Here is a 123,187-nt window from a genome sequence, read left to right as displayed (position 1 = left end):
TGGAGCCTGTTCCTCCCCTCTGTGTCGCGAAGCTCTCCAGCTTTGGGAATTCTGTATAGCCCACTCCATTCACCTGGAGATGTCCTATCTTCCAGGAGCGTGGAACGAGCTTGCAGACCACCTCAGCAGGTCATTTTGCAACCACAAGTGGTCCATCCGTCCGGACGTCATACATTCCATCTTCCAAAGGTAGGGATTTCCTCAGGTAGATCTTTTTGCCACCAAGAGCACCAGGAAGTGTCCAACGTTCTGCTCTTTCCAGAAACTCAGCCTGGGCTCCATCTTGGACACGATCATGCTTCCCTGGGGAGGCTGCCTTATGTATGCCTTCCTCCTGATCCCACTTGTCCACAAAGTGCTCCTCAAGATCCACAGAGGTGATTCTGCTGGCCCCAGCGTGGCCACGCCAACGTTGGTATACCACGCTTCTGGAGCTGTCTATGGACACCCTGATCACACTGCAGCTCAACCCTGATCTGTTCACACAGGACTATGGTCGCTTCCTTCATCCAGACCTCCAGTTCCTCCACCTCATGGCTTGGAAGCTTCATGGTTAAACCCTATAGAGCTCTAATGCTCAGAACAGGTGAGGGAGGTACTGCTTGGTAGCAGGAAACCTTCCACCAGAGCCACTTACCTAGCTAAGTGGAAAAGGTTCTCATTCTGCTCTGAGCACTGCCACCTCTCCCCCCTTCAAGCATCTATACCACTCATCCTTGACTATCTATTACACCTGAAACAGCAGGGGTTGGCAGGTTCATCCGTCAGGGTGCACCTTGTGGTCATCTTGGTGTTTCACCCAGGAGAGCTGGGGTGCTCTGTATTTGTCAATCCCATGGTAGGGCATGTCCTGAAGGGCAGGGAGAGACTATAGCCACATTCGCGATCTCAATCTAGTCTTCTTGGGGGTTAATGGTGGCCCTGTTGGAACCACTGGTGCCAGGCTCCCTTCTGTACCTCTTGTGGAAGGTGGCATTCCTAGTTGCCATTATATCAGCCAGGAGGGTGTCAGAGTTAAAAGCACTAACTTCCGACCCTCCCCCCCATCTCATAACTTGTTCTTTGAGCTGTGTTGTTCACGTCCATTCCAATATCTATCCTCCTTTCCCCTCTGTTGGAGTAGCTGGCAAGAAGGAACTGAAGGGGGGGTTGGGTCAGCAGGGTCATATATTGAAAGCTATGAGGCGCCACTCCAGGGGGCTCCCTAACCGACCCGAGGAGAGCTGCTAAGGGAAAAGGTTTCCGATGACCGTGCATGTGGCGCATGCCCACCTGATTGGCATTGATGTGAACAACATATCTCACATATCTCAAAGAACAACAGTTACGAGAAGATGAGTAACCATTTCCCCCTATTCTTGAACAAGTAAATAAAGTTAGGTGACACAAAGAGGAGCAAAAAGCAAATCCCCAGCTCCAAGCATCCCCTTACTTCCCAACAGTTAAGTTAGATCTGAATTTTGTCATTTACGGTTGGGGGGGAGGAGGGGTGATAAAGCCCTAGACAGAGTGACTCTGACATTTGAGAAGCCCACCTCTGAATGGGCAGCAAGGTTGAGCTCTATCCAAAGGTACCTTGCAGAGTAGGGTGACAACAGGATGAGGGGTGTTCTGGGACAGTTTGCTAGGGAACACCAGTGCCTCTCAAGCAGCAGGTGGCGCTGATGTCCTCTTACCTGACCGGGGTAAGACGTTAGACATCCAACCCTGTTCCCATGGCTGCTCTCTTGGATGCCAGCCCCAGCCCAAGGTACAGAAGAGCGTCAGCAAAAATAACCCTCCCACGTGGTTTCCTTGGATGGCTTTTGTCCGCTAACCACAGAGATGACGCCGCAGCGTCCTACACCCATCTCATGACAGAGAGGAGAAGAGAGGAGAGGCGGGGCCTGGCTCGGAGCTGGTGCTTGAGCGAGGCGGTCGGGCGGGGCAGCGCGGGAGGCGGGTCTGCGGCAGCCGCCGGCTCGGGGAGCTCCGGCGTGGTGGGGAGCGGTTCCAGCACGGTACGGAGCCCGCGGGGCCGCGCCTGGAGACGGAGAAAAGGATTTAGCTGGAAGGGGCAAGAGCAGCCGCCAGCTCGCCCCAGCCCCGGGGGAGGCTGGTGCAATCCCGTCCCGTGGCCGCACGGGGAGTTACTCTGCAAGAGCAGCTAATCCCGATGAATGTGGCGTGCACACGATTAGCCTGGAATTAGGAGTGCTTTGTTGTGGATTAGGATGAAGCGAATTCGGAATAGGGTGGTCTGGAATAAGAGCATCCACACATGGAGTTACCAGGAATGGTTAATCAGCTTTAAATTCATACCCTATTAATTTTCTTGCATAGCCAAGGCCCTAATCTATCCAGCTAGGGCGCAGGTCCCCTCGCTGTGCAGCTCTTCTCCACCTAGGCTTTCACAGACCTACTGTCCACACATTAATTCTCCTCATTCAGACTCTCTGCCCTAGGTCGGCATTTGTTTCTATCTTTCATTTATACCCCTCAGAGCTAAAATAGGATGTGCTCTCCTTTCCTGGCTATGCATGCTGAGGAATTGATCTTTGACCCTCTCAAAGAGTAGACTGCACCTAAGAGCATTTGCAGGTGTTAATCTACAACAGAACCTGGGAAGTCTTGGTTGAAAAACTTTGTCTAGTGAAAAGAAATGTATAATCAACAGAAAAAGACTTTTCTATACTAGAGAATGTATCCATTGTTGACAATGGGTGGAACTGAATGGCACTGGAATCTTTCATTGCAAACATAAGCAGGACAAAACTATATTAGGCACCTTCAGAAACTAGGTTTTAATTTTGTTCTGAGTAGCACTCAGCTATGGTGGTTTCTGAACTGATGTTAAACATGGTTTGGTCTTGTCCGTACTGTTCTGAGCACCAGTTTAGCTGTGTACAGTGCTGATGCCCATTGTTAGCAATGGATATTCTTCCTAATGTAGTTACAGCCTTATTATTCTATCTCCTTTCCTTCCTTCAGTGAGATCCTGTCTATCCTAGAGCTAACACTGGCACAACCTTACTAAAATTAGCTGTGTTAGAAACTCTAGTGTAGATGGGCCACCAGCTGCCCTCACTGTTGCTGGCACTTTTTGATTATATTTGTTCTAAGCAGGGTTTGATGGAACAGTCCTTAAAATGCTGGTAGCTCATTTATGCTAAGGCTCCTGGCATTGCAAACCTGGTGGACATAAACTGGTGCTAGCTCTGGTGGGAAATTTCAGAAACCTTTCCTTAAGGTAGATGGGGTATGAGAGTACTTTTGGCTGCATTCCCTTAACCTTTCAAACTTCTTACCCACTCATTATAATTAATGTTCTTTACATCTAAGTGAAATATCATTAGGGTTTTTGTTAAATCCTTCACAAAATTTACCCTTCATTTTGATTACCATTAGAGAAAGTTGACAGTATGCTATAGCATATGAAATTTGTGTTGGTGTTTGGGATGTTTGCTCCAGTTCCTCTAGGATTAAAGGTGTTAATCAGAGTTGGCTGAGGCTCTACTATACATGCAGTTTCCTAGGACAACAAAATACAGTATTAGAGGAATCAAAATGTTTATAAGCTTTTCAGTTTGCTTAGGACAGCAAAAACCCAGGTTGTAACCCTAACCAAACAAGACAGAAAAGGGTAGTCATTCAATGAGGTTAAAGGAAAATTCAAGTGATACCAGAGTCCAAAAAGGGATCATTGAGCAAGCATACGTTGTTACCATTTTATCATTAAATATTTACACAGCACCATGAGTATGGATAGTACAGAATTATAAAAAGACAGTTTAAGATGTAAATGGAGACATAGTGAATCAAGCAATGACAGCAAACAACCTCTCTTTTTAAAAACAAAACTTCTTAATGTATTTTCAGAAGATGAACTCAGAATTGATGGAGCTGGAGAGAAGGTTAGCAGTGGAAGGTGTTCTAGGTTCTTCTTCTCAACACTTGTGTAACCTTGGGTGACACTTAGCTGACCTGTTCTTCAGTTTGCCCTTTCTAAATAATGGGGTCTGATTTATCATTTGATGATATTGCCACTGGAATTAAGAATCTTAAACCTAAGAGGGGAGTGAATAAGGGAAACCTCTTGTGCCTCTTCTGCTGAAATTGTGAATATGTTATTTTGAGTAGTTTTGGTGTTAGAGGTTTCTATTCTGAAAGTTACACTAAGATGAAATACATGTAACGTACCTTTTGTACTGTTGTGAGATCTGTTTTAACTGTAACCCATTCTTTTTATTGTTTATCACACATCCTATGACTTGATCCTTAATTTTTGGATTTTTTATTTTAAAATGATAGATTTACTATTCATTCTCTGAACAAGCATGAATTGGATCTTTTTATGAAGACACACTATTAACTTGCTAAGGCCTCTAAATTTACTTTCCTTATTGGGAGATAAATATTATTTGTCAAACCATGCATGCACACACGTGCATGTGTGCGCACTCACACACACCATCCTACAGGCTTGATGAATAATATTTATCTCCCAGTAAAAAAAGTAAATATAGCAGCTTAACAGGTTAATAATAGTGTCTTAATAAAAAGTTCCAATTCATATATATATAATCTATTAGTGGGGTATGAAGGCCATCCAAAATAAATTCCACTAACTCTTTATAAACACACAGCACCGCCATGTATTTTGCTTATGCCAAGTGTTTTTCATATCCCTGTGCCTGTAAACCTGGCTGCTTGGGACTATGAATCCAGCTGCGAAGATGCAGGTAGAGGAAGATGATGAATAAGAGCAACATCTAGCACTTTACAGGAGTACTATGGAGATTACTTCATGTTTTCAGAGTGTTTTGAGAGTTCTGATTATAAGATGCAATAGATGTACAAAGTATTACTATTGTATGAGTTTGCTTTGTAGTAAAATTTTCTGAAAACCTTATTCTTAGTAAAGTCGTAATAGCATTTAAAAAAATTCATTTTTGTGGCAATTCTGAGCAGTTGTCATTGCCATCATGTTATAATTATATATTTTTGTTATTTTGCCATTTTCTCTCACACAGATAATGTTAACCAAAAATACAGCTTCTGAATTTTTTCCAAAAATTAACTGAGTTCATTATATAGTTTGGAAGAAATCCTTGTGAAATATAACATTTAAGGAAACGTATAAGATTTGGGCTTACAAACAATGGAAGAATACACTGTGTTAAAAGTACTTGGAGAGGGATCCTTTGGGAGAGCTCTTTTAGTTTTTCATAAGAGTAGTGACCAGAAATATGCAATGAAGGAAATAAGACTTCCCAAGGTAAGTGTTTACGCTCTCCTTCTTTGTATTTCTTATCTTAATTCTGTTACTGCCTTTTAAAAACTCACTATACCCTCCAACAGGGGCAGGCTAAGACTATTCTTGAGAAAGTGCAACATTTCAGAACTTAGGCCCGGATCCTTCAAAGGTATTTAGGTGCCTGACTCCTAGAGTTAGGCACCTAAATACCTTTGAGAATCTGGGCCTTAGCCAGCCCAGTGCTGAGTGCCTTCACTGGGAGATAAGGGTCTTAAGAATCTTACAGGATCTGGCCTTTAATAAGTACTGCAGGACTGAGGATGTTACTGGTAACCAGTAAAGACTGACCAGCATCACATTTGTGGCTGAAGATTAGAATTATGGCCCATGGAAAGTTATATAGAGTTAAATCCTGGTTCTACTTGAAGTCAATGGCAAAACCCTCATTGACTTCACTGGGGACAGGATTTCACTACAAAGAGGAAGTAGTCAGGTTGTTATCATTGTTTGTTGCTGAAATTCAATTATTTAAATTACTTGCTTTTCATTCAGCTATCCAAGAAAGCTCAAAATTATTTTTCACAGAGGCCTTGGTTATACCCTGATTAAAGTTAAGTTTATACTAAGGCACATTCAAATAATCTGATATAAGCTCTGATAGACCTTGAACTGTTCCAGAGCTAGGAAGTGCTGCTTCATTACCTAGTTCTGCAGTGGTCCGAATAGAAAATCATAAAGTGATGTAGCAAGGTACCCTATCTATTCAAAAAAGCATACAGAATGGCTCTAAAATACTTACATTCTCTAGAGATACAATTCTGGGAAGTTTATTTTGTGTGCTATTTTTCACTTATTGATTTTACAGTAATGGATGGAGTTTTAAAGTTTCTAAATGAATGGCTTTTTAAAGCAGTTGAAGAAAATAAATTGAAATCTAGTGCTTCAGAAGTAATTCTGGTTTTGAAAATGACATGTAGTATATGTAAAGATTTATTATTGCAACGTTTGTATAATTGTACTTATTATAATTGTGTTTTCAGTCTCCATCTGATGTACAGAGCTCTAGGAAGGAAGCTATTCTGTTGGCTAAAATGAAACACCCAAATATTGTTGCCTATAAGGAATCATTTGAAGGTAAATATATAGGTTTTCAGAATGTATCTATTTGCATTATTTAGACTGAAAGCTCTTGCAAGCTTTTGGTGGGGCCTGGATTTTTTTTCTTTAAACTGTATTTCTGTAAAATACATAGCATTTGTTGGTGCTATATAATAACAATGATACATTTAGCATGCTAATGAAATTACTAATTAATCTTAAATTATTTAAAATTTAGCTGATGGACATCTGTATATAGTGATGGAATACTGTGATGATGGAGATCTAATGCAAAAGATTAAATATCAAAGAGGAAAGTTGTTTCCTGAAGATACGGTAAGAAAAATAAACTAATTAAAGGCAGCCACATAAGAATACTTTTTCATGTGAACTGATGATCATCAAATGATGTATATTGAAAATGAGCAGGATGTTAGATAACTGACCTGCCAGGTAGTTGAAGGGTGTTCAAAATATGCCCTTACCTCAGACAATACTAAGGATGTGACGCCACTGTTTTCTTCTGGTGCTACGCCCCAAAAAGCAGCACTAACCATGGTACTTTGGAGAGTGGTGGCAACATGTCAGACAACTACTACGCCAAGTGTGGCAACCTTGATTGTCAAAAGAACAGGAGTACTTGTGGCACCTTAGAGATTAACAAATTTATTTGAGCATAAGCTTTTGTGGGCTGCATCCCACTTCATTGGATGCATAGAATGGAACATATAGTGAGGAGATATATATACACATACAGAGAACATGAAAAGGTGGGAGTTGCCCAACCAACTCTAAGAGGCTAATTAATTAAGATGAGTTATTGTCAGCAGGAGGGGGGGAAAAACCCTTTGTAGTGATAATCAAGATAGCCCATTTCAGACAGTTTGACAAGAAGCTGTGAGTATACTTAACATGGGGAAATAGATTCAATGTGTGTAATGGCTCAGCCATTCCCAGTCTCTATTTAAGCCTAAATTGATGGTATCTAGTTTGCATATTAAATTCAAGTTCAGCAGTTTCTCGTTGGAGTCTGTTTTTGAAGCTTTTCTGTTACAAAATTGCCACCTTTAAGTCTGTCTGAAATGGGCTATCTTGGGTAGGGTGGGACAATTTCAGTAATAACAAGATAAACCTGAGTTATTTGAGAGACACTGTACATAGACAACATACATACTGTGTAAAACATGGTGAGATTTGTATTTTTGCTGCCAAGTATATAATGAAGAGTTTAAAATAAAATCTAAAGGACCGTGAAGTAAAGTTCTGAGGTGGTTGTATTGCAAATGAACAGTGAGTGAAACGCTCTGTGATACAAGTGGAAGTATCCACACGGTCAAATACTAACTTAATATAAAGTAGTGAAATATATAACTCCCACCCAAATTTATTTACACTTTGTTTATTTATAATGACTAATATTTTCCATTTTGGAGGCAACTTTTTAGTTAAAACTCGAGGGCCAGGAAATGTTGATCTAATTCAGTAGTTAGATTGGCTCAGCAGCCCTAAGAGCCCTACAAAGTACATTTAAAGTACGTTTTACTCTTCTTAAAAATATAGCGTCTAGTTTACAGTTTGAATATTCTCATGTAACTATACAATTATAATTGAAGTGCCTGTAAAATGGCTTTCAGAAACAAGATTCTTTGACTGTCCAGCTTTATTTATACTAACAATGAATGTTTTACTTGCCATATTGAAATGTCACATATCTTAGTAGTTAAATCTTTACACTGTCTAATGGGAGGTCCCTAGAGCTGTCAAGCGATTAAAATAATTAATCGCATGATTAAACAATAATAGAATACCATTTATTTAAATATTTTTGGATATTTTCTACATTTTCAAATATATTTATTTGAATTACAACACAAAATACAAAGTGTACAGTGCTCACTTTATATTATTATTTTTGATTACAAATATTAGCACTGTAAAAAACAAAAGAAATAGTATTGTTCAATTAACGTAAATCAATTACTCTAATGAAATCTCTTTATCATGAAAGTTGAACTTACAAATGTAGAATTATGTACCAATAATAACTTCATGCAAAAACAAAAGAATGTAAAACTTTAGATTCTACACGTCCACTCAGTCCTATTTCTTGTTCAGCCAATCGCTCAGACAAACAAGTTTGTTTATATTTACAGGAAATAATGCTGCCTGCTTATTATTTACAATGTCACCTGAAAGTGAGAACAGGCATTCACATGACACATTTGTAGCCAGCATTGAAAGGTATTTACGTGCCAGATATGCTAAACATTCATATGCCCCTTCATGCTTCGGCCACCATTCCAGAGGACATGCTTTCATGCTGATAATGCTCCTTTAAAAACAACCAACATTAATTAAATTTGTGACTGAACTCCTTGTGGGAGAATTGTATGTCTCCTGCTCTGTTTTACCCGCATTCTGCCATATATTTCATGTTATAGCAGTCTTGGATGATGGCCCAGCACATATTGCTCGTTTTAAGAACACTTTCACTGCAGATCTGACAAAACACAAAGAAGGTACCAATGTGAGATTTCTAAAGATAGCTACAGCACTCGACCCAAGGTTTAAGAATCTGAAGTGCCTTCCAAAATCTGAGAGGGAGGAGGTTTGGAACATGCTTTCAAGAAGAGTTAAAAGAGCAACACTCCAATGCGGAAACTTCAGAACCCGAACTACCAGAAAAGAAAATCAACCTTCTGCTGGTGGCATCTGACTCAGATAATGAAAATGAATGTGCATTCGTCAGCACCACTTTGGATCGTTATCGAGCAGAAGCCGTCATCAGCATGGACGCATGCCCTCTGGAATGGTGGTTGAAGCATGAAGGGACATATGACTCTTTAGTGCATCTGGCACGTATATATCTTGTGATGCCGGCTACAACAGTGCCATCCGAACGCCTGTTCTCACTTTCAGGTGACATTGTAAACAAGAAGCGGGCAACATTATCTCCTGTAAATGTAAACAAACTTGTTTTTCTGAGCCATTGGCTGAACAAGAAGTAGGACTGAGTGGAATTGTAGGCTCTAAAGTTTTACATTGTTTTGTTTTTGAGTGCAGTTATGTAACAAAAAAAAATCTACATTGGTAAGTTCAACTTTCATGATAAAGAGATTGCACTACAGTACTTATATAAGGTGAATTGAAAAATACTGTTTCTTTTGTTTATCATTTTTGTAGTGCAAATATTTGTAATAAAAATAATATAAAGTGAACACTGTACACTTTGTATATTTTGTGTTGTAATTGAAATCAATATATTCGAAAATGTAGAAAAACATCCAAAATATTTAATAAATTTCAATTGGTACTCTATTGTTTAACAGTGGAATTAAAAGTGCGATTAATCACAAAGAATTTTTATAATCGCGACTAATTTTTTTGAGTTAATTGCGTGAGTTAACTGCGATTAATCGACAGCCCTAGAGGTCACCTTAAATTTATGCCTGATTTACTTTTAATTCCCATCTTGGGTGGTTGTCGACACTGTTAACTTGTTTGTTCTTTGCTGTGTCTTATAATTTTTCATTCCACCAATAAAGTTCATATAACACATGCATTTGTATTGTCATAACTTTTTAGTCACTTTTTTCAGATACTTCACTGGTTTGTACAGATGTGCTTGGGTGTGAAGCACATTCATGACAGACGTGTGTTGCATAGAGATATCAAGTCCAAGGTAATTAGAATAACTTTAATAGCTGTTATTACAAGTTGCCAACAGTCCTCTTCCACTTGGGATATCTAATTCCCTGAGTGCTGTGGTTCATTTTAAATTCTTTATCCCAGCGTGAGAGTATTAGATTAATCGAACTATCAGGATTATAACTCATTTAAATGAAAGTGTGGTCTCAAAGTAGCTGCAGGCTTAATATCTATCATTTTGCTTCTATTCGCGAATCCTTGATGATAGCAACTTGCTTGTGGCTAGTTGCAGGCAATTTAAATTTAAGGGAAGGCATAAAAATGGAGGGGCTGGAATGACAAACATTATACATATCTTGCCTTTCATCTTCTCTGTTTCATCTTCTCTGTTAACCATTTCCAGAGAGTAGTTATCAGTGGTTCACAGTCCTGCTGGAAGTACATAACGAGTGGGGTCCTGCAGGGATCAGTTCTGGGTCAGGTTCTGTTCAATATCTTCATCAGTGATTTAGGTAATGGCATAGAGAGTATACTTATAAAGTTTGCAAGAAGGGCGGCCAGCACGTCCCTCGGCCCGTGCCGCTTCCTGCAACCCCCATTGGCCTGGAGCAGTGAACCGCGGCCACTGGGAGCCGCGATCGGCCGAATCTGCAGACGCGGCAGGTAAGCAAACAGGCCCGGCCCGCCAGGGGCTTTCCCTGAACAAGCGGCAACCCTAGTTTGAGAACCACTGGTCTAGATAATACTTAGTCCTGCCACAAGTGCAGGGGACTGGACTAGAGGTCCTCTCGAGGTCCCTTCCAGTGCTGTGATTCTATGATTACTCTCTAAAAGAAAGTTAACAACTCAGAAAGAGGTGTGGGATAGTGGTTTGAGTACAGAACTGGGATGCAGAATTCCTGAACTCTAATTCTACCTTTGCTACTGACTCTGGCCTTGGGTAAGCCACTTAACCTTTCAATTTCCCCTGTAAATTAAGGATAATTCTTACCTTCCTTGCAGAGGGAATATGAGGATTCATTTTGGTACAGTGAAGATAAAACCTCTATCTGTAGCCTTTCTGAAGTGTCCATCACTATATTATCTATATAGTGTGCAATGCAGAAACATTTGTTAGAAAACAGTTCTTAAGTACATTCATTCTTACTCCTTATTTTGCATTGCAGAATATTTTTCTCACTCAAAATGGAAAAGTAAAATTGGGAGATTTTGGATCTGCACGTCTTCTTACAAAGTATGTAGGTATTGCCCCTGGATTCAGTGATCTAAACTATATATTTTTTTACCATTGCTTAAATATTACAGAAAGCTTATGTCATTGCTTTTCATATGGCTTTTCTTTTTTCTTTGGCAAGTCCAATGGCATATGCTTGTACATATGTAGGAACTCCTTATTACGTACCTCCAGAAATATGGGAAAACTTGCCATACAACAACAAAAGGTAGGCACTTAATCAGTGATCAAAAGACGATGCATTATTGTAATTATAATATTTAATACTTGTGCTACAGATTGCCTTGGTGACCAATCCATGTATCAGGAAGACTCAGGTTTAGAGCTTGTTCTTGTAGAGTTTGGGAGTATTTTGGAGGTGATTATCTCAGTTTTCAGATGGGAAGGCCTAGGTTACACCTCACTTGAATAGCTTCAAGTGCAGTACTGTCCAACCCAAAAGTTCAAAGATCACGAGACAGACCCCCTCCAGATTATTAGAATTTGTTTTAAAGATGAGATTGTGTTTCTCGATCTGTCTTTTGATTTTTGAACTCCCCCAGCCCACCCCCATTGTGGGTGTGTGACAATTAGTGTTACCAGCTCTTCCAAATTCATCCTTGCCCATTCTAGGAGCTCTCACTGGTTGATTGATGGTGCAGAGCTTCCAGCTTCTTCACAAACCCCAAAATTTTAATGAATTCTGTGCCCCCTTTGGAGTTTGGGGGGCATATCTGCCTGTCCCCGAGCCCAGCAATGAATTATGTACAGTAGAACCTCAAAGATATGAACACCAGAGTTCCGGATTTACCAGTCAACTGGACACCCTCTGGAACCAGAAATAATCAGGCAGAAGCACAGACACAAAAAAACCCCTCAAAACCAGCGCTCTCCTCGTAGCTAGAGCCCCGGGGCAGAAGCTGGGAACAACTGCAGGGCTGAAGTCCCGAGCCCTTGTGCTCCTTGCGAGGCTGAAACCGGGAGTGGAGTCACGGGGCTGAAGCCCCGAGCCCCAGCACTCCCCCCAGATATAAAGCCCTGGGCCCTGATGCTCCCAAGGGTCAGAAGCCCTGACTCCCCCGCCTCCCCCCTGCCCCTGTGGCTGCAGCCCCAACCCTCCCCTGCGGCTGCAGCCCCAAACACCCCCTGCAGTGGGTGAAGTCCGTAATGTCTTGTTCAGAGTTATGGACGTTTCAGAGTTACAGACAACCTCCATTCCCAAGGTGTTCGTAACTTTGAGGTTCTACTGTAGTCCCCAGTCCTCACATCAGCTTTTCTTCTTCAGACCAGACATCTGCCATTTGCTTCTCATTGCACCTCTGCTCCTTCTGCAGCTCCAAGCGTTTTTTTTTAAGCCCCTTCTGCCAGGCCTGGGGGTGTGGGGTGCAGCTCCATGGTTCTTTCCATCTCTTTTCCCATGTCAAGAACAGAGAGCAGATGGATCTATTTTTCACAGGGAGGGAGGGGGAAGCAGGACTGTCTTGAGCCTCCGGGTTCTATCTGCTCCTCCCTCCTCCCCTTATGAGAATAGTGTCAGTTGTTGACTTCTTGATGGGAGAACTCTGCATGTTTCCTGAAGCAACCCTCACTGAGTGCTCTTCCCCAGGAGGTGGGAAAATGGGGAAGGCAGCCAATTAAAGGGGGATTTCTGCTGTCCTGAGATAAGCTCCAGCAGTGGTCAGAATTGCTACTTGTGACAGTTGGCAATGCTGCAAATGGCTGATGTATTATGAAACAGTCTGGTGGGAGAGTGCCTGCCTATGCTGGCTGCAGTGTGTGTGCCACAATGAGCGTGAGTAATTTTGCTGCACAAAGTCAGTCAGGAAAAATGCTACTAACAAAAAATGAACTCCCACTGTAGATTGGCTATCACTACTTATCGATGAGTTTTCTTGGTCTGTTTCCTGATCAGGTAGGGTAAGCAAGAGTCTTTACTCTCATTACCTAAAAAGATAAACACGTAGTCTTATTCTGGGAGGATGTAGTCCAGACTAGTAAGTGGCTGTGTCACTGCCTGCCCTGAAATTCTAGTTGCCTTAAATTCTCTGCTGCTGTAGCTCACAGCCTGGACACCGACAGCCAGCAGACAAACATACTGAGTGTCTTTGTGTTAAGCATCTCTGGCTCAGCACTCTAATTCCAGTAGTCTGCTTGTTGCATCCCAGCCCCACTCTGGTATCCATCAGCTTTGGTTACCACTAACCAGGTGACTCCAACACACTCTGAGTCTCAGATTTTCCCCAAACTGTGTGCTTGGCAATGTCCAGCCCTTTCCTGAACCGTTCAGAGGAATAATAAGGTTTGTTTGCTCCTCTAAAGAGACAAAATGCACAGCTTGTCACTTTAACTGGTGATAACAGTCACTTTAATTCAAACACAGAGCTGGGTTGGTTTAGATTAAAAGTAAAACAAATGTATTAACAAAAGGAGATAAGATTTTAAGTGAATTCAAATATAAAGGATAGAGTTAGGAATGGTTACAAGCAAATAACAGTGAAAAACTCTTGCTAAAGACTAAGACAACAAACCTGTAGTCTTAGTTCCAGCAATATGGCTCTGTCCCTCCCCCCAATCCTTGGTCAGGATCTCTCCCCAAAGACAAAGTGCTCAGTTCCTTTGTCTTCTTAGGTGAAAAATAACTTGGAATTCTTTCCCACTCTCTCTTATAATCCAGTGAACCTTTGACATAGATTCTTGTGAAGGTTAACCCCCCTCCCCCAATAAATAAATAAATAAAGTTCATTCAAGCTGTGAGAAAGGAGACATAGGGTCTGCTGGTGAAGGAAGTTTCATGCTGGTTTCTTCCCCTACATGGTGTTTGCTAAAATGCAAATTGATCTGTTCCTGCCTTCCCTGTGCTATTGAATTGTCTCTTAACATGTGATTGCTAATCAACTTGGATGACACCTGGTTTGTCCTTTGTCCGGGAGTAACCTATTTACCCCCTCCGCAGACTTGCCTGGTAAATACATTTTAGTTCCTCGTTTCCTTCATATTTGTAATGTCCCTTGAGTATTTACTGTACATACGCCCCACAAAAATATTATCAGTGTGTTGTTAGTTTTCCAATAATACCTTAGGTGACACACATCAGATACAGTTTGTGACGTTAATAAATTGGGGTACACTGAACTGGTTAAACCTATATCAGATATCCGGGAGCCCCTTGCCCTCTTGTACTGGGATGCTGTTAAGGTCACGCACATAGTTTTATATCATATTATATTCTGTGAATATTTCTGTTCATTTTAAGTTAAACGTATTTTTTTATTTGCATATAGTTGAACACTTGAATGATTAACATAACTTCTGCTAAACGTGACATTGAATTGTAATAGTTGGTTAACTACTTCTTATTTTGACTTCTCTGTATATATATTTCTAGTGATATATGGTCCCTGGGATGCATTTTATATGAGCTCTGTACTCTTAAACATCCAGTAAGTGTGCTTATTTGTATCAAAGCAATTCTAATTGTGTGCGTGTGTGTGTGTGTGTGTGTGTGTGTATATATATATATATAATAAAAACTTTCAAGTACTAATGAACTCTGAAATTTCATTAGCAGTTAGATAAGTTGGATGGATTAACTGGTAATTACGCATCTAGGTTTCCTAAGTGTTTTCTTCTCACTGAGTTTTACTCCATTTTAAAAAACTAATTATGACAGGCAACAAGTAGAAAATTAATATATATTTAACAAAACACTCACTGCATAAGAATGGTGAAACAAGTTCAGATCAATGGTCCATCTAGCCCAGTATCCTGTTTTCTCATAGTGGCCTGTGCCAGATGTTTTAGAGGGAATGAACAGAATAGGGCAATTTCGAGTGATCCATCCCTGTCATCCAGTCTCAGCTAATTCTTTTTTGAACCCAGTTATACTTTTGGTCTTCACAACATCCTGTGGCAATGTGTTCCACAGACTGACTGTGTGTTGTGTGAAGAAGTACTTCTTTTGTTTGTTTTAAACTTGCTCCCTATTAATTTCACCAGGTGATCTCTAGTTCTTACATTATGTGAAGAGGTAAATATTCACTTTGTCTGTACCATTTGTGATTGTATAAACCTCTAGCATATCCCTCCTTAGTTGTCTCTTTTTTATGATGAACAGTCACAGGTTTTTTTAATCTCTCCTCATATGGAAGTTGTTCCATACCCCTAATTATTTCTGTTGCCCTCCTCTGCACTTTTTCCAATTCTGATACAACTTTTTTGAGATGGGGTGACCAGAACGGCATGCGGTATTCAAGGTGTGAACATATCGTGGATTTACATAGTAGAATTATGATATTTTCTGTTTTATCATCTATCCTTTTCTTAGTGGTTCCTAATATTCTGTTAGCTTTTTTGATTGCCGCTACATATTGAGCAGATGTTTACAAACTCCATGTAGACTCCAAGATCTTTCTTGAGTGGTAAGAGCTAATTTAGACCCCATCATTTTGTATGTATAGTCAGGATTAATTTTCCCAGTGTACATTACTTTGTGTTCATCAGCATTGAATTTCATCTGCTATTTTGTTGCCCGGTCACCCAGTTTAGTGAGGTCCTGTCATGGAGTCACCGGGTTTGATCTGTGCCTGGGCCGGTAACCATTCTCCTGGGAGTGACCCCTTTAGTGTGCCAGGCTCCAAGGACTCACACAGTTCCACAGGGGTAGGCCTGTGACCTCTGAGACTCCAAGACTGGGCCTTTGGCACTGGTGATTCCTGTCTCTTTCTGTGGCTCCCTACAATGAATCCAGCCAAGCCAGACTCCTGTAGGAGGCTTGTACTGTATCCCTTCAGGGCGCAATGCTCTCAGGAAGTACTTCCAGCAGCACAGGCAACCTTTTAAAACAAGGTAACCTTTTATTAGTCACCTGGCAAACAGAATCTGAACAGCCGTAGGTTAGCACAGAGAGGCAGAAGTTAAGCCATAGTCCATCCTAGCCAAGCCAGTGAAGTGATGAACCAGCCAAGCGCTAATGGACACCATCTCTGGCTCTGTCCTCCTGTTCCCCTTTGTCTCCCCTAGTCCAGGCTCCCGAGTCCCTCCAAAAGGGCTCCCCTTCTTCTAGTCAACTGACGCATTGTTCTTCATCTCAATTCACAACTCCTGCCTGCTGGGATTTCCTGCTGTTAGGTCTTGATTGTTCAGTCATTGTAGAGTCTCTTTGTCTTGCTAGAGCCTCTGTTGATTTGGGTTGGTTTCACCCAGTTTTTTTTTAATGACTCTGTTCCTTCCACAAGGCAGCGAAATGACACACACACACACCGCCTTTCTCCTGCGCTGTTCCAGGAGCACCGCTAACCCTTTTGCATCCATTGGGTAGCAGTGCAAGATACAGAGGGAGACTGAGGCATGTCTTAGATTCATAAAATATATTACAGAAAATTCCTATTTCATCACAGATCCCTTTGTAACCTTCACAGTCAGCTTTGGACTTAACTATTTAAAGTAATTTTATATCATCTGCAAATTTTGCCACATCACAGTTCATCCCCTCTTCCAGATCACTTGCAAATATGTTGAACAGCACAGGTCCCAGTACAGATCCTTGGGGGACCCCACTGTTTACCTCTTTCCATTGTGAAAACTGACCATTTATTCCTACTCTTTGTTTCCTATCTTTTAACCAGTTATTGATCCATGAGAGGCACTTCCCTTTTATCCCATGACAGCTTACTTTGCTTAAGAGCCTTTGGTGAGGGACCCTGTCAAAGGCTTTCTGAAAGTCCAAATACTTTTGTCCACATGTTTTTCAGCACCCTTAAAGAATTCTAATAGATTAGTGAGGTATGATTTTCCTTTACAAAAGCCATGTTGACTCTTGAATCTTTACTGATTGGCTAACTTTACTCTTGTGGTTTGATTGTAATCTCAGTTGTGTGAGGAAGAGGCCACTGATGCGATAGTGAACTTTGCCTATGCTGTTTCCTGTTCTTTTGGAGGCCTAGTAGTGAACATAAAATGTATCTATGCATAAGTTGTACATGTGAGAGTAACTTCTTCCCATGTTGAATTAGGTGATCTCTCTCCTACAGCTTCCCACATGGAACATCACTTTTCAAAATTCCCGTTAGGTTCCTCTTTTTTTAAATGCAGCGTTCTATATTTACTATTGTTTGTTCTAAGCAAGTTTTATTTTCCTTTTAATGTTGACACAATCAGGCATATGTAAAATATTCTTGAGTGCTGTTTATTTTGAAACATCTAAAAGAAGTTTTTGTACTCCAACACTGTCCACAGAGAAAACTTCTCAGTTGCATTATTATATTTCTTTGAATTAAAATTATTTATTCTCTATCATACACCTGATGCACCTTTTTACTTACAATATTGGTTTTACACTTGCTGTATGTTAAATACAGGACTGGAAGTGTAAAATGCACTTTTAGCCAAGGAATTGCAGTTGGTAGCACAAGCCTTTCAACTCGGACAAAAAATTAAACTCTGGCTCAAGTCTGAAAGTGAAAATGAATTTGGTGTTCTCACTCAAGATACTATTTGCAAACATAAAAAAATTTGATACACAATTTGCAGCAAGCAGCCTTTGCTAGAGAAGCTCAGGAGTAGAATATCAGGTGTCTGGGGATGAAAGTGGACGAGAAGCTGGATATGAGTCAACAGTGTGCCCTTGTTGACAAGAAAGCTAATGGCATATTGGGCTGCATTAGTAGGAGCATTGCCAGCAGATCGAGGGAAGTGATTATTCCCCTCTATTCGGCACTGGTGAGGCCACACTTGTAGTATTGTGTCCAGTTTTGGTCCTCCCACTACAGAAGGGATGTGAACAAATTGGAGAGAGTCCAGCGGAGGGCAACAAAAATTATTATGGGGCTGGAGCACATGACTTATGAGGAGAGGCTGAGAAAACTGGGCTTATTTAAGAGAGAGTGGGAAAGAATTCCAAGTTATTTTTCACCTAAGAAGACAAAGGAACTGAGCACTTTGTCTTTGGGGAGCAGCCTTCAACTACCTGAAGGAGGGTTCCAAATAGGATGGAGCTAGACTGTTCTCAGTGGTGGCAGATGACAGAACAAGAAGCAAGAGTCTCAAGTTGCAGTGGGCGAGGTCTAGGTTGGATATTAGGAAACACTGTTTCACTAGGAGGGTGGTGAAGCACTGAAATGGGTTACCTAGGAGGTGGTGGAATCTCCATTCTTAGAGGTTTTTAAGGCCCGGCTTGACAAATCCCTGGCTGGGATGATTTAGTTGGTGTTGGTCCTGCTTCGAGCAGGGGATTAGACTAGATGACCTCTTGAGGTCTCTTCCAACCCTAATATTCTATGATTCTATGAATACATCCCAGTACGTGTGCAACTGATTGTTCCTTCCTAAATGGAGTGCTTTGAGCAGGGGGTAGGACTAGATGACCTTGTGAGGTCTCTTCCAACCCTAATCTTCTATGATTCTGTGATTCTATGCCATACATTTTACCACTGTGCCCTGCCTCAGCTATTTTGGGAAGGTTGCAGTGCTAATAGTCCCTCATTTTCATTGGTATAGATACAGATGATTTATTAGATTATATGGGACATGAACATACAGTAGATTGAAAGTGGAACTCCCAAAATATTCTTGTTCCTAGAAGTTTCCTGTCTAGAAGGCTTTATGTCCACGATTACAGTTGCAATGTCAAGAATAAACTGTCACTATTATATCATTACCAGAAATACTACTTACAAAGGTAGTACTGACTGACTGTCAAAAACACTGTGTTCATGGCTGTTTAAGTGACAAAAGGCAGGAAGGTAAATACTTTCCTTAGTAGCAGTAGAGACCTGAGGTTTTCAAAACTCGTGGGCCCAACAGATAGCATACAGTTACAAATATGTGTTATTGTAGAAATAAACGTTAACATTGCTCTTACGTTATGTCAGCTTTTCTTTCCCTTCATATTTGCTTTCAAGGCTTTAAAATTATTTTCTTTCAAATTTAGTTTCAAGCCAATAGCTGGAAACATCTCATCCTTAAGATATGTAAAGGATCCTACAATCCACTTCCATCTCATTACTCCTACGAACTTCATTATTTAATAAAACAGATGTTTAAGAGAAATCCCAAGAACCGTCCATCGGCCAGTACTATTCTTGCAAGAGGTTGCTTAGCAAAACTTATCAAAAATTGTTTGCCAGCAGAGGTATAGTGTACTTTTATTTTGTCTCCAATTAACAGAATTTAAAAGTAGTGCCTACATTTTAGAGGCTAATTCAAATACCTATATTGCCATATCTTGATGTTACTGAAAAATTACTATTTGGGAACCTGCTTAAAGAGTGTTAAAGAGTGTCACCATTCTCTGTTAATATAGGTTTACAAATCAGAACTATTACTGTAGAAGAGCTGCTGTTCTTATGTTGAATTGTGGTAATGTGGTTAGGACTATACAAAATCTGTATCTGTCCAGTCTAGGAAACTAATGAAGATGACAAATTCAGAAAGCACAAAGGCCCAGATCTCAAAGTGGTTAGGCACCTAATTCCCATTGAAATCAAGTGGAGTTAGGCACCTAAATACCTTCAAGGATCTGGGCCAAAATGACCACGTGATGGAACCGATATAAACCTGCAGAACCCTGCACACACGTATAGTCTTCTCAAAAAAGTGGAGTTTTGATGAGGGATTTTTAAAATTAAAAAACACTGGTGTTGATTTATGATTTAATCAATAGTGGGTAGTTATTGCTAACTAGAAGGTGCTTTTGTTCTTGTTGTTTAAACTATATTTTTAACACAAAATTTGTTGAGTAATTTGAAAAAACATTAAAATATGCACACTACATAGAATCTTTGTGTATGATTTCCAGATGACAGCTGAGTTTGAACAAATATTAAAGGAGACAAAGACACACAAAGGTGATTTAGGAAGAATAAAAGGTAATTTTTTTGTCAGAATGATTTTATAAATGAATTAAAAATGTATCAAAATAAGTGAGTATGAAATGCAGTATCTTAGAATCTAACAATAAAGTTCTGTGTTTTCAAAAAAAGTTGAAATTATTTTTAAATGTGGAATCTTGAACCTGTTTGGATGCTGTATAGTTCAGCTTTGCAGAATTTAGTAGGTACTTTGATTTTGCAAACTACAATTTTATCCTTTACCATAAGGAACACATTTATCTGATATCTTTTAGCACAAGAAGGAAAAGATTATGTGCCACATATTTTATTTGTAAGCAGCACTCTACTTTTGTGTGATAAATTTAAGGATAATAGTATCACTGTCTTGTCTGAGGCTCCAGCTCAATGAAGTCCTTCTGCTCATGTGCATAACTTCAAGCATGTAAATTGTCCTATTGGCATACCTTCCTAGTTTAAAGTGTGTGTGTNGTGTGTGTGTTTTCTCCCCTGGGGATATTTACCCACTGCATAATCACAGACAATCAACAGTTCCTTTTTTTCAGAGAGAGGTTCAGGGGAATTGAATAGCAGAAGTGTCTCAAGATGGGACTGAGGTATATTGGCAGAGCAGTGAAGATGCTGTCACAGAATTTTCCTTCAAAATGCCTGGCTCATTGGTGTTAATTTCTTACCTTCATGAGCACCACTTTACTCCAGCTGCTTACTTCAAATATGAATTTAATTTTTGAACATGTCCATTAATTTAGCAGGTGCTGTCAGAACAGGTGGACGTTCTAATAATGGGGTAAGTACTCAAATATGAATAAAAATATAATCTCTATTTTTTAAAATAACATATAGCAAATTGTTGTTGCAGACTAGTTACTGTATTCATTAATAATCCATAGGCCGCTAGATCAGCAATGAAGTGAATTGTGGTGGTATTTATATAAACATGTCACCCACATATCTGTTATAGTAGGTATTGTCCACATCTGCTACAGTTAAAATTGCAACATTTTCTGATATAATCTCAGCTTCATATCCTTGTGGCTTTCTGAAATTTTGGCTTAGGGTCTTGTGTTTTCCATGTTTAGTCCCTGCCCAGAGGTGGATTTTGTTTTAGTTTTATTGAAAATCATAGAATCATAGACTATCAGGGTTGGAAGGGACCTCAGGAGGTCATCTAGTCCAACCCCCTGCTCAAAGCAGGACCAATTCCCAACTAAATTATCCCAGCGAGGACTTTGTCAAGCCTGACCTTAAAAACCTCTAAGGATGGAGATTCCACCACCTCCTTAGGTAACCCATTTCAGTGCTTCACCACCCTCCTAGTGAAAAAGTGTTTCCTAATATCCAACCTAGATCTCGCCCACTGCAACTTGAGACTCTTGCTTCTTGTTCTGTCATCTGCCACCACTGAGAACAGCCTCGCTCTATCCTATTTGGAACCCCCCTTCAGGTAGTTGAAGGCTGCTATCAAATCCCCCCTCACTCTTCTCTTCTGCAGACTAAACAATCCTAGTTCCCTCAGCCTCTCCTCTAAGTCATGTGCTCCAGCCCCCTAATCATTTTTGTTGCCCTCCGCTGGACTCTTTCCAATTTTTCCACATCCTTCTTATAGTGTGGGGCCCAAAACTGGACACAGTACTCCAGATAAATCCCTCCAGTTGTTTGAGTTATGGGACAGTGGCTAAAAATACACATGTCCATTTGTTTTAAAAACAAAAACATTGAACAAGCCACAGCAGAAACAGTTTGGCCTGGACATAGTCCTCACTGAGAACTAGTGCCCATGCTTGATTTGGGGTGAGGGTAGTTAAATTAATTAAGTTATAAATGACTGAAAGATCACTTCTGAGCAAATTTTAGCAGAGCCTACACCATCCCCAATGACTATATTTTTCAAAATAGAGAAGAGACATGTTGCCAATAGGGCTCATTTCCTTTGCCTGGCTGAGTTTCTTAATGGACCTGTCAATCTGGGAGTTTCCTGTTTGGGTGCACCTTGTTGTTCTCCAGCTCAATTCCTATTCATTCATCCAATCCAGCTGCACCTATTCATTCCCCATTCTATCGCTTCTGCTTAAAAAAAATAAAAGATGGATAGCCGTACATAATTAAACTTGTGCTTGGTGTCAGAAATCCTGACTCTCTGTCAAGAAGGGACATACAGTATGAAATGGGGTATAGGAAGTGCAGTGCAATTGCTGGTTTGGTGTCGGTGGTATTAACTTTAAAATACTTAACTAGTATTTTTGTCCAAAATGTACCAAAAAAAGACTTGCAAGGATTATTGTTTAATTGCTTTAACAATACAAGTAATGATTAATGCTGTCCTTGTACCTTTTAAAGCAATGTGGAGATCAAAGTAGTACAGGTAGCAATTCAGAACTGGAGAACATTACCAAGCGCTTGAGTGAGAGGACACTGAAGCAAAAGGGCACTGGTGAAGAGGGTAATGTATATTGAATTCTAAGGCTTATGCGTTCTCTTATTTATAATGATGCTGATCTGCTGTACATACAGCTAAATCTTTAACTTAAAAACATGGAGTACACAACACTGTAATTACAGAAAAAGGTGCCAGTACACTTGCATGCAAACTTTTTGAGATACAGTGATTATTATTGTATATTTCAGATTCAAGTCTTGCCCACCATGTTAGAAAAGCAGGTTGTTTGAAAACAATTGATGTAATAAAAATAAACCAACACATGGGACCAATTTGGAGTTGCACCCACTTCCATTAAGTCCAATTTTTTATCCATAGTGCCCAATCTCAGTGTTGCTAGAGTACTTTATTGCTCATTATAGTATTTTGTTTGAGCATAGAAATGTGTTAGAAGCTAGTAATCAACTTTCTTTTTCATGCCAGTTTCATCAGAAAACTGTGAAGTCCCCCCAAAGAATGCAAATTTGCCAAGTCCCCACAGAAGACATTGGGAAAGGGGAGTGTCCAATACAGTGGTAAATGTCCTGGAAAATGCATCCTTACTTTCTTCCAGTTTTACAGCTGAGGAGGATGAAAGTAAGATCAGGCTAAATGTATTTACAGTTGACTTTTATTTGTTTTTCATACAAGAAATGTGCAGACTTCTTAATGGTGTTGTAAAAAAAATGATTTTTTAGAAAATGACAGCACTATGCAAGGAATATCTAATAATTACAAAAACCACCATACCAATAAGGGTTTGAAGTAGTAAACAATGCAGAAGAGAATAGGTGTCTGATTTTTAAGGTGTGATTTTGAAATTCTGAAATAGATGCCAGCAGTGTTGGAAAGAGCCACAAGTGGTTAAAGCAGTGTTGACAGCAAAATGGTCATCATCTCTGTTTGACCAAGAGATTGTGCCTTTACCACCGTTATGTCCCTGTTACAAGAGGCTAAATCACTTTAACATGCTCTACATTGAGCTAACCTTGAGAGCTACTTATAAGATTCAGCTGATGCAGAATTCAGCTTCCCATCTTTTGAGTAGAGCAGGCTGGTGGGAGCATATCACATTGTGCTTCACCTTCTGTGCTGTTTCAACTAAGGTGCTGGTAATTCAAGTGCTGATTACTATTGACAAAGGCTTAAATGGCCTAGGCTCTAATTACTGTATCTCAGAGACTCTCTTTTTCTATGTCCTGCTGTGATAACAACTCTCAATAGGAACACTTTAGCACAGATCCTTTACTGAAAAATGTGCAGATATTACCTTGTACAGTGCACCCACATACTGCAGTAATGGATGCCTTGTTCATGCTTATAGGACTATAATAATTATTATGAGATAAATGTATATTATAAATACATGTGAAAACTAGCATTAGTATTTGATTACAAAATCAAAATATTAATGGTCAGAAAATTCCAAAAGTTGGGGGAACAGATGATACACCAGGCCATGGAATGGAAACTAAACATGTTTGGACTTGTATTTCCGTTGATTTCTGCTGTAGGAGTGAGTTTTTCTTCTGCAGAACTGGCCCCCTGGGCTCCATCCTATGAGATTCATAAAGGCACATGATATCCAGGCAGAGGTGCTATGCCTCTACACTTGGTCCTGGCTTCTGCTGGCTTCCTGACAGAATCCAGAGTCTCTTGCTGCCTTCAGTACTCTCATTCTGCTCTAGTGCTGACACAATCAGCATCAGTTCACCAACTAAATAAGTGTCTATGTGTTTGGGGAGCTGGGCAATAATGCTACAAGCTCAAACCTCCAGACCACAGCTCTCTGTTATTTCTCTAGTAGATATCTCTATAGTTCATTTTATTAATGGTTTCTTATGTAGATAGTATATTTCAGGGTATGATTTGCTAATGGTCAATGATTTGCTAATGATGTTTTTACTAGGTGGCTGTGTTATAAAATACAGTGAAGATAAACCACGTAAGCAGTGGATCAAAGAAACTCCTCACACCTTGATGAATATTCTCAAGAATGCTGATATCAGCTTAGCATTTAAAACCTACACAATCTATAAACCAGGTAAATCCTGAGTCTACAGGCAAACTGACATTTTGAAAATCAGATCCATTGTGATCAAAGTTTTTCTGGAAGGCAGGATGCCGAAAGAGTAAGGTATAAAAAAATTTCTTCTAGCAGATTTGCTGCTTCTTTAGGACAAGTGGCAGAGCTTTGGGAAGCCATGGCCCCAGGGTATATCTACACTACAAGCACTACAGTGCTGCACCTATGCTGCTGTAGTGTAGACATTTGCTGCTACAACAACAGAAGGGGTATTTCTGTTGCTGTAGTAAATCCACAACCTTGAGAGATGGTAGCTAAGTCGACAGAAGAATTCTTCCATTGACCTAGCTGCATCCACAATGGCGGTTAGGCTGACCTAATAATGTCACACAGGGCTTGACATTTTTCACAGCCCTGAGAAATGTAGCTAGATTGATCTAATTTTTAGGTGTAGACCAGGTGCCAGATTAGGGTGACCAGACGTCCCGATTTTATCGGGACTGTCCCGATATTTCCTTGTTTGTCCCGCGTCCCTACCGATGTGCGGTCGGGACACTGGACAAACAAGGAAATGCGCCGGAACCTGGAGCCCGGAAGTGCTCGCACACACACCCCCCCCCCCCCCCCCCCCCCCCTCCTCCCCCGATTGGCTCCCTTCCCGAATCCCCGCCTCTTCCCCAGGCTCACCATTCCTCCTCCCTCCGCAAGCACTGGAGGGAGGCCCGGGAGACGCAGGGGAAGCGCGGGGCCAGGGTGAGTGAGAGTCCGGCCTGGCCCCGAGCAGGCAGGACTCAGTTGGGTGGTAGGGAGAGGATGGGGGCGGCCCGCGGGGCCAGGCGGCAGCTGTTCTCCCTCCCTGGGCAGCGGGACTCGGGAGCAGCCGCTGCTGCAGCTCCCACTGCCGCGGGGGGAGGAAGCTGCCATGGCGCTCGGCGGCTGCGGCTCTGGCGCCCCCGATCCCCCCCGAGGCTGCTGCGGGGACCCAGCAGCGCGCAGGCTGCGCCTAGCCCCTGGCCAGTTGCATCTGGGCTGCTGCCCAGCTGGTGCAATCCCGCGGCGGCCCCGTGGCGGAGGCATCGGCAGCCCAGCACCGTTGGTTCCCCTGTGGGACCCGAGCAGGACGGGGGTGCTGGGGCCTGCTGCCCCCACTCCGGGGCTGCCACGGGATAGTACCAGCTGGGCAGCAGCCCAGACATGACTGGCCAGGGGCTGGGTGCAGCGTGTGCGCTGCTGGGTCCCCGCAGCAGGCCCCGGCTCGGGGGGTTCAGGCCCGGGCGCCAGAGCCGCAGCTGCCGAGCGCCATGGCCGCTTCCTCCCCCCGCAGCAGTGGGAGCTGCAGCACCGCTGCTCCCAAGTCCCGCTGCCCGGGGGGGAGAACAGCCGCCGCCTGGCTCCGCGGGCCTCCCCCCCACCCCCTCCCTACCACCCAACTGAGTCCTGCCTGCTCGGGGCCAGGCCGGACTCTTACTCACCCTGGCCCCGCACTTCCCCTGCGTCTCCCGGGCCTCCCTCCAGCGCTTGTGGAGGAAGGGTGTTTTTTTGTTTTGTTTTGTTTTTTTTTTGCCATGCCCCCCCCAGTGTCAATCCCCCCCGCCCCTCCCCCCCCGCGTCCCGATATTTGACTTGGGTGATCTGGTCACCCTATGCCAGATTCTGATTCTATCCTGCATTCTTTTGCAGACTGCTTTATTAGCTTGTTTAATTACTCATTTAACAAAGAGTGTAACAGCCTGTACTGATGCTGTAGGCATAGGAGAATGTCTTTTTGTGTCCAGTTTATGATTTGACTTCATACTTCCTTTGCTTGTCCACATTTAAAACTGAAGAAAGGGTTAAGGAAAAAGTTACAAATATGATTGAGTTTGGGAAAACCTGCCTTACAGTGAGAGATTTAAGAAGCTCAATTTATTTAGCTTATCAAAGAGAATGTTAAGAGAGGTCTAGAAGTACTACATGGGGAGAAGATTTCTGATAGCAAAGGGTTCTTTAACAAATAAAGGGACAATGAGATCCAGTGGCTGGAAGTTGAAGCTAGATAAAGTCAGACAAAATAAAATATACATTAACAGTGAGAGTAAGTATCATTGGAACAGCTTGCCTCTGGATTTCGTGGATTTTCCATCACTTGAACTCTTTAAATAAAGATTGAATGATTTTCTAATATATGTTATAGCTCAACCAGAAACTCTGAGCTAGATACATGATTTGATGGGTGAAATTTTTGGCCTGTGTTATGTGGAGTGTCAGATTAGAGCAGGGGTTGGCAACTTTCAGAAGTGGTGTGCCGAGTCTTCATTTATTCACTCTGATTTAAGGTTTCGCATGCCAGTAATACATTTTTACGTTTTTAGAAGGCCTCTTTCTATAAGTCTATAACAGTAGTTCCCAAACTTGTTCTGCTGCTTGTGCAGGGAAAGCCCCTGGCAGGCCGGGCCGGTTTGTTTACCTGCCGCATCCGCGGGTTCGGCCGATCGCGGCTCCCATTGGACGTGGTTCGCTGCTCCAGACCAATGGGAGCTTCTAGAAGCGGCGGTCAGTCTGTCCCTCGGCCCACACCGCTTCCAGCAGCTCCCATTGGCCCGGAGCAGCAAACTGCGGCCACTGGGAGCCGTGATCAGCCGAACCCACGGACGTGGCAGGTAAACAAACTGGCCCGGCCTGCCAGGGGCTTTTCCTGCACAAGCGGCGGAACAAGTCTGGGAACCACTGGTCTATGATATATAACTAAACTAGTGTTGTATGTAAAGTAAATAAGGTTTTTAAAATTTTTAAGAAGATTAATTTAAAATTAAATTAAAATGCAGAGCCCCTGGACCGGTGGCCAGGACCAGACAGCGTGAGTGCCACTGAAAATCAGCTTGCGTGCCACAGGTTGCCTACCCCTGGACTAGATGATCATAATGATCTCCTCTCTTCCTAAAATCTAGGAATGTGCTGATGTTGGTTGATTTCTCATATGGTAGCAGTGAGAGCTTGTTAATTTGAGAGAGCTAAATTCAGACAAGCTAATTGGCCTGAGAAACAAAAGAGTTCTTGGATCATGGAGCCTGATTTTGGCAGTATGTGTACTCTCTCTTGGGATGTGTGTAGCCCTACAAATACATAAGATGAAATTCACCCAATAGAAAAAGGTTCTTTGAACATAAGTGGTGGGAAGGCCTTCACATGGGCTACCTGCAGTAAGGTTACTCCTGCGGCCATTCTGTGCCAAAAAAATTCAAAATTCTGCAAATTGTATTTGTCAAAATAACACTAGATAATCATGCTAGTTTCAATTATTTTGGTAATTTATTTCAAAATACCTGTCAGCAAATATGTCTGTAACAATACAGACACACACACATTTTCCCCCAGGAGTAGAGAGTTAAAGAAACCCCTATGACAATCCAATTCCTGTTTCTCTGCCTCCTTCTCTCCCCCCTGGAGCCCAGCTAGGGGGCCAGACACCTACAGCCCCCCCCCCCCATAGCCCAGCTGTGGGGCCCCCCTTCCCCCCCTCCCCCCCCCCCCCCCCCCCCAGAGCCCAGCCATGTCCTCCCCAGCCCAGACACCAGCCCCCCTCCTGCCCCAGAGTCCAGGGATCCAGAGGGAGAAACAGCCTGATGCTTGGTCCCAGGCTTGCACAGAGTTTCCTGAGTGCTACCCTCTCGTTCCCTCAGGGCATGCTGGGAACTCTAGCTGCCAGGAAGCCCCTAGCTCCCTATCCCTCCCCCCAGCAGTGTCTTCTATGTGTGAGCTGGGCTCTGCCAGGTCCAGCGGCCCCTCGTGGTGGCCAGCAGCATTGTAGCCCATTTCTGTGGGGGAAAGGAAATTCTGCGCGCACAACGTTAATTTCTGCAAAATTCTGCATTGCGCAGTGGCACAGAATTCCCCCAGGAGTAAGGTAGGGTGAATATTACCAATAGCTATGTCTTCACTGCGGGATTAACTCGAATTATCTACATCCAAGTTAACTCCTCTTGAGTTAGCCTAGCTCAAGTCAAAGCAACCATGCTGCAAAACAACGCTTAAGTCTTGTCTACACTGTCAATCACAGTGCTGAAATTTTCTTCGCTCAGGGGTGTGAAAAAACAGCGCTTTAACATTGTCTGTGTAGACATACCCTTCGCTGCACAGAATGATTGGTTTGTTGCATAGAGTGATTGTATTAGCAACACAGAGCAATTGTGTTAGCAGCTGAAGAATTGTGCTAACTTGAGCTGTAGCCAAAAGGCTTGTCAGCTCAAATAAAAATACTACCACACTCAAATTAAGGGGTTTTGTGTGTGAATGGAACTCGAGTTATAGGCAACGCTCAAGTTATAACTTGTGGTAACTGCAGTGAAGACAGATGTTATGATTTATGGAGTTAACAAAGGGGGCGGTAGAAAGAATTTAGAAGCAATATTCAAAACTTGGGGGACTGGTGAGGCATTGGGAGGTGTAAATTTTGTTGACATTTGATTTTGGTTTTGAAACACTTTTAGCTTTCTTTTTCACACTAAATTATTGTGGGTCCCCTCCCCCCCTTTGTTTCAAAGCCTCTGAAGACTTATTGAGAGGTCCACTTTCTGAGGAAACCAAAGTATCTGATGAAATAGATGGTGAAGGTGAAGCCATTATAATGGATTCTGAGAGGCTTGAACCAAGATCTGATGAAGAAGATACGTATGTTCCAACACATCTTAAAAATTATATTCAGCTCTTATGGTTTTCTTTAGATTTGTTAGAACTATTGCTCAAAAATAATCTTTTCTCTTGAAAACCTGGAATATTTTATCATTTTTCAGCATATAAATTCATGCCTCTTTTATCTGACCACATTTATTGCTATTAAAGTATAAAATTCAAAGTACTTTTTCACTACTATATTTCACATACTTGCCACATTGTGGTGAGCCAAATGGGAATGAGTTGTTCCCACTGTAATAAACTCCTTCCTCATCACTCAGGGCTTGTCTACACTGGCACTTTACAACACTGCACTTTCTCGCTCAGGGGTGTGCCCGCCCTCCCCCTTGAGTGCTGCAAGTTTCAGTGCTGTAAAGTGCACCAGTGCTGGGAGCTATTCCCCTTGTGGGGATGGTTTTTTTATCGTGCTGGGAGAGCTCTCTCCCAGCGCTACGCTGCGACTACACAGCCACAGTAAAGCGCTGCTGCGGACAGTGCTTTAATGGTGCTAGTGAAGACATGCCCAGCTGGCTTCAAGCTGCCTGCCATGCAATCTCTGGTGCAAGTGCAGCCATTTCAGATGTGAAGTGGTGAGGTGTGCGGCAAGTAAGCACACCTGGAGCCTCAGGAACAGTTGTCACGTGGCTGCAGTGTGGTTTAGGATGCCGCATGTCTACTGAATGGCTGCTTATCTCTTGCTGGTCTGTCAGGAGGACTTTTCAGACTCAACACTGCTGACCCCGAGACTATTGAATGGCCTTAGAGTGTGTGATGCCCACCTACACAGTTTGGACACTTTGGACATTTCTGATTTTTTACTTCTACATCTCTATTTTCTCTCCCAAATTATTATTTTATATTTTGAACCTTTTTTTCTCTTTATAGTACCACTTGTGCATTTGCTAATAAGTACCATATTTATACATACCAGTGATGTGAAAATTAAATAAATTACAGATTTCCTGTTGTTCACTATTGACATGAGAATGGCCATACTGGGTCAGACCAGTGGTCCATCTAGCCCAGTATCCTGTCTTCTGACAGTGGCCAATGCCAGATGCTTCACAGGGCAATTATTGAATGATCCATCCCCTGTCGTCCAGTCCCAGCTTCTGGCAGTTAGAGGTTTAGGAACGCTCGGAACATGGAATTGAATCCCTGACCATTGGTGGACCTATCATCCATGAACTTATCTAATTTGTTTTTAACCCAGTTATACTTTTAGCTTTCACCACATCACATGGCAATGAGTTCTGCAGGTTCACTGAGTGTTGTGTGAAGAAGCACTTCATTTTGTTTGTTTTTAAACCTGCTGCCTATTAATTTCATTGGGTGACCCCTAATTCTTGTGGTGTGTGAAGGGCTAAATAACGCTTCCCCATTTACTTTCTCCACACCATTCATTATTTTATAGACCTCTATCATATCTCCCCTTTAGTCATCTCTTTTTTAAGATGAACAGTCCAGACTTTTTAATCTCTTCTCATATAGAAGCTGTTCCATACCCCTAATCACTTTTATAACCCTTCTCTGTACCTTTTCTGATTCTAATGTATCTTGTTTGAAATGGGGTGACCAGAACTGCATGCAGTATTGAAGGTGTGGGCGCACCATGGATTTATATAGTGACACATTATGATATTTTCTGTTTCATTATCTATCCCTTTCGTAATGGTTCTGAATATTTTGTTAGCTTTTTGATCGCCACTACATATTGAGCAGATGTTTTTGGGGAACTATCTACAGTGACTCCAAGATCGCTTTCTTGAGCAATAATAGCTAATTTAGACCCCAGCTTTTTGTATGTATAGCTGGGATTATTTTTCCCAATGTGCATTACTTGCATTTATCAACATTTGAATTTCATCTGCCATTTTGTTGCCCAGTTACCCATTTTAGTTAAATCCTTTTCTCTTCGAAGTTAGCTTTTTTGAGTAATTTTGTATTGGCTACAAATTTTGCCAGCTGACTGTTCACTCCCCTTTCCAGATCATTTATGAGTATGTTAAACACCACAGGTCCCAGTACAGATAATTGGGGGACCCTGCTATTTACCTCTCTCCATTATGAAAATTGACAGTTTATTCCTACCCTTTGTTTCCTGTCTTTTAACCAGTCACTGATCCATGAGAGGACATTCCCTCTTACCCCATGACTGCTTAGGGCTTGTCTACACTTACTGGGTGATCTACTAGGGGTGAGCGATGCATCAGCTGTTGATTTAGCGGGTCTAGTGAAGACCCGCTAAATCGACTGCAGATTGATCTCCCGTTGACTCCTATACTCCACTGGATCGAGAAGAGTAGGGGGAGTCGACGGAGAGCATCTCCTGTCGACATCACATAATGCGGACCCCGCAGTAAGTAGATCTAAGATACGTCGATTTGAGTTATACTATTCATGTAACTCAAATTGCGTAGCTTAGATTGAATTTCTCCTGTAGTTTAGACAAGGCCTTAGTTTGCTTAAGAGCTTTTGTCAAATGTTTTCTGAAAGGCTTAGCACACACTCCTCTTGTTGGCTTCTCCCATTTTTTGGTTTATGTGGCTCTCTGCCTAGCATGCTGGCTTTGCGGATCAAGTTCTAAGCCACTATCTCTCCCCATTCGTTATATAAGAGACTAGGTACCTAACTCAGGCTTTTTGGATCGCAGTGTTGTTCCTGTAATTTTCTAGGTGCCTAAAAGTTAGATGCCATGATGCTCATCATTGCAACACCTTACTCCCATTTGTGGATCTGGGCCCTTGTTTGTGTTTTCTTATGAAAGCTATAATTTGAATGAATTAAAAAAATAATACCTTTCCATTCCCTAATCACAACGGTAAGGAATATACCTTTTGTAATTAGGTTATTTTGACTGTAATTCAACGTGATATATGGGATAATTGTGGAAGAAGGAAAAATAGGAGTCAAGATTTTTATGACTGTATTATTTTAGCTTTGAGAATTTATTCTTTTAATCTGTTTTTAGGGACTTTGAAGAGGAAGATGATCCTGATTGGGTATCTGAATTGAAGATGATGGCCAAATACAGTGACTGAATGGATAATGTAACAATTATATGTACAATATATAAATTACAGTTGTTAAATGTATCTAATCCAAGTTTGGATTTTAATTTTGTAATGCTAAATCAACAGTTTTCAAGTTGATTAGTTCTGAATGTGTAAGTTTCAAACACATCAGAATGGAGAAAAAATATACATGATAAAAATTAAAACCGCAATCCAATGAACAAATCTGAGTATTGAATATATGCTTGTTCTGTAAAAATGCCCAGGAGAGCAACAGTTTAAATTGATCACAGTGTGGCAAGTGAGGAATGGTAGCACTAAAAGAATAATATGTAAGGTGTTTCTTTTTGATTAAAAATACAGATGTTTTATAGTAGGAATAACTGATCTTGCCTGAATGTAGCTTTAGGGACTATAATAACTTTTAATAAAGGCCTATGGCTCTCTCCAGCCAGTTTGCAATCCTTTGAAAATGCCCTAGACTTGATAGTTTTTGTTTATTCATTTTAATAACAGAGAAGATTTTTACAGAAAACCTTGAATATGGGGGTGAGTTAGGTTTATGCGCAGAGAGGACATGGGTATATGTGTGTGTGGTGAGGGGAAGGGAACACTGGTCTCTTTTGTGAGGTGCAGGTGGAACACTGACCTCCGTCAATTGAAATGAGGATTCTAGTCTTGGGGCAGGAACACTGGGCAATGGGGGAGATATAGTGAAGAAGACACGGGTCTCTGGGTGTGTAGTGAGGACTCTGGGTGATGAGGGGGGGTGCAGTCAGGATACTGGGGAGTGGGGTACAGTGGGTGATAGGGGATGCAGTGGGGACACTGGGTGATGGGGTATAGTGACGATACTGGGTGATGGGGTGTATTGGGCAATGGGGATGCAGTGAGGACAGTGATGGGGTACACTGGGTGATGGGGTATAGTGATGACACTGGGTGAGAGGGTGCATGTGAGGACACGGTGATAGGGAACACTGGGTGATGAGGGTGCAGTGATGATACGGGGTGATGGGGTGTATTGGGCGATGGGGATGCAGTGAGGACAGTGATGGGGTACACTGGGTGATGGGGTATAGTGATGACACTGGGTGAGAGGGTGCATGTGAGGACACGGTGATAGGGAACACTGGGTGAGAGGGTGCAGTGAGGGCCCCTGGCTGAGGGGGCCGCGCTGGGGGATCCCGGGAGGGGTCAGGGCACTATATTGTCCAGGCTCCTCCCCCCTCGGGGAGCCCGGGCTCCTCCTCCTTCCCACCCCCACCCCGTGCTCTGCTCTCACTGCTGCGGGACCCGGGCCGGCTCCGGCACACAGGTACCGCGCACCCCGGTCTTGACCCGCCGGGGCCAGGCGGCGCCGCGCGGGGGGCTGAACGAGGGGCTGAGCTGAGCGGCGGGTCTGGCGCGTCCCGGCTCCATGGCAACGGAGCGCGCGGGGAGGGGAGGCCCGGCAGGGCAGGGCAGGGCGAGGACTCAGGGATAACTCCGTGGCCCCCGCAGCACCAGGGGTGGGGGCAACGGAGGCAGAGCGCCCCCCCCCCCCAACTGCACCAGGAGGCTGTAAATAGCCACAAACAGGGAGAGTTTGTGTAGGGGTGGCTGCAAACCAAGGCTGCCCCAGCCCCGCCTCCTGCCTGCAGCTGCCTGGGGCCTGATCACAGGCGCCTACGGTCGGACCCAGCCTTTCCCGAAGTGCGGGTCCCCCCCGCATCCCAGAGCCCAGCTTGCGTCTGAGTCTCTAGCTGGTTGCTAGAAGACCCCGCAAACGCAGTCCTGGCTGTGAGAGGGGCAGCCAGCGCTGCCTGAGTTTGCCTGGTAGCTACAGTGTGAACGTCCCCATTCATTTCAATGGGTGCTAACCCAGATGCCAGTGACAATACTTGGTGTTAATGCTTTTAACTATTTCACTGAGCCTCAAAGCTTATAAGAAAAGAGAAGTCATGTCACAGAATTAGTGTCAGCACATTTTGAGTAGATGTCTAACACCACCTGGCGCTGAAGGGAGTTGTAACTGTTTTTATTTTCCAGAAGGTGTGGGGGACTCAGCATTCTTACATTTGGAAAAGTTGGTTTAATTAAATACACTGCACACCAGTTGTTTCCAGTTGGTGACAACAATTGTGATTAAAATCTTCAAATTTGCGACTTCACCAACGTGTGAAATCCCTTGGAATATTTTCAGAACACTGATTACCTGTAAAACCCTCATATTTGGGACTTTTTTTTGTATTTTAGACACTGCTTTAAGACAAAGACATCATGGATAAATATGAAATTATTAAAATGATTGGGGAAGGAGCCTTTGGCAAAGTATTCTTAGCAAAAGGAAAGGTAGATAACCACCAATCTGTTATCAAAGAGATCAATTTAACAAAGGTAAAAACAACAAAAGCAACCCTTGATGTTTTTTATTTAGTTGGTTATAGTGCTATGTGTTACTACAATGTAAACTTAGGAGTTTTTTATTTCCTTTACAATTATATGTTGACTATATAAGATTAAAATTTCTAAAAGACTGTGTTCAGTTTCTCTATTAATTTAGTGATTTGCAAGCATGATTACATGTACAAATTTAATATAACAAAAACATGCCCACTATATTTCCTGTTAGTTCAGACTTATCTATGTGTAGAGTATGATAGCAGGTATAGAAATTATGGGCATATCCCTGCCAAACATTTACCACTGAGTATAATGGTTACTAATTGTGAGTATTCCCGTTTTCTCCACCAACATTTGTTTAAATTTTATTTACTTCTTGTGTTTCAATTTCTCACAAGATAACTATGAATTAAACTTTATTAATACAACATGTTTTAGTCTTCAGGCCATTTCAATTAATTAATTTCTAAACTTCATTATAATTTAAAAATATGACTGAGTAAAATATGATAGAACATATAATTAAAATGAAGCTACTGCTCTCAAAATAACTGAACAAAGTACATTTTGTGATGTATTACTCTGCTTCTTCACTGTTCACTTATTTTCAAAATTAAGTAATTCACATTGAGGGGAGAGGAGCAGTCCTCTTAGTGACTAAAGTGAATTAGTGTGTGTGCGATGTATTAGGCAGCTGCAATAGAAGAATACATTTTTATAGTCTAGGTCTGAGAATCTTTATACAACGTTCATACTCAATACCAGAGACTTTACAACCTAAAAATTACCTGGATACAAAAACTGTACAAATTCTCTCTAACCTGTAGTCACCAGCAATACAATAATCAACATTTGCCAGGTATACAAGACTTCAGATTTTGGCGGTACACAGCTTTAAGATCAATAATTTAAAAAAATTGCCAAGCCTGAGCATTCAAAAATCATGAGTCATGTTCAAAAATTACAAGACTTTAAAAAAAAAACAATAGATTTTTGGTTCTTTTTATTTGTCTTTTGGTTTCTCACCCTCCTGTGTACACATTGGTTACATTTTCAACTTTTAAATGAAAGATGAGATTCTCAAGAAATCACTAGACTTCAGGATCTGGTGCTTTAAGAAGAACACCATGGGTGAAATCTTATCGCCACTGAAGTCAATGGGAGTTTTTGCCATTGACTTCAGTGGTGCTAGGCTTTCACCCAAAATATTGGAAAAGTGGATAACTCTTAAGAGGAGTATTTTTCAATATTTGTCCTTTGTATTTTGTTCCTATGAACTTACCCATACCAAGAATGTAAGTCACATGGGTCCTGCTCCTGCTAACACACAAGCATGGGCCTAACTTTACTTATGTGAGAAAAGTCCCTTTGACTAATTAGGACTACTCACATGAGTAAATTTACACACCTGCTTAAGTGTTTTCAGAATCAGAGTCTAAAAATGTCAAAGTGTCAATATATTTTCAAATATCAGATCTTGTATTTTTCACTGTATATGCATATTTTTTTAATGGTGAATAAAATCCTTTAACTCTTGCAACATTTAGATCCACTACCACTTATCTAATGTAATCTCCTATGACTGTTTTGATATGAGCTTTATGTAGAAAAAAGTTTTACTAGAAAATTGGCATTTTACAGTGCTTTTTTTTTAAACTCACTTTAGATGCCTGTGAAAGAAAAAGAAGCATCTCAGAAAGAAGTAATTCTTCTGGCTAAGATGAAGCATCCAAATATAGTAACATTCTACAGTTCTCTTCAAGGTTTTAGTTTAACTTTATTTTATTTGTGATTTTATGTGTGATTAAAATACTTTACTCACCTAGGAACCTGAAAAAATGTAGCTTAAGTGTTTCGTACACATAAATGACTTCTGGAATTGGACCAAGTTATTAGGTATTACTTCTGTAGCACTTGAAGTATGCCTTATTGAACTATTTACAGCCAGGAGTAATGCTTGGGAAAGGATGTACTATGCAACTTTTCCCCCCATTTTTGTTTTCTATGTGTGTGTGTGTGTTTCCCTTTTTAATATTTTAAGCCTTGCCTGTTTGTCTTTCTTATTGTTATGGGGTACCACGTTCAACGCTAGGGTACCCCCCTCTTGGCTGTTTAGGGGATTAGCTTCTTCCAGGTAAGACACCCCTTTCCTTGCAGCATGGCCCCTCTCTCTCTGCGACCCAGGGTATTCCTTCTTTTTGACTCAGCCCTCTGGCCAGGTCACTATAGCCCTCTCCTCCCAGGGTATCAAAGTCCCATTGGACGACTGTCCCAGACAGTCTTCGGCTATGTCTACACTACCGCAGTAAGTTGACCTACACTACGCAACTCCAGTTATTCACATAGCTGGAGTCGACATAAGTTAGGTTGAGTTACCGTGGGGTCTACACTGCTGGGGCAGATGGGAGAAAATCTCCCATCGACTTACCTTACTCTTCTTGTCGGGGGTAGAGTACAGGGGGTCAACTGAAGAACGATCTGCAGTTGTTTTGGCGAGTCTTTACTAGACCCACTAAATTGACTGCCGGTGGATCGATCTCAGAGCGTTGATCACTGCCGTAGTGTAGACATGCCCTTCGTCTCCACTGCCTAGTATACGCCACTTCCTCGTTGGCTGGTAGGTGAACCCGGGCTTACCCTCTGCACCTGGTTCAAGCCCAGGGACCCTCTAATCAGCAGCCAAGCTCTGCTGCTACAGTAGAAACTCAGAGTTATGAATTGATCGGTCAACCACACACTTTATTTGGAACCGGAAGGACACAATCTGGCAGCAGCAGAGACCTGAAGAAAACCAAACAACCCAGTACTGAATTAAACATAAACTACTAAAAAAAAAATAAAGGGAAGGTTTTAAAAAAAAGAGATTTGACAAGGTAAGGAAACTGTTTCTGTGCTTGTTTCATTTAAATTATGATGGCTAAAAACAGCATTTTTCTTCTGCATAGTAAAGTTTTGAAGCTGTATTAAGTCAATGTTCAGTGTAAACCTTTGAAAGAACCACCATAATGTTTCGTTCAGAGTTACAAACATTTCACAGTTACAAACAACCTCCATTCCTGAGGTGTTCGTAACTCTGAGGTTCTACTCTATTTCCCTGAGTCTTTTCCTTCTGCCACCAGCTTGCTGGCTTTATATTATCCCTGTCTGTACCTTCTTAGCCTTGCTCCACCATCATTAAGGGGTTACTTAGGCCATCTAATTCCCTTCAGATGTGGCCTTTCCAGTTAATTGGCCCTTTCTCAGCCTTACCATCCCCTTCTAGCCTAGTATGGGGTGAACATCCCATGGCACTTATGGTTTAGTTTTTATCTGTCTCTATGGGCCTCTCAGATTTTTTTTTTTTTAAACCCTTGCTTATTTACCTCTCTTTTGTGTTTTGTTTTCTTTTTAACTTGTGTTTGTTCTACCGTGCTGTCTAAAAGACCAAGCATTGTCATTTCTGCATTCAATACATATGATGATGGGAGGTGGTCTTGATATTCGTTATGATGGTTGAACTTTGCAGACGACATCTCGGGGGAGGGGGGGGGTGGTAAAGGTAGGGGGAATTGCTACATAGTTTCCCAAATACAGGTGCACCTATGTGGGATTGGTCCTGGAGTACTGTGGCCAAATTGATAACTAAGATTGTTTGAGATATTTCCTTTTCTCATTAAATTTGTGGTTTATATATGGAGCTTTGCCACAAAGAAATAGGCTGTGGCAGTGAACTGAGTAGATATTCATTAAGTCATAGGATAAACACAGGTACATATTTGGAAAAAAACCCACAAGTTTGTTATGGTAATTATGAAAAGAAATTCATACCTAAAGTGCCAAGATGATAATGCTAGTCTTTTATAATTAATTGACAAGGTCACAGAGGATTTGTGTCCAAATAATTATGCCAGGCACAGGCCCAAAGAGAATAACCGAACAAAAGGAAAACTTTGGCTGGTGGGACTTTACCATCTTAAATTCCCTATTTTGTGGATTGCTGATATCCTGATGAGTTAGTGATGTCTGCAGTGATGTTCATGAAGTCTGTGGTCTGTTGAGGAAGGAGCTGTAGGCCTACATTACAACACCCAACAGTTTTTAGTGCAGCCTGCAGCTTATGTTTCAACTCTAACTTGTAGTTGAATTTTTGAAAGCTTGGAGATTTTCTTTTGTTGCATATTACAACAAACTATGGCCAACGTACATATTTGATAAAGGGGCACATGTATTCTTGAGTTCAGCCAGCAAATCTGTTTCACATGCTCTCAACCACCAACTTGCATTTTGGCTTCTCAGAACTATTTTTAGTGATTGCTCTGTCTACTGCACTATTAACATATCCCCTCAGGAATAAACATGGGTTAGCAAAATGCCAAAGGGGGAAGCAGAATCCCTCTAAAGAGGATGTTTTGGGCTATGGCAACCTAGGCCCAAAGACGGAGCAGCTTGTTTCTCAAGGACACATCCCTCCTCTTGGGGAAGCTCTGCTAAGAAACTGAAAGAATATGTGACCCATGGAATAGTTCTCACACATAAGAAACTAAATAGTGTGCAAAAGCTTTTGGATAACATTGAATAGCATATGAAGTCTGTTGCTGGATCCACACAAAACTTGGAAGCCAGCATAACCTTCATTTATGGGCTCTAGGCTATTGCACATGCTATGATGGGGGGAAATTGGTTGAATATATATTGGCCACAATTACTGGTGGAAATAAATTCACTTTGTCACAATGAGGGGTGAGTAGGAATGAACATTTGAGGATATGGGAATCATCCTGAGCATGGATTGAGCTGTAAAGCTCTACTTTAGCAAATCTCCATCTCTTTTATGTCTTGTTTGCTTGTAATCAGTTTTTCCCTGTTGGTCACCAAAAGCATCCATCTTACCAGAAATCTTTAGGGGGGGGGGGGGGGGAAAGTAGAGATAGAGGATCAAAAGCTAAAAAAACAAACAAACCCAAAACCCAAACACAACAGCTGTAACCAAAACAATTAATTGCTGTATCCCCTAATATCAGTGAAGTAGGTAGAAAAACCTCCATCTTTTCTTGCAGAAAAGAATAAACTATACATTTTGATGGAATATTGTGATGGAGGTGATCTAATGAGACGGATCAATATGCAACATGGAGTGCTGTTTGATGAGGACCAGGTAAAGGGCTTATTTTTGGAGTAAAGGATTTATATCCTAATATGCATGTTTAGGACTATCCAATACATGACGCAGTTTCTGGTCTTTATCGTTACAGTCACAAGAGACATGTAGCTAAGCCCTTCTGCTTTTTGTGAGAATTTAGTGATTTTTCAGTTAAGAGCTAGAGAAAAGATCTCTCCTTAGAAATGACATTTGAAATGGAAGGTAAGGAGTAATGTAGATCAAGGCTGTGTCTTGTAGACACAACAATGTTACCTAGATGGGGTGAAATACTGGCCCTATTGAAGTCAATGGCAAAACTCCCACTGATTGAAGTGGGGTCAGGATTTCACCCATGATATTCAGTAACAGGTTTCAGAATTGTTAAACCAGCCTTCTGACTCATTCCAGTATATATTAGCTCAGAAATATGTGTATATATATTTAGTGGATGGGATGGAATCACGACTGTTTCCCATCCTTCACTTTACTCCTCTCATTCTCATTCATGCTACTTTTTGACCTCCCTTCAACAAACTGAAGCATACTTTTCTATTATGCATTGCACTTCAGAGTACAGAACTCAGGGCTAGTTTTTCAGACATTGATTTCCATTTTGCAGGTGCAAGCAAGAATTTAGATATCTAGCGACCTAAATTGCTAGGGAAAATAACTGGTTGTAAAACTGCACATGCCTAAAAAGAAACCCAGATAAGGTTGGCCTTAAAATGGTGACTCTTGGTCTACTCTTAATCTAACATTTAAATAGAAAAAGAAATCTCTTCACTTTTCTTTTTTCCATTTAAGTGGTAGAGAAAGAGGGAGTCAATGGTGCGACAATCAGTTGGGAGTTAATTGAGGACTGTCTGGCTCATTCAGTTATTGGAAGCAGATGGAACACGAGAGAGAATGAAATTTATATAAGAGGACAAAATCACAAATAAGAAAAATACAAAATAGGGAACCAACAATAAAAAAGAATGCTGACAACAAGAGAGAATAACAAAATACAGAGCCAAACTAACAGGAAATGTGACATCAGAAGACAGACAAAGGAAGAGCAGACAAAAAAGGGGCGGGGCAGACAAAAACCAAAAAATCCCCAAACTAAAGAAGCAAAGCAAGCTAACCAATTATGTTTAGTCTCCATAATATGCTTATATATTTTCAAATGTATGTATGAATTTAGTGCTCATGAAAGGCTCCAAATCAAGGAATCACAACTTAGCACAGCTAAGCAGGTGCTTAAGTGCTTCCTGAATAATGTTGATTTCCTGAATGAAATCATGAAGTCAATGGGCTATATGCATGTGTTTCAGGGCTGCCCAGAGTGGGTGGGTGGGTGGGCAAGTGAGGCAATTTGCCCCAGGCCCTGGGCCCCACAGGGGACCCCACGAGAATATAGTATTCTATAGTATTACAACTTTTTTTTTATGGAAGGGGCCCCTGAAATTGCTTTTCTCCAGCCCCCCTGAATCCTCTGGGTGGCCCTGATGTGTTGTAAAGTTAAGCATGTGTTTAAGTGCTTTCCTGAATAGGGATAGACTTAAGTATATGTCTAACTGCTTCCCAAAGGTCTTGATCCAGGAAAGTACTTAACCATGTGTTTAATATTCTTGGCCTTTTGGCTGAGGGGTGAAAACATTATTTAAGTATGAAATTAAGTGCTTTTCTGGATCAGGATCAATGTAAGGATATAATAGCTGTGGCTTACGACAGGGATAGTGTGAGAAGTTGCTATGCAAGCTTCCTTATACAACTCTGCCATTTACCCACATTTCTAACCGACAATCTGTATTTTTCTGTTCCTGAGCCTTTCTTGACAAGGGATCATAAATGTCATCAAAATTGTATGGTGGTTTAATGGTTTCCAACACTGAGGATTAGGATGAGACTATATAACTCCTTTTCAAATGTGATCTGCACTAAGATTTGAACTCTCGCCTTCCTAAGTAAAAGGCTGCCTTGGGCTTGAGTCCACATTCCTTACTCAGGCAGAACTCCCACTGCAGTTACTGGAAGGTTTGTTGGAATAAGGACTGTAGGATCATGTATTTGTCAGCATATTATTTTCTGATAATATTTAAAATTGGAAAATTGATTAAATGAGTCCAGTCACTCAAGTTGATATTAACAGCTCTGTTTATTTTCCCCTCTTTTTTGTGTATATGCAGTGTGTATTTTAGGTTTTGCTTTTGTTTTTGTTTTATGTTTTTCAGTAAGACATTCCATCGGAAATCACAGCAGTGCAGATTTACAGAGTCTTGTACCTTTTGTTTTTCATTATAGATTCTGGCTTGGTTTGTGCAGATTTCCTTAGGACTGAAGCATATTCATGACAGGAAGATTTTACACAGAGACATAAAAGCACAGGTAGTAAACTTGGGAGTTACAGTTCTTGATTTTACCCAGTCACAAAAATGCATACATAGGAAATTCTTCCATGTTTCATCAACGCATACCAGTTTCTTCTTTATTTGCAGAACATTTTCCTTAGCAATAATGGAATGGTAGCAAAGCTTGGGGACTTTGGCATAGCAAGAATGTTGAACAAGTAAGCATCTTTTTTATACAATCTGTGTCCTGTACCTAATGCCAGCCCTGAAAAATGGCACTGTTCCTAAAGATCAGGTGCAGATTGAAAGTGAGTTGTGTCTAATGCGGTACAGGGGACTAAGGGTCTGATACTGCCCTGTGGAAATCAATGAGAATTTTTGCCATAGACTTCAATGGGAGCAGGAAGAGGCCCTAAGACTGCACAGAATGTATCCAGAATGATACATATTTTTTTTTCTTTAAGAGGTGTTTATAAGAAGGTAAACCTAAAAGGGCATATGGGCTGTAAGGTGGAAGGATGGTCCAGTGGCTAAGGCACTAGTTTACAACTCAGGAGATCTGGGTTCAAGTCACTGTTCCACTGCAGACTTCCTTTGTGACCGTGGGCAAATTCCTTAGCATCTCTGTGCCTCAGTCCCCCAACTGTAAAATGCAGATAGTAGCACTTCCCTATCTCACAGAGCTGTTGTGAGGATAACTACATTAAAGATTGTGAGGTGCTGAGATACTACAGCAGGGGTGGACAAACTACAGCCCATGGGCCGGATCCAGCCTGCCAGCTGTTTTACTCCGGCCCTTGAGCTCTCGCTGGGGAGCAGGGTCGGGGGCAGCTCCCGGAAGCAGCAGCATGGCCCCACTCCGGTGCTCCGGCCAGGGAGCAGGGTCGGGGGCCGCTCCATGTGGCTCCCAGAAGCAGCGGCATGGCCCCCCTCCGGCTCCTATGTGTAGGAGCAGTTAGGGGGCTCTGCACGCTGCCCCCGCCCCAAGCACTGCCTCCTCAGCTCCCATTGGCTGGGATCCACAGCCAACGGGAGCTGCAGGGGCAGTGCCTGTGGACGGGGCAGCGTGCAGAGCCACCTGGCTGCGCCTCTGCGTAGGAGCCGGAGAAGGGACATACCGCTGCTTACTTGAGGTAAGTGCCACCCGGAGCCTGCACCCATGAGCCTCTCCCCACGCCCCTGCCCCAGCCCTGATCCCCCTCCAAACCCCTTGATCCCAGCCTAGAGGACCCTCCTGCACCCCAAACCCCTCATCCCCAGCCCCACCCCAGAGTCCGCAGCCAGAGCCTGCCCCCCTTCCTGCACCCCTGCCCCAGCCCTGATCCCCCTCCCGCCCTCCGAACCCCTCTGTCCCAGCCCCACTCTCCTGCCCCAGCTTGGAGCCCACCCCTGCACCCTGAACTCCTCATTTCTGGCCCCACCCTGGAGCCCGTGGCCCCAACCAGAGCCCTTATCCCCTCCCACACCCCAACCCCAATTTTGTGAGCATTCATGGCCTGCCATACAATTTCTATTCCCAGATGTGGCCCTGGGGCCAAAAAGTTTGCTCACCCCTGTACTACAGTAACGGGAGCCACATAAATACCTAAAATAGATGGGAGGTGAACCTCATGCTTTGTATCAGTACAGACTTTTTCTACAGTATTTTAATAGTCTTCATGGAATAGAAAAATTACAAGAAAAATATTTACTAGTTCAGTAACACCATTCATCAAACAAGTTTACTATACGAATATGAATGACTTAAGCATCACAACCTCCTGGATGCTCAGAAGCATTCTCATCATCTTTTTTACAAATGGGGAATCAGAGCCACAGAGAGGCTAGGTGCTAAACTTTCAGTGGGAGTTGTGGGTGCTCAGCACTTCTGAAAATGAGGCTGTCAATGTCTCAAGTTTGACAACCAAGAACGAAGGCACCCCAAAATTAGTGTCCACTCTTGAAAATTTAGATGTACGGTGATCTGACCAAGGTTACACAGCAAGTCAGTGACAAAGCAGAAAATAGGACGTGCAACCCCAGGACAGCACTCCCTCCTTTCAGTCCTGGTTTGGGTGGGATGCTCACATCTAGGACAACATTGTTTTGTGGTTTAATGGATATATTGCAAAACCACCTGGTGCATCATAAAATCTTGCTGCACAGTTGACTGCTTTTAAAATATAACTAAAGCTATGATTTTTTTCATGGAGGTCATGGGAGCCAGAGAATCCGTGATGTCCAAAGACCTCTGTGACTTCAGCCCTGGCAGCTAGGAGCTGCAGGGTCCCACCGCCTCCCACAGTGGCAGGGAGCTGTGAGATATGCCCGGCGCCTGAGGCAGCAGGCCCCCATGCTCCAAGCTGCCTTGGCAATGGGGTTACCCTGCAACTCCCGGCCACCACAGGCAGGGGATACCCCACAGCTCCCTGACACCTACTGTGGGGCAGGGGGACCCTGGAGCTCTGAGCCCGCACAGGTGGTGAGGGCCCCAGAGTTCCCAGCCACCCTGCAGCTGCCCAGACACTTCCCATTTTATCATGGATATTTTTAGTAAAAGTCAGAGACAGGTCACGGGCTTCTGTGAATTTTTCTTTATTGCCCGTGACCTGTTCGTGACTTTTACTAAAAATATCCATGACAAAATCGTAGCTTTAGTGATAACCATTTCCCCAGGAATGGTGATTGCAACACTGGTATGGGGTGAGGAGAGAGAGAGAATTCCTGAGCTTTATATTGGAACACAGGCATTCTCCACTATAGAATTACACAACCATTTTAACAGAGAGCTGGAGAGTGTTTTAATTTTGTCCCTGCAGTATCTAAATTAATGTACTAAATTGGCATTCATATACTTTTGAGCAGAAATGATAGCCTCTATGTGCTCTTTTCCTGGTTACATACAAGCCCTTTCCCCCACTTTTAGAATCAACTGTTTATCACAACTGTTTATCACTTTATCACTTATCACTTGTTTCTTTTGTTTTCTATCTTTCATTAGTACTATGGAGCTCGCTCGGACCTGTGTAGGGACACCATACTATCTATCGCCGGAGATCTGTGAGAATCGACCATATAACAATAAAACGTATGTATCTAAATATATGTTTGCTTGGATGCTTTCTCCAACCATATGATGAAACATGCGTGCCTGAAAACAGGAAGTTATTCGCTTTGATAATCTTATGACTTAACATTACAACTGCATTTTTATTTTCATAAACATGTTTGCAACTACTTATATTTTAATCTTCTTACTTACATTTGTAATACCGTCAGGTTGAAAATCAATTCTTTCCTTTGTTTCCTCTTTGTGATTTTATCCCACTGTGTGTCTAATGTGCAGTAGCTGACAGAGATGTGGCTCCTTTTAGTTCTGAATTTGCAAAATGTTAATAGATTGAGTATTGATTGTTAAAAATATTCTTCAAAGAACAGTGCTAGATTGATAGTTCTGGACAGTGAAAGCCCCTGTTTTCAGTAACCCTTATAGAGTTGTCTGCAGAGGAGGCAGATACGCCTGAAACTTGTAGAGACTTGCTGAGAGCCACCAAAACATTAGGTGCTGAGGGTTGAAGAGTCATGGGTTATGGAGGGCTATGTACTCCTATTCTGTGTGGGAAGCTTGACTTCAGACCAGAAGAGCCTTGATTCCAGACAGATACCTCAATTTCAAAGCTCTCAGGGGACTCCTCAGACTGCTCATCTTCCTTGCAGTCTCCTTGGCTGTCAGTCAGCCAGAGATAGCCTACCCCTTCCCTGTGCAGGAACATCCCTGCTTGTGGCATCATACCCCAGTGACAGGGCTGCCATCTATGACAATAAGACGGGAAAGTCTAAGGTATTCAGTTATTACAATGCTGGATGTGATATAGAGAAATATATAGAGTAAAGGGCTCTACCTCTGGGGATAGAGCTGTGTGGCCACAGATCAGCTCTGCAACCGCCTCTGTGTGGATCTCCATTCCCAGATTCACCTAACTCTCCATGGATTCTAAACCTGATCAGCTCAGTCTGTATCCAGTGAAGGGATCTGTCAGGGATCTGTACTACAGCTACAAGTACCACTGAAAATGAAGAGGCAGTTGTTTATATTTATACTGTCAGGCAGGCAAACATGATAGGCAGAAAGAACGACTGCAGTGAATGCTGACCATCTTTATTGCATCTCCAAAGTAATGTTCTTCAAAAACAATTTTACACTACTACACGTGCAAACTGTTGACACTAGCCCATCAGTTCTACTCTTGGTCAGGACACTTGAAGGTAATAAAGTAGTAGTATGATTGTAATTATTATTTATACTGCACCATCATCGTGCATGGTGTATAAATAATTTTTTTTAAGAAAGGCACCCTGTTATGTACTTCAGAAACCAGAAAAATTAATTCTTCTTCGAGCGATTGCTCATGTGCATTCCACAATAGGTGTTCGTGCTCGCCATGTGCACTGGTGCCGAAAGTTTTTCCCTAGCAGTACCTGTAGGGGAGCGCCCCTAGCGACCCCTGGAGTGGCGCCGCCATGGCACGGTATAAGGGGTGCTGTGCGCTCCCCCCACCCTCAGTTCCTTCTTGCCACCAGTGAAGGTAGTCGGAACTGCTCTGCTCTAGCGTGGCTGCAGCTTCCCTCTTGAACTCTTGTTCATTCATAGTTAGTAGTACCTGTAGTTAAAGTAGTTTAGTTTAGTTTAGTGTTAGTTTAGTATGCCCGGGTCGGGGCATGCCCCGGTCCCGGGCTTTAAGTCGTGCGACACTTGCAGGCAGCTGATGCCAGTGAGTGATCCGCATGTGGACTGTTTACACTGTCGGGGGAAAACCAGCTCAGCAATCACTGCAAGATTTGCAGATCCTTCAAGCCTTGGACCAAGAAGGAGAGGGACATTCGGCTCTAAGCCATTCTGATGGAGTTGGTGTTGACCCTGACTCCGGTGCGCCGTTCCGAGTTGGCACCGAGTACCACAGTGTCGGTGCGCAGTGACCCTTCGGTGCCTTCCACCAGCTGGCACCGCTCCCCGTCTGCGGGACACACCAAAAAGGCTAAGAAGAGGTCTTTTTCGCTGAGACACCGGAGCAAGACCCGGGGAGAGACTAGACCCATGTTGGGCAGTTCTTGATCCCCATTGGCCTCCAGGCCTCTTACTCAGGTTGAGCAGAGCAGCCCGGCTCACTCTGCGCCGACCTCCCTGGACATCCGGGTGCCCTCCACGCTGGAGGCCCTGCAAGCAGCCCGGGACGTTAGGTCTCTGCCGGTACCAGGGGCACCACCACTGTTGGCTCCGTGGTCCAGAGGCAAGCCACCGCTTGGATCTCCACAATCGCTGCCTGATCGGTACCGTTTGCAGTCTAGGGAATGTTCCCGACGCCATTCGCCACTCAGCGACCACCCCGTGCGCAGTCTGTGCCAGTTCCCATCGACCCCCCCCCCAGATTGTCTGGCTGGGTACCAACTGGCAGGGGTTCCAGGCACTGCTCCACATCGAGGGACCGTAGAGCTCGTGAGAAGAGTGTGCCCTGTTGAGACCGGGACAGACGGCACTGGAGGTCCTCGTCGCCGAGAGGCTATCGTAGCCCATCGTGGTACGGGCATCAATGCCGTTCCCGTTCTTAGTCTCGCTCCAGGACCCCGCCGTGGCACCGCTCCCACAGTCCTAGGTGTCGATCGCCGGCACCTCCCCGTCACGGAGCCCTTCACAGAGCAGCTGCTACCAGAGGTACTCCTGCTCCTCCACGCCAGGATCACGGTCTCGTGGTCGGCACTGGTCCTGATGCCACCGCTCCTCCCAGTCCCGGGACAGTGGCAGGTCGTACGCCAGCCTGGCCTCCCTTTGTAGTCGTCAGTCGATGGGACAGGCTAGTCAGGCTGAACAGCCTGCTCCATCAGTGCCACAGCAGGTGCAGTGGCACCAGGCTCCTTGGCCAGCACCATGATACCAATGGCCCCCTGCCCCCTGACACAGCCCCCGGTGGTGGCTCGCTCCGTGGCTGGGGCCTCGGAGAGACCATCAGCCTCCCTATCTCAGCCTCCCAGGAAGGAGTCGGTGGGGCATTCATCTCTGGTTCCATGCCTGGAGGGTGACCAAGTGGTGGGACCTCCGGCACTGGTGGGTACGCAGAGTACCGCACCCCCATCCTCATCCTCCCCGATGAGGCGATTACGGCCCCTCCTCCACCTGTTCCGCAGGAGGACTCTAAGGCCCACTAGGAACTGTTGAAAAGGGTGGCATCAAGCCTCAATCTTCAAGCCAAGGAGGTAGAGGAACCCTCGGACTCCCTCTTCAACGTCCTCTCAGCCTTGGCACCGGGCAGGGTGGTTCTCCCACTCCACAAAGGGGTGGCAAAGATTTCAAATGCCTTGTGGCAAACCCCGGCTTCCTTGCCCCCCATCTCTAAGAGGGCAGAATGGAATTACTTTGTGCCTGCCAAAGGGCATGAATACCTGTACACCCACCCTGCCCCCACTTCCCTGGTGGTCGAATCGGTCAACCACAGAGAGAGGTAGGGCGAACTGGCCCCTACTCAGAAAAATAGACTCAAGGAGGCTGGACCTATTCAGGAGAAAGGTTTATTCGTCCTCAAGTTTCCAGTTAAGGGTGGCAAACCATCAAGCCGTCCTGTGGAGGTATGAGTTCAATTTGTGGGGCTCTCTGCCCAAATTCGAGGACTCCCTCCAGGAGCATGACAAGAAGGAGTTCAAGGCTCTGGTGGAGGAGGGTACAGCGGCTGTCAGGGCGACCCTTCAGGCAGCATCGGATACCGCAGATATGCCTGCACGGTCTATGGCCTCCGCTGTGTCCATGAGGAGAGCATCGTGGCTCTTGCTGTCTGGGTTGTCCATTGAGGTGCAGAACTCCTTGCAGGACCTTCTGTTCGATGGCAAGGCCCTGTTTGCGGAACAGACGGACGTGACATTGCACGGCCTGAAAGATTCCCGCACAACACTTAAGACCAAGTTTAAGCCGCAGCATGCTCCCACACAGGCCACCCACTCTAAAAATGAGCCCCCGTATAAAAAGTCCAGGGACTATAAGAAATGCCCGCAGAGGCAGTCCCGGTCTGCCCCCCAACCAAGGGCAGACAGGTGGGAAAACGTCAGTTTTGACGGGACACCCGGGGGCGACTTACCAGTTCATACCAGGGATCCACCCTTCTCCAACCGGTTGTGTGCTTTCTCCCGGGGTGGTTGTGGCTGACCGTCTCCCGTGGCTACATCCTCCAGTTTACCTCTACCCCACCAACCACCCTCCGTCCCCCCTGGGGGATCCCTCTCAGGAGGCTCTGCTAGAGCAGGAGGTGGGGCGACTCCTTGGCCTAGGAGCGGTGGAAGTGGTGCCAGCGGAGTTCAGACACAAGGGTTTCTACTCCCGCTACTTCCTTATCCCGAAGGCCAAAAGGGGGCTCAGGCCCACCCAGGACCTGCGAGGCCTGAACCAGTACATGGTAAAGCTCAAGTTTCGCATGATCTCTCTGGCCTCCATCATCTCCTCCCTGGATCCCAGGGACTGGTGCGCCGCCCTCGATCTGCAGGACGCATACTTCCAGATTCATATATTCGAGGGGCACAGACGTTTCCTCCGTTTCATGGTTGGGCAGGAGCACTACCTATTTACAGTCCTCCAGTTTGGCCTATCCACTGCTCCCAGGGTATTCACAAAGTGCTTGTCTGGGGTAGCAGCCTACCTCAGACATCGTGGGGTCCAGATCTTCCCCTACCTTGATGACTGGCTGGTCAAGGGCAGCTCCAGGTCGCCGGTGTGGGATCATGTGGCGCTCCTCCTGTCCACGTGCACCGCTCTGGTCCTGTTGGTAAACGACACCAAGTCCATGTTAGTCCCAGTGCAGTGCATAGAGTTTATTGGGGCAGTCCTGGACGCGACATCAGCCAGGGTCTCCCTCCCACCGGACAGATTTGAGACCCTAAAGGGCTCATTGACACAGTCACAAGGTTTCCCGTGACCACAGCCAGGGAGTGCTTCCAACTCCTGGGTCACATGTCGGTGTGCACATATGTGGTTCGCCACGCCAGACTCAGGATGAGGACCCTCTAGCTCTGGTTGGCCTTGGTGTTCTCCCAGTCCAGAGACAGGATGGACAACGTCCTCACTGTGCCCGAACCTGTGATTGCCTCCCTATAATGGTGGTCCTCCCCAGGGAACATGCTCCATGGGGTCCCGTTCAGGGGCAGGCCCCCATCAGTGGAGCTGGTGTCCGACGTCTATGACCTGGGGTGGGGAGACCATGTAGGGAACGTTCAGACCCAAGGTCTGTGGTCCGCGCAGGACCTTGCCCTGCATATAAACGTCAAGGAGCTCAGGGCGGTCCGTCTGGCATGTGTGGCTCGCAGTTGGAAGGCAGAGTGGTCAGGTTCTCATGGACAACACGGCCTCGATGTTTTATATCAACAGGCAAGATGGGGCCCGCTCCTCTGCCCTCTGCCAGGAAGCCCTCAGGCTGTGGGACTTCTGTATAGCCCACGATATTTGCCTACAAGCCCACCACTTACCAGGCACCCGGAAATCGCAGGTGGATCGCCTGAGCCGAGACTTCTCCTCTCAGTGCGAGTGGTCACTACACCCAGAGGTGGTGCACAGGATTTTCCAAGAGTGGGGCACTCCCCAGGTGGACCTGTTCTTGACACGGCAGAGCCACCGGCGTCTCCGCTTCTGCTCCAGGGAGGGGTTGGGCGTGGGTGCCATCTCCGATGCCTTCCCCCTGTCCTGGTTGGGCCAGCTTCTCTATGCCTTCCCCCCATTCCCACTGATCGGCAAGGTCTTGGAGAAGATAAAAACGGACAGGGCCCAGGTGCTCCTGCCTGGCCCCGGCACGGCCCAGGCAACATTGGTACTGGACTCTCACAAGCCTGGCAGTCGCCCCGACGTGGCCATTACCATCCCGCCTGGACCTGCTCTCTCAGGACTAGGGCCGCCTCCTCCACCCCAACCTCGCGGCACTCCACCTCACAGCATGGCTGCTCAGTGGTTAGGCTGGGAGGAACAGACGTGCTCGGAAGGGGTTCAGCGCATCCTCCAGGAAAGCAGATGGCCCTCCACACGTCAGGCCTACTTGGCGAAGTGGTCTCGGTTTTCCCAGTGGGCAGCAGATTGGGGCGATTCGCCCGTGGTGGCTCCGATCCAGCTCATTTTAGACTATCTCCTTCACCTTAGAGCCCAGGGCCTAGCGCCCTCGTCTGTCAAGGTGCACTTGGCAGCCATATCAGCCTTTCACCAACCGGTGCAAGGCCACACGGTATTCTCCCATGCTATGACTGGCAGATTCCTCAAGGGATTGGATCGTCTTTTCCTGTATGTTAGGCCCTCAGTCCCACAGTGGGACCTGAACTTGGTGCTGGCCTGGTTGACGGGTCCCCCGTTTGAGCCGCTAGCTACATGCTCCTGGTCGCAGCTCTCGTGGAAGGTAGCCTTCCTGGTGGCGATCACGTCAGCTCGACGGGTCTCGGAGCTCAGGGCCCTGACCTCCGAGCCCCCGTACACGGTGTTCCACAAGGATAAGGTCCAGCTCCGACCGCATCCTTCGTTCCTCCCCAAGGTGGTCTCCACCTACCACATGGGTCTGGACATCTTCCTACCAGTGCTCTGTCCCAAGCCCCATGCGTGCAGTGAGAAGCGCCTCCACATGCTGGATCTGAGATGGGCTTTGGCCTTTTACCTGGAACGTACGAAGCCGTTCAGGAAATCCTCGCAGCTGTTCATCGCCTCGGCTGAATGCATGAGAGGTTGGCTGATCTCCACTCAGCGGCTCTCCAACTGGATCGCCTCGTGTATTTGTACCTGTTACGACCTGGCAGGAGTCCCCCCGCTGCTGATTGTGAGGGCACACTCGACTAGGGTGCAGGCCTTGCCGGCAGGCTTTTTAGCCCATGTTCCCATTCAGGACGTTTGTAGGGCTGCCACATGGTCTTCGGTTCACACGTTCATCTCGAATTATGTGATCGTCTCCCAAACCAGGGAGGACGCCGGGTTCGGCAGGGCTGTACTCCGTCCCGAGAGACTGTGAACTCCTACCCACCTCCAACAGATATAGCTTGGAATCACCTATTGTGGAATGCTCATGAGCAATCACTCGAAGAAAAGACAGTTACCTTTCCTGTAACTGGTGTTCTTCGAGATGTGTTGCTCATGTACATTCCACATCCCACCCTCCTTCCCCTCTGTCGGAGTTGTCTGGCAAGAAGGAACTGAGCGTGGGGGAAGCGCGCAGCGCCCCTTATACCGTGCCATAGAGGCGCCACTCCAGGCGTTGCTAGGGGTGCTCCCCTACGGGTACTGCTAGGGGAAAAACTTCCGGCACTGGTGCACGTGGCGAGCACGCACACCTATTGTGGAATGGACATGAGCAACACATCTCGAAGAACACCAGTTACGGAAAAGGTAACTGTCTTTTCCAGGTTAGATTTGGCACAAATTTCTCTACAAATTACATTAATATTAACTTTTGGTGAAGTATCTTCAAGTAGTTTGAATGCTGAGGTGAGCGGATTGTACTATACTTATGAAAATGTTAGAGGCGTTCTCCTGACATTTGAATGGCTTTCATCCACAGAGATATTTGGTCTCTTGGCTGTGTCCTCTATGAGCTGTGCACTTTAAAGCACCCGGTAAGTATATTCACAATCTGACTAATATCATATTATTTCAAAAAAAGATTGAATAGGGCAGAAAATTGTTGCAATGAGAGTATTTCAAAGACAGCTGCTGGAAGGAAACATTTGCAATTTAATGGAGTTCCTCAATTCTTTCACTTTAATTTCTCACATGAAGTCTGTTTTGGACATATTGAAACAAAGTGAAGTGTACACACAGACAAACACTGTATTCTTCCACATAGCACTGCTATTTTTATTTCCTAGAGGATCCCAAGGCATTTTACTAACTTTTATGGATAAGAATCAACCACCATTAAAATCCATCTGTCTTTGGAATGGAACATGGCTACTATTTAACAGAGCACAGCGACACTGTGTAAGTGTCAGGAAATGAAGAAGAATATCTTGTCCAAATGAAACTGCAGTGGGAATTTACGTATGAAGATATACTAAAGGAAGAACTAAAGCCAAACTTGGGTGCTTAAATATGGCTTTAAGTGCCTAACTTTAGATGCCCAAGTTTGAAAATATTGATCTAATTTATTGCAGATTTTGAAATCCAAATTAATGTAGAGTCCTTGGAAACATTTTCCAAAAACTTTGATTTGATATGGAAGCATTTTAATGCAAGAAGAAACTAGACACAACGTATTACAGCCAGGAGCATTCCTTTGATTGGTGCTCCGCTCTTGAGCTTTGTGTGGAATAGAGAGTAGAGTAGAGGCTGATCAGAGTGACTGGAGAGGACCAGCTTTGTGGAAGCAGCAGAAACTAAGCTCCCACTCTGCCTATAAAACCATGGAGATGTCACACAGAGCAGTATTGATTGAGGGGGCAGAAAGGCTGGCATGGGAACGGAACTGAGAAAAGTGCCAAGTACCCTCCCTTCTTGCTGCCGTGATCTTGCTTAGTGATTTTAAATGGCAGTGTGCAGTCATTACCTCCTATATCAAATGGCAGTAATTACTATTGTTTGATATATTTTATTGTTCAGTTTGAAGGCAACAGTTTACACCAGCTGGTGCTGAAGATCTGCAGAGGACATTTTATCCCAGTGTCTCCAAAGTATTCCTATGACCTGAGGATTTTAATTTCCCAGCTGTTTAAAATATCTCCAAGAGATCGACCATCTATCAATTCCATATTAAAGAAGTCCTTCTTGGAGAAGCGCATCACCAACTACTTGCCCCCTGAGGTGAGTTTCTTGTGCTGCTGCCTGCACTTTGACGCATCCTTATTCTTTTTTGATTAGTCTATAGGTTTGGTTGATAAAGGTAATAGTATTGACATAATATGCTTAGACTCCTGCAAGGCATTTGACTTGGTACCGCATGACATCTTGATTAAAAAACTACACATTAAATGAATTAAAAGCTAGCTAACTGATAGGTTTCAAAATGTAATTGTAAATGGGGAATCATCAGCAAATGGGTGTTTCTGGTGGGGTGAGTCCCATAGAGATTGGTTCTTGGCCCTGTTAAATATTTTTATTAATGACTTGGAAGAAAACACACAATCGTCACTGATAAAGTTTGCAGATGACACAAAAATTGGGGGGTGTGGTAAAAAAAGCAGAGGACATATCACTGATGCAGAGCAATCTAGATCGCTGGTAAGCGGGACACAAACACACAGTATGCATTTTAATATCGCTAAATGTAAAAGTATACATCTAGGAACAAAGAAATAGCCTGTACTTACACCATGGGAAATTCTGTCATGGGAAATAATGACCTTGAAAAAGATTTGGGGGTTGTGGTGGATAATCAGCTGAATACTGAGTTCCCAGAGCGATGCTTGGCCAAAAGGTCTAAGGCCATCATTGGATGTATAAACAGAGGAATCTTTAATAGAAGTAGAGAGGTTATTTTACCTCTGTATTTGGCACCTCTAATGGAATACTGTGTCCAGTTCTGGTGCCCACAGTTCAAGAAGGATGTCGGTAAATCGGAGAGGGTTCAGAGAAGAGCTATGAGAATGTCAAAGGACTAGAAAGCCTGCCTGATAGTGATATATCTCCATGAGTCTGTCTATTTTGCTTAACAAAGAGAAGGTCATGGGAAACAAATATTTAATAATGGGTTCTTCAATCTAGCAGAGAAAGGTATAGCTCAATTCAGTGGCTGGATGTTGAAGTGAGACAAATTCTGATGGGAAATAAGGTGTAAATTTGTTAACAGCAGAGTAATTAACCATTGGAACAACTTACACAGGGTCATGGTGGATTCTCCGTCACTGACAATTTTTAAATTGATTGGTTGTTTTTCTAAAAGATATGCTCTAGGATAGGAGTTCTCAACCTTTTTCTTGCTGAGCTCCCCCCCCCCCCACATGCTATAAAAACTCCACGGCCCACCTGTGCCACAACAACTGGTTTTCTGCATATAAAAGCCAGGACCAGCATTAGGGGGTAGCAAGCAGGGCAATGCCTGGGGCCCCATGCCACAAGAGCCCCCTGTGAAGCTAAGTTGCTCAGGCTTCAGCTTCAACCCCAGGTGGCAGGGCTCAGGGCCCCGAGCTTCAGCCCCATGCAGTGGGACTTTGGCTTTCTGCCCTGGGCCCCATTGAGTTTAATGGCCTTGCTTGGCGGCCCCCCTGAAACCTGCTTGCAGTCCCCCAGAGGGCCCCAGACCCCTGCTTGAGAACCACTGCTCTAGGAGTTATTTTGGGGAAGTTCTGTGGCCTATGTTATACAGAAGATCGGACTAGATGATCACAAATAGTACCTTCTGGCCTTGAAATCTATGAATCTATTAAACAAGGTGCAGCACAGACAGTTGTAACAGATACTTTTTGCTTATAGGTAATGCAGGAAGAATTCAGCCACACTGTTATACATAAAAAAAGACCAGCAGCACAGTCTGCAGCCAAGTTGGTGCAGGGTAAGTCTTGTTTTATGACAGAATAATAATAAAATACATACGTTATTATTAATTAATGTTGGTTCTAAACTAATCTTGGTACTATCCAGAAGTGAAGATGTGTGATAATTACTGGATGGACTTACCTTTTTCAGCAGTTTTTAATGTGACTTGCAAATCAAGGGTTTGATTTAGCATCGCTAATGTAGGGGCGGAGAACTTCACCAGCAGAGGCACTCCACCCTGGAGGGAGGACAAGCATTGTTTACATCACTGCCCTATCCAGGTATTCCACTAGCGAAAGGCAACTTCCATTGAAATCCAGGTCACCATAAAAGCTCAGTGGAAGTGGAAGTTGCCATGGGGATGTGCTGAACCCATGGTTTAAAATAACTTTTGTGGTTAAACTTAATATAATTTACAAAACCGAGGGACTGCTATAACTTGCAGCTACCTATAGTTCAAGGCCATTGTTGGAACAAGTGTCTTTGCTTGGCTCTGCCAAGGTACCCCAGTCCTATCCTGCAAAACATATGCTATTGCAGTGCTGCACTTTTCTGGGGCACAGACCACTATTTGTTTTACGTTACACAGTGATTTTGTCATACGAACAAATGCCCTTTAAGGAGCACTCCTTCCTCACCACCCACAAGAAAAGTCAATAATAATAATTATTTAAAAAACCAAACCTACCTTTGGACTATTAAGTGCACGTACCTAAACTAACTGAACACAAACACTTATTGCTGTATCCTTGTTCTTCCTCAACTCATCCATTGCATCTATCATTAGATTTTAAGCTTATCTGGGCTGGGTCATTGTGTTGCTATGTACTGTGCAAAGCACTGAACACACGTTTATGTGCTGTAAGAATAAATAATAATCTCATTTGTACTTGTGGCACAAATACAATTTAAATCAGAGCTGAAAGTCATAGACATCTCAATAGTAACATGACAGGTAATTGTATTATTTTGTCAGCTGACAGCATTTTGCAAAATAACATAATAAATTAGATCAAAATGTGAAAGACAACAATGTTGCATTTGTAATTGACACCCACTGGTAAGTCAGGTATACATACCCGATCTGTGTTCTGTATTCTTCAGTATACAGTGGAGTCACATCATAGGCGCATTTAACTTATGCGATTTTAACTATACGCGGTCGGCAAAAAAAAAAAAAGAAGAGAAAAATAACAATTTAAATACTGTACGTGTAGTGCGGGCAATTCTGCCCGCCATTCCACTCAATGAGCGTTTGACTATACGCAATTTTTGCCTTACGCGCTGACTTCAGAACCAAACCCACGTGTAAGATGCGACTCCCCTGTATCACAAACACTCCACAATGTTGCTTATAGAAGAACAGAAGTTAGTTAAAACAAATTTACAGGCATAGATATGATTGGTTCCTTTTTCATTTGTTTTTTAACTTCTAGGAATTGTGGGTAACATTTTCAGATGTTCCAGAGTGACTTAGGAGCCAAGTCCCATGTTCCAATGGGACTTAGGCACTGAGGAGCATATGTATCACTGACTTTCAATTAGATTGATGCTCCTTGGTGCCTAAGTTATTTTTGAAAAAGGGACTTGGCTACTAAGTCACAGAAGCACTTTTGAAAATTTTATCCATAAGCTTGGGTCCTAGCTGCAATAAATCCCCCAGTCATGATACTCTTTGCAGTTGACAGTCCGTACTCAGGAGAAACTTAGGACTATACTAACAGTCTACTTCCTTCTCACAAGGGCACCACCTCTATTCATTAGTGTTGAGGTCTTTGCAATAGCACTGACTGTGAGACTCAAATTGGAGTGGCTTACAGCCCTCCTCATTTACCCGGGGCATGGATAAATTAAATTTCTCATTTTGCAGCTCTTTTTTCTTACAGTTCTGAAGAACTATGGTGAAGTGTTGTCTGATGGTTAGAGGACATGACTGAGGGCCAGATTTACAAAGGTATTTGGGGGGTCTACCGGTGCAGCTAGGCACCTAGTGGGATTTACAGAAGTGCCTAAGCAGGTTAGGGGGCTAACTGCATTGAAATCTGGCCCTGGACTTCAAAGCTACTATGTTCTATTCTTGAGTCTAGCACTGAATCTCTGTGTAACCTTGAACAAATCTCTCTGTGCTTCAGTTTACTTATCTGTAAAATGAGTGAAAGGATACCTACCTCACAAGAGTGTTCTGAATCTTAATTAATTAATGCTTTCAAAAAGCTTTGGACTCTTTGGATGTAAGGCATGAGGTGAGGTGTATAGTATTATTAATCTAGTTAAAGTGGAATATAAAGGCCTTGTCCACACTACAAAGTTTTGTTGACAAAAGTGATGCCAACACTCAAAAATCGGCATAATAGAAATTGGTCAGTCATGTTCACACTCGCTCCCTCTGTTGGCAGAGCGAGTCCACAATTGGGGCACTATCATTGACAGTGTGAGCAATGCACTGTGGGTACCAATCCCACAGTCCAGCTCGACACCTTCTGTCGCTAGGTGTTGTGGGAAGGTGGAGTGGATCGCAGTGCATCTTGGGACCGGGCTCAATGTCCTGTAATACATTGCTTTTTGTCCCAGCATTCATGGGCTTCCGGCTTTATTTCACATCATTTTTTAATGGCCCTTCTTTGCTGTGAACCTTGGAATCTTTGTGAGAAGGGATGGGTCCTGCACTGCTTTCCTATGCTCGGATAACTATCATTAAGACATCGTGGATGGCAGTGCAGTTAATCGCAAAGTTCCTAACTGAAGAAGGCTTCCAGTTGCCTGACATGCTGTGTGATATGGATAGGAGCAACTTTAGATTGCTTTTGGCATTCACAGAACAGCTATAGAGGGCGGACCGTCACTTTTGGCTTAGGGAAACAAGCACTGAATGGTGGGATTGTATCATGCAGGTGTGGGATGAATAGTAGTGGCTACAGAACTTTCGGATGAGGATAGCCACCTAACTGTGTGCGGAGCTCGCTCCAGCACTGCGGCGCAAGGACACCAGAATAAGAGCTGCCCTATCGGTAGAGAAGCGTGTGGAAATGGCTGTGTGGAAGCTGGTGACTCCAGACTGCTATCAGTCGGTTGTAAATCAGTTTGGAGTCAGGAAGTCGACCGTTGGTTAATGCAAGTGTGCAGGGCAATTAATCGCCTCCTGCTACGAAGGACCGTGATTCTGGGAAATGTGCGTGAAATAGTGGACGGCTTTGCAGAAATGGGTTTCCCTAACTGTGGAGGGGCCATAGATGGCACCAGACCACATTGGATGGAGTACATCAGAAGGAAGGGGTACTTCTCCATGGTGTTTCAAGCACTTGTGGATCACCGTGGGCGTTTCACTGACATCAACGCGGGGTGGTCCAGGAAGGTGCATGATGCGCAAATCTTCAGGAGCATGGGCCTGTATAGAAAGCTACAAGCGGGGACTTTCTTTCCAGACCAGAAGATTACAGTGAGGGATGTTGAAATGCCCATAGTGATCCTGGGAGACCCGGCATACCTCTTACAGCCGTAGCTCATGAAACTATACAAGGGAAACCTGGACAGCAGTAAGGAGCGGGTCAACAACAGGCTGAGTAGGTGCTGGATGACCGTGGAATGTGCCTTTGGCAGATTAAAGATGCGCTGGCAATGCCTTTATGGCAGATTAGACCTTAATGAGGATAATATTCCCATGGTCATAGCCGCGTGTTGTACATTGCATAATCTTTGTGAAGCTAAGGGTGAAAGGTTTACTTAGGAGTGGAGTGTTGAGGCAGACTGCTTGGCTGCTGATTTTAAGCAGCCAGATACCAGGGCTATCAGAGGAGCCCAGAGGGGGGCAGTTTGAATCAGGGAGATTTTGAGGCAACACTTTTTGAAAAGAGAACCAGTAATGTATATCTCTGTAATTGGTGCTGCAATGTTACATTACACGTAATTTTCCTAGGAAGCAATGGTGACATTTGGGGCCTCACATTCCAGTAAACAAATGATTAAACTGCCTGTGCATGTATTGGTAGTGCCTGCTATCTCAGTTTGTAGAAAACAAATAAAGATGAGTTACCATTCAAAAACTTTTCTTTTATTTCACAAGAAACCCCCCCCCCCCACACACACACACGGTGGGAAAGGAGGTACCAGAGAAGGGCAGACTTTCACAGCTATGTGTAGGTCCAGCTATAATTATGAAAGTTGTCCAAGGGGGTGGAGTGAAAGGGAAACTGAGAAGTCCCGGAAAGCGGAAAGGACTTCTGCGGGCGGAGTTGGGCATGGAAAAGAGCTCTGAATGTCCTGCAGGGGAGGGCGAGCATGGATCTGCTTAATCTGCAGCATTATTAAGGACTTCAGTATCTGTGTTTGCTCCTCCATGACTTTAATCATCCGCTCAGTTGCATCCGTAACAAATTCCTGATTCTCTTTTCTGTCCTGCCTTTCGGCTTCCCTCCACTCCTTGCGTTCTCTTTTCTCTGCATTGGAGCACTGCAGTACCTCCCAGAACGTGTCTTCTTTGCTCCGTCTTGAGCACTTATCTGACGGAGGCGCTCAGCCAGTGTGTGTGGGGTGTTCCTGAAGGCCACATCTGCTAAAGCAGAAGGAACAATGCACAGAAGCATGATTGTTAAATTCACGCACAACATTGAAATATTTCAGTTAAATACACCTTTTGTAACATAACAATCACTTTCTCACTGATTCTTGGCAAGCACACATCTCTGTGAACACCCAGAGCATTGTGAGTGTTGGCTGGGGGGTGGTGCTCTACATGGGGAAAAGAGCACTCACTCTGCAAGGGTTATGGTGCAGCCAACTAGGAAAAAATTATAAAATTCTCCCACACTTTTCCACAGGTGGGGGTCATTGTAGCAGACATCTCACTGCTAAGGGTAAGCAGGGAAATGAGGGTATATCTACTCCATGCTTGTGGCTTCTGCCCTGGTCCCTATGCTACTCGCCTTGTGCTGCGTTGGTCCTTGCACAAGTGATTGCCAAGTGGCGCTGGAAAGTTTCCTACAATGGGGGAAGGAACAAAGCAGCACTGCCAAGGAACCTTAGGCAGAGGATTACCAAGTACCTCCAGGAAACTTTCCTGGAGATCTCTCTGGAGATTCCTGTGAGATCTCAGCATGGATCAACACCTTGTTCTGCCGTACTGATTAGCTACACAGGGAAATGTCCAGCACACAGAAACACAGCCAGCCTCCCACATTTCTGTGCCCTGAACCCACGTCCGCACTACACAAACCACAGCCACTTACCAACCGTCTCCTCTCCTGCTTCTTGCTCACCGGAGAGCAACTGCTGAGAATGGCTGGACACCTCTAGAGTGGTGAACAGTTCCTGGCTGCCTGCCCCCACCAGGCGACCCTGCCGGGAGCTGCACATCATCATCTAATTCCACCTCTTCATCAATGACTTCGTCCTCCGGGTTAGGTCCTCTTTCCACTGCCTCCAGGCCCACCATAGTGTCCAAGGGGCTCTTGGTGGTGTAGGTGGGGTCGCCATTGAGGATAGCGTCCAGCTCCTTAATAGAACCAGCAGGTCTTAGGTACAGCACCGGAGCGACAGTTTGCCTCCCTTGCCTTATGGTATGCCTGCCCCAGCTCCTTTATCTTCACTCTGCACTGAAGCGGGTCCCAATCATAGCCCTTTTCGCTCAAGCCTTGAGCAATCTGTCCGTAGGTATCCAAATTCCTATGGCTCAAGCGCAGCTGGGACTGCACTGCCTCCTCTCCCCATATACTGAGAAGATCATAGAATCACAGGACTGGAAGGGACTTTGAGAGGTCATCTAGTCTAGTCTCCTGCACTCATGGCAGGACTAAGTATAAGATCCAGCAGCTCCGCAGTGGTCCAAGCAGGAAAGCGTTTGTTGCGATAACCTGCCCTGGTCACCTGAGAAGATGTGATGAAACCTCTCCATGCCGAGCAAACAGGAAATGGAATTTCAAAAATTCCCGGGGCTTCTAAGGGGGAGGGGTGAATGGTTGTTTACCTGGCTGCAGGGCAATGGAGTTCAAACTGCATTGTGGGACATCTCCTGGAGGCCAAATAAAGCGATAAAATCAAGTGTGGTGTCTACACCGGCACTTTGTCGACAAAAATTTTGAGCCTTATGTCTCTTGTTGGGGTGGTTTTATTTTGTCGCCAGAACAGGACATTTTTGCTGCCAAAAGTTGCATCGCAATATACACAGTCACTGTTTTGTCGACAAAACTTTGTAGTGTAGACAAGGCCAAAGGGATATTTATTAGACTGTTCAGTGTGTATTAAACATATGCACTTTATTACAGTTTATAATTATTATGTAATAAGAACAATAGGAATAATTACCATTACAATTATATTTTTTATTGTTAAATAAGTTCCTAAACTTCAAAAAGTGAGAGTCCAGGACCATCGTCCTCCAAGATCCAGGATGGTGGCACCTGTCAAGAAACAGGAATTATTACATAGTAATGAATGGAAACCTCCTTCAAGAGTCCAGCAGCCTATTGTCCAGGTACTGGTCCTACAAGACTTACAGCGCTTTACTCCTTTCTGAAATGTAGTCAGGTTGAGATGGAAGAAATCTGCTTTTTAAATTTGCTATTTTGGATTATTGGCAGGAGTGCATTTCAAAGTATTTGGCAGTGGAGGCAATCAAACTGAGTCTGTTCCCATTTGAAGGATATAAAGCTTAATTCTGCTCTCAGTTATACTGGTGTAAATCCGGAGCAATTCAATGGACATAGTGAAGTTGCTCCAGGTTTGCACTGACATAACTGAGAGCAGAATTTGGAGCACAGTGTTTTTCTTATTTAGGCAAAGTTACAGTATAATACAATATATAAAGTTATAATACAATAAGATTACCTACCAAATTCACGGTAATGAAAAACGCGTCACGGACCCTGAACTCTGGTCTCCCACTGTGAAATCTGGTCTTCTGTGTGCTTTTACCCTATACTATACAGATTTAATAGGGGAGATCAGTGTTTATCAAATTGGAGGTTCTGAACCAAAAGGGAGTTGCAGGGGGGTTGCAATGTTATTTAAGGGGGGATGCAGTATGGCCACCCTTACTTCTGCACTGCCTTCAGAGCTGGGTGGCTGGAGAGTGGTGGCTGCTGACTGAGGGACCAGCTCTACAGGCGGCAGCACAGAAGTAAGGGTGTCAATAGCATACCATTCCATCCTTACTTCTGCACTGCTGTTGGTGGCAGCTCTGCCTCCAGCGCTGGGCTTCCAGCCAGCAGCTGCCGCTCTCCAACTGCCCAGCTCTGAAGGCAGCGCCACCGCCAGCAGCAGCGCAGAAGTAAGGGTAGCATTACCGCATTCCCCCCCACATAATCTTTGCGATCCCCCCACAAGTCCTTTTTGGGTCAGGACCCCTACAATTACAACACCGTGAATTTTCAGATGTAAATAGCTGAAATCATGAAACTTACGATTTTTAAAATCCTATGACCGTGAAATTGCTAAGGCCCTAAATATAATGTTAACATATTATGTAACTATATAATACATTATTAACCTGATCCTGAATTAGTAACACTCAAACAACCTGGCTAAATAGTCTGGCTTGCCAGTTGAGGAGCCCTCCTCTTCTGAGTACGCTAGAAAAAGTGACCAATTTCTAAGTACAGTACCTATCCTCTTTCTGGCACTTCTCTTGTGTACGTACTTGTGTTTTTCCGCTACATGGACAATCCATCTTTTACCATTCCACAATTCCATAGAAGAAAGGGATGTGTGTCACATTTTTCCAATAAAGTTCAATACAAAGTCTAACTGCTAATAATAATAATAAAAAAATTCATTGTTTACAATGAAGCTCCTTTACCAGAGCATTAAGTAAGCCTGTCAAGGGATCTCTAGGAAGCTGATGTTTTATCATGAGATTAATCTTTTTTAATAATTTTTTCCCAAAACTGTCTAATTCCTGGACAAAAGCACTACAAGTGCAAATATGTTTCCCTTTCCCTGCCGCCTCCCTATTAGCAAAAATATGATGGATCTAAACTGAAGTCATACGCCATTTATACAGTAATTTATATATTTTTTAGTCTTTGAGCTATACAAATTGAAGATGTATATCCCCTTTCTCAATTTCTTTGTCCAAATCCCTCTCCCTCTTTTCATCTGGGTTGTTTTCTTATCAGCATCTTTTTCTATCAAAACTGTAGATATCTGAGAAATTAAACCTTTTGTTCCACCTTGCTCCTGGGTAACTCCTGAAATGTAATTAAAGGTGTAGATAGAGCTGCCTCATATCCAACTTTCATAATAAAATGTGTCATAGTAAGTCATCTCTGGAATTCATTCAGGGCTTCAGAGCAATGTGAATAAAATTTATTACAATGGCTCTAATGTATCTAGTTTATAGGCACAAAGAACTGTTGGCTGACTCACAATGAGGAGAGCCCCTTAATGAGGGGAGTTGAAGTAATGGGTAGACAGGAAAGGACTGCAGTAAGAAAAATGTGCCTCTGGAAGCCAGTAAGCCTCTAGATGAGGTGTGAAAAGGTATGGGGAAGTTGTCCTGGGTATAGTGTAGACAGTTAGTATTATCACCTAACTGAGAATGGGGAGTGGGAATGGAACTTGCCTTAAAAATGTGACAAGTGCAGAGGATAAAAACTAGCATCCAGCTTATCATGTCTTGGTTAAGAATGATCATTCATTACCTTTGAAATTTCGTCCTGTTATATGTATTTTCAGCATTGGCGCTCCAGATTTAAGATGGCAGAAAGGCCAGAAGCTGCCAGAGTACATGGACATTATGGTCATTACTATGATAAACTTGACAACTTGCAGAAGAGACTTTATGTACAAGATGACCTTTCTCACATCAACCAAAGAGTCGAGGAGTATTATAAACAGAAAGGACAAGTTGCACCACCCTCACCTGAGTGGTAAGCCTTTCCCTCAATTTAATTACTGAAGAATCACCAATATCTTGACTCCTCAAATTTTTTGATCATGTAGCAATGTTGAGCTGTAGAAGCAGAGTCACTCATTCCGTGTGATTCCTTTCCCACTCAGGTTTTGATGTGGTTCTTGTATTACACATGATTCAACAAGAAAAAATGAAATGCCCATTTCTATCTACCCAATTCAACCTAAAGATTCACTTCTGAATGTATTTTCATGACATTTGAAACTGTTCATTGTAGAAACTTGTCCTAGATCTCCGTGCAGCTCCCAGTCCAAATATTGTGGGAGAAATAAAACTACCGTGATCTGGACATGTGGTTTTTAAGAGCCAAAGGCTGTTCTTCCCCTCTGTCCTGCCACCCCAACCTCAAATGCTCAGAAGGCTCTAAACACAGCAGGACCAATACGGTTCTCCAGCCTGGAGATTAGGGCTAGGGTAGGCCACAGAGAGATTTCCTCCTGCAGACTTATACTATAGCTTCCGTAGAAAGGTTCCTTTCTCCTGTAAGTTTATAAACTTCACAGCCTTCATCATTCAGGCTCCACAGTTGGAAGCGTTCTCCTATTTCTGAGGCTGCCTGTCCATTAGTCACAAATGGAGGGGTTCAAGAAGCATTGCATAAGGTAGACCAGGTTAAGGATTCAGGGATGCCAGATTTAAATTAAAAAGAACAGGAGTACTTGTGGCACCTTAGAGACTAACAAATTTATTAGAGCATAAGCTTTTGTGGGCTACAGCCCACTTCTTCGGATGCATATAGAGTGGAACATATATTGAGGATATATATATATATATATATATATATATATATATATACACACACACATACAGAGAGCATGAACAGGTGGGAGTTGTCTTACCAACTCTGAGAGGCCAATTAAGTAAGAGGAAAAAAAACTTTTGATGTGATAATCAAGATAGTCCAGTACAGACAGTTTGATAAGAAGTGTGAGAATACTTACAAGGGGAGATAGATTCAATGTTTGTAATGGCTCAGCCATTCCCAGTCCTTATTCAATCCTAAATTGATTGTATCTAGTTTGCACTTTAAATTGTGACTTGTTTGGGAAGCTTCAGTTAAGGTAGGCTGGGTCATAAGGTTTTGGTCAAGGAAGGCAGGGCTGGGGATATCTCAATTAAGGATGACTGAATTTAGGATACCTAGCTTAAGGATGGCTAAATTCAGGATGTTAAGGACAAACTAAGTTGAGTTTGGTTCTTTGAATGACAGTAGCATTCAGAAGGCATGATGCCAAATAACTGAGGACCAAGGAACTTACAAGTGACTGCTGACTGTTTTGCAACTAAAAAAAGAGAAAAAGAAATTATATGAAAAACCCCTGCTAATACAAAGTGAAGGTGTTACAGGCACACAGAAGTTAGAAAATGCAACATTTAGGATTGAACATGCAACTTTAACTCTTCGTTCTTGTGTGAATGCATTACAAAACAGTATTGTTTTTAATAACATGTTCATATACTATTTCTCAAGCTTCAGAAGACTGGTATAATTGATGTAGTGAAGAGGGCAAGGGACAGAGGTCAAGTGAATATATGGTTACTCAATAGTACATTCTTTATACATTTAGCACAATATAGGTAGAATTCAGAAAGTAACTTCTGGTAAACAAATTTCTAAGTGTGTATATATAGGGAGCTTCCATGTTAGTATAATTTGCTGAAAGTTGTAAACAAAAATACCATAGTTGAATGTCATTGTGTTCTGTCAGGCCTGCAGAGTATCTTCAAAGACGGCTCGAAGCCCAGCAGTACAAGATGAAAGTGGAAAAGCAGTTGGTAAGTATAAATTGAATTATAGAATACAATCACTAAAGTGGAAATGAGTGAAAGCCCAGAAAATGAACTTGTGTCTTTCTCACAGCAAAATATAGTACTGACAAACAGGGAACTCTGCTGTAATGTTTTAATCGATTTACTCCGCAATTTTCTTCTCAAGGTTTTACTTTTTATTGTAAGAAAATCCTCCTAATGTGAAATACCATTATAACTATTTCTCCCTGAAATATGTACTGTACTTATGGCACTTTTGATTGGGGCGCGGGGGGTGGGGAACTCAGAAGAGAAAATCTCTAAATGGAAATTCCTTTGCTTTGGAAATGATCTTTTGTATATCAACAGGGATTGCGACCATCCTCTGCTGACCCACGTCACAACCAGGTCCAGCAGCAGGAAGTGATGGAAGAGCAGTTCAAAGACCATCAGAGGGATCTGGCTAGAAGGAATGAAATAAAAGAAGAGGTAAAAGACATGTTCATCTTAGTTGGTCAGAGCCATTTTATTATATTAATTGGCAATTACACTTTTCACTTGTGAAAAATGATACTCTTTCCCCTGTCCACAAGTAGAGTACTGTATTTAGCTGGATTCATATGCAGGTTATGTAGTACTGCCACCACCTGGTAAGGTCCTGGTACAAGAAGCTGATTTGAGTAGCCATGTGAAAAAGCACAGTGCTGATTCTGATCTCACTTCCTTTGAAGTCAGTAGAATTACATTGTTGTAAAAACTGCGTGAGAGGAGAATGAGTCCCCATGTTTAAAAACCAAAGGATATATTATTCTCTTAGTTTTTGTTCCCAGTTTCACCCTTCACTACCACATTTAGAGATGCTATTTACGCGATATATTGTTATCCATGAAGGTTACTTGTATTTTTTATATAAACTGTACTCGATTCTGTGATGCTTTTGTATGATTGATAAAACAGTAATAATACTTACTTCTCATATGGATACACAAAAATTACATGCTAATGTATTTAGTTTATTATAAACTTATTTGTTAAAACAAATGTAGGTATCTTTTACACACAAAAACTACATTAAAATACACCTCTACCCCGATATAACGCGACCCGATATAACACGAATTCGGATATAACACGGTAAAGCAGCGCTCTGGGCGGGGGGCGGGGCTGTGCGCTCCGGCAGATCAAAGCAAGTTCAATATAACACAGTTTCACCTATAATGCGGTAAGATTTTTTGGCTCCCAAGGACAGCGTTATATCAGGGTAGAGGTGTATTAAGGTAGAATCAATGTTACTGTATATAATTACACACATAATTTGGATGTCCATGTATTATTTTTTTCGTAACCAGGAAACCATTTTTTTCTAAGGGAAACTGCATGCACAATATTCTAAACTTGGTGTTGTTTAACAGGAATACCTGAAACAATTACAGAAAATTCGGCAACAGTACCACAGTGATGTGAAAGAACTTAGATTCAAAGCAGGGGCATTCCAGGTAACAACTCCCCCCTACTCAGTTCCAGAAGTGATCATTTAAAGTCAATATCCAATTTACCCAGTAACTGAAAGGAGCATTTTGTAAATATATCCTTTAGGAGAATCCACAAATAAAAGACAAAACCTATCTTGTGAAACAAGGGAAAGCTGGGGGCCAGCCCGATCCAAAAGATACTCCTGGAAGAAGAGAAGAACCAGTCCAGGTACCAACATTGTAATAGAGTTTGAACACATTACCGCAAAGTAACTAAAGTACAGTCAGTCAATGTGATCCTGCACACCTCTAGTCTATTTCTCTGAGAACTCTGAGAAGTAATAGTCAAGGAAATAAGGAACACGTGAAAAATAACTTAGATCTGATAGTCACTTTTTACTGCATGTGAGATTTTATGTCTAGCCTGAGAAGTTTCTCCCGTTTGGTCCTGGTTTGTTCAGGTCAATTTTGTTTCTCCCCAACTTTTACTGTGATGTACTTTTGCTTTATTTAAAGAAATCTGTTCCTTTTTTCATGCTTTAAAAGTGGCATGCAGTGGAATCCACTCACAGGGGCAGATCTTCATGAGTGTGGATGGCTCCATGCAGAGCTAAGCAGGTTCAGTTTTGCTGTGGAGGAGCAAGACTTGCAGAGGCTGCACAGGGAGTGAGTTAGAGCCAAATTCCATTGGGACTTCTTGGATCCCCTGTAGCATAGATCCTCCACTTCTTCCTCACTAAGGGCTGGCAAACCAACTCCAGTTCTTAGGGGGGGACTAGCAGCTGAAGAGTGGCTCCATTTTAGCTTTTCCAGACCCCAGAGAGTTCTGCAGCAGCCAGCTAGCCCAGTTACTTGGGCTGGGGAGAAGATTTGGTCTGACTGTTTTGGGGGTTTGATTATTTCTTTTTATAGGATGATTATCAGGGAGTTGCGACAGGGGAATTGGTGGAAAATAGACCTGCACATTTTGGAATGGAATGATGCCAGGGTCCTATGTAATTCTAATCATAGAATCATAGAATATCAGGGTTGGAAGGGATCTCAGGATGTCATCTAGTCCAACCCCCTGCTCAAAGCAGGACCAATTCCCAACTAAATCATACCAGCCAGGGCTTTGTCAAGCCTGACCTTAAAAACCTCTAAGGAAGAAGATTCCACCATCTCCCTTGGTAACCCATTCCAGTGCTTCACCACTCTCCTAGTGAAAAGTTTTTCCTAATATCCAACCTAAACCTTCCCCACTGCAACTTGAGACCATTACTCCTTGTTCTGTCATCTGCTACCACAGATGACAGAACAGTCTAGATCCATCCTCTTTGGAACCCCCTTTCAGGTAGTTGAAAGCAGCTACCAAATCCCCCCTCATTCTTCTCTTCTGCAGACTAAACAATCTCAGTTCCCTCAGCCTCTCCTCATAAGTCATGTGTTCCAGCCCTCTAATCATTTTTGTTGCCCTCCGCTGGACTCTTTCCAATTTTTCCACATCCTTCTTGTAGCGTGGGGCCCAAAACTGGACACAGTACTCCAAATGAGGCCTCACCAATGTCGAATAGAGGGGAATGATCACCTCCCTCGATCTGCTGGCAATGCCCCTACTTATACAGCCCCAAATGCCGTTAGCCTTCTTGGCAACAAGGGCACACTGTCGACTCATATCCAGCTTGACTTGGCCCCAGGTAGTTTATTTCGTTATATTAGAGACAACGGAGTATATTGAAACCACTTGCATCTGGGACCTGATTCAATGCCCATTTAAATCAAGGGCACAGCCAGTTTATGGGAAATCAGGATTAAAACAGCACAGAAACCCTTTCTCCTAACATCTAATAGATGGCGCAGTGCATCTGTGGGCTAAGCACCTGCTTGACTTCAGCTGTGTTCATGGACTTCCTCCATGTATTTGAGAAAGTTTTCTTATGCTTCACGTGTTAATTAAAGTCTGAAAATTGTTTGGATATTTTATTAGGGAGATGGTGACATACCTGACCCCTTAGGAGATGCTAATTTTCTCTTGCATCCGACGAAGTGGGTATTCGCCCACGAAATCTTATGCTCCAATACGTCTGTTAGTCTATAAGGTGCCACAGGACTCTCTTTCGCTTTTTACCGATCCAGACTAACACAGCTACCCCTCTGATACCTCATTTTCTCTGTTTATTTGACATGTAGCTAATACAGAGCTATGTTGTGGCATTGGATGTAGGAAAATGAAGTGGTATAATTAAATAACATTTTAAGTGCCATCATCAGACAAGATACTATGGAGGGCAATTAGTCTTTCCACAGTTAAGGTTGTAACCAGATTTCCATTCTAAACTTGATTTTTCACTGACTCTCAAACTAGAACTAGATGAATCTGAAACTTCTTATACTGGTCCTGTGTCAGAGCAGGGGTTTGGTTTGTTGGGGGTAATCTGACAAAGTATTCTTTAAATATGGGTTTTTGAAAAATCAGAGGTTTGCACTTATTGAAAAGTTTCCTAACTTTTTTTTTTTGCCAAGTCAGCTAATATTGGCAGATATTCCAATTAGCAGTGAAGCAATCAGGAGAATACTCATACAGAGCAATTAATATATATACACCATTAATCATACACTTTATACATAGTCTATACATACTCTGGTTCTGAGGAGTGGATGTATAATTGTTCTTTTTGAACTTTATGAGCATTTTATTTTTTTCTTCAAGGATATTGAAGAAAACTTAAAACATATCAGACTACAGAATTGGCAAGAGAGAAGAGTCCTGGAAAAGAAACATAAAACAAAGGTAACTGAGATCATTGCCCTATTTTCTTCTCCTTTATAGCTTTCCTCTATTTGTCTCAGATGGTCCCACTAGCTCTAGAAAGCAGGTTGCATACAAGTCAACACGAGTGCTACTTTATGGATCGCTGGAGAAGAGTTTCTGTGGGAGCAAAGGGTCATCAAGGAAAGTAGCATGGTAACACAGCCCTGCCCCCAACTTGATAGTGACTCCCATTAGATACTCTAGAGACAAGGTGGGTGAGGTAATATCTTTAATTGGACCAACTTCTCTTGGTGAGAGAGACAACCTGAAGAAGAGCTCTATGTGGCTAGACAGCTTGTCTCTCTCACCAAGAGAAGTTGGTCCAATTAAAGATACTACCGTACCTATCCTGTCTCTCTAATATCCTGGGACCGATACAGCTACAGCTACACTTTAGATACTCTACACAGTTATCATATCTCCTCTTATTTCTTTATCAAGGCACACTAGTACTGTATAAAAATACTCCAATTGAATTCATGTTCAGTCAAAGTTAGGTCTGGCTGTTAATCCATTAACTTTTCCTTTGTAAGTCATTACCTCTTACAGTAGAACCTCAGAGTTACGGTCACCTTGGAATGGAGGTTGTCTGTAACTCTGAAATGTTCATAACTCTGAACAAAGCCCAGTTCTGGGTCCAGATCCAGCAGCTGACACTCCAGGCTAGGATTCAGCAGCAGATGAGCTCCCTACTCAGCCCCACATGAGTTTGCAAGCTTGTCCCCCTCTCTGCAGGGGTGTGTGTGAAAACAGTATGTCCCGCTCCCAGCCTAGGGAGTGTGTGTGGTGTGTGTGTAAGCTGCACAGACCCCAGTGCTGCTCCTGCTCTGCTGGCTCTGGCTGCCTTGGGCTGGCAGCCCCAGTGTCTTGCTGTAAGTGGCTGCCCTGGGAGTGAGGGTGTGGCGGGGCGGGGGAGGGGGGGCAGGCAGCCCAGATGTGCCTGGGCCTACCTTTAAGATGCAATAAGGGCACAGTACAGTACTTGCTTTTTCTTTTTTTGGTCTCCGCTGCTGCCTGATTGGTTACTTCTGGTTTCACATGGTGTCTGGTTGACCGGTCAGTCCATAACTCTGGTGTTCGTATTTTTGAGGTTTTACTGTATCTCTCTACTGTTGTTTAAATGATAGAAGCAGATGAAAATGTTAAATGAAAATTTACATGAGACGTCAGGAAACTTTTTTAACAATACTCTCAATTAGGCATTGGAATAAGGCTTCTAAGGGAAGTTATTGTAGACCAGGCACTGCAATTATTCAAAATTTGGACTGGACAGTATTCTTGAGAACCTACAATAGAGACCAATCATGTGCATGGCAAAGGGGGGCACTAGACAGTTATTTAATAGGGCTTTTCTTTAATTCTCGGACATTGTCGTCTTGTCTAGTCTTGTCATAGAATCATTTGCCGTCTTGTCATACAATAATTATCATATAATGACTATCTAAAAGATTGTTATCCTTCTTATGTTTATAGGGACATTGTCAATTTCAGTAAGTGTTTTTAAAATAGTTTTAAGTACTACTACTTCCCTGAAATCACGTGCTAATCTTTGCTGCTGCATTTTTCAATTTTTAAAACTTTTTTTCCCATTTCCCTGTTGCTGTGTGAAAGACACAAACACGGGAAACTAACCATACTGAAACTGACTATACAGAAATTGCTGTCAACTAAACAAAGTGAACAAACAGGGAAATATTTTTTTCTAATCTATTCAGGTGTAGTTATCTTAGTTGTCACTTGTAATAACAATAGATAAACCGTTTTCATAGAAAAGTAATTTTTGAGTTTGTAGTGCCCCTTTTAAGATGCATAGATTTTAATGAGCTACTTTAACGAAGTATGTGAACTTTTTTTTTTTAGGGAGGAGTAAAATTTGAAATTAATTTAGATACATGTATTCCTGAGGAAGATACTGTGCAAGAAGAGGTACGTTGTAGCTATGTTAAAAACACATTTGCTTTAGTAGTCTGAAGATATGATAGCAGCTTCATCATTTAAGTTGTAACTAGGTTTCCATTATAATCCTCCTCCTCCTCCTCCCTTTGTTATAATGAAAATATTCCACTTGATATTGCACATGTGTGATCATCTGCCACAGGAAGATTTTTGGAGGGGGAAATTTGATGGTGATTGGATAAAGCATTAAGCAGAAATAGGGCTGTCAAGCGATTACAAAAATTAATCATGAACCGCGCAATTAAAAAGATGAATCGCAATGAGTCGCACAGTTAAAGAATAGAATACCATTTATTTAAATATTTGCGGATGTTTTCTACATTTTCAATTATACTGATTTCAATTACCAGACAGAATACAAACTGTACAGTGCCCATATTATATTAATATTTTTATTACAAATATGTGCACAGTAAGAAATAGTGTTGTTCAGTTCACCTAATACAGGGATCGGCAACCTTTGGCATGCGGCTCGCCAGGGTAAGCCCCCTAGCGGGCTGGGCCGGTTTGTTTACCTGCCGCATCCGCAGGTTTGGCCGATCATGGCTCCCACTGGCCGCGGTTCGCCGTTCCAGGCCAATGGGGGTTGTGGGAAGCGGTGCAGGCAGAGAGATGTGCTGGCTGCAGCTTCTCCCAGCCCCCATTGGCCTGGAATGGCAAACCACGGCCAGTGGGAGCCGCAATCGGCCGAATCTGCGGACACGGCAGGTAAACAAACCGGCCTGGCCTGCCACGGGGCTTATCCTGGCGGGCCACGTGCCAAAGGTTGCCGATCCCTGATCTAATACAAATACTGTAGTACAATCTGTTTATCATAAAAGTTGAACTTACAAATGTAGAATTATGTATAAAAAATAATTGCACTAAAATTCCTGTTCTCACTTTCAGGTGACATTGTAAATAAGAAGTGGGCAGCATTTTGTCCTGTAAATGTAAACAAACTTGTTTGTCTTAGCGATTGGCTGAACAAGAAGTAGGACTGAGTGGACTTGTAGGCTCTAAAGTTTTACATTGTTTTGCTTTCTGAGTGCAGTTATGTAACAAAAAGAATCTACATTTGTAAGTTACTCTTTCACAATAAAGATATTGCACTTCAGTACTTGTATGAGGTGAATTGAAAAATACTATTTCTTTGTTTATCATTTTTACAGTGCAAATAGTTATAATAAAACTGATATAAAGTGAACACTGTACACTTTATATTCTGTGTTGTAATTGAAATCAATATATTTGAAAATGTAGAAAGACATCCAAAAATATTTAATAAATATCAATTGGTATTCTATTGTTTAACTGTGCAATTAATTGCAATTAATTTTTTAATCGCTATTAATTGTTTTGAGTTAATCGCGTGAGTTAACTGCGATTAATCTACAGCCCTAATCAGAAACAAAAGGATGAAAGCTCAGAGTAATTTTACTTTTGTAAAAGTTTTTTTGGGAAATATTGTATCTCAAAAGTGATTTAGTCTGCAAACTCCAAATTTGGCTTATCAATTACTTCAGTAAAGTGCCTTTGAGTATTTCTGGAACATGTCAATGGCTGCTTTTGGAGCTACTAGCTATAGTTGTTTTGAGCTGGTGGTTGTTTCATAGAATTCAAAAGTCCACAGCAGTTCTGGAGAACTTTGTACTGTATATAATCTCTGTGATCTCAATTGTCTGTAAAGCTTATAAATTGCACAGAATCAAAGATGGTCACTGGGGCCAAAAGCCTCTCTGGTCTTACTGAGTTATAAACTACACAGAGTCCTAAGAGTCTTTGTGGTCCTGGTTATTCTCTCTGACTTTGCTACATTTTCAAGCTCTGCAGACCAGAGGGTTCCTGCAAAGTTTATAAGCTCAACAGTACCATAGAGCTGGTAATACAGTGCAGTGTGTAGAAACTTTCACAGAAATAGGGCTGCAGTCAGAACTTCTGCCTAATATAATTCCTCTGTAGTCTTTAAAGTTACTATGTATGTCATGGTTCAGACAGCTCATCTTCACTTACTGGGAATTGAGCTTCTCAGGCAAGACATCCTGTTATTCCCTAATCATGCCTACCAACTACTTTTAAAAAATTCATTTATAAGCCTACTGAGTTTGCAAAGAAACTGATTTTTATACCCTTTTTTGTGGGATGTTGAGCTGGCTTATAAATAAATATATATGATAATAAGGTCGGTCTTTATTCGTTTATTGAAATAACTTGCTCGAAGAATTTAAAAGTTGGGCCTGAGTCATTGCTGCATTACTCCTGTGTTATCCCAGTGTAGCTCCATTTAGATTTCAATGGGCAGGTAGTGGGGAATCACAATCACATGATGCGGTTCAACAAGGACAAGTGCAGAGTCCTGCACTTAGGATGGAAGAATCCTATGCACCGCTACAGGTTGGGGACTGACTGGCTAAGCAGCAGTTCTGCAGAAGAGGACCTGGGGATTACAGTGGATGAGAAGCTGGATATGAGTCAACAGTGTGCCCTTGTTGCCAAGATGGCTAACGGCATATTGGGCTGCATTAGTAGGAGCACTGCCAGCAGATCGAGGGAAGTGATTATTCCCCTCTATTTGGCACCGGTGAGGCCACATCTGGAGTATTGCGTCCAGTTTTGCCCCTCCTCCCCCCCTACAGAAAGGATGTGGACAAATTGGAGAGGGTCCAGTGGAGGGCAACAAAAATGATGAGGGGGGCTGGGACACATGACTTACAAGGAGAGGCTGAGGGAACTGAGCTTATTTAGTCTGCAGAAGAGAAGAGTGAGGTGGGATTTGATAGCAGCCTTCAACTACCTGAAGGGGGTTCCAGAGAGGATGGAGCTAGGCTGTTCTCAGTGGTGGCAGATGACAGAACAAGGAGCAATCATCTGAAGTTGCAGTGGGGGAGGTCTAGGTTGGATATTAGGAAAAACTATTTCACTAGGAGGGTGGTGAAGCACTGGAATGGATTACCTAGGGAGGTGGTGGAATCTCCATCCTTAGAGGTTCTTAAGGCCTGGCTTGACAAAGCCCTGGCTGGGATGATTTAGTTGGGGTTGGTCCTGCTTTGAGCAGGGAGTTCGACTAGATGACCTCTTGAGGTCTCTTCCAACCCTGATATTCTATGATTCTAAGCACAAAGCAGGAATAATACAACAGTGAATCAGACACTTTTGGAAGAAATTGAAATGACACTTTAGAAGATATAGGGAGAGTGATGTGGTTATGTGTTTTAAAAACCCTAACATCTGAAGGTCGAACTCCTTTTCAAAATAATGCACATTATTTATTAGGCACCACTCTACCAACTTGTCTTCCTACATGTTTGGAAAGCCTCTTGCAAACCAGTGTTTTACAAATAATTGTGTATTCTGTAACTCCTGCTGCATTATTACTTTTCATGTTGTGTCACTGTTTCAATCTGCCTGTCCACCTGAAAACATCTGAAAAAAATCAATAAAAATGGGAATTAAATGACTGCCCAATGTTTGTGTTCTGTTTCTTACTAAAATTTATTTTGTTTCAGGAACTAGATAAACTTAATGAGACGTTGACTTTTGAGGATGGTGAGAATCTTAAGGAGAAATGGATGAAGATCTATGAAGATCACACACAAAAAACTTTGGAAGAACTATGCTCTCCGGAAGCAGGTACTACTTAGGGAAGCACAGGACAAGTGAATATATTGACCGTGGAAATTAATTAGTAGTTACACTCACTTAAATTCAGTCAGTGACTCCTATCATAGCATCTGATGGATCCTTGTTTACACGATTTTTTTCCAATATATGTCAGAGTAAGCATTAGAATCACAGTAAAATCTGTTTGAAGGGCATTGACATATTTATTAGTTCTTTTCTTTCTCTTAGAGGCTGGCAATATAGATAATGCCATGGAAATCAGAAAACAATGGCAAGCTGGAGCCCCACAGACTCTCCTGGATTTTCTAGCTGAGGCAGATGTCACATCTGTCTGCCCTACAATGGCTGAAAGTGAACTTGGTATGAATTTGTTGTTTTTTACTGTGTGTGGACAAAGACCAACTTTATAACCAGTCTGCTGGATTGACATTTAAACAATAGTGTTTTGATTTGGGAGTTTCACAGCAGACTATTCATGAGATCTGCTGTGCTGTTACTATAGGAGTTTGTCATGGTAATTGAGGTTATCACATATATTCAGCCAAAGGATATAATAATAATTTTCCATTTGTTCTAACGTGTAAAATGGGGAGAATGCTACTTTCCACCTTTTGTAAAGTGCTTTGAAATCTACTGATGAAAAGCACTATATAAGAGGTTGGTGTTATCATCATCAATCATAATGAGTACTTAACTAGTGCTTTATCATATGAGCTAGCCTGTGGCTTGCCCTGCATGGGTGTACAGCAACCTTTCAGAAGTGGTGTGCCAAGTCTTCATTTATTCACTCTAATTTAAGGTTCTGCGTGCCAGTAATACATTTTAACGTTTTTAGAAGATCTCTTTCTGTAAGTCTATAATATATAGCTAAACTATTGTTGTATGTAAAGTAAATAAGGTTTTTAAAATGTTTAAGAAACTTCATTTAAAATTAAATTAAAATGCAAAGCCCCCCGGACTGCTGGCAAGGACCTGGGCAGTGTGAGTGCCACTGAAAATCAGCTCGCATGCCACCTTCGGCACGCATGCCATAGGTTGCCTACCCCTGGTGTACAGGGTGGGAAAAGGTGCAAGAAGCTATCTCCCAACTTGCAAATGTGCACAAGGGATAACCACAGTCTTGGGCCTTGTGTTCCTGGCACCCAAAGATGTCTATCAGCCACAGCACCCAAGAGTAGGGTGGGGACGGAGTCATGGTCCTTCTCCTGTTTTTGTACTGACACACAGAAATATGCTGTCACACGCAGAGTGCCTGTTGCACCATTCCAAAGGGTGGTGGTGGTTGTGGTCCATCTTTTCAGAGGAGGCTGCTCTGACACCAGTTCTCTCTCTGTGTCAACTCTGCCATGGCTGCCTGGGCTCAGTAAAACTGTCTGCAGGGACTGCCACTGGGAAAGACAGAAGGTGGCCCTATGGCCTTAGTTTTCACAATGACCTCCAGAATTACAAGCATCATTAAATCAGGTTTTTAAACAAGTGCAGTTGTGGGTGCAATTTAATCATACTTAATTGTGGGTGAAAAACTGCACAGCTAATAGTGGCTATTGGGCTGAGGCCTAGCTAAAGCCTGGCCTAAATATTTTTGTGGGGGGCCCTCCATACCGGCACATTGAGGATTTTCCTCTTCCTTTTAATTTTAAAGAATCAATATTATAGCCACCATTCTCCCAGCAGAAGGGAATGTCATGGAACTGCCCTGAGAGCTTTGTTAATCCCTAGTTGTCCAGGGGCTTGCTATTTTGTTGTAGAAAAGAATAGCTGCGCTACTCTTAGACTAAACCTTCGTTCAGTGTATTATGCATGAGCTGTATTATTTATGTCTAATTTTGACTCTAAGCTTATTCTGGCAGGTTTCTGTGTGTGTACAGGGCCAAACTCCACTATGGCACTCAATAAATAACAGTGAGCTATGTTCTTCCCCCCAGAAACACTCACAAGAAGGCAAAGATAGCAGCAGTCTCAGTTAGGATTTGCAGACCTTCTGCCTTCTGTCCTTCAGAGGCAGGGATTAGTGACAGGGTAGATGGAGCTCAGCGATCTACAAGAGAAGAACAGTACCATCCTGTAGCTCCTTGTCTATCCCAGGGGAAGACCAGCACCACTACACTACGTGCTGGCTTCACTTCCCCTACACATGCAGGTTTCTTAATGGGGACCCTCCGAGGGATTTGTACACATGCCTACCACTGGCATGGAAAGGCTTCCAGGAGCCCCAGGGATTGGAGCTAAACCATATTTGCTCCTCTCCCCTTTACATGGGTTTAGGGATCACACCATCCCTTTTTGTTTCATTCCACTTTCGATGATATATGTCAGGGACACCTCCTCTACAGCTTTTTCAGCCCGTAATGGACTATGAGACAGAGATCAGGAATTAGTCAATGGAATTGCACCTGCTTACACAAGGTCTGAATTGTAGAAGGCTATTTTGCTTTAATGAAAATGTAATTATTTTTGTAGAGATACTTTATAGTGAGGACAAAGTGTTTAATCCTATTATTTTTGAGTATTAGAAACAATGGTGTTATCTGATCATTAGAAAATTTGGTGGCAAATACTCCAGAAGTAGGCCTTCCTTGCAATACCAGTCGGATCAAATACTGTAGATAAAGCAGTCCGCCTGGAAAAGGAAAATCCCACAAGGAAAGCAATTGGCTACTTAAGGAGCCAAAGAAATGAGAAACTCCATTATAAAAACGAAAATCTTTTATGTTGGCAAGGGAACATGGTAATAAAGCCAAGTCACATTCACATATTATCACATGCAGCGATTTGATGCTCCTCCTGTTTCCTAGCTGGCCACATGGTTGTCGTGCCTGAAGAAACCCCAGAAAACAGGAAACAGTGGAAACAAGAAGCACCTGGGACACTGCTGAGTATCTTAGCAAAAGCAGAGCTGTCTAATGACTCCTTCTGCTGGATTGAAGAGGAATCTGGTAGGATATTTGTTACTGCAAATTATAGGATGAGTCCTCTGAAGAATTTTACTAAATATTTTGATAATGAAAATGGAAATGAGATCTCAAGAGTGGAGAGATACATAAGATGTCCAACATCTCCAGAGGGAGTTTTTCTTTGATTACAATGTTCTTATTGTAGCTAGCAGAGGATTTGTGAAACAAAAATATTTTAATCACTTGGCAAACTATTAAGACTGAAGAGAAGGGTTGAGTCGTTTAGTAGATGGTTAGTATTTTAGAGCTAGGGGGATCCAGATGGTATTATAATTGCCACTGAATTTCTCAACTTACTAACTTCACAAAGCCAGCACATTTTTTCTATTCAGCATTATTTTGATATATTTATCAGTGTCACTTTGTCAGGGGACAAGAACTGGAATAGAATAGGAATTCAGCTGCTATTACTTTAGAGAAAGCTATCTCTGGCAATAAACATTTTTTCAAAACACTTTCCCAAGACATAAGAAAATCTTCCATACATTACTAGCTGCACTCTGTTTTTGGATACATCAACATAAATTGCTATAGATCTTTTACAAGTTATAGCATATGATGGCATAAACACAATAACTGACTTTACATGATCAAACATGGTACAATTCCACATATAAGACAATTAACATTGAGCCCTAATCAGTTAGGTTGCAGCATTAAAAAGAAAAAAACAACACAAAGTTACAGTGTACGTTGCCAAAAAGGAAGTTTAAAACAATTTTCATAACGTAATTAGTGCAACTGGAAATGAGTATGTTTTGCATGCTCCAATGCCAATTAACAGAACAGGCCTTTAAAACCAGTTCAATTGCATGTGTCAAACACCAGCATGTTAAATGGATTACAGGGAAAATTCTTTCATTTGAAGTTGCACAATCAATACTCCCTAGCTAACTAACGTGCATGTCAGGCTATTTTAAAAACTACCCCATCCTGACAATATTATTCTCTCCCCATAGATATACTACTTTTAAGAAATTTGAACCAGGCTAAAACCTCACTACCCATATCCAACAAGATATAGAGCGAGTGCTGTAATAGGATCACTAACTTTTAGCTGATTTATCTTTTAGCGATTAAGTCTAATAAACCAGACTTAAGACCCAATTCTGCCACCTTTGCTCACATTAAATACCTTGCTACACAACTAGTCACATTCATTCCAGTTGGATTATTTGCAGAATAAGGCTCTTAAGCAATACCAGGGCAACTTTTAAAAATTCAGTCTTCTCTGAACTTTCAGATCTGCGTTGCCCTCCCACCCCCTAGGTTTTGTGTCAGAAAGTAAACATGATTAGGGAGCTATAACTATCTAAATATTTCTATGAACAGCAACAATGGCAATCAGTGAAGTCTGGTGTTTGCATTGTTGTGATTTGAACAAAATCCTTTCCAAGAATTTCTGTAGTGGTTTTAGATATTTTATGTACACTTATCAGGTATTTCTCCCTCCCCACCCCCCACCCCCACCCACTCTCCAGAGGGGACATTATCACCCTGGCCGCCAAAAGAGAATAAGGAAGATAATGCAGAACCAGGCTCCACTATCGATTCCGATGAAAACAGACTTGAGCCAAGATCTGATGATGACGACACGTAAGTCACTGTTGTGGATAAGGTAACTTAAGTCAAGTTCTTCCAGAAGAGGAAAAAGCTATGAATGGACAGATTCCTTCTTAGGAAAATTGGCCCAGCAGGCTAAGTTGCTTAAAAAAAAAAATCCTCTCTGTCCCTTTAGACTTTTCACAGTGTAATTAAACAGAGAAAGCTATTAGCAGCCAAATTGGATTTTAGATGTTGTTAAACTACAGAATTAGGTCAACTTAAATTAGTTCATGAAGATGCCAATACTAATGCTTTTTACACCATAAGTATAGAAAAATGCAGATTCAACAATGATAACATTGGCTCTCTCTGCATCACTTACATTGTAGTTTTAGTGGAGCTTACCAGGATGGAGGAATCGGGGCAGGAAAATATTTAAATTTCATACCCAGCTTTTATACTCCTCACAAAACAATTTTTTTAAAATGGAGACCTTATGAGCTTTGAGACCAGCACAGCTAATAATGGTGACACATTTTATTAACATCCATTTTCTCTGTTAACATTTAGGAACTTTGAAGAATCTGAAGATGAATTGAGGGATGAGCTGGTGGAATCACTAGAAAAAGTGATAACTTCTCTGGCAGAGGAAGTCAGAGAGGTGCCAATCCAGTCAGCAAACAAAGACAAACCAGAAGAAGAGAAAGAAAGCTTAGCTAGAGAAATACCTGGGAGACCTGATGAGGTTTTAGACAATAACGCTGATCCATTTACTGCTGACATATGTAATGGAGAAGGCAGGCAAGAAGCAGCAATCAGCTAAAATGGGAGGTTGACTGCTGCTTCAAGACTTTCATAAGTTGCTGGAAGATACAGCCATAGCAGGGCCAATATTTTAAAAACAGGTGCCTAAAGTTAGGTTCCTCAATCCATATTTAGGCACCTGAAGAAGTGGCCTGCTTTTCCAAGTGCTGAGCACTCATTTGAAACAAATGGGAGCTGCTTGACATGCTGCACTTTCAACATTCAGTCTACTTATTCAAGTGGCTAAAGTTAATCCTTCAAAAAAAATCTCTGGCCAAAATGAAAAGCAAACTCAGCTCCTGCTTATATCTTTACTCATCTACACTGCCCCTCTCTATCCACTCTTTAGTACATTCCTGACTCTGGGCTTTTATCTGTTCCACATGACAGAAGTGCACTCTTCCAGTTATCCTACACCTACTCCCCTACCTCTCCTCCCCCAAATCCATCTGTTTGGTGAAGCTTTCCAGTCATTATATGTTGTCCTGTACAGCTTGTAGCTCCTGCTAGTAAACCATTAAGAGACAGGAACCCATAGTTTGACTTACACAGCTCTTATTTTGTATAGCACCATGTACACTTAGACTCTTTTATAATGATTAAATAATAGCAGCAAAGTTTACTCATACCACTAGGATGTTATGTATTTGAATTTCCAATTAGAAGTGCCATTATGCAAAAAAAATTGTGACAGCTGGAAGAGGATATAACATGGTAAAGACTTATTTCAGCTGTCATTTTCACCCCACTCCTCAAATTTTAGATGTTAGATTTAAATGGAAGGAACACAAATAATAAAACTGTTTGATTTCAATAGTTTTTGCCCTTCTTACTAGCTTTTCTACTAAGCTAAAGTATTTTTAAAAGCCTATAGTAGGCCATAGCAAACTAACCATTTTTGTTCAAAGCAGAAGTCTACTGCTGCAGTGTTTTAACCATTAGAATACAATGTTTCAATGTTACACTAAGCAGTAGTTTAAAGTCCAAATTTGTGACCCACTGGAATAGGCTTTGTCTGATCAAATTTTCAATTTTCTTTAAAAATAGGAAAAAAAACCACAGGAGGGTAGGAGAAAACAAGGAAGAAAGAAATGGTTAATACAAGGGACAGTTGCAAGTAATTATACCTCTGTTCCTGCTTTTTTTAAAAGCACTGTAGGAGTAAACCTTAGTGAACACTACAGCTAAGGCTGCAAAATAGTGTTTATTCCAATTTAAGACAGATGTCTGAAAGATTTGCATTACGGAATGCAAGCAAAGAAACTGGAAACTGAACTTTTCTTTTACATTGTGAAAGGAGAGTACCTAATATATATATCTATTGGTAGATTTATGTAATATTTCAGGGAGGATTTAGTAATACATCTCTACCCTGATATAACGCTGTCCTCGGGAGCCAAAAAAATCTTACTGCGTTATAGGTGAAACCGCGTTATATCGAACTTGCTCTGATCTGCCAGAGTGTGCAGCCCCCCCCCCCCCCCCCCCCCCGCGCTGCTTTACCGCGTTATATCGGGGTAGAGGTGTATTAAGGTTTGCATCAGAAATACAAAGAAGCATTCACTGTGGCCATTTGTACTCAAAGAGCAAGCAGAGCCATCACCGGAAACTTCAGAATAGTCTTTTACCACTAACCCTGGAGATAAGTTTTTGTCTTGAGCATCTGACTTATCAAAATCAGCAAAGTGTTAATCTTAAAAAACGGAATCCCTCCACTGTAGCATGCCACTCAATCTGTTTTCCCTGCCTGTTGTTTTAAGGCAAGAAGTCTTCCAAAAGAAAAAAACAATAACTTTAAAATAACCTAAATATGAGGAGTTTCCACATGCAGCTCTACTACTCATGAGAAAACATTAGGAATTTAGAAAAACTTTAGTAGTGTCCTGTAAGTCCATTGGAAAAAAGTTAATTTTCATGGAATGGGGTTTCCTCCCTCCCCTAATAAAAATCTTTTAATGCGCAGAGCTGATGTCCTAATAGGTGTATAGGACTCTTTATTGCATAAATTAGAAAAAATATTTACAAGTGACATATGTATAAAATTATTTTTATCCATGTACACCAACATGACATTTATTTAAATAACTGCTCCACAGACGATAGGAACGCCCCTTCAAACTCTTGGTCAGCAAATCTGTTCACAGACTGGCGAGCATTTTGTCTGATTTCCAGCCTCTTTTCAGGAGACAAAGAAAGGATCTGAGCCATGGTCTCAGAATAATCATCCTCATTTTCGGCTAGAAATCCTGTAATATGTCCTTCATAGGGTACCACGATATCTAGTTTGGGGCCACCAGAATTGTGAGCCAGAATAATTGTGCCAGCTGCCATACATTCAACTATTCCTGGAAAGATACAAAGAACATGTTATTAAGAATACAGTTCTCATAGGTACATAGAGCTGGTTGAGCTTTTTCAGTGGAAGTGTTTTTTTGTCAAAATAGACACTTCAGAACCATTTTTTCCCAAATGTTTCATATTTTTCATTGAAAAACCTACACCAACATTTTCATTTTTTTTTTTTGGCAACTAAAAAAAAATGAAGATTTCAGCTGATTTGGTTTCACTGAAAGTTTTTATTTTTATCCAAAGTGCTTGCTCGCTCAGCCTTTTTGGGGGGGTTATTGGAAAACCAGTTTTCTATTTATTTTTCCATCTGAACTCTGAAAAGTGTTCTAGAAAGATGACAATTTTTTTTTAAATGTTGTCATCGAAATTTGAGGGAGGGGAAGGGGGGGGAAGACCATCTCTACTTATGGACTCAAGAACACTTAAAACTGTAGGGAAAAGACATACAGTGATAGAATTCTAAACTGGTATTAGGTGCTGTTTTATCATTTAATTTCTTAGCATCTGACTGTTGTTTGACATCTGAATTCAAGTTCAGTCTGACAAGAGTAGCAGGCCTTATAACAAAAGAAAATCTGTTTCAGTTTGTCATTGCTATCCAGAGGCTTTAGCCATATCTTTCAAGTTCCAGCCAACTCGTACTGTAACATTGGATTTCTAGGTTGAGATTTTTAGTATATTTCACTAGTCTGATTTGTATAATAGACACAATATGACTTGAATAAAAAGTTACATATTGAAAAGAGTAGAGGTGGACGGAATGAAGGTGCACTGAACTAGGCACACTGCTAACCCCAGGGACTAGCAACAGCTTAAGTCAAATAGTTAAAACACCTTCGAATACTAGAAGAGTGCTGGAATTGAATAGTACATAGCATTTGTATTCGACTCCCATAGATTACACAACAACCCTCAAAAGACAGCCATTCTGATTACTGTCTTTCTGCTTCTTTGCTGCAGTTCTGACATTTTAAATGCTGTTAAGCTCAAGAATTGCCAGAGGTAGAAAATAATGCTGTAATTATATCCTAAAGCTTGGAATCCTATTTTCTAAAGATAAAAAACCCTGAAAGGTGAGCTGCTAAATCATCCTGGAATTCAGGGCCATAATCTGAGTGGGGTGTCTACATGCTATTCTGGCAAAAAGTGAAATCTTTGGGAAGAGGGTGGGTGTGCAAATGAGCAAAATTATAATTGCGGATTTAAAAGTCCAATATCTTGTGACCTGACAGGCCCAGAATTCCTTTGAGGGACCATTACAAAAATTTACTGGTATTGAAGGTAATTCTAAGTACTGAGCCTGGACCAGAACACAGAAGAAAACATTTTTGATCACTGCACAATCATAAGAGAGGTTTCAGAGTAGCAGCCGTGTTAAGAGAAATCAGCTATGTTACAATTGACACTGTTGCTAATATTTATCCTCTTACCGCAGCAAAATGAGAGCAAGAATGAAAAGTCTCAGCAGTTTTAGTAAAGGGAAAAATCCAATAAGAAGTAACAGGAAATGGGAAAAAGCCAATAATGGAAGACAACAAACAGATTCTCACAGGTGGAAACAAAGTAGATACACCTCTACCCCAATGTAACGCTGTCCTTGGAGCCAAAAAATCTTACCGCGTTATAGGTGAAATCACGTTATATCGAACTTGCTTTGATCCGCCGGAGTGCGCAGCCCCCCCCCACGTTATATCCGAATTCATGTTATATCAGGGTAGGGGTGTATTGTTAAAAAAAGGCTTAGGGGGAGGTGAGAAGCAAGAGTAGGCAAAGAAAGAGAATGAAGACGGTAACAGAAAAACCATCAAGATACTATATAGGAGGAAAATTCTATCAGCTAGAGAGTATGCTTCTGAACTGACTGAACAGGCTTTACTTACATCATGGTCCTGTACAGCATAAGTCACTTCTGTTGCTACTTTTGTTAACTGTAGTTTAGTAATGGCTGATTACATCAATTTCAGCTTGCTGAAGCCACAGCCAAGTAATCAGTCCATCTATTAGGATGCAAGCTTGTCTCATCCTGCCTGCATACCAGAGAGGTACGGTCGGTCTTACCCCATTCCACAAATGGGAAAAGTAAGCAAGTCCCTATTTCTGTACCTCGTTCATGTTCATAAAGCAAGCTCCCCTCCCCCAGCTGAATTCAGAGCCTTAAGGTGCTTAAAGTCAAGGAAAAGTACTCACCAATTCCAAAGTGCTCATTCCACATGGTGTGCAGCCCGATAATTGCATCTGCCAGGTACTGCTTTAGCGCCTCAAATGGAATGTTTACTTTGAACTCCACCTTTTTGTCAATGCCTAGCTCTTCACAAAGCTTTTTAAGTCTGTCTACACGCTGCTCATCTTGTTGGTTACGACAGCCTCCAATCAGGATGAGCTTTGGCAAGGACTGCTGCCCCAGGGCTGTCTTTTTCAAGAATTTAGCAAAGGCTCTGATTTGCAAAGGATGGTCCTTCTCGGGCCTAAACTGTCCTAGAGAGACAATGGAATATTCTGTGGTGCTCTTTTCCTCATGTAATGGAATATCCAGGAATGTCTGAACATCACAAGGTGGATACACAACACTTGTGCAAGCGCCAGCTCTCCAGAGGGAAAGGATGTGATTTAGGGTCCATGAAGAATTAACCATAATGACATCACTGCGAGAACCAACCAATCCATATACAAAAGCAAACAAGTAGTAATAGACAAGTTTGAGTTTGCTGAGAAGGGGATTCCTTGTAATGAAGGCTGCATTGTTAAATCTGGCATTCTGACTCCTAACCATAGAAAGCATGTCAGTGCTGATAGTTGGATAATGAACATAACACCCAACACGGCAACCTCCTAAGTACTTAAACAGAGGCAATGTGAAGGCATAACCCATTGAGTCAATGTAAACATCAGGAACACACTTCATAAGAGCTTCCCAACCAAGAAACACAGATCCTAAGCTTTGACCCAGCAAAGTGAAGTGGGGGTAAAGAGAGGCCTCTACAAGGTAACGTTTTTCTAGAAACACAAACTTCACAGGATGAGTTAATTTGATGTTGAATCTTCTGAAAGCACTTTCTACAATCTGTTCTCCAGTGACATCTTTATCGCCAGTATAGACAACATATATTGCATCTTTGTACCTGAAAGAGTACAGTAAAGAAGAATTTCACAAATCTTTTTCTATAAACATTTGTCACGTGTTATGCAACTGAGACTTATTTCCGCCTCAAAATTACAAACTTTTAGCCTCGGTCTTAAACATGTTGGCCTTAAACAATATTGGGTTTGGTTTAACTGAACCAGATTTTTAATTTTTTTTTAAAAACCACATTTCTTTGATCTGCAAAAACTTGGGGTTGTTTTTTGGCTAATTAAAAGAAACCATGTTGTTATTTAGTAGAATTCAACTTGCAGGGCAGGATATTCCCACTCAGAAGATGAAATTTCAAGACTGCAGAACTGGTCCTTCTAGTGCAAACCAAAAGTAAAAAGGAGGAAGAGTGTAGTATAGACCAATGGATATGTCAAAAGGGTAAAGAGGTTTTAAGATGCAGTGTTTGAATGCCTCAGGCAACTGTTTGGATTAGATGTGGTCTACTTAAATATATGGGCTGCCAAAAACTGCATAGATAATACCATAAAAAGTATCAGGAAAAGTCAGACTGCAATATAAACTGGCACTTTGCTAAGCATGTGCACTTACTTTTTCTGCAGTGCTCTTATGGCACACCACAAGACTCTCTCCCCTCCACCACCTGCATTGCAATATGGATGGAAAAATGCAACAACCAATTGATGTTTCCCATCTTTTCCTGTTGAGGCCAACTGATTTTTCCTTTGTTGTAGCCACAGCCGTATTCCCCACAGTAGTACAACCAAACAGAGACATAAAGCTCCACTTAGGAACAATCCAGGGATGAACAATGAGCACAGCAACCTGGAACAAGCAGGGAAAATTAAATTTAAACATCATTTGTAAAAAATAGTATATGGAAGAAAATGATTTAAAACAGTAAATACGATATATATTTCCTAGGCAGTTTCTCAGATTATTCTCTCTCAGGGGTAATGGATATCAGCACCTTGTTTTAACAGCTAGCTTATTACTGGTTTGCTTTCAAACCTCTGCTTGGAAGACTGCAATAGACAAGAAGGTTACAACTAAGCTTATGGAGGTGATCTAAAATTATAATAAAGTATAAATTCCAAAATATAGCTATCTCTGGCATGACTCCTATAGACTACTGCCAACAGACACTGACTGGGCAGGTGGTGAGTTGACAGCTGTTTACTACATGATAGCAATAAAGGAAGCAGGTTATTTCATCCTTCCCTTCCTCCTCACCTGACTGTCTCATCCATCTATTCCAGCTTCTCATAACCACTGTAAACTCTTTGGGGAAGGGACTATTTTTGGGAGGCGGGGGAAGGGAGGGGGAATATACAGTGCCTTGATCTTTGATTGACGATCCTATATATTACAGCAACACAGCAAGTCCTTTTCTGTTTTATTAACAGTAAATTAAGCATCCCAGCACCCACATGGTAAGTCAGTGTAATCCCATTTTGCAGATGGGAAGACTAAGGTACAGAAGTACTAAGAGACTTCTTTAAAGACTCACAAATGGGTGGCAAAGCTAAGGACAAAAACCAGGAGTCCATACTCCCTATTTTTTGCTTTCGCCACCTCTGTATGGTCCTTCTGAGCAAGTGGGAGGCACAAAGTCACCAAGATGCCACACCTAGAGTACAGCATATAAGAGACTTGGGGTAAAATTTTCAAAAATGGCTAAGTGACTTGGGAACCTAAGTTCCATTTTGAGAGGTGACTTGGGCACTGAGGAGCACTAGGCCTGGTCTGCAGTACAATGTCAAGTCAGCATAACTACACCACTCAGAGCTGTGAACAATATCATGCCCTGTGTGATGTAGTTAGACACAGCTGGGGCATTGGAAGAATTCTTCCACTGACCTAGCTGCTGGCTCTCGGAGAGGATTTCCTGCGGCCATGGAAGAACCCCTCCTCTTGCTGTAGTGTCTGCACTTAGGGTTGCCACCTGTCCAGGTTTTGGCTTGTGTGTCCAAGTGCAATTTAGGGTTGCTAAGTGCCTGGTTTTTAACTGGAAAGCCCTGTGGAAAAGGGGACCTTGCAGTGTCCGGTCAGATGTACTGACTGGACACCAAAAGTCCAGCTACTGGAGGGTCGGGGTAGGATCCAGATAATTAATCCACGCCAGTCCCTCCTCAGTCAGGGATTCCCCCTACCGGCAGGCTGCAGCAGCTCCCATCCCCCCCCGGAAGCAGAGGAAACCCAGCTGGGAGGGGAGGGAGCAAAGCATAGAGGCAGGGCAGGGCCTCGGGAATCCCGTTACCAGTAATCAGAAAGGGGGCAACCCTCGCTGCACAAAGCTGGGCTGCTGCAGTGCTTCCAGTGCAGCCGTGGCCTGCGTCTCACTGACAGTCACCAGGACTCGTGACTCAGGAGCCTTTCCCAGGGCGGCTCCTAAGGCAGGAGCAGCCGGGGTGAGCCAAGAGCCCGCTCCCGGGGGAGGGAGCAACAGGGGCCCAAGGCCACCTCCGTGCCGCGCTCCGGCCCAGCCCGCACAGAACGCAGCCGCGCGACGCCTGCCCGGCGCGGGACGAGCGCTCGGGTGGCGGGTGCCGGCAGCCTCCGAGAGCGGGGAGGAAGCCCCTGCCCTGCGGCTGCGGGGTAGAGACGGGAGGAAGCGAGCCGCTTCCCCTGCGGGCGGGTAATGGCGCCCCCGCCAGCGGGCCGGGGAGGCGGAGGGACTATTGTCTTTCTCTCCCCAACAAACCCCGGCGCTGGGGCGCCCCTCACCTGACTAGCGAGCACAAACAGAAACCTCCCGCCATCTTGGACAACGCCGCGTAACCTTTCACCCCGGAAGCGATCGCGCCGCTGGAGGCGCGGCCTGATTATTCCTCCTTCCCCATTGGCTCCACTCGTCTAGAAAGAGGGGCGGGGCGGGGACTGGGCGGGGCTAGAACGCTAGCAGGAACTAGAGGGAGGGGCCCGGTCTGTATGGGGGTGGAGCCAGAGAGTGGGTGTCTTGGGGAGGGGCGTGGTCTCCAGTGGGCGGGGCTTGGGGCCTGCAGGCACAAATCAGACCTCAAGAACTATAACGTTCAAAACCACCTGGAGAATGCTTCAACCTCCCTGGTCACTCAATTACAGGCCTAAAAGTTGCAATTCTTCAACAAAAAAACTTCAAAAATAGACTCCAATGAGAAACTGCAGAACTGGAATTAATTTGCAATCTGGACACCATTAAATTAGACTTGACTAAAGACTAGGGGTGGATAAGTCATTACACAAAGTAAAAACTATTTCCCCATGCTAATTTTCCCGCTACTCACACCTTCTTGTCAACTGTTTGAAATGGGCCATCCTGATTATCACTACAAAAGATTTTTTTCTCCTGCTGATAATAGCCCACCTTAAATGATTAGTCCGGTTAGAGTTGGTATGGCAACATCCATTTTTTCATGTTCTCTGTGTGTATATATCTTCCTACTGTATTTTCCACTGCATGCATCCGATGAAGTGGGTTTTAGCCCATGAAAGCTTATGCCCAAATAAATTTGTTAGTCTCTAAGATGCCACAAGTATTCCTCGTTCTTTTTGCTGATACAGACTAACACGGCTATCACTTTGAAACTTCTTGTTGAGTTAGTGACTATTCCTACTAGGCCACACTTCTTTCCCCCTGCCCTCCCCAGGAGGGATGTTTCCCCATGAGGGCAAGTGCAAAGGAGGAGAAATTTGCTGCACGTGGGTTAGGTAAGATAGAGGCATTTGTCTCCTCATCCCCAGCTGCCTGTTCCCAGGGCACTACATGATGGTTAAACCCCCTCTGGGCTGCAAACGTTAAGTGCAGTGACAGAGAAACATGTCCACTGCAAGTGGTAGAGGGGCACATGCTCTACAAGGGTAGGACTCTGCTAGGAAAAAGGGTGTGGTTTGAATTTGAATTAGTTAATGCATGGGAACTAACACGAGGGAAAATCCTGTCTCTTTGTAAAAACCTTTTTGGCAGTGAAGACATAGCCAAGGCAAAGGCAGATTGTAGTTTTAACAGAAGTTAGCAGGTTAAGGTAAAGTGGAAAGCCTAGTATTTCTGCTGACTTTGTGTTAAGCCAATGTACTGCCTTGCCTTAACTAGGATTTTACCCTTGTTACTACTTATTGGCTAACAAGAACTCACTATTTTTCCTAGTGAAAATAAGGCAAGAGGATGGTGGGTGGTGCACACAGACATGCTGTGTAACTTCACATTACTTCCTACACAACTGGGTAAGTCATGCAAGGAGTGTTTGCTCAAAATACATGAAAACTAGTGAAAAATTGCCTAGTGGTTAGAGCATAGGCCTGGCAGTTGTACATTCTGGGTTCTACTTCCAGCCTTGTCATTGTTTTGTTGTGTAATGTTAGGCAAATTATATCACTCCTCTGTCTCAGTATAGGGATACTAATGCTTACCTAGATCTCTGGGGGGTTGTGGGGCTAAATTCATTAATGTTCCTGAAGTGCTTTGATAGGCTCATCTTTAAGGCACTCTACAAGTGCAACGTATTATCACTTTTTTAGAAAAAGAAGGGCTGTGTTTTTGATGGATAATCATTTTCCTGCATGGACGATCTTAAAAAGATATTGTCAGGTCAAATTTGGTCCAATATTAAAAGCTTTTTTAATACTTAAAACAAATAAACATCATTACATGATTTTAAAAGAAAAATCTAATGGAAAGTTTTCTTTAAAACACAAGAATTTCCTTTGTAGGGTCCACAACTTAAAAATTGCACATTCTGCAGGAGAGCCTGAAAATATTTTCTAGACATAGAAGTGAAGTTAGGCTATTTTCATTAATAGGAATGCAAAAAAGTAGGCGATCATAAATGCTGACGGGCATATTATATTTTTGAAATTGGTAAAATGCTTAACATGGTTTAACATAACAGCAGCCCCTTAAATTCACGGAAATAAGGATTTAAAAAAACATAATGACAAAATTTTGATGTGAGTCCTTTAAAAACTACCCATAAAGAAGAAATTATGCTAGAGCTAATCCATTAGCTCCAAAGAGGCACAGTACCCTGTTTTGGCCCTGATCCTGCGTTGGTATTTGCTAGCACAGACTCTTGTGCTTACGCATCTCATACGCACATTAGCGGATCCCAATGCAAGATTTTTCTCTTTCTTATCACATTTCCATTGTTTGTTAATTTTCATCCTTTACAAGCATTCTTTCTGCATGTGTCTCTTCATTATGGCAAAATGGTATGTATTCACTTTCCTTGCTTCAAATCACACTTTTGATCTCTGACTGCCTGATAAGCCTAAACAAACAGACGGTATAGTCTCCTGGCAAAGTACACATGTAACTCATTAACACTAAGAGATTTAATTGCATATATACTCCAGAATATCCAGTGTCTGCTTCTCACTCTACATAGACACACACAAATTGCCAGATAGGATTTCCAGTGGAGGGTGTTTTAGTCACTCTGATTGTTATTGTTGTCGTCCTTTTATTTCATCTTCCATTTTGTCTGCATTGAGAGACAATGTACACAGACCAAAGGTCAGAAATGAAATGGAATGTGAAGGTGCACTTCTGCATTCACCACAGTGAACTTCAGTTTATGGGGAGAAGACAGGAGAAGATGACGTAGTTGTAGATAAGGTGGCTCATTTTAATAGGCACAGTCATAATGTGAGCTTCTATGAATCAAACAACCCAGAAAAAAACTTCATAACAAAAATGGAGAAAGGTCACTCATTGACAGGCTGCTCTGTCTCAGAATGGCTAAACATGCTCAGAAAGGGATTCTGAAGGGCATCCTCTCATCAGGAGCCTTGCAGGTACAGTACCCAAAGAGGGAACCAGATTTACTGAAAAGTTTACGGTTTGAAAAGATAAAAGGGCATAACAAAGCTGTGTTGTTGCTAACATAGCAGCACGCGGCTGGGCAGGAATGCCAACAACTATCTTAATGACAGTTTCCAGTATTATGAATGGGTTTTATAGTAAGTGAATAAAAAAAATTAATAACTCAATAACAAAAGAATGTGAGAAAGAAATGTGGGAATTTACAAGCAAAGACTTTTAATCTGCACTTACAAATGCTGTGTTATTAGAGTCCAGTGGCTGTAGGATTAGAATTTATATATATATTTCTATTCTTTCTATTTTCAAAGTTTCATTAGTGATTCGTCACAGAACAATTAGTGTGTTTTGCTGTTTATAAATTAATCTTGCACTGAATAATGGGAATGAATTCCACACCTTTCCTGTGTTGGAGAAAGTGTGAAGCTGGCTAAAGCACGGATAACAAAATGTAGTCAGTTGCAATACAGAGAATTTTTAAAGTCCTATGTGGAGCTGAAGATAAATGCTTTCATCTTCATTGTAGTATTAGAAGTGTATCACATGACAGATCCATTCCAGGTGGGTGAATCCTCATTGTCTTCAGTCTGTTACAGAGTCAATGTTTTTCACATTTCTGAAGAGTTTTCAGTTTATTTTATGAATAGAATCACTTAGATATGTAGTGATCTGTCTGCCTCCATGAAGACAGAGCAACAGCCTTTCTGTGTCATAGTTTTGGCCAGTCTCGATCACTGAGATTCTGGAGCTGTTAGGAGTTCTCTGAGCCATGACCTGTGAGTTAGATCAGTGTCTTTCCTGACTGGAGTAAGCCAGTGGTGAAGTACCGGGTCCATTGCTGGTGGAGTGTGTCAACACATCCCTACGCAGGGAGGCTGGGTGCCTGCTGTCCTTAAATCAAGAATCATACAATAGCTGCTTTAAGAAATTATCACTTGAAGCTGATGACTTGGATCAAACTTCCCATTTGTGAAGCATCATTGAAAGGGTATAGTAGGAAAACATCAATTTCTTTAGTCATCAGAATTCCTAGAATTTGATCGATTGGGTTTTAGGCCTGAGTTTGGGGTAGCAATGTCCATGATGATTTTATTAGATCTGTCAGCTGTCTTTGGTACTATTGATTGTAGTTTTATTGGGACATCTCTGCTTGTTAGGCGTGACTGAAGTTGGTATGGAGTACTTCCAACTGTCAATATTTGGGAAGCCCAAAAGAGTGGCTTGGGGCATTGCCCGTTTGCTCCAACAGCTCTTGTATGTGGGGCAGGCACAGTAGGGGTCAATTTCTTCTTCCTTCCTGCTCAACATGTATAAGAAGTAGCTAGGACAGGTAGTGAGGAAATGTGGAGCTGCACTACATTCAGAATACTGATGATACTCAGTTCTGTGTTCCCCTCACATCAACTGCACTTAGTGCAGTGGAACAAATAATCTAGCGTCTTTTGTCGTCGGCAATCCCTTCAGGTCGACCATGATCTCTTTAACAGGTTTTATTTTTCATGGGTCCTTTGGTGACTGAGGAGTCCGATCCTTGAGCCACAGGCTCATTGGCAGACATTGCAGGTGGTGTTAGAAGACAAGGTTGGGCCGCGATTGCTGCATGACAGTTGTCTTTCCTTTGTTTTTCTGGCATTTTTCTGCAACCAGGGCAAGGTGATTTTCCTCAAAAGTGGACGTTCCCTGTCTGACAGGTCTTCGACAGTTATCCCTATCCTGGGCTGCTGTCTCCAAGTGTGTGGTGTCGATGCCACATTTCTTGATGTTTATCTTGGGGGTGTCTTTAAAGCGCTTCTTTTGATCTCCCCATTTCCTTTCTCCTTTGGTGAGTTGGGCATACAGCAGTTATTTTGGTAAGTGTACATCAGGCATGTACACACCGTGCCCGCTCCACCTCAGCTGGTGCTGGATAATCAGAACCTCAACACTGAAGATGTTGGCCTCTCTGAGGACACTGACATTAGTGCGACAATCCTTCCACTTTATGTTGAGGATCTTCTGAAGAAAGTGCTGGTGCTGGCATTCCAGGTTTTTCAGGTGTTTTCTGTAGGTCACCCAAGTCCCACAGCCATCAAGGAGAGTTGGGATTACCACCGCTTTATAAACTAAAAGTCTAGTATGTGTTCTGATGCTGTGATTGTTGAACCCCTGGTAAGACAGTCTGCCAAAGGCAAGGCTGGCATAGCGAATTCTGTGCTGAATCTTGACGTCTATGTCTGCCCTCTGTGGGAGATGGCTGCCACATTTTCCAGTTCGTTTTTGTTGATATAGATCTTCCTTGCTGGGTCTGATGATTGACCAGGAACTGGCTGGTGGAGAACTTTTGTTTTGCTGATGTTCAGAGTTAGCCCTAGGCTTTTGTAAGCTTCAGAGAAGCAATAAAGGGCTGTTTGTAGATCCTCCTTTGAGTATGCAACTACAGCACAATCATCTGCATACTGGAGTTTGTTTATTGTTGCCAATATTACTTTAGTTCTGGCACAGAGACGAGAAAGGTTGAAGAAGTTGCCGTCAATCCGATATTGGATGCCAATGCCATGTGGTAGACGGTCTTGGGTTAATGTTTTCATAGCTGCTAAGAAAATGGAGAAAAGAATGGGTGCCGGTACACAACCTTGTTTTATGCCAGTTCGGATGACAAAAGGCTCAAAGGTAGAGCCACTGCACAGGATGGAGGCAGTCATCTGGTTGTGGAGGAGTCTTACAATGGTGATAGATTTGCTTGGGCAGCCAGACTTTGACATAATTTTCCACGGAACCTCATGGTTGACAGAGTCGATCAATAAAGGCCATATACATCTTCTGGTGGTGTTCTTGACATTTTTCTTGGATCTGCCTGGCTGCAAAAATCATCTTGGTTGTGCCTCATGATGGTCTGAAGCTGCACTGGGACTTTGGAAGTACTTCCTCTGCAAGAGGGAGCAGGTGATTCAGTAAGATTCTAGTAAGAATCTTCCCAGCGATGGGGAGGAGGGCAATGCCTCGATAGTTGCCACAGTTGGCCTGTCTCCCTTTTTGAAAATGGTGACGAAATTAGCATTACATAAGTCAGCAGGGGTTTCTTCGGTGCACCAGATTTGAGAAGCAGCAAGTGACACTTGTTAGTCAATGTTTCTCCCCCTACTTTCAGTACTTCAGCTGATATGCCATCATGACCTGGTGCTTTATTGTTCTTCATTTGTTTAATTGCTTTGCAGACCTCCTCAGATGTTTATGGGTTGGCAAGAGTTTCCCAGATTGGGTGCTGAGGGATGGAGTCAATGGTGTCATCAGTCACTGTCCATTCTCTATTTAGAAGCTTTTGGTAGTGTTCCTTCCAGCGCTCTTTGGATTCGTTATCTTTAAGAAGGGTACTACCATCTTCAGATCTCCAAGGAGTGAGGCCACATGACCTTGGTCTATACAGGGTCTTTGTCTCTCTCAAAAAAAGCTCCACATTGTCTTCAGATGCTACCGGTGTGGTGCTCTGCTCTGTTCAATGTTGATAACAGTTGGCTGCGTGTGTGTGTTCCCTCTGTGTGCTGCCCCGGCTCTGTGCAGATCGCTGACACAGCAGACTCCAAGAGAACCCCCAATGACCACAGACTCTGATAAGGTACAGAGGCACCCGGCCAGGTTTATTGTCCAACGAAGCACAGTAATAGTTCCCCGCAGACTCTACAGGACATACTACGAATATGTGCCCCCTGACAATGGACCAGCTCAGTCAGTGGCGGGACTCTAAACTGCCCCATAGGCCAGACAAACACGTCCACGTTGTGAACCTGCACAGTTGGGAACCGCGCCCCTGTTTTTTATCCTGGGGATAGTTACCTGCTCTTGTAAAACCTGAATTTGTTCCCCTAGTGTCTATTGCTTTTGTGTGCTTTTGTGTGCATGCCAAATGGATGGTGGGAGTGCCCTTTTTTGCTGTAGTTAACTCTTTTTGGGCAACTCCATGTGTTAATGCATCAATTCTAGGTGTAAACCCGCTTAATTTCAGTTTTTTACTTTGAAATTCTCTTTTATTCACTCCCCTGCGATCGAGTTGCAGCTCCTGTCTCCTAATGTGCTCTGTGAACTGTTCCATTTTTCCTTCATCTGATTTACCAGTTCTGTGAAAGTATTGCTTGCTACTCTTTCCTTCTGTGCACCGTGGATTTTCTTTGCTTTGTCCTCCCACCATTTGTTTTTGATTTCTCGGCTCCTCCTTCGAACTTCAGCTTTGAGCTGAGAAAGAACTTTGCTTCTGACTGGATAGTGGTTGGTTTTGCCAGTTGCAGAAAGCTTTTCTCTTCTGGTCCAAAAAGGCTGTAATCTCAATGCTGTTATTGTTGTCAAACCAGTCCCAATGGCAGCAGGTAGCAAGGCCAATGGTTTCCTCGCAAACCTCATGGATGGTCTGTTTTAGGGCTTCCTAGTCTTCTTCGACACTTGTGTTGTCATTTCCAGGTGTGCATATGGCCAGTTTTTCACTGAGGAGTGTTTGAAAGTTCTCTTGGTGCACTGAGGATTGAAGTCATTGGATGTTTTATTGCCATCTGTGTGATTTGGATTGCTTTCTATGTTTTGCTGCAATCCTGATGGACATGACTGACCTCACCAGGTGCGTGGTCAGTCCAGCAATCATCTGCTCCTCTCATGACACGGGTGATTTAGACATCTCTTAGATCCTGTGTTCTTACAAAGACCTAGGAGGTGCCACTGTTTTGAGTGGGGGTGTTGCCAAGTTGTTTTGTACTTGTTGCTTTGAAGATTGTGTTTGTGATCATAAGGTTGTGCTCTGCACATTTGCTGAGTAGAAGGATGCCATTGGAATTGGTCTTGCCCACTCCTTCCTTCCCAATGATGCTACTCCATCTCGGCCAACTCTTGCGTTAAAGACCCTTAAGAGGATTGTCTTATTTGGTTTTGGAATGGATGACAAAATTTTATCAAGGTCAGTGTAGAAAGATTCTTTCTGTTCTTCTTCAGCGTCAAGAGTTGGTGCATATGCACAGATGATAGTAGCAAATGACTTATTGACCAATTGGAAACAGAGGGTCATAAGGCGCTCATTGATGCCAATGGGGAGCTCAGTCAGGCGGTTGACTAGAAGGTTTTTGATTGCAAAGCCAAAGGTATTTGCCTGTCACTTGCTGGTTTTCCTTTTCCTCTACCCTCAACTGGCCTTCATCTGCATGTCTTGTTTCGCTGTGAGCAGTGATGTCAATGTTGTACCTCGAGAGTTCTTGGGCAACAATTGCTGTTCTGCATTTGGGTCTTTCACTTTTTGATTCGTCTAGTAGGGTATGGACATTCCAAGTTGCAAGAAACATTTTTGTTTTTTGACCACATTGGGAGTGATCCCTCTGGACACGGTTATCCAGTCAGGTATGGTGGGATAGACCGGAATGTATCACTCACACATGATCAGACTAAAGGTAATGTTTCAACACATATAATCTAGTTCTTGCATAATTAGGTTGCCATATTTTAAGTTCTCAAATAGAGGACACTGATGGAAAAGAGGGAGGGGGATCTGGAAGGGCGAGGTGGGGTACAGTTTCTATTGTACAGTTTCTTTCTACCACCCTTACTTCTGCACTGCTGCTAACGGCAGCGCTGCCTTCAGAACTGGGTGCCCAGCCAACAGCCACTGCTCTTCTGCTCCCCAGCTCTGATGGCAGCGCCGCCACCAGAAGCAACACGGAAGTAAGTGAGTCGATATCATACTTCCCGGACACTTGTTCATATGTCAAAGTCCTCCTGAATGGAGATCGGAGGACCAAAAAAGATGTCATGTCTGGGAAAATCCAGATGTATGGACCTGGTCATAGGCACTGACTCTGTGGGTGCTCCACCCTTGGAGCACCCACGGGGAAAAAAAATAGTGGGTGCTCAGCACCCGCCAGCAGCCCTGTGGTTCAGCTCCTTCCTCCCAGCGCCTCCCTCCCGCCACAATGTTCAATGACATTCAGGAGGTGCTGCGGGGGAGGGGAGGAGTGGGGGCAGGAAGAGGTGGGGGAGGGAGTGGAGAGGAGGTTTGGAGGAAGGGGTGGAGTGGGGGCTGGGCGCGGGGCAGAGAGGGGGTTGACTATCACCTGGGGACTGGGGAAGTTGGCACCTCTGAACCTGGTAAACCTATGCATACTAGAATTCCAGTGTTTGTTTCCTGGATCAAGCTAAGCAATTTCTCACATAGCTAGGAGAAGTGTTGTGTTGCTAAATGTGCTGACTGAATTTGCAAGAAAATTGGAATGTAATGAGAATTAGGGGCAAAGACATAGAATTTAATCTGCAAAAATTCCAGGAATAATATAGAGCCTCTCCAAGGCTTAATTCAGAAGACCTGTCAGTAATGAGACAGCTGTCCATGCGCCTCCTTATGCTGCTCACCGGTGGACTAGAGCACGTGTACATTCTGGTCTAACTCTTCCAGCCCCTGATTAAGACCCAAGTAGAGGAGGGAGTTCCTTCTTTAAAAACAGCAGAGTATGTGGCTGGCAAGAGGAACGGCTGCAAACTGAAAACTGCACATTCTGCCTAATCTTCTATTTTAGGTCCCCGCCTGTATGTGGGAGTTATAGGTCTGATTCATCGCAGAAGTTGAAAATTCCAGGATAGGGGGTGGCGAATAAGCCCCCAGGGGGCTTTATGCAATAGAAAATAATCTCAGCAGCTACCAGACAGCTCAACCTCCCTAAACCTCACTACAGTCACAAGATGCTCCCTATTCCAATGGAATACTCCCCTCCCCCTATAGTACTGCTTGTTTAGATATTACACAATCACTCTCTCACAGGCGGATTTTTTTCTTTTGGATCAAGCCTCAAAGAAGGCCCATGAGTATTTTCCTATGGAGTTGGTGTCATGGTTACCATCATTCTTCTCAGGGTGCACTGCTGTCCCTTCTCGGAGTCTTGCCATGTGCACCCCCACAGGCACCAGGCCTCGGGCCTTTATCTCTCCTGGGCTGGAATTCTGTGGTTCACCCACACTTAGACCAGGACCTGGGTTTCACCCTATTGGGAACCAACCAGGAATACGTCAGTAGGGCCAACTGGAATTTGGATCCTGCAGGAATTTCTCTTTGGGAACCTGCAACAGCACCTGATTCAAATGACTCAAAAACAACTTATTCAAAACGAGGCATTATTTAGTCTTTCACCCAAAGGTACAAATGGTACAGGGCCAACATATAAAACAAGAGTCGTACACACATTTCCTTACCTATGTTTTAACCTCACTATCCATAGCTCAAGACAGGACCAACTTATTCTGCGTCTGGGTTGGGAGAAACAGCCTGCACTTTTTACAGAGTGCTCCCTCTATCGCTGAGTAAATCTTAGCAGCTTGTCAGCTTTCACAGACATGCTGGAAAGCCTCTCCCAGCTAACCCACACCTGTTCCCTTTTCTAGGGTCTTTGAGGTTTAAGAATCTCCTTTGACCCCATAGCCTTGGGAAGAGTACCCCATACCCTGGAGGGCCTGGATGGAGCCTGCTAGTTCTCCCCCCAGTTGATGGCCCAGCCATTCTTATCTTAACTCCTTTGAAGCTGTTTTATCTGTGTCATCTGTCCTGCTTGGTTCCTTACCAGCCCCTTTACAGCTTCCTTTGATTTAATCCTAGGCTTCATGTCAGGTAGCAATACAAAATGGAACAAGGACACCGAGTTACATATAAAGAGCAACAGAGGGTCCTGTGGCACCTTTAAGACTAACAGAAGTATTGGGAGCTACCCCTCTGATACTTGACGAGTTACATATAGTATCTATGAGAATAATGCAGATATCTCCCAGTTCACCAACGATGATGCCACATAAAACTTGTATTGTTCTATCAGTTCAAAGAACTGTTTTTGTTTCTATAGTCCCTCCTGTGGCAGCACTAAAATTGCATCTGATATAAAAGGATAAGTTTCCCCCCCACACACCAATGTGTTAAACATTCTGCTGATTTTTTTTTTATTTTATTTTTTTAAATCACAAATTATTTGACTTGTGACTTCAGCCTTCAACCTCAACAAAAAACTTGCACAGATACAGACAGACATCATCTTCCTCTCCAAATGCAAACAGATGGACATCATAACTCCCTGCTCTCCATGTGTTTGTATATAATGCCTGCATCTGTAGCTTTCACTCTATGCATCCGAAGAAGTGAGGTTTTTACTCACGAAAGCTTATGCCCAAATAAATCTGTTAGTCTTTAAGGTGCCACCAGACTCTTTGTTGTTTCTGCAGGGTTGGCAGCCCTAGGGACTGAAGGCACATGTAGCCATGTGTGAACTTATCACAGCGTTTTCAGGGTATTGTTAGTTAATACCTTGAGCATCTCAATGCATGTGTAGCGGGAAAGCTTGTAAATGATTTCCCATTAACTTCAGTGAGAGCAGATTTTGTCTCTGATGTGGTTTTACTTTCTTATCACAGTGAGAAAAGGCCTTTAAAAGGCTTGTCTCTGGAAACCCTGGGTGGCTAAGATGACAGAGGAATTATGCTGGCTCCCACCCTCTTCTGCAAGCGTATAACATTTTGCATTGGAACATTTTTGAAGATACTGTAGCCCAAATGCTGTGGGAGGCTGAGCCCCATTATAGCTGATCTTTAGATAGGCCTCTGTTACTAAACAACTTTCCCTCTAAATTTTCTTTGTACTGAGTGGGCTACAAACGCCATTGAACACTACATTTGTGTCCTGGGGCAAGCTTACACTTTTTTTGTTTGTTTTTTGAAGTCTTCTTACTTTACTAATTTGGTGTACATGTGCGAGAGATGTGCACAGGGGTGTGTGTGAGAGGGGGTGTACATGGGGAGGTGGGCATGAGAGGGATGTGCACAGGGTGTAGGAGTGTGCACATGTGTGTACAGGGAGCTTCCCTAAGGTACCCCTCAGTATCATACATTAATTCTCATCACTGCCATTTGCGGGGTCCTAGAGGAAAGTGATTAGCTCTGTAGCAGGCAGCCCTAGGAGCCTGGCCAGGAGTCCGTATGTGTGTGCGGGGGGGGCGGTGTCTGACTGCACCTCCCTTGGGTCTGGGATTTCAGAGCCCCAATCTGGACGCTCTCAGGATGGGGCCCAGGCTGCAGCTCCCACCGGCAGCAGCAATTGCTGAGTGGAAACCAACTGTGTGTCGGTGCTATGGCCCTAACAAGTCGCAGCTCTGGAGTCTCCACTGTCCTGGGATGGTACCGCAGAGCCCATCCAGGCTTTCACCTCAACTCCTGCACAAGGGGTATTCAGGTGCCTCGTCTCCTCACAGCCAGATTGAGTGTGTCCCTGAGACTGGAAACACTTCCATTCCTCCCACAGCAAGGAGACGGGCCACGGCAGGCGGGGGCAGTTCAGGGTCTTAAAGGGTCACACCATGTCCCTGCTGGGACTGCACAGAGGAGACGTGAGTGGAACCGTTTTTGACTTGCGCAGCGTATACAAGATTGCTGCATGGCTGTGCGTGCACACAGTTGATAGAGTACTGGTTACTAAGGCCCTCATCCTGAAATGAATTCCATGCAGTTAGATCCCTTTTACGTCCATTGAAACCAGTGGGGATCTGCTTGGGTACAGGAATCCATGCCCAGGGCCGGGGGCGCTGGAACAGTTTTTATAGTGGGGTGCTGAGAGCCATTGATCCAAACTGTAAACCCTGTATATGATGGAAACCGCTTCAAGCCAGGGGGTGCAGCAGCACCCCTAGTGCCAGCACCTATGCCCATGGAGCTCTTTGCAGGATTGGGGCCTAAGACTCTGGAGAAAAATGTGTATTTTATTCGTTCCTAAATTCAGTGCATGCAAATAACTTGATAAGATAAAGCCACTGGTCGGTAATCAAACACCGAAAAATTGAAGTAATTGCATGCAAGTATATTCATATGACAGTCATGTGGCCTTTAATACTTGGTTGTACAACTGAGTGCTTTCTTTGCTCACTGTGTGCATTACAATACTGTGAACTTAGGCATTTCTACAGGGATGCACTCTTAGCTTCCAAAATGCATGGGACTGTATGTAACAGGAGGAGTTTTAGTTCATTTGAGTACACAGTAAGTTGTTTTTTTATATATATATATCTTTTGACTGTGCATTACAGCTGCTTATTGTATAATTGTTGTTAGATGCATAGCATCATGAGTATACATAGCATCGTGCAGAAAGCAAACTGTGCCATTTAAGAAGCTCTTTGCTCCAAAGGGCTTATAGTTTAAGGCTCACACTGGGACAGTACAGAACAATACAAAACCAAGGACAGAGAAGTGGGTGTGTAAAATGTAAAATGAGAACTATGTATTTAGGAAGAAATTTAGCTGGTGTAGTTTTCACTAGTATGTTGTGATTATGTTAAGTTACTGAACACAATAAATGCTGGTAAAAATAATTTTTTTTAGTCAGGCTTATTTAAAGACACATTCTACTTCTAGCTGAGCCAGAGTAAATCTGAAGTAAGTTGAACTGAAGCCAATGGAGATATTTGGGGCTAAGGACATGTGTACACTACAAACTTTTGCTGATGCAAGTTATGTTGGCATAAAGCCACTGTATATTGCTTGTGCATGTGCATTCTTGGCTCCTCGCATTGGTGCTGTATATACTCACCAGCAGTGTTTGTTTTGATGCACAGTGCGGTGCGTCATGGGTAGGTATCCCAGTGTCCAACTTGCCGCCATCTAGTGCACTGTCTGTTGGGAAGTTTTGACAATGCATTGTGGGGCAGAAACACAGGGGTGACTGGGACTCTGGGCTCAAGTTCCCATCATGCAACTTTCTCCACCTTATTATGACCATCTCTATCCCATAATTTTCACACCTATTTTTAAAATCCCATGAACCTCAAATTAGAGGGGGGGGGCAGGCCCCCCTGGGGGACACAGCATGTATTCTGGGAGAGTGAGAAGCTTTAGGGGGAAAAAAAACTTACTGCGCACATTTTACCCACAGCAACAAATAATGTTCATGTCCATTTTAGTTATACACACTGACCTGTGAGAGCCATAGTTGATGTTTATATGTGAAGCTGTGATTGTCCTTACTGTCCCCTGGTGTGGAGTGGTGGGGTAGGGATGCAGCCCTGATGCCATGTGGAATGGTGGGGCTGGTGTCGAGAGGTGCTATACTGGACTTCTGCATGGACTGCAAAGGGAGGTGAGCCTGTGATTGTTGAACCTGTAGGTCCACAAGAGCCTGCAGCTTGCTGCTGAAGAAACCCCATTATGTCCTGCTGCATCTCGCACTCCTCTTCCTGCTGGGACACCTGGACTTTTCTCTTCTCCACTCTTTCCTCCTCCGTACAGTCTGTAGTGTTCATCCTCCAGGCCCTCTGCTCATGGTCTGATGCAGCACTAGCTTGCAGGATCTTGCTGAACATGTCATCCCAAGTCCTCTTCTTTCTCCTCTTTATCTAGATTAGGTGTTCCACAGGTATGGAGGGAGACCTCCTCAAGGCCACAATGGCAGCTATAGATAAAACACACAGAGGTACCACTGTCAGTATAGTACAACGGAAAGTGAAAGTTAAGATTCAGAACTCCCGTCCTTTGCTCCCCTAAAGTGTTAAATAAGATGTACTTATTGACACTTCTGCTTCTGAGTCATTGTGCATGGCACCACTCACAGCACCAGCCACGGGGAGCATGGCCCTCTGCGGTGAGGAAATTGAAGAGGGGATTTCTAGGTTATATGAAACTATGAGCATAGGGCAATGGTGGCATTGAACATTGGCACCATTTTCTGCAAGTGGTAGTGCTTTTAGCTGGTATCTCACTTCTGAGGGTAACAAAGGCACAGAGAACGCAGCTGCTACTAGCGTCCAAAGCTTTCTGGGTCTATATGTTGGTAGCCTGTGTACTGAAAAAAGCAACAGAGAGTCCTGTGGCACCTTTAAGACTAACAGATGTATTGGAGCATAAGAGTCTTAAAGGTGCCACAGGACACTCTGTTGCTTTTTACAGATCCAGACTAACACGGCTACCCCTCTGATACCCCAGTACTTCTGTTAGTCTCAAAGGTGCCACAGGACCCTCTGTTGCTTTTTACAGATTCAGACTAACACGGCTACCCCTCTGATACCTCTGATTCTTGTGTACTGAAATGGTCCCTGCTGAAGTTATCACTGACAGGAGTGGGAAAGTGTCCTGGTGTGGATGAAGAAATAAGGTGGCCATCCCTAGAAATCTTTGGGACTGGATTACAGATTATTTCCATGAAAGCTTCATTGTGATCTCTCAGAAGGATTCAGGGAACATCCCTGCGAACATAAACAAACTGCTCTGCATGCCATCTCCCCACCCCTGCTAAATCTAGAGGGGAATAAAAAGCAGATAACTCTATTTCTTTTTATTGTACCACTACCTCTTCTAGTATGAGTAAGTTAATGAAAAGTCAATAGTTGTGTCCAGTTAAGTTGGGGGCACCATCACTGTAATGGGAAATAAATTTACACACTTACCTGAGGTTCTTTCCCCTGCACTGGGCTCACGTGTGCTCGACTGCTGGGACTGACTGGACTGTGGTGGAGCCTCAAACAGCTCTGGCTCACGGCATAGTTGGATCCCCCTGTCATTTGTCCCCCATCCTCCTCCTCGTCCTCACAGTTCACGGCAGGAGCCTGACTTGGGCTTCTGAGGTATCCATGGTGGTCTTTGGGGTGGTGGTGGTGGAGTCTCTGCCAAGTATTGCATGTGGCTCTTTGTAAAAATGGCAGGTCTGTAGCTTGGCATCAGATCCCTGTTGGCTTCTCTGGCCTTTTCCTTGGTTTTCACACGGCACTGTTGCTGATCCCTGTTGTACCCCTTCTTTTGCCTCCCCCATGCCATCTGCTCATAGATGTCCATGTTTCTGTGGCTGGTCCATAGTTGTGCTTGCACAGCCTCTTCTCTCCACTGCCCCAGGAGATCCAATATCTCTGTTTGCTCTAAGCCGAAACATGTCTGGAACATGTAGCCAGCCTGGTCAGCTGGGCAGTTGCACACAGCAACTAGGTGTGTTTGATAAGCTGGACAATCAGGAAAAGACATTTCAAAAATTCGTGAGATTGTAAAGCAGGGGTGGGCTTCTGGTCTCTGTGAACGCTTGGCAGCGGAGTTCACAGTTATGACCAGAGCGGTCAGTATCTGGCATTGTGGGATGGCTGCTGGAGGACTGTTAGGATTGACATAGGTAATGTAATGTAATTGGCATAGGTTCTGTAATTTTCACTCCGTGCATCTGAAGAAGTGAGGTTTTTTTACCCACGAAAGCTTATGCCCAAATAAATCTGTTAGTCTTTAAGGTGCCACTAGACTCCTTGTTGTTTTTATAGGTAATGTAGTTTCTACATTTGTGCTGCATTGCCCTCTGTGCATCAACCCTGGCTCAGTGCCTCTCGGGCAGGTGGTGTTAATATGTCGGCATAATGGAGAGCTGTCAAGACTACTTCCCCACTCTGAACTTTAGGGTACAGATGTGGGGGCCTGCATGAAAACTTCTAAGCTTAACTACCAGCTTAGATCTGGTCCGCTGCCACCACTCCCAATGTGCTAATTCCCTTCCCTGGGTAGCCTTGAGAGACTCTTCACCAATTCCCTGGTGAATACAGATCCAAACCCCTTGGATCTTAAAACAAGGAGAAATTAACCATCCCCCCTCCTTTCTCCCACCAACTCCTGGTGGATCAAGATCCAACCCCCTTGGATCTAAAAACAAGGAAAAATCAATCAGGTTCTTAAAAAGAAGGCTTTTAATTAAAGAAAAAGGTAAAAATCATCTCTGTAAAATCAGGGAAATAACTTTACAGGGTAATCAAACTTAAAGAGCCCAGAGGAATCCCCTCTAGCCTTAGGTTCAAAGTTACAGCAAACACAGGTAAACATCCTAGTAAAAGGTACATTTACAAGTTGAGAAAACAAAGATAAAACTAACACGCCTGGCCTGGCTGTTTACTTACAAGTTTGAAATATGAGAGACTTGTTCAGAAAGATTTGGAGAGCCTGGATTGATGTCTGGTCCCTCTCAGTCCCAAGAGCGAACAACCACCAAAACAAAGAGCACAAACAAAAGCCTTCCCCCCACCAAGATTTGAAAGTATCTTGTCCCCTTATTGGTCCTTTGGGTCAGGTGTCAGCCAGGTTACCTGAGCTTCTTAACCCTTTACAGGCAAAAGGATTTTGGAGTCTCTGGCCAGGAGGGATTTAATAGTATTGTACACAGGAGGGCTGTTACCCTTCCCTTGATAGTTATGACAAGAGCTGACATTGATGGGTGGCAAATTTAAGAGTAGATCCATGCATAACTAGGTCAATGCAAGGCAGCTTACATTGACCTAAGTTTGTAGTGTAAACCAGGCTTTACAGTGTATATCTGAGAGCAGAAGTTGGCCTTTGTTTAGGATCAAGAGATGCAATAAGAAGTTAAACAATTTGTGTCTACACAGGATTTTGGTGAAAGATTCCTATTAAAAAAAAGTTCAATTCTGTTAATATAGAATTTAAAAGACCTGATCCTGAAACCTTTGCTAACGTAAGTTATTCTTATTCAAGGTGTCCCATTTGTACTCACCTGGTTGGGTAAAAGGCTCAGCAGTTAGGTTTCAATCTATGAGGTGCAGAGTGTCTTCACTAATTAATGCTTGATCTGTTCTGCTAAACTGTCACTCAACAGAACAAAGGTTTTTGAGGGGGGAGGTTGCTAGTTTTTTCGGGGAGGAGATATTTTGAGGGGAACAGGAACGTTTCACACCAATCCAGTGTAGATACAGGTTTGAATTCCCCACTTATATCTGTCCCCTTTGCATTAATCAGGAGGTGCAAAAGAGCCAGAAAGTGGCCACAGATCTGGCCTGCAGAGAATTCCCTTTTGTTAGTGCAAGTGTGCCATATCTGGGCCCTGCACCGCTCTTCCCCCTCCCTCCATCCACCATGGGTGCAGGTTCAGTTAAGGACTCTGCATCTGCATTTGTGATATAAATTAGAGGTGCTAGGAAGCAGCTCACTGAACTCCCAGACCAGGTTACAAGACACACACCTTCCCTTCTCTTGCATCAAGCAAAGCTGAGACACTGGAGGAAATATATCCCCTAAACTAGTTAATCCCAGTATTTCAACAGTGTAACACTTCAGTTTCATTCGGGGTTGAGGGCAGTGAGGCACCGCAGGATCAAGCCGTTCTACTGAATTGCAGAATGCAAAGGTTTTGACTAAAAATGACTTGGGAGGAAAAGGGAATTGTTCCTCTTCCACAGAACAGAGCTAGGTGAACTTTGGAAAATTCATTGCTTCCCTGAGAATTGGACACTGTATCAGTTTGGGGGGCAGGGGGGAGTGTTTCCCTTTTCCCAAGCTTGCGACATGTTTAACTCTTCAGACTCAGATTTCCTAAAAGATGTCCCTATGTGGTAATTCAATCAATCAATTCTATTTTGTAGTGAGCTTTTGCTTTCATAAACTAATATGTACATAGCAGCAAATATCCTGGGCGTATAAAATCATTATCAGGAACATTCACGTGAAACTAGTTTCAATTCAAAAATTTGATGTAATACGTGTGCTTCAGGGACTTGCTCGGTATTGTTGTTTTTTGTAGGAACTGCAAGATGTTCCTTGAGGAGCCTGTTTTTATGAGTAGATGGGCCTGTCTTGCTTAAAACTAGTGGCTGCTTCTGCAGAAGTTAACTAACTATGCTAATACATTCATCCCTATCATGAATAAATTGGAATATGACCAAGAGGCTGCTAGACAGCTCTCTAACACCACATTCTACAGGCCATTATCCTCTGATCCCACTGAGGATTACCTAAAGAAACTACACCATCTGCTAAAAAAACTCCCTGACAAAGCACAGGAATAAATCTGTACAGACACATGCCTAGAACCCCGACCAGGGGTATTCTATTTGCTACCCAAGATCCATAAACCTGGAAATCCTGGACGCCCCATCATCTCAGGCATTGGCACCCTAACATCAGGCTTGTCTGGTTATGTGGACTCTCTCCTCAGACCCTATGCTACCAGCACTCCCAGCTATCTTTGAGACACCACTGACTTCCTGAGGAAACTACAATTCATCTTCCAGAAAACACCATCCTGGCCACTATGGACGTAGAAGCCCTCTACACCAATATTCCACACAAAGATGGATTACAAGCTATCAGGAACAGTATCCCCGATAATGTCACAGCTAACCTGGTGGCTGAACTTTGTGACTTTGTCCTCACCCACAACTATTTCACATTTGGGGACAATATATACCTTCAAGTCAGCGGCACTGCTATGGGTACCTGCATGGCCCCACAGTATGCCAACATTTTTATGTCTGACTTAGAACAATGCTTCCTTAGCTCTCATCCCCTAACGCCCCTACTCTACTTGCGCTACATTGATGACATCTTCATCATCTGGACCCATGAAAAAGAAGCCCTTGAGGAATTCCACCGTGATTTCAATAATTCCCATCCCACCATCAACCTCAGCCTAGATCAATCCACACAAGCGGTCCATTTCCTGGACACTACTGTGCTAATAAGTGATGGTCACATAAATACCACCTTATACCGGAAACCTACTGACCGCTACACTTACCTACATGCCTCCAGCTTCCATCCAGGACACACCACACGATCCATTGTCTACAGCCAAGTTCTAAGATATAACCGCATTTGCTCCAATCCCTCAGATAGAGACAAGCACCTACAAGATCTCTATCAAGCGTTCTTAAAACTACAATACCCATCTGCTGAAGTGAAAAAACAGATTGACAGAGCCAGCCGAGTACCCAGAAGTCACCTCCTACAAGACAGGCCCAACAAAGAAAATAACAGACCACTAGCTGTCACCTTCAGCCCCCAACTAAAACCTATCCAGCGCATCATCAGAGATCTACAACCTATCCTGAAAGATGATCCTTTACTCTCACAGATCTTGGGAGATAGACCTGTCCTCGCTTACAGACAACCCCCCAACCTAAAGCAAATACTCACCAGCAACTACACATCACTGAACAAAAACACTGACCCAGGAACCTATCCTTGTAACAAAGCCTGATGCCAACTCTGTCCACATATCTATTCAAGTGACATCATCATAGGACCTAATCACATCAGCCATACCATCAGGGGCTCGTTCACCTGCACATCTACCAATGTGATATATGCCATCATGTGCCAGCAATGCCCCTCTGCTATGTACATTGGCCAAACCGGACAGTCTCTACGCAAAAGAATTAATGGACACAAATCTGACATCAGGAATCATAATACTCAAAAACCAGTGGGAGAACACTTTAACCTGTTTGGCCATTTAATGACAGACCTGCGGGTGGCTATCTTACAACAGAAAAACTTCAAAAACAGACTCCAAGGAGAGACTGCTGAGCTGGAATTGATATGCAAACTAGATACAATCAACCCAGGATTGAATAAGGACTGGGAATGGCTGAGCCATTACAAACATTGAATCTATCTCCCCTTGTAAGTATTCTCACACTTCTTATCAAACTGTCTGTACTGGGCTATCTTGATTATCACTTCAAAAGTTTTTTTCTCTTACTTAATTGGCCTCTCAGAGTTGGTAAGACAACTCCCACCTGTTCATGCTCTCTGTATGTGTGCATATATATCTCCTCAATATATGTTCCACTCTATATGCATCCGAAGAAGTGGGCTGTAGCCCACGAAAGCTTATGCTCTAATAAATTTGTTAGTCTCTAAGGTGCCACAAGTACTCCTGTTCTTCATCCCTGTTACTTCAGCACTACCCAGTATATACTGTCAGTTGCTATGTGACACATAGCAACCCAGTTTCTGCACACAGTTCTACCAGCAATGATGGTGAAAAGTTTTTTTTTTTCCCATTCATCTTTTACAACCCTACATACAGAACCAATTGTAATATATTAATGTGCAGGATGATTTGTGGTGCCATGAAAATATATGGCATCTAACAAGCTGGGACTCCATTATAGCCCAAGTCTTTTCACTAAGGATTTCTCCTCATTAGAAGCTAATGGGGCATGGATCAGCATTCATGTTGCACTCCCCATCAGTACCTGGCCCAGGCTGAGGAAGCTAATATACAATCAGCGGACCAAATTTGGTGATGAATCCTGGTCACATGCCACCTGAGGCATGTTGCACATACGCTAAGAAGGTTAAACAAGTAAACAGTCACATTAAGCAAGCAGTTAGCTTTATTGGTTTATAGTTATTACACACTAATACTAGATTGTACCTTATCTTGGTCTATTTTCAATTAATATGTTGTCATGATTCCTAGCCCAGAGAAGAAACTAATCATTTACAAAAATATTATACAGTATTGTGATGTGTTGCTCAGGTCACGTAGAACTGTGAACTGCTGCGATCACAGGCGCCGACTTTCCAAAGTGCCACGGGGTACTCGATCTCTGGCTCTGCCCCAGGTCCCACCCCCACTCCACTCCACCTCTTCCCCAAGGCCCCACCCACACCCCTCCTCTTCCTGTCCCTGCTCAACCCCCGCCCTGCTTCTTCCCATCCAGTTCCTCCCCCGACCACACCGTGTCCTCGCTCCTCCCCCCTCTCTTCCAGCCTCCTGCACACTGCGAAACAGCTGGTTGTGGCGGGTGGGAGGTGCAGGGAGGAAGGGGGAGGCGCTGATCCACTGGACCTGCTGACAGGCAGGAGGCACTGGGGTGGGGTGGAGGGTAGCTGATATGGGGGCTGCCAGTGGCTGCTCACCACCCACCATTTTTTCTCCGTGGGTGCTCCAGCCCCAGACCACCCACGGAGTTGGCACCTGTGGCTGTGTTATCACGCTGCCACAACAAGAGTGAGCTTTGCTGCTTCTAAGCTATGAGTCAGTCATAGAGGTCATGGATTCCGTGATTTTTATGAGACCTCTGTGACTTAATGAAAATTCCAGTAATTCATCCCCACAGTGACGGGGCTCAGGCTTCAATAAATCCATGGTTTATTGTTTATTGTCTGCATCCTGTCTGTGACTTTTAATAAAAATACCTGTGCCAAAATCATAGCCTTAGCTATGAGTCATCGCCCTACCACACCAGGTTATCTCCCTTGCTAGCAAACTCCTCAAGACTCTGCCAGTCCAAACCTTGCCTTGCAGGTCAGTGAACCCCAGTTCCCAAATTCCCCAAAGAGGTTTTTCTGCTGTGTCCAGTCTCTCTCAATGGACCCTCACAGAAGTTATCAAGTTTGCTGTCTCCAGAGAGACAGAACACATGCCAGCCTGTTAGTTTGGTTGAGGTTTTATCCTTCAGCACTGAGGTGTTTTCTGTAATAAAACAAAACTAAGTTTCAAGAGGCAGGAAGGCTTCCTGAGGGTACAGTCTCCATCAATATTAAACGGCTATCTTCCCTCACTTGCTTGCCTAATGGCTTTGTTGTACTTTTCTTGTTAATGTGCTTTTCATTGCCTTTGTCTCACCTTGCTTAATTTATAGTGGAGATGCAGTCAAGCCTGCAAAACAACATTCCTTTGTCTAGGACAAGATGGAGTTAGGCACTGCCTGCCAAACACATTTTAGGAACGTATTTCCAGCTTAAATCCATAATTCTTTATACATCACTTGTACATATGTGATGAAGTGGGAATGTTCTTAATGCTTTCTCTGAATACTGTGTGTGCCTCAGTTTCCCCTATGTATTACTCAGATATCTAGGTGGTAGGATAAGGGTATGTGATCATTGCAGAGACCCCTAGAGGGCATGGGTGACTGCCAACTGGCTGCCTGGACACAGAGAAAGGCCAACTCTCTGTATACTGGCAACTGATGGCCGGACCCTGTCCTCTGCAAGGAGCCAGCCGAAGGGGTTGGAGAACAGAGACCAGGTGACCTGCTTGCCTAGGAAAGAGACAAAGCATGGCAGTGGGGCTGCTGAGTGTGACTGAGGCTGGGCTGTTGGAAGGATACTCCTGGAGGGATTCTGCGCCTATGCGGGGGCGCAGAATTCATATGGCTTGCATTTTTCTGTGCCCCCTGTGCAGAAAAACGCAAAAAAAAAAAAATCTGCTGGGGGACATGCGCCTCTTCCCCAGAAGCCCAGGCAGCTTGTCTGTTCCGGTGTGCCTGGAGCAGCCTTAGAGACAGGGGTGCAGCCTGGGCGTGCATACCTGCGTGATCCCCGTCGGGGGCGGGGGCAGGGCTGGATGTACGTGCGTGCCAACAAGTGAGAGAGAGAGAGAGACTCTGTCCCTCTTTGCGATTGCAGCTCCCTGGCATGTAAGGGTAGGGCTTTTTATTATGCACGAGGTAGGCTAGAGGCACAAATGAAGCAGCCTGCCTGAGTTAATTGATCTCATTCTCTGAGGCACAAATGTAGCACCCTGACTGTGTAGTAACGTTGTTAAAGTTACTGTTGATGGTTAATTGATCTCATTCTCTGAGGCAGAAATGTAGCAGCACGCCTGTTGTTCCTATTGTTACTTAACTGTTCCCATTCTCAGTCAATTCCACCAGGAGCATTAAAACCGATGAAAGTTTTAAGGCTCCAACATTGCCAGAGTGATGTAAAGGAGTCTGATTATAAAAAACAGTAAGGGAATCCTCAGCTAGGAAGATCTCTGTGATTTCTCACTTTTTTCCTGTGCCAAAGTGGCACAATGGGGTTAGATTACAGCTCAGGATTTATTTTACTGACCCATTTAAAAAAAAAAAAAGACTTTGAGGGCAAATAAAACATTTACCAAGCAGTCAATAAAATGTCAGGACAATCAGAACCAAGCACTTCCCAGAATATCCAGCCAGGTCCAGGACAATGATTAGCACAACTGTATGACTTTCATGTGTGAAAGTCTGAGCAATTTAAAATGACATTCAACTCCCCCCCACGCCTCCGTTTGGTGTTCTGTAATATAAATTTAAATGAAAATCCAGGATTGTAAGTGGAATGCAGAGTATTAGTTACCAAGTGTTTTTCACTTAACTTTCATGTGTTTAGGAAATGCTGAATAGTTATTGTGACTTTTTGCTGTATTGTAGTTTAAATAAATTACCAAAACGATTGAAATGGGTGTGATTATATTGCATTAGTTTGACAAAAAAAATATGCAGAATTTTCCATTTTTTGCCACAGAATCCCCCCAGGAGTAGAAGGAGTTAGTCTGCTGGTTTGGGACTCGGGGAGAGACCTCTGGGCTCTGGATCCCCCCTCTCCAAGATGGACTTTGCTGTAACTTCCTGCTTTCTATGCTACAAGATCTGTTCTACACCATGTTCCCATTGACTAATAAACCCTTCTGTTTTCCAATGCTGGCTGAGAGTCACTGCTGACTGCAGAGGTGGGGTGCATGGCTCTTTTTGGAACGGTGTAAGCAGTGGTGCAAGTAGAAATCATTTCTTGCCGGTACTGCACTCATGGGAGGGACACAACGGAGGGGCACGTGACCTTCCCATGTGACTCCTCCATGCCCCAGCCTGGGGCCCCCACGCTCTCCCCGTCCCCTCCAACACCACCCCCCTTTGTATATGCAAGCATCAACATGCTTAACTACTCACTTTCCACCCAAATATGTAGTATTCAGTCTGTTTATGCAGAATATGGGAGTTGAGTGAGGAGCCATTTCAGCATATGTCTGACTTATTTAAAGACAATTTTTAAGTAGAACTGTATCCTAAACTGCTTTATGGTATTGTACCCAAACATTGCATTTCAATGGGGGATTCAACTTCCTTTATAGGAACAGCCTCCTGAAACTCTTACCAGTCCACAAAAGTGGTCCATAGTCATGCAAATAGTCCCATTGTCTTCAATGGGATTGATCAAATGATTAAGGGTTTACAGAATTAGGTTCCAAGTTTGTAAATTGTTCTGGACAAAACTAACAATGCCTGAGCTGTCAGATCAGAAGGAGCTTCATTCGAATAAAGGTGGGCAGATGTGTGATAAGTCTTAGCTCCATTGCATACATCACACAATAATATTAATGACCCGTGTATTACCAGTTTGCATATGACACCTTACGTGACATCTTTTAGATACAGTTTATGACAACAAAAACAACAAAGAGTCTGGTGGCACCTTAAAGACTAACAGATTTNCCACCAGACTCTTTGTTGTTTTTGTAGATACAGACTAACACGGCTACCCCCTGATACTTTATGACAACAGTGAGCTGTGGCCAGGCATATGTAAAACCTGATGAGTTATGGTACGGTGTGCCCTCGGCCAGTTGGCATCTGCGGGGCTCCTGGGTCACAAGTATGTGACTTAAACAGCAAATGTCATATGGCCCAATTGTTCTCATGCGGATTATTCTTATAGGGACTATAAACTCTCTACACTTGCACTTCTGCAGTGTCCTTTGCACTGTTCCATCAGTGGGCTCCCTGCTTCTACGAGCTGCTCTGGCAGAATTGGCAGTGGATTTGAACCATAGATCAAGAGAGCACGGGGGGAAGAAATTTGCCAAAGCAAGAGCCATCCTCAGGGAGGCTCGATAACTCTGTCTTCTGGCCTATGCTCCCTTTCAGAGCAACACTGCCATGGGCTGTCCCTGACCCATCTCAGTGGGTGGGTTGCATAATTCAGATTGGGAGGCTTTCCAACCATAAGAATGACACTCACAACACTAACACCCACTTTTCCTCAATAAACCTCTACAGAAAAAAAAAAAGGAGTTAAACATCAAAAGCAAACACCTTGCCCTAAGCAGAACTTTACCCCAAAAAGGAAGATATGCCAGACACTCCATGAAATCCATTCATAGAATTATAGAACGTTAGGGTTGGACGAGATGTCAGGAGGTCATCTAGTCCAACCCCCTGCTCAAAGCAGGACCAACCCCAACTAACTCAGTGCCTACAGCACCTGGGATTCCCAGGCGGTCACCCATCCAAGTACTAGCCAGGCCCAGGACAGTTTACCTTCTGAGATTGGATGGGACTGGGGGTGTTTGGTCCAGTATCGCTGTAGGTCACTATGACATTGCAACTGCTATTGACTTTATGTGCAAGGTGCTCAGATACTGTGGTAATAAAACCCTAAAACAGATGCATAGATAGAATGAGTTTCTGTGAAGTTTTTCTTCTTTTCCATCCATGGAGATAGAGAGGATGATTTGGCCCATGCTAGAGACAGATGTGAGTCACATCACTTAATGCACTGCTGGAAGTGCTGAGATACAATGGCAATGAACATGTTAAGAACCTATATAGAACAGAATTTGGAAAAAATCACATTATGCATGTAACATGAGAAGTTAATAGCAGCAGAGTTTATTTCCAGTAGTTGGCAGCATAAGATAGCAAGAAGGAAGAGATAAAATAAATTTGTCTTGATCTTGCTTTTACATGCATCTAGTTCTGCTGGATTGTTCAACATATTGGCTTGTTATATTTTAGAAAAAGCGTTCACAATGCAAATGCAAGGTGGTGTTATGGCTGTCTTTTGAAACAAAGATATCTGTGCTGTATATAACTAAAATAGATTTTATTACATTGGGATTTATGTAGAGATTCCATAACTTGACTGGGATTAGGCATTGGTTATAGAACTAAGAAACTGGGGTCTTGAGTCTAACACTAAAAATGTATAGCAAATTCCTTACCAACTTGTGTAGTGAAGGTAGGCTGTGTTATGTGTGCATGTCTGGCTCATATTGCTACATAGTGAATGTGGGTGGCTCCCATCAGGTGCGCCTTAAGGGTGAAATTACCCCTATGCAGAGGGCCAGCACAAGACTTCTGCCCCACTTAAGCCCCACATGAAGCATAGGCTTTATGCTGGCAATCTGCACAGGATAAATTTCATTAAAATTAGGCTGGGCTTCACAAGAGCCATTATTGGCTTGCCAGCTATTGGTAGAACCATTAGCACTCACCCCTTTAATTTAATAATCTGCTGAACCAGACATCCCATTTAATTAAAATAAAAAATAACCCTTTGTGATGGATTATCACCCCAAGGATGCTGTCTGGAAGCCCATGAGAAACTGCTGTGCCCCTCTAACCACTCAGTTAGACTGGCCCTGTTCACACTGCTTTCCTTGGTTGGAGATGCAGCCAGCCTCACCCAGGCCCTGTTATCACCCAACATGACAGTTGGTGGCACCACACACTCAAACTGGGCTACCAGAGTGCCAACAGCAGACGCCAGCCAGTTTCCCACCTCTCCAGGATCGCACCCTCCTCTGGAGTATAAATCCAAAATTATATTGTTTTGCACTGCACAGGGATCTGTAAGCTCATTAGTATGTCCGCCTCTCCCTCAGTGTGGAGAGGAATATGCACACTTGGGGTAACTAAGCTGAGATTTTCCCCCAGACACTTAACTTAAAGGTACACTGGTTTAGGTTAAAATATAAACAAGTTTATTAACTTCAAAAGATAGATTTTAAGTGATTATAAGTGATAGCAAACAGATCAAAGCAGATTACCTAGTAAATGAACAAAACCGCAGTCTAAGCCTAAAACACTAGAAAGATAAGATATGAATTAGCAAATTCTCACCCTGTCTGACGATACAAGCAGGCTTGTAGCTTCTTAAGGCACAAGCTGTATTTTCTTTGCAGCTTGGGATCCCCTCCCCCGTTACAAGTTTTTTCTTTCGGCACTTCTCTCAGGTGTTGAGTTGTGAGGGAGTGAAGAACAACCGATGTCACACCCGGCCTTATATAGCTTTAGCACAGGACGGGAACACTTTGTTCCCAACTCAGTTCCCAGACCAGCTTGTGGAAAAACACTGGTACCCAAAATGGAGTCCAGAGTCATGTGGGCTGGTCACATGCCCTTGCAGTCTCATAGCAGCCATTATTTACAGGCTGTCTAGAGCATTCTCAGGAAGGCTCACCAAGGGGAGATAGGCTTCTCCTAAGGCCTATTGTTTACCTTAATGGCCCTGAACGGACCTTCACAACCAGCTGTTTAGACTGGCAGCATCTTGCCTAGTCGGTGTCACCCAGGTCTGACTACATGTGAAATACAGATACATAATCAATATCCATAACTTCAGATACAAAAATGATACAAGCATGCAAATAGGATAATAGTCAGTAAATCATAACTTTTCCAATGACACCTTATAGAACTCATCTTGTACAAAATGCATCATAATTATCATAATCATAAAATAATATCACTATGCAGATTATGGGGTGCAGTGTCACACCCTATATTTCATTTACCTATTCAAAACAAGACAACACACAAATTGTTGTCATGCTCTCTGGAGTGGCTCTCGACTCAGGGCAGACTGTCAAGAAGCAGGGCAGAGATCCTGAATGGGCTGTGTTCTATAACTAAGTGTCACCAACCCAGTAACAAATGTGAACTCCTAACACACTAAAACAGTCTTACTATGGCATCACAGATAGTCCACTTGGGCATTCCAATCTATCTTTCTTGCCACCCAGGCAAGCTGGATCCAGCGATGGTGGTTATACACCAAACATTTGGTTGTTCCCAATCCCAAGAGACCAGTCACTTGCCTCAGGTCAACTTATACATTATATCTCACACCAAACACAAAACTTGTAGCCAATCCTACAGTAAACTAACTAAGGATTTATTAACCAAGAAAAGCAATGGGAGTTATTGCAAGGTTAAAGCAGGCAAGAATATATACACAAATGAGTTACATTCTATGGTTCCAAAAGGTGACAGATGTAGTAATCTGCCAGCTCTGAATGTCATTTAGGGCTATCCCAGGTGATCTCTGCTTCTGTTTCATAGCTGTGAGAGTCCAAACAGCAAAAGAGATGAAAAAATTTTTTTGACAGCTACTTTTATTTTGTTCTTCCAGAATTCAAGCTGATGGGATGAGCCTTTTTGCACATAGCCTCTTCATGGGAGTAAGGGGCAATTAACAAAGTCTTTGAATTGTGATGTCCCATGATGGTCCATTTAGTCTTGATAGGCCTTTGGGATGGGCAGGAGACAATCCCTCCTGACTGGGTTCAGTTTCAGAGCAAACATTTTTTATAGTTACAAAGCAAAAACTTAAATATTACCTTGAACCATGTGATAAAGATATTATAAGTGAGATCAATGCATGCAGTAACTTACAGGCATTTCATAAAGTCTGAACACTAAACACACTGTTATAAGCCCAATACCTATCTTAATCTTACTAACACGCAAAGTGAATCAAACTGGTTTCCAGCAATACATTTGTCAGGGATTGGCTGAGGTCTAAAGCCTTGGCCAGAGCTGGAACCTGGTCCACCAGCCTCACAGTTATACTAAAAATCCCTCTGAAATTCACAGAACAATTTAGAAAAAAAGGTTGAAATTGCTAAATGACAGCACTGTAGGTAGCAGAAGTTACCACCTATGCACCAGACTGAGTTTTTAAATGTGAACCTATTTAGCTATGTATTTCACAACAATGAAAGGGCTTACATGTCTGTTAAGATGAGCCATCCAGGAGTGATTCAAATGGTAAAATTTATTAATTTCAAATTATATTTAAATAAAAAATTACTTAAAATTGAGAAAACATTAGTGAGCTATTCCATTCTGTTCACCTTATATACTGCTTTTGCTCAGACTTTCTAGAAAAAGTCAGCTTTGATCGAAGGACAAACATGAAAAACTTTAGCACAGAGGTGAAACTTTCAGAAAGTTAAGAGCACTGAAAATGGGGAGATGATAGCGCAAGTCATGTAGTGATCCTATCTAGAGTGGGTTCTGCCAGGTGCCTGCTCTGGCTTCATAGATTCCAAGACCAGAACTGATCATTGTGATCATGTAGTCTGACCTCCTGTATAACACAGGCCAAAGAACTTCCCCAGAATAATTCCTAGAGCATAGCTTTTAGAAAACATCCAGTCTTGATTTAAAAATCCACCCTGATCCTTGGTTAATTGTTTCAGTGGTTAATTACTCTCACCCTTAAAAACATACGCCTTATTTCCAGTCTGAATTTATCTAGCTTCAACTTCCAGCCCTTGGATCATGTTATACCTTTCTCTGCTAGATGGAAGAGACTATTATTAAATATTGGTTCCTCATGTACAGACTTACAGACTGTAACCAAGCCACCCCTTAACTTTTTCTTTAAGACACATAGATTGATCTCCTTAAGTGTATAAGGCACGTTGTCTAATTCTCTAATTGTTCTCATGGCTCTTTTTTGAGCCCTCTTCAATTTATTAACATCCTTCTTGAATTGTGGGTACCAGAACGGAATCCAGTATTCCAGCAATAGTTGTAACAGTGCCAAATACAGAGGTAAAATAACCTTTCTACTCCTACTTGAGATTCCTCTGCTTATGTATCCAAGGATCGCATTACCCCTTTTGGCCACAGTGACACACTGGGAGTTCATGTTGAGCTAATTATTCTGGAAAGCCGGGACTGTGAAAAAGATTTGGGAGTAGCAGAGGATAGCGTCCCCTATCCCGTCAGTATGGCCTATGCTCTTTGTTCCTACATGTACACATTTAGCCATATTAAAACGTATATTGTTTGCTTTTACCCAATTTACCAAGTAAACCAGATTATTTTGAATCAGTGATCTGCCCTCTTCATTCGTCCCCTCTCCCCCAATTTCAGTGTTGTCTGCAAACTATTATTGATGACACAATATTCTATCAATGACCTGGAATAAGAGTTAAATAGCATCTGGCCAAGAACAGATCACTGAGAAACCCCACTGGAATCGCACCTGCTTGATGTTGATTCCTATTTACAATTACATTTTGAGACCTGTCAGTGATCCTGTTTTTAATCCATTTAATATGTGCCATATTAACTGTATATACACCTCTACCTCGATCTAACGCGACCCAAAACACCACGAATTCGGATACAATGCGGTAAAGCAGCGCTCCGGGGGGGGGGCGGAACTGCCCACTCTGGCGGATCAAAGCAAGTTAGATATAACGCAGTTTCACCTATAACGCGGTAAGATTTTTTGGCTCCCGAGGACAGCGTTATATTGGGGTAGAGGTGTACTTCTAGTTTTTAATCAAAATGTCATGCAGTATGAAGTCAAATGCCTTGCAGAAGTCTATTATGTTCTTTATCAACCAAACTTGTAATTTCATCAAAAAAAGATTTCAGGTTTGTTTGACAAGATCTATTTTTCATAAACCCCTGTGAGCTGGAATTAATTATATTTCCCTCCTTTAATTCTTTATTAAAAGAAGCTCATGTCAGCCACTCCATTATCTTGCCTGGGATCAATGTCAGGCTGACAGGCCTATTATTACCCAGGTCATCCCATTTACGCTCTTAAAAAATTGTCACAATATTAGCTTTCTTCCAGTTTTCTGGAATTGCCCCAGTGCTCCAAGACTTATTGAAAAATCTATGTTAATGGTCCAGCTAGCTACTCAGATCTTGGATGCAAATTATCTGGACCTGCTGATTTTAAAATGTCTAACTTTAGTGGCTTCTTCTTGATATCCTCTAGAGATACTAGTGGAATGGAAAGAGTATTATCACCATATGATGAAACTATATCAGTTGTTTTTCCCCTAGATACAGAACAGATGTATTTATTGAACACTTCTGAGTTTTTTGCATTATTATTGATAATTCTACCATTTCCATCTAGTAATTCATCAATATCATTGTCAGGATTCTTTTTGTTCTTAATATATTTAAAAACTCCTTCTTATTGTCTTTATCTCTTCAGCCACAGACTTTTGCCTTGTGTCCCTTGGCTTCCTTTATCAGTTTTCTACAATTCCTAACATCTGGTTTATATTCTATCAACTTCCCCTTTTCCATTTATTCTATATTATTTTGTTATTTATAAATGTGGCACATCAGAGTTGGTTGTTGAACATATTGACTGTTTATATTTTTTGATTGCATGAGAAATATAGAATTTATATAGAAGGCAATTGTTCTTTTTGTACTTACACTTTGACCAAAAAATGGTATCTTTTCCCTATAATAATGTTATAAATCTTGTGGGTTCCGGTTCAAATCCACAGAGTTCCTGCAGTGTTAGTGTGTAGATAATAGAAACAATTATCAACAGATTGTCTGCTTTAGGAGTGCCAAAATACCAAGTCCAGATAATATACAGCCATAAATGTTAGGCCCAATAGCTACAGGATTAAAAATCAGTGATGTTTTAATTAACAGTAATTTTTCCATGACAGATACACTGAGCTTGGAGCATGCTGGATCCAAAACATTCTTTTTTAATGTCTTGGGGAGCCTTGGGTGTATAGAAGTACAGATATTGATCTTCATTGAGTTCAGTAGAACTGCAAGGATCTTATTCTGTTGTAAAACTGGTGTCAGATCAGAACTGGGCACACTCTTAGTTTGGGAAATAAGGTTGCTGCTCTTACTTTTGTTGTTACAAGTTTATAAGACAGATTCCTTAGTTTTTAGTTTGGGGACAGGAAGAGACTCCAACTCTCATGTTTTTCAAGAATTGAAGCCAAAATTCAGACCTGGTTTGAACTGGGACAAAGTCACCAACTTCTGTTGATGCTGTTGCTTAAGCAGGTATGAATTTGGCTCCAAGTGTCTAGATTTTATGAAATCAAGTGGTTTGTATAACTTGTGTTATGATGATCCTAGGCTTTTACATATAAGAAATTATATTGCTTGTGATCATTTAATCTATTAGAGGAATATGTTTACCTTTCAATTTATGATGACACTGGTATATCTAAGAACTGCTATCATGCTTTTCCTGCAGTGCTGTAATGAAGTAAAAAAAAAGTTGGTTTAGGCTCTTTTGATCTCATAGGTCAAAGCTAGGGTTCTGAAATCTGGGTGTGAATCCAATCCCCCACTTTAAGAGTGAAGAAAGTCAGTTATGTGTAAAATACCTAGCTGATGCCCTCTTCATAATAAATAGATATGGCCTTTTTTTTTCTTCATTAAAAAGTATGTCAGTTGGTTTGGAAAGGTACAGAATGTAGTTAAATGGCCTGAACCTGATTCAACTTCCACTGAAGTCAGTAGCAGAACTGACTGTCTTCAATGGAAAAAGTGTCCAGCCTTGTGTGGATTAATATGAAAGAAAAATGCCATGATATGCAGAGATGTGTTAATACCATAGAATTATTTGAGTAGAAAATGTATAAATGTAATGACCTCAGGCCTTTGATTTACAGAAATCATAAATTCAGTGGCTGTTTTTCAGCAGAATAAATTTGTTTTGTTTTCTCCCAGTCCAAACAATATTTTGAAAACCAACTGCAAAGTTGCCAAGTCTCATGATTTTACTGCGTTTCATGATATTTTGTGGGGGGGGTTTCTTAAAGCTCCATCTCCTGGAGTCACGTGAATATGTGAGATCTCAGCTCATTTTAATAGAAGTATGATTCTAGCTCTTGTAGCTGCAAAGAAAATCTTGAAAACACCAGCTGAGTGGACCTCAGGGCTCAAAAATGCAAAGGAAAATTTAAAAAAATCTTATAATATATATTCAGATCTTTTGCTTTTTAACCCAACATCATGATTTTGGGGGGCTGCCTTGTGATTTTTGAACACTTAGGGATGACAATACTGCATTTGTTCTCAATGATGTAACTAAATCAGAAGAATGGGCAAATGGCTCACTTGGCAATCAAGGCCATTCTGACTTTGTCAAATGGTAGATTATTTGTACTTTGAGTAGTAAAATTTCTCGACTTCCCTCTTCTGTTCCACCTGACATGCATGCATCTGAGCTTGTTCCTTTTGTCTGTCAGCTTAAGGAAATCTAACCCCCTAGGTTTTCCTTGAACCCAGGCTTCTCATGTTGCAGTGCAATTGTTTTGGAAATTTTATGATGCTTTCCTTTTGAGAAGAACCTAGAGAGATTAGAAATGGGCAGCAACCATTTTTTTAAAAATGCAGGCGAATTCATCTTGGGAACATAATCTGCAAGCAACGGGTGTCTTCATATGGGTTTAGAAAGCAC

The 123,187-nt window shown here is 43.0% G+C and overlaps 3 protein-coding genes and 1 pseudogene across 6 annotated transcripts; 2 read left to right on the top strand and 2 right to left on the bottom strand.

Annotated features, from left to right (window-relative positions):
• The first annotated feature begins 1,686 nt into the window (after nucleotides 1-1,686).
• NEK3 (NIMA related kinase 3) lies at nucleotides 1,687-32,627 on the top strand. Of its 4 annotated transcripts, XM_034758547.1 has the most exons (17): nucleotides 1,965-2,000; nucleotides 3,859-3,893; nucleotides 5,013-5,257; nucleotides 6,277-6,370; nucleotides 6,573-6,670; nucleotides 9,933-10,016; nucleotides 11,149-11,216; nucleotides 11,338-11,424; nucleotides 14,581-14,635; nucleotides 19,123-19,323; nucleotides 19,990-20,059; nucleotides 20,791-20,828; nucleotides 22,379-22,481; nucleotides 22,902-23,054; nucleotides 24,367-24,501; nucleotides 29,004-29,130; nucleotides 32,105-32,627. In XM_034758547.1, the coding sequence occupies exons 3-17, from the start codon at nucleotides 5,141-5,143 to the stop codon at nucleotides 32,172-32,174; spliced, it is 1,500 nt and encodes a 499-aa protein (XP_034614438.1). In that variant the 5' UTR covers nucleotides 1,965-2,000; nucleotides 3,859-3,893; nucleotides 5,013-5,140; the 3' UTR covers nucleotides 32,175-32,627. The 4 variants fall into 4 exon arrangements, with proteins under 4 accessions (XP_034614439.1, XP_034614440.1, XP_034614437.1 ...); XM_034758548.1 differs by lacking the exons at nucleotides 1,965-2,000; nucleotides 3,859-3,893 and adding an exon at nucleotides 1,687-1,750; XM_034758549.1 differs by lacking the exon at nucleotides 3,859-3,893 and having other exon boundaries at nucleotides 1,919-2,000; nucleotides 20,794-20,828.
• Nucleotides 32,628-33,405: 778 nt separating this feature from the next.
• On the top strand, nucleotides 33,406-82,655 carry NEK5 (NIMA related kinase 5). The gene is made up of 23 exons (XM_034758545.1): nucleotides 33,406-33,464; nucleotides 34,385-34,525; nucleotides 36,198-36,294; nucleotides 39,568-39,665; nucleotides 41,937-42,020; nucleotides 42,131-42,201; nucleotides 44,964-45,050; nucleotides 52,519-52,573; nucleotides 53,556-53,756; nucleotides 55,365-55,443; nucleotides 61,757-61,893; nucleotides 64,095-64,288; nucleotides 66,042-66,108; nucleotides 66,451-66,570; nucleotides 67,494-67,577; nucleotides 67,678-67,782; nucleotides 70,243-70,323; nucleotides 72,205-72,270; nucleotides 75,786-75,909; nucleotides 76,129-76,260; nucleotides 78,696-78,836; nucleotides 80,336-80,450; nucleotides 80,970-82,655. The coding sequence occupies exons 2-23, from the start codon at nucleotides 34,409-34,411 to the stop codon at nucleotides 81,220-81,222; spliced, it is 2,508 nt and encodes an 835-aa protein (XP_034614436.1). The 5' UTR covers nucleotides 33,406-33,464; nucleotides 34,385-34,408; the 3' UTR covers nucleotides 81,223-82,655.
• Nucleotides 82,656-83,163: 508 nt separating this feature from the next.
• On the bottom strand, nucleotides 83,164-89,498 carry ALG11 (ALG11 alpha-1,2-mannosyltransferase). The gene is made up of 4 exons (XM_034758544.1): nucleotides 89,371-89,498; nucleotides 87,235-87,468; nucleotides 85,740-86,671; nucleotides 83,164-83,548 (listed from the first exon to the last, which is right to left on the bottom strand). The coding sequence occupies exons 1-4, from the start codon at nucleotides 89,403-89,405 to the stop codon at nucleotides 83,277-83,279; spliced, it is 1,473 nt and encodes a 490-aa protein (XP_034614435.1). The 5' UTR covers nucleotides 89,406-89,498; the 3' UTR covers nucleotides 83,164-83,276.
• A 25,667-nt stretch (nucleotides 89,499-115,165) lies between these two features.
• On the bottom strand, nucleotides 115,166-115,284 carry LOC117871424 (annotated as a pseudogene).
• Between the last annotated feature and the right edge of the window lie 7,903 nt (nucleotides 115,285-123,187).

Source organism: Trachemys scripta, chromosome 1 (genome assembly GCF_013100865.1).
Source record: "Trachemys scripta elegans isolate TJP31775 chromosome 1, CAS_Tse_1.0, whole genome shotgun sequence".
Lineage (NCBI taxonomy): Eukaryota > Metazoa > Chordata > Testudines > Emydidae > Trachemys > Trachemys scripta.
Note: the sequence above shows the minus strand (reverse complement) of the source record. Positions and strands in the feature narration are given on the sequence as shown.

Excerpts from the sequence above, each read along its gene's own strand:
- ALG11 (XM_034758544.1), bottom strand. The coding sequence starts at position 89,405 with ATGGCGGGAGGTTTCTGTTTGTGCTCGCTAGTCAG. Across the intron at positions 87,469-89,370 it reads TGTTTGTGCTCGCTAGTCAG|GTTGCTGTGCTCATTGTTCA; the intron begins GTGAGGGGCGCC and ends TGCTTGTTCCAG. Across the intron at positions 83,549-85,739 it reads GAATGAGCACTTTGGAATTG|GAATAGTTGAATGTATGGCA; the intron begins GTGAGTACTTTT and ends GTATCTTTCCAG.
- NEK3 (XM_034758548.1), top strand. The coding sequence starts at position 5,141 with ATGGAAGAATACACTGTGTTAAAAGTACTTGGAGAGGGATCCTTTGGG. Across the intron at positions 6,671-9,932 it reads AGTTGTTTCCTGAAGATACG|ATACTTCACTGGTTTGTACA; the intron begins GTAAGAAAAATA and ends CACTTTTTTCAG. Across the intron at positions 23,055-24,366 it reads TACAGCTGAGGAGGATGAAA|GTGGCTGTGTTATAAAATAC; the intron begins GTAAGATCAGGC and ends TGTTTTTACTAG.
- NEK5 (XM_034758545.1), top strand. The coding sequence starts at position 34,409 with ATGGATAAATATGAAATTATTAAAATGATTGGGGAAGGAGCCTTTGGC. Across the intron at positions 67,783-70,242 it reads GAAGAGAAGAACCAGTCCAG|GATATTGAAGAAAACTTAAA; the intron begins GTACCAACATTG and ends TTTTTCTTCAAG. Across the intron at positions 80,451-80,969 it reads AGATCTGATGATGACGACAC|GAACTTTGAAGAATCTGAAG; the intron begins GTAAGTCACTGT and ends GTTAACATTTAG.